This window comes from Camelus bactrianus, chromosome 1 (assembly GCF_048773025.1).
Source record: "Camelus bactrianus isolate YW-2024 breed Bactrian camel chromosome 1, ASM4877302v1, whole genome shotgun sequence".
NCBI classification, from domain to species: domain Eukaryota; kingdom Metazoa; phylum Chordata; class Mammalia; order Artiodactyla; family Camelidae; genus Camelus; species Camelus bactrianus.
This window is the reverse complement of record NC_133539.1, coordinates 2,323,187-2,463,345: the sequence shown is the minus strand read 5'-3', so window position 1 is coordinate 2,463,345 and position 140,159 is coordinate 2,323,187. Positions and strand designations below refer to the sequence as shown.

Genomic DNA, 140,159 nt, shown 5'->3' with positions numbered 1-140,159 from the left:
ATACTTTTGTTTCCTCGCAGCATCCACATAATTACTTATTGCCTTTCTCCTAGAAAACACAAAAATACTCTCAAATAACAATGCCAGATTTAATACTAGCAATAGGACTTACTGAATGAGATTTATGATTTCTCTGTTGTTCTTTTGGTCCTTAAAACACATCCTACTGAATAAAGGCAAGCACTACGCTCTGGGATCCTTTGAAATCAATCTTTTCCTTGGTTGTGCGGCAAACTCCATATAGATTTACATGCTTGGTGGTTTCTCTTCATAAGGAAACTTTCTTTCTCAATTCAAGTTTATTTTTTGAATATGGAACACATGTGCTTAGTTCTGAAGGCAAGCACAGTGAGATAATAGAAAATCCACGCTGGCCTCTGCCGCCGGTGCCCGGCGCGGAGCTCCGGGGTCCCTGGAAATTCCCAAGTGACAAGAGCACGAGGAGCATCTTCTGTTCTAGTATTTAGTCCTTGACCCTAGTTCCTGACACAGGGCTCCTGAACCCTGTCACTTCCTGGGTGGCAGCAGTGTCCTTTGTCCTGGTGAGGAGGCTCCAGGTGGGCTCCTGGGCGGGGGCTGGTTGCCACAAAGAACGAGCCGGGATCAGACACTTGCAATGTTCAGCGCCCCATCCCCAGCTTCTCCAGAGATGCAGGGGATCATGGGCCATGCCTCCATGAGGGAGCGCCCATAAACCCCCAAAGTAAGGGGTTCAGAGAACTTCCAGGCTGGCAGACACACCCACATGCTAGGAGGATGATGCACCCCAACTCCACGGGGACAGAAGCTCCTGCACTCGGGACCCTCACAGACCTCACCCTGCGCATCTCTCCTTCTGGCTGTTCCTCCTTTATCCAATCCCATATTATATAAAAAACTGGTGAACGTGTTTCCCTGAGTTCTGTGAGCTGCTCTAGCAAATTCACTGGACCCAAGGAGGGGGTTGTGGGAAGTTCTGATTTTTGGCCAAGGTGGACGGAAGTCGTGGGTCATCTGGGGACCTCCTACTCGTAACTGGCGTCTGAAGTCTGGGGGGAGGCAGTCTTGTGGGACTGAAGGCTTAGCCTGCGAGATCTGATGCTAATTCCAGGTAAGGTAGTGTCAGGATTGAGTGACACTGCAGGACACCTGGCTGGTGTTGCAGAATTGCTTGATGTGGGGGAAACCCCCACCGATCTGGTGTCGGAAGGGAAGTGCTCCGAGTTAGCAGCGAGACCCGCACACAGGCGAGGGACTGGGTGCTTTTCCCAGCATAAACTCTGCATCAAAGCATATCCAGAGAAGTTTAGCTGCCACTCCTGCCCCCGCTCACCACGTAGGCTCCATTTTTATTAGTTCTTCATTTATTTTCCAGCACTGTTATTTTTTGCAAATATAAATACACAGGCACACATGCACGTTTTTCACTCTTTGTTACACAAAAGACAGCTCACTACATACTGCATTCTGCTTTATCTCCTTGTCAATCCCCGGAGAAGTAGGGGAAACCCGGCAAGATGGAAACGGGGGTCTGGGGTACTTCCTGCAGGCAGTGGGCGGGGCCGAGGGCATGGCGTGATGAATGTGGAGTTTCTAGCAGTCGATGTTGAGGGGATGTTGGGAAGAATCTTAGGTGAGACCGTGAACACCAAGTTAGCGTCCAGGCTCTGAAGCTGACTAGCCTGAAAAGTCTCACGGTTTAGGTGAGCCCCTCACCCCTTGCGTGAGGCTGCAGTTGGCACAGCAGGTTGGACAGGGTCCCCGCAATTCCGTGTCCACCTGGAACACCACAGCGTGACCTTACTTGGAAATAGGATCCTTGTGGGTATAATCAACATAAGAGAAGGTCACAACGGGCCCTAAATCCAACGACTGGTGTGTGTGTAAGAAGAGGACACACGTAGACACAGGAAGAAGGCCACGTGGTGGCGGAGACTGGGCTGATGCTGCCACAGACCTTGGAAGGCCAAGGACGGCTGGTACCCACCGGAAGCGGAAGGAACAAGGAAGCCCCTCCCCTGGAACCTTCAGAAGGACCACAGTCCTGCCTCTCCCGGCCTTTGATCTTGGGCTCTGGCCTCCAGAACTGTTGTTTAAACGGCCCAGTTTGTGCGCTTTGTGGCAGGAGCCCCAGGACACTGGGAGAGGTGGCCTCATCTCTGAGGCCACTCCCTGTCTGGACCCCGAGGACCATCCCAGATTGAGCGGCACTCAAACAGCAGAAACAGGCATGGGTGGAGACCACCCCAGCTGCAATCAGTTCCCATGATGCTTGTAATCACTCAAGCAAGAATGGCGACTGTAAACACACATTAAAAGATTCTCAATTACATGGATCTCCCGGGCAAAATTATATTTCCATAAACACTGCAGAAACGACTCAGAGAACTGGATTACGGGGCCAGCCCGGAAACCAGTCTGAAGGCAGAAGCACCCCCAGTACCCACCAGACTCGGGCCCCTCCTGCAAGCCCCGCCCCACCCCTCAACTCCAGGTACCTGCCTGGCCTGCTGGGACGCTTCCGCCCGGGGCCTCAGCATGCTCGAAGCCCGGCTCAAACCAGCACCTCCACCAGAACGTGGTCTGGGGCCCTTGTCACACACAGGCTCCGCTAGTCTGCTGTCTTTGGACACATTGGTCAGTCAACCCCAGGCTTGCGGGCACCTGCTGTTACCTGTCCACGTGTGGCCGTCTGTCCTTGAAGTCACAGAAGTTAGATGGGTGATGTCAGTGTCAGCTGCCTGGCCAGCCCATCTAACCACTGTTAACAGAGGAGCCAGAGAGAGGCGAGAGGAGGGGGTGCCCTCTCCTGCACCCAGGGCCCCACGCCCCTCGGGCACCACGGTTCCCGTGAGGCCCCAGTGGAGGTGGGCTGCCCGGCTCAGTCAGGAAACACTGCAGAAACAGCCAGTCCGTTCTCTGGGCTCCCTGGGGCTTAGGTGTCCAGCAGCTCTCCTTCCATCAGCGGGGCCAGTGATCCACCGCCCCCACCAGCAGGAGGGCCCTCACACAGATGCGGCCTGCTCACGTGTGGTCCATCCAGATGTCCCCAGAGTACACGGCTGGGCCCGAAACCTGACGATTTGTGTCTGGAGGACCCTTAGTCCCCTCTGCCTGAGGGGTTCTCAGGCCACTTCAGGTGTCATCACTTTGGCAGGAATTCTTGGCACTAGGCACCCGTGGTTTGAAATAATTATTTGCACTCTGCCCTTAGTTTCAGGAACAAATTCCTGGATAACTGTCCTTTCTAGTTCTTTGCAAAGATTCTTCAGGGCACAGCTCAGCTGTGAGGAGACCCGGGATGCGGGGGAGGCACGGGCAGAGGCTGACACTTTCCCAAGGCCCCTGGCTCCCTCCAGGCTGCTCGGGCCTTGGGGTGGGGGGCTGCTGGGGGTCAGTGCTCTGTGCTGTGGGTTGTTCATTCACTGGGATGGGACGTCCCCCCTGCCTCCCTCTGCTTTGTGAGTCAGGCAGTGATGCCCTTTCCAGGCTTTAGAGATCTCCCCAAGAGTTCCGGCGCCTCCCCGTCACCCACGTGGTCTGTCTCGAGGTCACGGCTTCGGGGACAGCACTCACGGCCACATTGTGATCCGCGTGCCCCCCGGGCTTCTTGTTTGCACCGTCTCCATGTTCAGACTCCCCTCTGTCTTGGCCTTGAAGCCAGATCTTTCTTTTCAGGGCATTTTTGTGATCTTTCCCGCCAAGTTCTGGGTGTAGGTCTGCTTTTGCCACGCCGCCTCCCCCAAGCTCTTAGGGGACCAAGGGCAGGAGGGGTTCCTCTCAGATCCTGTCTCACAACAACTCAGTCAGGGCAGGACCCCCCCGGCCCCACACCTGGGTACTGTGCCAGGCCTTGGTCCTTTTAGTCTCCTGGGTGCAAGGCTCCAAATGGGGGTATGTTTGCCTCTGGTGCAGGTAGGAGTGGTGAGATGGCCGTGGCTTAGCTCTCTGCAGCCGGAGCCTGACTTCCGTCTGTGTTACACATCACTGTCAGCAGGGACCTCTCTCCACTGCACGTGCTGTGGGTCCTCTGGGCCGGGCTCCGCGGGGCTGACCCTCGGGGAGGGGTGGTACATGTGTATGATGGGGTTGGGGGGACCTGGAGGGGTCAGACTGAGCCTGCCCGACCGCACAGCATTCTGTCTGCAGAGCTCTGTGCTGGGGGAGGAGCGGCCGCAGAGGAAAGAAAGAGAACAAGGCTGCTGTAAACACAGCTGCCCCAGTTCTGAGTGATCGGCAAGAGGGTTACCATCAGTGGAAGCACCGCCTATAAGGGCACTTTTTAGACAGCATCGCAGGGACAGGTGGGTCCACACGTGTATCTGCCCAGACCTGAGACCTCGCCCCACTTCTGAGATCCGGGAGGCTTTACTTACCCATGCCCTGCTGTTCGCTTGCTCCCCTGTGAGAGAGAACCCCGTTTCAGTAAGGAGCTGCATTGCTGAAAATTCTTTTTGGCCGCAAATGACAGAATAACAACCCAAGCTCATTTCCGAAAAGCAGGGAACGTGCTGGTTGACTTAACTAGAAATTGTAGGGTGACTAGCTTCAGGAACAGCTGGATCCAGGAACTCTAAAGCCATCACTGGGCACCCACTTGTTCAGACTAAACTTGATTTCAACTGTGTTGGCTTCGCTCTCAGGCAAAGATGGCCCAGGAGTGCTAGTCTTAGGGGTCCTTGGCACCTCCAGCCTGGAGGCTCAGGGTCATTCTGCCTTCGCTGTTCCAGCAAAATCCTGCACAGGACTTTGATTCTTTGGACTCAGGTCACATGCTTGTCCCTGAAGTGACTCTGTGGGTGGGGAAATACAGTCCTCTCATTGGCTGGCCTTGGATCACATGACCTCAGCCAGCTCATGTGACCGTCCTGCTGTGTCAACAACAACAAAAGCCACTATGGGCAGTAAGAGTGAGCAAGGAAGTTTTGCTAAAGGAAAGCAAAGAGGGGTTTTGTTACCAGAGGAGGAGGAAGTTGCGTCTGGGGAGGTGAAGTCCACTGGCGCCTGACTGTCCCAAGGGTGATTTCTGACGTCACCCTGGGAGAAGCTTCTTGGTTTCCAGGGCCCTCACACCTCCCACCAGGAGCAACCCCTACTTCCTCACGTCCGGGGGTCCCACAGAGCACACAGCTAGGAACACAGTAGGTGCTCAGTACGTGTTTGGGGTGTGGAAACACACAGCAGGCACTGTGACCCAGTGAATCATTGAGTCCTCCTGCCTAGTACCATCCAGGCTGGATCTCTCACCTCCTGTGGGGCGTGTGGTAGGGGGTCCGTGTGTGAGAGACAGACAGACGAACGGGGGGAGAGGGGTGTGCCCTGCCGCTGGGACACGATGCCCTTTGGAGGGCTGGCCCTGGGGTCCCCCAGGAGTGCAGGTTATCTAAAGCCGGCTTCTTCCCCCTCTGCTCCCGTTGGCTTCAGGTCAAGACCCACATGCGTTTGACGCTAATGGAAAACTGCCTTGTGACCCGTGAAGTGGCCTGAGCCAGCCGGCCTGTGACAGGGAGGGGGCTGGGCTGGGCCAGGAGGGCTGGGAGGGCCAGGCTTGCGGGGGGGGGGGGGGGGGCTGCCACGCCCACAAGGTCGGCCTGCGGGCTCCAGGGGCGGGGCCCATGGCTCTCCGGAGAGCACTGCAACGAGCAGCCAGCTTAGAGGGGGCAGCTCTCAGCTGGCCCTGGCTTGGCTGGGTGGGAACAATGCCAGAATTTCAGGCATTTGGAAATAAAGCAGCTGCAGGGACAGGCCACCCCAGAGACCCCTCCCCTAACCAGCCTGTCAGATCAGCTGCTCACAAACCAGGGCCCGGTGGTCCCCCGGAAGCTACAGAGAGATCTGAGGAGGGAAGAAAGGTCTCAGCCAGCACTTCAAACGGAAACCCTCTCAACCCCTCAGCGTCAGGGCTTCCTTCTCCTTTGCTATCTGCCTGCCTTTCTGGGTTTCCAGGGGCCGGGGGGGCTAGAAATAGAGGTACATTCCATGCATTCGTTCACTTTGCAAATATTTGCTGAGCGTCTCTGGGGGACGAGGCAGGCGGGGCCCACACTGCACCCTCCTCCTCCTCCTCATCTCGTCTCTGTGAGCAAAACAGAGAAACCCCCGCCTTTAGGGAGCTGGTGCCAAGTGCGGGAAGACGGATAAGGAGCAAACGGAGAATGAGGACGTCAATTAGTAGACCAGGAGGTGCTACGTGCCACGTAAAAGCCGGGCGGGCAGGATGGGCGGCTGGGAGCGGGTGGGCTCACTGTTGCCTGTGCTGGTTGGGGCGAGGCAGCCCCAGGGCTGTGAGCAGCGTGCTGACATCTCCCGTCTGTGAGTTTTCAGGCTCCCTTGGTGCCACGTGGAGGACGGATGGTGGCGAGGGTGGCAGGGACACCAGTGAGAGCACGACAAGTCCGGGGTGACCCAGCGAGGTGGAGTGGGCAGATCCCGGATGTGTCCTGCGGGGAGGGCCAAGGGGCTTTCCCGAGAACTGAGATTCGATCTGGACAAGTGCAAGGGCGTGGGGACCTGCTGCCGCGGGGGAGGCGGGTGGGGCCCCCTTGCTCAGCCCTCCGGACATCCAAGCCATGGTCTGCATTCCAGGACAGAGGGCTGGGTTGGGGGAGGCATCCAGGAGTCATAGCGAAGGTTCACCCTTGTGCAAGTATCTTTAATTCCGAGACCCACGCCAAAGCCCTGCAAACATTTACCCAACCCCCGCGCTGGGTCCTGGAGAACTATTCTCACCGTGCAGAGTAGGACGTGGTTCTGAGAACTCCTGAGGCTGGGTGGGTGACAGCGTGTGGGTCACCAGACCTTCAACACGTTGGGTTCTGCCCTTCGAACCCCACTAAGAGCGCTGACCGCCACGTGGGGACAAGGTCTGACAATGATGGTGCTCCTGTGGTCAAGGTCCTGTGATGCAGCGAGAAGTGACAATGGGAGACTCCCCCTTCCCACCACCTTCCTGGGGGGCTGCACTTAGACCTTGGGGTTCAGGCGGAAGGAAGCTGCTGAGTGTGTGTGGGACACGTGTGGGTGTGTGTGCGTGCGTGTGTGTGTGTGATCTGTCTTGTGTATCTATGCATGTTGCAGGTGTGCGTGCATGTGTTTGTGTGTATGTGTGCGTGTGTGAGAACTGAAGTCTGGTTTAAAAATGATCAACTGAACTCGTGCAGAGAGAATCCGGGCTCGGAGGGCTCTGCCGGGTAGACGTGGCGCCAGCACACCCAGGTCCCTGGAGGGGAGGGGGCGGGTGTGGATGCTCAGCTGGCAGCCGGCACTTCCCTCCCTGGGACTCACACTCCCATGTCCCCTCCAAAGCAGAGAAGCTGTGCCCTGAGCTGAGGCGGGGGAGGAGGAGGGCCTGAGGGGCGGAGGCGGAGGCGAGGAAAGGGAGTGCACATGCCCGGGTAGGTAGGCGGCTGGGGCAGGAGGGGCCCGGGGGAGGGCACACCCCCACCCCAGAGGCTGCCCCTGTGAGTGGTTTGCTGGGACCTTGGGAAATAAGTAGCCCCATGAGGTCGGCCGTGGGCACCGGAGCCCCCACAGGAGTGTGGCCTGTGCCCAGTGGTTCAGGGAGGCCGAGGCTGCGCTCATGGTCACTGTGAACAGTGGCTGGGGCTGCGTTCACGGCTGGCAGGTCTACCCTAGCCAGAGGTAATTTCCTGTGTGCAGGTGGCCCACTCCCGATGCTGGAGGCCAGCCTGAACGGGGTGGAAGGGTGGGGATGGTCTGTGCAATGTTCCAAGAGGAAGAATGGAGTCTAGGACGCTGACTGAAAACAGAGAGCAAAATGCCACGAGACGGCTCCAGGCTCCCTGGAAAGGACTCACCTCGTTTCCTGCACTGGGGACGTCACCACCACCTCTACCACCAGCACCGTCACCATCATCACCACATCTGCCACCATCACCACGACCCCCACCACCACCATTAAACCACCGCCACCTCCAGCACCGCCACCACCGCTGCCGCAGGCTCATCACTGCTGCTCAGGAGGTAGCGACTGGAGGTTTCCCCCCGCCCCGCAGGCTTCCTCCTTCCTTCTCTGCCTAGCTTCCCTGTGCTTCGGGAGCTGCCCAGCAGGTGGTGACTGCTCCCCAGGCTCCCTCCCCCCCGGCTTCCAGCTGGGGCCTGGCCAGTCGGGGGCAGGGGCAGGACATGGCATGGAGGAAGCAGACGGGGCCTTGCTCATCTGCATCACACAGTGGCCCGTCTCTGCAGGAGCACAGGTCCTGCCGGGTGGCCCTTCCCAGGGCTTCTGCCCTCACCCTGGGGACAGCTTTCCTTGTTGTGCCCCTTCGGCTGGGGTGGTCGTGGCTCCTACGCTCACGGGTCCCTTGATGCCCCAGCAGATCTGGTTGTTTCCCTCAACCTTGCCAATACCTCTGAAATGTTCTTTTCATTAACAAATCTCTTCCACCGCCCCCCGTGAGTGGGCCATCTGTTTCCTGCTCAACTCTGAAAGATGCCAGTCTCGTGGAGCGCCGGGCGTGCCACACTCATCCCAGAGGGAGCCAGAGCACCTATCCGAGGCCCCGTCATAACGCCTGGCAGCGCCTGTGCCTGGGGCGTCCAGGCTGAGCCCAGGGGTCCCACCTGCCCTGTGGTCTCGCCTGCCCCGTGGTCCCGCCCGCCCCCGGGGTCCTTGCTCCAGAAGCCAAGGTGGGAGCAAGAATGAGGGAGGAATCAGACAGACCTGGGTGGAATGGGGATCTGTTCAAGACTGGAGGGTCCATCCAAGGCGGTCTGGAGCCTGCCCTGGCTGCCCCCACGGTGCTGGGAGGGTCTGCTGGGTTGGGGGGTAGCCTTGGGCTTTGAGGAGCGGAGGAAAGACAGACCCTCACCCTGGGGAACACAGTACCCTCTCCAAAGAGCGCTGGGCAGGGGAGCGCAAACTGCTGCCCTTTCTTCTGGGATAAAACCCCTCTCACCTCCCCTCTCCCCCTGCCTCCTCCCCCTGCCCACCCCGGCCCCTGACAGGTCTGCGTTCACAAAAGCAGCCGCTTGCTTTCCCCTCCCTCCGCCACCCCCTGGTTTTGTCTCCCTGTCCTGAAGCCCCTCTCAGATCCCAGGGCTCCACACTGCTGCCAGCAGGTCATGACCCCGTGCGGGGGCTCGGAGCTGGGTCCTCAGCCTCTCCGTCCCCTGGACTCCGGATAGGAGCCATGAGCATCCCCAAGCCCATCCAGAGGGGCTGAGGAGTGGGCCCTCTGCTTCCACATGTGGGACTTCGCCAGGTTTCTGGGTCCAGCACCTTCCCATAGTGTCCACTCCTGGGTCCTGAGGACACTGGACTCCTCAAAGTGGTCCCACTGACTCCTAGCGAAGGCACAGTCCCAGGGCAGCATAGAAATTGTCCCCCTGGAACAAAATGGAAGCTTCTGGAGCAGAGCCCGTGCAGGGGGTCGGGGCTCTGCTGCCTTCCCCTGGGCTCCTGGCCTCTTCTCCAGGGTCCGGATCCGACCCTGTCACTCCTACTCCCCCAGGGGCCCCTCCCCTCCTCTTTTTCCCTCGGTGACAGTAGTGACAGTAACAGCTGCAGGCCGCAGCACCTGCTGGCCAGCAGACCCACAGTGCCACTTGAGGGGGGCCTCCCCCTTTCCTTGAGAACACCCTTCGGCATGGAAGCTGTGAGCTGCACCCCAGAGATCTGGGAGAGGTCCCAAGGACCACGACAAAGCCACTGCTTCTTTGGAATCTCAGGTTTTGACTTAAAATTCATTCTTATAGTGCATTCTTCTCCACCCCAGTCCACGCTTTCCACGGAATGCTCCCTGGGTGGCAGCTCTGCTCACCGCTCCCCAGAGCATTTGGGTCCAAAACTTGGGCCATCAGACGCCAGTGACTGCTCAAGGCGTGGACCATCAGGGTAACCAGATGACAGTGTACTTGCCTGGCGGGCAGGCAGGGAGCCAGGCGCAGAGCCTGGACTTGGCCAGCATCGTGCAGGGTGGGGACCCAGCCACTGGAAGAAAGGCCTGTTTACTGGAGCGGGAGGATGCCAGCTGCAGGCCTGCCAGGCTCCGTGGGATCTACCCAGAGACAACGGGCAGCCTGGGCCCTGGCCATCCCATCCTCCTGGGCCGTGCAGGCGTGCCGCCGTGCACCTGGCACCGTGGACGAGGTGAGCAGAGAGGGGACGTTGTTTTGAGGAGCTTCTGTGTCCAGATGCACATGTGTGAGGTCAGCCAAGACAGTGTGGGCAGAGCCACAGGGCCACCAAGTGTGGTGGGTCGCCTAGCGGTCCCCAAAGCTGTCCACATCCTCATCCCGGAACCTGTGAATATGTTACTTTCAGGGCAAAGGGGCACTCAGGTTGCAAATTTCCTCCCCCCAAAGTGGGAGGATGACTCTAGATTCTCGGGGGGGGGGGTCAAGTGTACTCACAGGGGTCCCTTAAATGGGGGAGGGGAGAATCAGCGTTAGGGAAATGCAGAGTGAGAAAACTCGACGCCCACCGCTGGCCGTGAACCGAGGGAGGGGGCACAGGCCCAGGAGAGCTGGCGGCCCGGCAGTCGGGGGGGCCGGGAGATGGAGCCTCCCCTGGGGCCCCCAGAGGGGCCAGGCCTACCCACACCTTCACGTTAGCCCCGGGAGACCCGCGTGGGGCCTCTGACCCCAGAGGCTGTAAGAGAATAAATCTGTGTCTAAAGCCACTGAGTTTGTGGTCACTTGTCTCAGCGACAGGAACTCTCACGGAGCCACGAGCCGCCTGAAAACCTTGATTCTGCCCTCCACCAAGTGGGATGGGGAGGCATGTACAGCCTGGGGCTCCCCACCTGAAACTTGAGGATACGTACCCTCTGTTAAGGGCCAGGACGATTACGTGAGACGGCACGCCCAGGGCCCTTAGCGCAGCCACCGCCCGTGGTAGGACGGCGCCCCCCTGTCGGGCCAGCTCCTTCCTCCCCAGCACACGCGCCCGGATGCTGGCTCTTCCACGCCTGTGGGTCAGGGCTCGTCACTGGGCGAGAGGGAGCAGGGAAAGCTGGGGGTGGGCAGCAGGGGAGTGGGCTTCGGGCTTGGGAGACGGGGAGGAGACAAACTGGGGAAACTGAAAGGCAGCCAGGCCCTTCCCAAGATGACCAGAGGCACGGCATCAGCTCGAACCAGGGCTTCCTGCTCCGGCAGCCCAAATGGGTTACAGGTGAGTGCAGCCATTGAGCCCACCTGGCCCGGGGCTGCACCTGGGTCCCGGGCTGAATGGACGCCCCAGCGAGGAGCCCCAGGAGAACCCAGCCTCTCCTGGTCATCAGGGCGCCTCCAAAGGTGAGCATTTTCTGCAAAGTCAGTACGTGGGAGACTTTGGGAAACAGGTGCCGGAGGGAGGACGCAGGAGCGGGTAGGGTCACTGCGGACGGACAGGGGAGTGGCACGGGCCTAGAGTGGTCTGGGGGGAGGATCAGGGTCCTTCCCCTACACCGGTCTCCTCCAACCACCTCCAAGTGCAAAAGGCAGGTTGGCCACTAGGCAAAGGCCTGGTTACCGGGTGTCATGGCCACTGTGGGCCCAGCCTCCAGCTCTCCAGGGGAGGGGCCCCGAGGCCAGTGAGGATGGAGCAGGATGTGGGAATCCTCCCCCAGCAAGTGAGGCTGGGGCGGAGAGGAGTGTCTGTGAGCTGCCGGTGGTGGGGATCCTGCCAGGCCCTCGGGACCCGCCCCCGCCAAACACACACACAAGACACAGAGCTGCCAGTGCAGTGGGGCCCTGACCAGTCCTCTGGAGCAGGACTGCCAGTTGCTCCCCTCGCAGGGGATTTTAAACACAAGTGTCTGCCCCAGACGGCTAGAGACCTGTCCCTCTGCTCCCCTGACTCAGCCACACGGGGGCCCCTTTTCTCCTGGGAACAGACCTTCCACGCTGGGGCTCCAGACAGAGGGAGCTGTCCCTGGAGAGAGGGTCCCAGTGGGAACAGAAGTGGAACATTCCTGTGACAAAGCCCGGGGTGGGGGCAGGGGGTACTTAGGCTTAAGGCTGAGACAGACCCGCCAAGGGCCAAGGGTTAACCCGAGAGGACCCCAAGCCGGAGCTGGAGGACCAGTGGTCTGTGAGAAAGCCCGTGCTGACATCCCCTGACGGGAGCAGGGCCTAGCTGTGGGCGCATCGCATGGAGAGCTCACCCGGAAACCGTCCAGGCCCGTGGCCCCGCCTGCCTCAGAGCCACAGGCGGAGAGGCACTTCGTCCCACGGCACCCTCAAGCCGGGCAAGTGCAGAGAGTGCTGGGGGTGCCGTGGGGCCGCCAGACACTTTCCTGCCTGGAAAACCAGTGGCCCCAGGCCACAGCCGGGGAGGCCACATCACGGCCCCCTGCACACCAGCCATCACCAGCACCTGGGGCCCCGGGCCGTGGTCCAGGCTCTGCGGGCTGCAGCGCTCCCAGACTCCCTATCCAATCCGAGGGGCTGCCAGGTGTCCCCATCTCTGGGGCCAGTGCTCCAAGCCCCCACCTCACCCACAGGTGCCCGGGGGTTCTGTGCCTCAGGCCCATTCCCTAGAGGCCTGGGCTGAATGTGTGTCCATCCATCCCCTTACCCTGAGCCCCAGGGACGACCCTGCCTCCATTGATAATGCCGGAGGGCACCCTGTGGCCGGCACTGCCTGCAGGGAGGGAGGGAAGGAGGAGACCCCCGGCATCCTGGCTGCTCTCTGGTGGCGGGTGTCCCAGCCTGGGCTCCCCCCACCCAGCTGGGCACCCCACACTGTTCCCAGGGTGTGGGCCCTGACCGCCAGGCCCGCCCCACCCACTGCAGTGTAGGGGCTGGAAGCTTAGCACGTGTGCAACTGTTTGTGGCCAGATGCCCTTCCCATGTCCCCTTAGCCTGGTCCCCTCCGCCCTCCCAGGAGGACTCCACCATGAGTCACATCTCCACCCTGGTGTCAGGCAGAAGCGGCTTCGAGGAGTCAGATTGCAGAGGCCACGCCCTCCAGAAGTGGGGCCCCGACCCAGCTGGCAGCCTGGAGCAGGCTGGGGTTGGAGGGGAGGGAGTCCGTCCTGCCCCTCGGTCCTGCCCTGCTCCCTGCTCCTGCTCCAAGCAGTGCAGGCGGCCACTCTGACCAGTCCGACCAGCTCGAAGACTCTTGCTGGGCCGGCTCTGCAGGCCTGGGGCAGGTCATGGTGACAGTGTGTCATCTGAGGAGGATCTTTTGGCATCACATTGGGTGGCTCTGCCCTAAGTGGCTCAGAGGCCCAGTTGCATGCCCAGGAGCCCCAGCCCCAGCCCCTGCTGGCCAGGGAGAGCCAGGACCCAGCCAGAGATCACTGGGCAAGGGCTGGGGGCCTGGCAGGCAGAGGGGAGGCCTCCAGAGGTCTGAGCCACTGGATGGGGCCAAGACCGACCCCCAGAGTCACCCCAAGCCCCTGGGGTTGGGCGGAGCAGCACCTCCATTCTCGTCCTGGCCCTACCCCACCCAGCCTGGCCTGCCCCTGTCAGCCTTCGTGTCAGACCTCAGTGTCCTGCTCTGGTCCCCTCTGGCTGGGCCAATTAGATGAGCTCATATTTAAGACAGGGGACTGTTTTTCCTGCTAACCTGGTGTAGAGGCTGAGTGGTGGCCCTGAGAGAGATGTCTGCCCAGACCTGGGGATGTGGCCTGACGTGCAGTGTGGCCTTTGCAGGTGGGCTTGAGGTAAGGATGGAGATGAGGACATCCTGGATCAGGGTGGTCCAAAATCCAGTGACGGGAAGAAGACACGGACTCGCAGGGAGGGGCCACGTGAGGACGGAGGTGGAGGTTGGGGGGCGCATTTCCAGCCAGCAGGAGCAGAATAGGCTGCGGTCAGACTTTCTCCCCGTCCTCAGAAGGAACCAGCCCTGCCCACACCTTAACCTGGACTTGTGGCCTCCAGAGCTGTGAGAGAATGAGTTTCTGTGGCTTAACCCACCCGGTTTGTGGTGATTTGTTACGGCCGGCCCAGGAAACGGCTACACCCAGGATACTCAGAGTGAGGGACATGCCAGTGACTCAACTCAGAGCCCTGGCAGCAGCGGCAGGAGCGAGGCTGGGGTGCGGGGGTGGGGAGGGAGCCGGCGGCCACTGGTCACAGGGCCTGCAGGGCTGCACAGCTGGGGCGGGGAGCAGGCCACGGCCCGACCCCCTCACCCCGTGTCGGGGGGCGGCTGGCATGGGAGGCTCTCCTGCACCACAGCAGACCACGCCTCCTGACTTTCCGTCCCCTTCTTCCCGACCTGACAGGGCACAGCACCTGCGTCCTGCGGTGACTAGCCCAAACTGGCCCCCTGTGGGCAGCCGCCTGGACTGAGGGTGTCAGTGGGTGGAACCAGAGAAGCCCTGGGACCCCTGAGTCAGGGAAGCACGGCTGTTGGGCCCCTGAGGTTGCTGGCCCCGGAGTGAAGAGTCCGAATGTCCCGTTGGGGTGAGGGGCCCCTCTCTGCATCCCTGCTGAGCCTGAACGGGCACTCGGCAGGGGTGGGGTGGGGCAGGGTGCCCGGAACTCCTCAGGGAGAAGCGGATTCTTGGATTCTCAGAGGAGAGGAGAGGGTTACCAGCACTCTGTATGAGCAAGGACGAGATGGCCTGTGTGAAGGGTGAGCGTTAGGGGATAGAGGGAGACGCAAAACCAGGCCCGGGCGCCCCGCCGCTTGGCGCGCAGACGTGAGCCCTGCGGTGAGGGCAGCTCGCGGGTCTGACCTCCAGGTTCCACAGCACAGCTGGGGGGACGCGGCCCCCACCCCGGGCCTGAGGCCACAGCATCCCCCTGCCGCCCATGTTTGCTGCCTGGAGGAGGGCCACTCAGAGCAGGCGCACTGAGCCGCGCGCGCGCACACACACACACACGTGCATGGACACGCACACACGCACACACGTGCACACGCACACATGCAGTGGTGTTGCCCAGGTGCAGAGGGAGGTGGGGTTCCGGCTCTCAGGGTGGTCCCTGTCCAGAGGAGTTGGAGGTATCCTGTGTCAGGGGTGCCCTGGAGGGGTGCTGGGCTGGTGACAGGAGGACACCCTACTTGTTTCAGCTCAAAGTGGGTTGAGGGGAGCCGGGGTCACCTTCTCAGAAGGCCTCGTGTGGATAAAGCGTTGTATCTCCGAGGTGACTCACCTTTGCTCCTGTCCCAGAGTGGGGGGAGGGGGCAGTGACAAAGGGGGACGCCGGGAGGGCCACACAGGGGAGCTGCGGGAGGCAGCAGGGTCGCCCCACCCCTAGACCGGCTCTCTCCACCCAAGAAAGTTCTGGCTCACACCTGGGCCTCGGGCCCCCCAGGAGCAGGTCGGAAGCGAGCGTTTCCCCACACACTCCGACAGCTGTGTTTCTCATTAGGCTCCTCTGAGGAAGCATTTGTCTCAGTGAAATTGCAGGTTTGCTGTGGTGGCAGCAGGCCCCTGCCAAGTCCCTCAATTAGCTGGAGTCCTCCAGTGGCCACAGGGTGGCCAGCTGCTGTTCCTGGGAGCCATCCCGAACCCACTGGGGCAGAGATTCCGGCTTCCGCTCCCTCCTCTCGGGGCCTGACCCTGGGATGCTTGCATCACGGAAACTGCTTTTAGAAGCCCCGTTGCCCAGCCGTCCAGCTCTCAGGGAGGCAGGAGCACGGCTTAGCAGGCAGCGCTCTGTGGACGTGCAGCCCATCTCCCCAGGGACCCCCTGCGCCTGCGAGGTCGGTGCCCAGAGCTGTGACGTCACTGTGATTCCAGGCGGCTGCCAAGCGCCCAGCATGAAGGCCCCTCCTGGCCAGCTCAGCATTGACGCAAATCAAAAGCTTCCAGTTCTCCGAGCAGCTGCCACCCCGTCCTCAGCCGGCAGCCCTGCGGTCCACGGCGGGGAGGGAGGGAGGCGGCGGGCTGCAGCGTGGGGCCTGGCATTTGAGATAATCAGCTGCTCTTCAAAGGGCAGCCAGCATGGCATGTGGGCTCCCTGGAGGTCAAGGAGAGCCAGCCACTCTCAGCTCCCAGCGAGGTCAGCCACCCTGTGGAACCACAGTTCTGCTTGCCAGGCTGTCTCCTGCCCTGTCTCCCCATCCAGCAGGTGCCCAGGGTCCTTCAGCCCTGGTTGTGGCCATTTGCCCGGAGTGCACTAGAAACATGGGAGGAAGTCAGGCCAGGTGGACCCACCCCAGGGACGTTTGGGAGCAGGGGGCAGGGCAGCCTCTGAGTGGCGTTGAGCAGAGTGGGGTGGGTTTCCCGTTTCCTCCAGGTCTCCTGACAGGGTGGGTGTAAACAGTAGCTGTCCGGAGCTGCTACCATCTGGCCTCCCTGAGCCTCCAAGGAGCTGGTGGAGGTGCACCTGTCAGCAGATCCTCACCAGAGCAGCCCACAGACCACACACATCCGGGGATCCTTGGAGGAACTTGGGGAGCCAGGTGTGACAACCATGCAGACCCAGAGCAAACTTCCCAGCACCTCTGGATCAGAGCCCTCCTGGGACCCTGACTGCCATGGAAAAAGCCACCTCAACCCACCTGCCGGAGTGTTCTGTCCTTCCTTACACACACACACACGTGCTCATACATGGATGCACATGTGTGCACAAGTGCTGCACAGATGCAGCAGTGTGCACAGAAACACAAGGACTGCGAGCACACACGTGTGTTCACCACATTCACACACCATGCACATGCATACATGCATGCACATGTATGCACACGTGCAACACACACACACACGCACATGGCAGCAGGGTGTTCAGCTGCTTTCTGTTCCCAGATCAGCACCTGCTATCACAGAGAGGGCCCTTTTCAGGATTTTGATCAATTCCTGCTCAATACAAGGACCCTCCTTTCTCTGTGCCCCCACCCCCCCCGCCATGGTGTGGTCAGGACCAAGACCGTCTGCCCTGGACTCAGTGGACGCAGAAGAATAGGATGTCCAGGGGCTGAGGTGGCCGCCTGGGACCAGTGGCAGGTTCAGGTGGGCAGGACAAAGCAGGAGCTGAGGATGAGAACACCAGGCCCTACCTCAAGGGCGCCTTTGCCCCGCCGGGAGAAGAGCCCAGTTCCTGAGACCTCAGCCCCATCACCGGGGCCGGCAGACGTGGCTGGGCGGTGTGCAGAGAAAAGCCCGCCCTGAGGGTCACTCTGGGTGCGGTGGGAGGCCGCGGCTGACCCCGCCCAGGTGGGCGGCCCTCGGAGGGCCGGGACCCCTCCCTATGGAGCGCCTGCTGGAGGGGCCAGAGTGGCCTGTGTGGTCCTGCCTGGAGACCCAAAATGTCTGGCACCCAGTACCGTCCACGTGGGCCAGTTGGGCCTGCTGGGAGGCCGGCCTCCCCACTTCCTGTCTGGGGCTCTGTCTGGTCCTCATCCAAGGCGGAGATGCTGCCGCTGGACTGTGGGAGCACCTGCGGCTCCTCAGGAAAGAGCTGCTCTCCGCAGGGGGCGTGGACCCTCCCGTGGCCTCCCTCCAGCTTTCCTCTCTCCGTGCTCCGGGCTGAGGTTGGTCTCTGTTCTGTTTTGCTTTAATAACTAAAACAATTGGCACAGGTGGACCCAGCTGATGGGCAGTTGACTGATGGTCACGCTGTCCACATGGCCAGGCCGGCGGCCATCACGTGCAAGCCGGGAGGGGGCTGGTGGGGGGAGGGCCTGGCAGGGGTGCCCCAGGCTCAGCAAAGGCACCCCGGAGGTAGAAGGACCCCCTCCCCTCCCCACCCCAAGCCTTGTTTCCCAGACAGGAAAGGGGTCAGAAAGGTTGAGGAGCCCTGTCCCCCTCGCCCCACCACAGGCGAACAGAGCCCTGGCCGCCAGCCCGTGCCCCGGACAGAGGGGGCGTCTCTCTGCCGGTTCTAGCTGAGCAAGGCCGACCGCGGCCAGCTGTCTGCCTTCCTGCTCACTCCCTGTCAAGCCGCGGTGGCAGGGCCCCGAAGTTGGTCTTCTCACACATTCCAACCTGCCCTTTGGTTTATAAGACTTAAATGTTTGCTCTCCCATTAAGAAAATAATCAGAAGTCATCCCGTAAGTGGAGCACACACACCGGTGCCCTTCAAAAGCAAATGCTGCTCTTTCTAAAGGTGGTATCAGAGGGCCGGGCTGGACGGCTCTGGGAGCATACACCCCCACCCTCCCCACACTGCCTCCACCTGCCTGAATGTTCTAGAAGCTCAGGGCACCTGGATAGAGCAGGACGCAGGAGCCCTGGCCTGAGACAGGCAGCTCACGGGCCTCACAGCCAGGGACCACACCCAGAGGAGTCCCCACCTCGCCTGGGCCAGGGCAGCAGGGATGCTGGCTTCTGCCAGGGGGTGAGCGTTGCTGGGCCCCAAGTCTTCCCAGGCATCGCTGGAGAAGCTGTTGGCAATGAGAGAGAGCGAGCTTTGCTTTGGCATGGAAGGTCTGTATTGGAGTCTGGGCTCTGTCTCGTGCTTGACACATGGCAGGGACAAGCTGCGTGCCGTCTCCAGCTTCCAGCTGTCTTAGGAAATGACGGGGTCCCAGCTCCCTGCACCACAGCTGCCCTCTCCGGCGAGTGAAGACACAGCTGGTGGTCTGAGCCGTGCTGTGTGGAACCCCGGGTGGGCACATTCCCACGCTGCCCTCGGTGGCCTCGCGTCCGCCGAGCTGGGAGTACTTATACCGCGGGCAGCACACTCGGGGCTGTCTGTCCGAGCCGCTCCCAGCGCACCGCTAGCTCTGGTCTTCAAAGCCCCCTCACCTGCCGGGAGGCCGAATCAAGGTCTGGAAAGACTACACGAAATGCCAGCACATGGGAGGCCCTTTCCGAAAGATTTGCAGGAACACACAGGAAAGCAAGTGACCCCAGGTCACCTCTCTCCAGTCCCCAGCGGGCCCCTTCCTCGGGAGAGCAGGCGCTCCCCGAGGCCAGGCTCCCGGGCCCCAGCGGGCTGCCCACTTCCCTGGGGACACGCACAAGCGGCCCCGCACGGTCCTGAGGGCTGAGATGCCGACGTGCGGGGAGCACGTCTGCCCGGGCTTCTCACTGCCGTTCCTGAAATATTTCTGGAGAAGCCTGGGGCCTCTTCAGACCTGGGTGTGTGTGCTCCTGAGGCCCCGCCCTGGCTCTCCTCCCACGGGGCTCCTCCCGCAGGACGCGCATCCTGACGGGACCGGCGGAGGAAGCCCCACGGACGGCGGGCCGAGCCAAAGGTGCCGGGACCCCCGGGACCTCATTCGGGCGCATTGGTCACCCCCCCCCCCGGGGGTTGAATTGCGAGGATTACGTGGGTAGCGGACGTGAGGAGCTCCTGCCTGGCTGAAGCTCAGAGAGGAGGAGCCTCCATTCCCACCACGTTTTCCTGCCACTCTGGATTTGCCGAGAGCATCCTGGGTCTGGGTGGGGAAAGGGTGGCTCCGGTTTCTTTCCTGGCAGAAGGCCGCAGAGCACCTGAGTGAGGGCGGGGGGCGTGCATGGCCCACAGGAACCACCAGGTGAGCAGCTGGGGCACTTCCAATAAGGAAACCCTTGGGTGTGATCACACGCTTATGAGTGTGGGCTGTTCTCTTTTTCCTCCTCAAAAGCATGCCTCTACCTGGAGACCCTCCGGGCTGGGCTCTCCCTCCTTCGGGAAGCAGCCCCATCCTGAGCCTGTCGGGCCGTCTCCCTGTCCTTCTCACCCATCCCGGGTCTCCAGGGGACCCCTCTCAAGAGTTTGTGGATGGTCTGCCACCCCTTTGGCCTGGAGGACTCCTCCCAATTTGCCGAAAGACAGGCAGCTTCCTGCCAGATCCCCTCTGCATTCTGTATTCTGGAAGGTTCCCAAGGGTAGACATCCAGTGAAAGGCAGGCCTGCCTCTGCAGGCACATGGGTTTCCAGCCAGCATCACCCTCTCCTTTGATGGGCGGCCCCCAACATCCGCCTTGGAGCTGGCGGGTTTGGGAGACGGTGGAGTGGGAAGCCCAGAGAGTGTTCCGGGTGGGCCTGCCAGGGCCAAGGGTGAGCAGCCACTGCCCGGAGCCCTCGGTAGGCTGCCTGCCCAACAGCTCGGCAAAGGGCACACCATCCGAGAATCTGAATTCCCACGGCAGACAGCCCTGCAGGTGGACCTCCTTCTGCCTCTGACTCAGGTGGTCCGTTAGCCTTTGCTTCCTGGCTCTCTCAGGAGGGAGTCCCCTGCCAGGGACTCTGGGGACGCTTGGCTCCATCCTGCATACTGTGACATCTGGACTCTGCAGTTTGGGCCAAGATAGAAACAAGCGGAAGGTTCCTGAGATAAGACTCCCCATCCCACTGTCCAGCGGCCCCCAGACCACGTCGGGTGGGTCATGGTGCCCCTCAGGGGTGGCCGTGGGGCGTCTCCTTTACTTCAGGTGGGAAGTGGGGTCCACAGAGCTCTCCGGGGCCTTATGGTGGGTAAGCAGGAGCACGAAGACAAGGGCCTCAGGGGATCTCAGCCCGGACTTCCTAGTGGACACTGAAGGCCACGCCCCGAGCCCCGCCACGTCCACATGGCTCCTTCCCCCCCGCCTTAGACATCTCCCACCAAAGAGCCCGCAGCAGCCTCCGACCCAGCGTTGGACCACAGGCCTACCTCCCTCCAGGGCCCAGCTGGGGAGGCAGGGACAGCCCCACACCAACAAAAAACATGACCCAGATACCCCAGGCTTCTCCCCACTGTCCCAAATCACCAGTGACTCGTCAGACTTCCGCCCCTCCCCTTCCCACCACGCTGCTCCCAGTCACGTAGCCCAGTGCTTGCTTGGGCTGCGGGTGGGGCCGGCCCTCCTTCTCCTTGGACTCCTTCCTTCCAGGGAGCTTGACGGAGTTGACACTCGTAGTCTGGGGCTGACTCAGGGAGGAAGGCGGCGACTGGAGACACACAGAGTGCCCAGATTCCTTCCCAGTCTTCAGGCATCAGCTGTGCCTCTGACCCCAGAAGGCTGAGCGCCCGCTAGGCTGGTGACCAAGGTGGCCACAGGCAGGGAGGGGGCACCAGGGCCAGAGAAACCCAGTGTCCAGTGGGAAGAGGCCTCAAGGTCAGCGGGGCCATGGGGACACCACGCTGGGGGCAGGAGGAGAGGGACAGGATGCAGTGTCTGCTTCTAAAAGTCCTGTATGGATTTTCTTGTGTTTTAGAAAGAATGCCGAGCATCAGAACCACGATTGCAGGGTTTTACCACTTACGGTCAGGACTGAGTCAGTAGCGAAGTTAGCCCTGAGCTGACCAAACGAAAACTATGAACTGAAAGCACATCTTGGATCTGCTAAAATCTTGCTGCAGACCGTGAATAAGGGAAGTGTGGGAGGCAGGGAGCTGGCCCTGGGCTCTGCACACTGTTTCTGGAAAGGGCCAGGGAGTAAATCTTTCAGGCTCCGCGGTCGCGCAGTCGCCGTCGCAGCCGCCCGCCTCGGCCGCTGTATTATGGAAGCCGCCTGGGAGGACAGGCAAGCAAGTGGCCGTGGCCATGTGCCAATAAAGCGTTATTTATGGGCCCTGACATTTGAGTTTCCTGTAATCCCCACGTATTGTAAAATAATCTCCTTCTCTGCCTCCTCCTCCTCCAGCTATTTAAATATGTTAAAACTGCCCTCAGCTGGAGGGTCGGCTACAAACAGGTCAGATCTGAGGATAGATAGTTGACACCCCTGATCCCCTCAGATGCTCTCATTTTGGGTGAAGTGACAGCCCCAGAGGCAGGAAGGGACTTGCTGAAGCGCACAGGGCAGGTGGTGGCAGAACCGGGCCTGGGGGCCATCCCCATGCTCAGCCCACACTCCTTGGTCCCACTTCCTGGGGCTCCTGGGGTGTGGTGGGTCTGGCGGGGCTGCCGGCCCCACGTGTCACCCCCTCTGACAGAATGCTGTGGGGGAGCGGGCGCAGCCCGACTCCGGGTGGATCTGGGCTGCCGACCTCAGAGCCCAGCCTGCACGGACCCTGGGGACCTGTGAGCCCCCGTTGCCCAAACATGGTACCCACCTCCCGGCTAATGTGACTGGCCCAGGAGTGGGCTCCAGGCGGCACCGTCAGGGCATCTGCGGACCAGGCTAGGAAGGGGCTCTCGTTCTTCTGGGGTTTCTAACATGGACCACCATGCAGGCCTTGGGGTGCCACGGCCAGGACCCCAGACTCCTGAAGGAGGGCCCTCTGCAGGAGGGGAGAGGCCCCACTTGGAAAGGAACAGGACGGGACGGAGCAGAGAGGTGGTGAGACGTCTGGGCTGCCACAGCCCTGAGACCCACCCCACCCAGGACTCCTGATAAACTCTTTTTTTTTAAGTTATTCTGAGTTGGGATTTTGTTTTCTGAAATTCTGTATCTTGAGCTCCCCCTGGACACTTCCTGAAGGAGAACCACACAGAGGATGCTGGGCCCGGAGATCACGTGGCCAGCGCCCGGTGGGGTGGGGAGTCGGGGAAGGCCCCCTCACTTGGGGGCAGCAAGGACACACTGGGAAGCCCAGCGCCCCCGTGGACCCTCCTTAGAGCCGCCCCAGAGACCCTGGGACACCACTGGCTCTCGGAGGACCTTGCAGACTCGTCCCTCTTTACCCCATCTGCCCCGACCCCTCCAGGGGATGTAGGCGCCACACCGCACGCTGTTATTGCACCCCGATGAGCCCTGGGCCTGGCAGCCCTGCCGGAATATTCCAGAGGCCCAGGAGGCCGTCAGACTGTGATGTGTGATAGAAATCCCCAAATGTTCCAGGACAGGCATCCGATTTAACCTCCACGTTTTCCTGCTGACGGCTCCTTCAGACCCGACCGTCTCACAGCAGAGACACTCTGGCGTTCTGTGCTGGACCATCGGCTGACCCAACAAGGGCCTGGGACACCTTTTGGCTGGCGGCGGTCAGCAGAGACATGAATGAAAAATCAATTTTATAAAAGCATCCTTTCGCAAAGGCAGCACTTCCTTTTCTCTCTGAAAGCAATCAGGGCAGGGACCCGAGGGAGACGCTGCCCAGAGCGAGGTCAGAGGCCAGGCGTGGGCACCACTGCTGCCTGCGGCTGGGAGTCTGGGGCGCCCCCGGGGGGCTGAGGCCTGCCCCCCGCCTGCCGGGACAGTCTGGGTCACTGGGCTCCTGTGGGAAAGGTAGGCTGCTGGGACCTGGCCGGGCCTGTCCTGTCTGTGGGCCCCAGTGACCTCGACTGTGCGCTCACGGAGGAGGGGTCAGAGGGCGACCTCCCTCTCCTCTCTGGGGAAACCACGGCAGGAGGGAAGCCCCCGGAGCCGCCCGGCACCTGGAAATGGACTCAGTCTGACCTCCAGCAGGTGCTCCTCCTCCTCGGGGGAGGCTGGGGCTGACCCTGAGCCCCGCGGCCCTGCATGGGCTTGGGCGACGCGCTCAGGCAGAGAACAGGTCACAGAGGACAGACGCCCGCAGGCCGGCGCCCGGAGGAGCGGAGCTCGTGGGGCCCACGCAGGGCCGGCCCTGCGGGCCTCGCTCCCTCCTCCCGCACTCCTGCCTGACGTGCGCGGCTCTCCGCGGAGCCCCGGGTGGGACGGGAGCCCGGCCCGGCCCGGCCCGGCCCGGCCCGGCGGCAGCAGCCCGCCTCCGAGTGGGGCCCGGCCCGCCCCGGCCCTCCCAACACGGCGGCGCGAGGAAGCTGCCCGGACGCCCGCTCCTGCCCGCGCTGCTCACGGTGCCGGGGGGGGGGGGGGGGCGTTTTCACCCCAGACGTGAGAGTCTGCGTGCAGACCCCGCGTCCGGGCACGGAGCAGGCTGACTAGCAAAGGTGTCTTTCGTCATAATTTCAAAACAATGTTCCATGTAGAATGACTGTGGTTTAAACCACCCGAAAAAATGTTAATGAAAGGTTTGAGTCTGCTGGCAGCCTATCTGACCTCATGAAGGCCATGGCTGAATCAAGGTATGTTCCGGAAACGGCAGCTGCCTCGGTCACCTCAGGATGTGATCCCAGAGTGACTCTCTTCACCCCTGAATTTACTTCCCCCCTCCCCCTTGCCCTCCTCCTCCCTCTCTCACCAGCTTCCCCTCCCCACTTCTCCCACACATTCACATCCACTCCCTTCTGCCAACAGTCAGCAGTGTCAGGCCCCTCTTGCTCCCTTCCCTGTGGTTACAGGTGGTCATGCAGGTGAGCCGTGTGACAGCCCCCGCTTTCGTGCCAGCCCCCCAGGCTGTGGACCCCACAGAACCAAGCTTGGGCCCCGTGCCCAGGAAGCGGCTGCTCTGGTGTGACGCTCTGTCCCACAAAGCAGCTTTCCTCACTGTGTCCTCCACCCTGGTCTCCCCCTGGGCCGAGGGCGGTGAGCTGAGTCCTGGCGGGTTCTCGTGCCCGAGGCTCAGGAGAGGGGTGTTGGGGATGCCTGCAGGGCCAGTGATCTTCACACAGCAGAGCGGATCCTTAGTCACCGGCACGATCCAGCTATGGGTTCCTCACCCCCCTTTTACGGCCAGCACCTCCGCCGCACACTCTGATACCTCCTTCCCTCCTGGGGCTGTGATGCACCCGCAGAATGAACCCAGCTGGACCCCTGGGCAGGTGCAGGGTGGGGGCCGGGGACTGGAGGGGAGGCTCAGGGCCGATGCTCAGAGGCCAATCCTGTGGGCGGCCGCATACGTGGCTGAAACCCTCTTTTCCTGACTATGAAATATTACATATCCACCCATAGAGAGTTTGAAAATGAAGAAAATTATAAAAAAAAAACAGAAGGAAAAATCACCAGCCATCCATGCAATGCACAGAGAGACACCATCAACGTTTTTGGAATGTTTCCTCCAAGCCCTGACTGTTTCTATGCATTTTAAAAACAGAGTTAAATATTTGATGTGGGTGCTCTAACTGTGTTTTCTTAGAGCTTGGATTTGTCTGTTCAGCATCCTTTCACCACAGGGCCAATGGTTCTAACTCGACTTTCTTATTCTCTGTTTTCCTGAAGCGTCGGTGCTCTTGGGCCCCCTGACTGGGGAGGGACCGCCCCTCCCAGGGCCACTAGCCCCTAGGTTTTCCTTTCATATAATTTTCTTCATCTTTTCCTGCAGAAACCCCATCAAAGCTCTGCCCTTGGCCTTCCCCTAGATGCTGCTTCTGCCTCCTGACTTAAACCTGCTGCTTCCCCCTGGGGCCCTGCATAGCACGTGTGCCCCTTCTCTCGGGAGATGCAGGCGGTAAAAGCATCCTCTCTCAGTGGCCTTGACCTCTCCGTATCACCGGTCGGCCACACCTGTGTAATCAAATCCCAGGAATGGCTTTCATACTCTTGTGTCCCTTAATATGGAAACAGGAGCATTTTCCAGTGCCCTTCATGCTCTTTTTAAATGTAATTGGCAGCAAGTGGATAATATCTTCTCCTACGGATACACCAAAATCTCTCCCTCCTTTGCTATATTTGGTTTGCTTCTATTCATTTTTTTTTAAACTGAAGTACAGTCAGTTACAATGTGTCAGTCTGGTGCACAGCACAACATCCCAGTCATGCATGTACATACATATATTCGTTTTCGTATTTTTTCCATTAAAGGTTGTTACAAGATACTGAACACAGTGCTTCTATTCATTTTTTAATCGCCCTGAGATGAAGATTTTTGTGCATCAGTATCTCTGCATCTTTGGAGACTGTTCCTTGGATTAGACAATCAGAAACAGGAGCCCTGGATCAAGGGGACATTTTCAAGTGGGGTGTCCATGTGGAGTCCTCCGAAGGCGCCTGCTTTTATGCGCTAATCATGGCCAGGGCTACTGATGATCAGTTATACAAAATGTCACCAATCTGACGGGGAAAACGCGGCGCTGTGGTCTGCATTTCTTTGACTATTGGGAAGATTAAACTGTCCTCCGTGTATTTTGGGATCACTGATGTTTGCTTTCTTGAGAATTCCCTGGTTCTGTTCTTGGCCTAGTTTTCAAATTGGGATCACTGAGAATTTTTTTTACTTGGAGAAGTTCTTTGCATATTAAGGGAATTCTTATCAGTCAAATTGTGTTTCTCCCTAACTTGTGTGATGAAGCCCAAACCCCCAGTATCTCAGAATGTGCCCTTATCAAGAAATAGCATCATTGCAGAGGTGATTCAGTTAAGACGGAGTCACACTGGGGCAAGCGGGCCCTACTCCAACACAACCGGTGTCCTTGTAAGGAGAGGACAATTGGACTCAGGCACATGCACCGAGAGACACCACACGAAAAGGCAGGCCGATCAGGCGATGTATCTACAAGCCAAGGAACCCCAATATTGTCTGCAAACCTGCAGAAGGTGGGGAACAGCCTGGGACGGAGTCTCCCTCATGGCCTTAGGAGAACCAGCCTGCCCACGCTTTGATTTCACACTTTCGGTCTCCAGCGCCGAAACCACACATTCCTATTGTTTGAGCCTTTCTGTTTGTGGTGCTTACTATGGCAGCCCCAGCAAACGAACACAAGGATTAAACCTATGTCTTCAATACTTGCTGACATGGTCTCTGGTTTCCCCATGTAGGGGATGGAAGGCATCTCCGGTCACCCCTCCCCAGGGGCCATGGTGAGGTTCCTCGGGGCTGGCCCCGCACATCCCCTGTCACAGAGGGTGCTGAGCTGCCCGCTCCCTTTCCTCCTGGACAGGAGCTGCGGGCCATCCTGGAAGGAGCTGAGATCACAGGACACAGACAGCCCTCTGCCCGAGCCCCCCTCCACAGACCCCGCTGTATCTGTCACCCCAGCGACGGGAGGAGAACCACCGTCTGGGGGCCCCCAGCTGCAGGATTTGACAGTCCCACCAGAGAGGGAGCTCAGATAAGAGCTGCATATGTCCAGCTGTAGCAAAGAGTCAAAGACTGAACTGCCTTTCCTCAGCGGGGGGCAGAGTCACTGCATACTGACTAAGGGCCCCCCAACAGCACTTCGGAGTGTGTGCCACGACACAAAACACGTGTGAGTGTGCCATTTGTTCAAAGAGTTAATTTAGAGCAAAATGATTATTTTGGAAAAGATCCTGGTGTCCGAGGCAAACCATGGTGGGCAGGCAGCCCCTGGGAGGACACACTGTTCCAGGTGACATGGAGTGTCAGGACCACCCCTCGGCCCGCAGCAGACCTTGCAAACCAGAGGAGCGGGGCCTCAAGCAGCCCCAGCCCAGGCACATGGCCTTGAGGGCTCTGGTGAGGGAGGCTCTGCCCACACCCAGGCCCCGCGAGGGCTGTCTGGGGGCTGGCGAGTGCACCTGCTGACCTGGCCGTAATGCACAGGTGCTGCCCCGGGCAGATGTGCCTACGACAGGCCCGGGCCCGCCCCTGGGACCCACTTCAAAGCCACACGCTGGCACCGAGGGACGCTGCGGGACGCTGTGATCGGAGCCGTCTGGCTGCTACTCCTGCGTGTGTACACCATGCCACCCCCAGCCCACCAGCAGAGCCCGGCGGGCTGCCCCTCAGGGAAGCGTGAAGGAAGCACTCCTGTCCCGGCCCCAGGGGGACAGGCCACGCAGCAGCCAGGAGGCCGGTCTGCCCTCGCCTCCCATCGCCAGCAGGAGGTGGCCAGCAGGGAGGATGGAGCTGCTGGGGCTCGAGCAGATGTGGGCAACAGAGGAGCTGGAGGGCAGGCTGGCTTCTGTGCCCTGCCGAGGTCCACGATCGCTGACTGACCCCCGCGCCTTTAAAAAATCCAACTTTCAGTATTTCTGTTTCAGTTTGAGATTTGCAAAGGTTAACCACTATATAGAAAAACAGATTAAAAAGCAGATTTCTTCTGTGTAGCACAGGGAACTATATTCAATACCTTGTAATAACCTTTAGTGAAAAAATATGAAAATGAATATATGTTTATATATGTATGACTGGGACATTGTGCTATATGCCAGAAACTGACACACTGTAACTGACTATACTTCAATAAAATAAAGTAAAATAAAATAAAAAATATTTTTATTTCGAACACCAGTGCATCTTGACAGCAGATTATGTGCTGGAATCTGATTTTAATGTTTCTTTGTTGAGACCTTGGGATGGCAGGGCTTGAAAGTGCCTCCAGAAACCTCTCTCTCTAGGTCCTGACTTGCTTGTTCTCTGCTCAGAGGCCTCTCCTCTCCCTCCCATCAGCTCCATGCTGCACTGTGAACAGAAGGCCCTTCTTCCCTGGTCCTCCCTGACGCTCAGAGGCATGGTGTCCTCCACCACGGACAGACAGATCCCACAGTGGAGTCTGGGTGCAGGGGGCCCGACCTCCTGCACCGACTCTCCCTGGTCCTTGGGCACACCCTTCGACGGGCCAGCCAGGGTTGATGCCACTTTTGGAATTTGCCAATGCCTTGGAGCCTGGAACTGTCTGGCTATAGCTCAGCAGTGCTTGCCTCTAAGAAGCCAAACTCGGACTCTGCACCTTAAACACAGTGAACGAGCAGAGCAAATCTTGAATATGAAGATCCATCTTCCAGCAGGTTCGCCAGCTACCTGTGCCTCTCCCAGCCCAAAGCGGCAGACACTGGGGGTCCTCTCACAAGTTGGGGTCTATATCTCAAATAAATGAGCTGCAACACTAACCAGGCACTATTAATTAAGCACACACACAGTTTATTGATTTTAAAAATAACCCACTTAAAAAGAAATTAGGTGATGCCACTAAGAGGGCAGACTAGGAGGTCCCAATGCTCATTTCCCCACAGAAACAACAAAAACAATGGATAAACAACTATGTACAGATGAAAATAGCTCTGGGAGAGCGCCACAGCGCAATAAAGAAGCTGCCAAAACGCAGACGTGCACAAAAACAGGACGGCTGTGTAGACAATCACAGCAGGCAATTCACCTACATCACCCCGTCCCCAAGCCCAGCACACCTCTGTTCCAAGGGGGCCCCTTGGCACGACCCCCTTCTGTGAGGGAAGGACAGCAGGAGATCCTGGAAGCCCTTATCACCACTGCTGACACCTGCAGCTTTCACTGCCAAGGGCCCCCTCCCCAGCCTCAGGCCTTCACCGTGGGGCGCCAGCTGGCAGAAGTGCCTGGGGTCTACACTGCTGCCACCCACCCCAACGCAACCCCACAGCGCTGCCGCACCACCACCAAAAAAGGAGCCACCACGTCCTGCTGCCCCAGGGCTGAGCCTCCACGTCCCCTGCGACTGCGCACCCTGACACCCACACCACAGCTGCTGCCCCCACCTGCGCCTCAGACTTGGGCGCCACTGCTGCTGTGTGTGCCCACCTGCCGGGCCCGGCGCAGGGAGAGCGCCCCTTGGTCGCCGCTTCCCCACAGGAGTACAGGGGGCAGGAGGATCCAGCAGCCTTCACCACCGTGGACCCCTGTAGCCCTGGTGGACACTGGCCTCAGCAGCTGCAGAGCCACAGAGCCTCCACTGCTGTGCCCTCCAGGAAGCTGGCATCAGCACAGCGCACACAGCTGGCGCCCTCACACCGGCCTGTGGGTGAAGGTCCCTCCCCACCAAAGCTGGTCTGTGAGGTCTGGAGGAGGCGGCTTCTCCCTCAAACGCACAGACATCGACACAAGCCGACAAGAAACACGAGCAATCAAGGAAGCCTGACACTGCCAAGGGGCGCGGTCAGTTCTAGTGACCGTGCCCCAAGCAGCGGAGGCCCACAAAGGGTCTGACAAAGACTTTACAGTAATTGCTTTAAGAAATCTCAGGAAGTTACCAAAGAACACAGTGAGACAACTTGATGTTATCAGAATGATACATGAACAAACGAGACTTTCAACAAAGAGACAGAAATCATGAAAAAGTACCAAAGGGAAGTCCTGGACTTCAAGGACACAACACCTGGAATGAAACAGGCAGTAAAGACCTTCAACAGCAGACTCAGCCAGGCTGCAGAAGGGTGCCACAAACTCGGAGACAGATCTTTTGAAATTATCCAGCCAGGAAAAAAAAAAGAGAAAAGAATAGAAAAGATCAAAAAGGCCTGCAGGATTGAAGGGACACAAAAGAGAACTAACGCACGCACATGGAAGTCTCAGAAGGAGGAGAGAGAAAGAAAGGGGCAAAAAGCATGTTCAAAGAAATAATGGCTGGAAGCTTCCCCGGTGGTGGGAGGGGAGTGGACATCCAGATTTACGATGTTCAAATGTCCCCATCAGGACCAACTAAAGGAGACCACTCCAAGACACATTATAAGCAAATGATCAGAAGTCAAGATTAAAGGGAGAATTTTGAAAACAGCAAGATAAAACCGCACATCACGTGCATGAGAATCCTTGTATACAACCAGCAGTGGATTTCTCAGCAGAAACTTTGCAGACCGGGAGAGACTGGAAGGGTCCACTCAAAGCACCAAAAGGAAAACTGTTAACCAAGAACATAATGCCGGGAAAATGATCCTCTAAAAAAGAAGGAGACAGATAATTTTTCCCAGACCAACAAAAACTGAAATAGTATATCACTACTAGACCTGCGTTATAAGAAATGCTTAAGGGAGTTCTTCAAGTTGAAATGAAAACACACTAAACAGCAATGTGAAGCCACAGGGAAGCATAAATCTCACAGCTTTGTAAAGGTAAATATATATACATCAATGTAACACTGTAAAGGTGGTGCATTAATTACTTTTACTCTAATATAAAAGTCAAAACATAAAAATTGGTTAATGGATACAGAATATAAAAAGAAGCAAACTCAGCCTATAAGAAACAAGGGGTATGTGTGTGTGTGTGTGTGTGTGTGTTGGGAGAGCAAAAAGATAGCTTTTGTTTGTGTATGCAATTGAAATTAAGTTGTTACCCACTTAAAACAGAGGGCTATAACTAGGAGATATTTATGCAGGCCTCAAGCCAACCCCAAAGAAAAAATCCTACAATGGATACACAAAAGATAAAGAGAAAAAAAACAGAGCAAATCACTACAAAAACATCATATAACAAAGGAGGCTAGCAAGAGAGGAAGAGAGCGACAGAACAACTGCAAGATGAACAGAAAACAATGAGCAAAGTGGCAACTGTGAGTCTTCATCAATCAATAATTACCCTCAATATAAACAGATTAAACTCACCAGTAAAAAGGCATATAGTGGCTGAATGGATTAAAATAAAAAACAAGATCCAGCAATATGCCGTCTACAAAAGACTCACTTTGAAATTAAAGACACACATAGCCTAAAGTGAAGGGATGGGAAAAAAATATTTTATGCAAATGGTAACCAAAAGAGAGCAGGGGTGACTACACTTGCCTCAGACAAAATAAACTTTAAGCCTAAAATACTCTCTAGAGACAAAGATTAGTATACAACAAGAAAAGAGTAAATTCAAGAGAAAGATGTAACACTTAAAAACATATGCACCCAATATCAGAGCAGCTAAATCTATAAGGCAAAGATTGACAGATCCAAAGGCAGAAACAGGCAGCAATACAATAACAGTAGGGGACATCAACTTCACACTTACAATGATGGATGGGAAATCCAGGCAGAAAATCAATAAAGAAACAGCTGACTTGAACAACACCATGGACCAAATGGACCTGACACATACAGAATTTTCCACTCAATAGCAGAAGACTACATACTCTCAAGTGCACATAGAACCTTCTTCAGGATAGATCATACTTTAGGTCACAAAACACTCCTTAACAAATTTAAGAAGATCAACATCATTCCCAGTATCTTTTCTGACCATAGTTTCATTCAAACTGTAAATCAGTAACAGCAAGAAATGGGAAAAATTCACTAATATGTGGAAACTAAACAACACACTCTTGACCAGCCATTGGGTCAAAGGAAAAATCAAAAGGAAATTCTAGAAGTGTCTTAAGACAAACAAAAGTGAAAACAAAACATACTAAAATATATGGGATACAGCAAAAGCAGTGATAAGAGGGAAGTTTATAGAGATAAACACATAAATTAAAAAAGAAGAAAGATCTCAAATAACAACCTAAATTTACACCTCAACAAACTAGAAAACAAAGACCAAACAAACCCAATGTTAATGGAAGGAAAGAAATAACAAATATAAGAGAAAAAATAAATCAAATAGAGGACAAAAATAGAAATAAAATCAACAAAACTAGAAGCTGGATTTTTTAAAGAATAAACAAAAATGACAAATTCTTAGCTAAGACTAAGAAAAGGAGAGAGAGGGCTCAAATAAGTAAAATCTGAAGTGGAAGAGGAAACATTACAATAGATGCCTCAGAAATAAAAGAGATCATAAAAGACTATTATGCATAATTATACACCAGCAACTGAATAACCTAGAACAAATGGATATAGTCCTAGAAACATACACCCTACAAAAGCTGAGTCAGGAAGAAATGGAAAGCCTGAACAGACTGACAAAAAACAAAGAGACTGAATTAGTGATCAAAATCTCCCGACAAGAACAGCCAAGGACCTGATGGCTTCACAGGTGAATTCTACCAAAAATTCAGAAAGAGTTAATACCAATATTCTTAAACTGTTCTTAAAAAATAGAAGAGAGAAGACCTTCAAACTCATTTTATTAGGCTAGAATCACCCTGATACCAAAACCAGGCAAAGCACTATAAGAAAATTACAGGCTAGTATACATGATGAACATGGATGCTAAAACTCTTAACAAAATACTAGCAAACCAAATTCAGCAGTATATTAAAAGGATCAGACACTGTGATCAGTGTGTCTTGGGATTTATCCCAGGTATGCAAGGATGGTTCAACATATACAAATCAAAGTGATACTACTTGGTAACAAAATGAAAGAAAAAAGCCACACAATCACCCCAATAGACTCAGAAAAAGCACTTGACAAAGTTCAACATTCATTCATGACTAAAACACTCAATAATATAGGTACAGATGATCTCACCTCTGCACAATGAGGGCCCTATAGGAAAGCCCGCAACCAGCATCATAATCAAGGAGGAAAAACCTAACGCTTTTCCTCTGAGATCTGGTACAGCGCACAGATGCCCGCTCTTGCCGCCTTGTTTCAACATACAACTAGAAGTCCTAGCTAGAGCGATTAGACGAGAAAAAGATGTAAAAGACATATCAGAAGGGAAGAAGCAAAATTATCTCTATTTGCAAATGACGAGGTCATGTATGTGGGAAACCCCAAAGACTCGACAAAGAAAAACCATTAGAACTAATAAGCAAATTCCATAAAGTTGCAGGATACAAACTCAACATACAAAAACCAGTTGCATTTTTATACACGATGAATAATCCAGAAAGGAGATTAAGGAAACAATCCCATTCACAAAAGCAGCAAAAAGAGTGACATGCTTGGGACTAAGCTTAACCAAAAAGGGGAAAGACTTGTACATTGAAAATTACAAAATGCTGATGAAGGACATTTAAGAAGACATGGCTAAATGGAAAGACATCTTATGTTCATGGATTAGAAGGATTAATTAAAATTGGTAAAATATTTGTACTACCTAAAGTGATCTACAAATTCAATGCAATAGCTGTCAAAATCCCCATTGTATTCTTTACAGAAATGGAAAAAAAAATCCTAAAATTCAAATGGAGCCACCAAAGACCCTGCGTAGCCAAAGCAATCTTAAGTAAGAACACAGCTGGAAGCACTACAAATTTCTGATTTCAAAATGTATTACAAAGCGACAGTCATCAAAACAATATGGTACTGGCATAAAAAGAGACGATATAGACCAACAGAACAGAATAGAGAGCCCAGAAGTGAATCCATGCACATATGATCAACTGATTGTCAAAAAGAGAGCCAAGAACACCAAATGGGGAAATGACAGTCTCTTCAGTAAAAGGTGTTGGGAAAACTGGATGGCCCCACGCAGAAGAATAAAATTGGACCCTTATCTCACATCATATACGAAAACCAACTCAAAATGGATTAAAGACTTAAATGTAGGACTTGAAACTATAAAACCACTAGAAGGAAACATAGGGGAAAAGCTCCTTGACATTGGTCTGAGCGATGATTTTTTTTAATATGACACCAAAACCTTAGGCAGCAAAAACACAAATAGAAAAATGGGGTTACATCAAACTGAAAGGCTTCTACACAGCAAAGGAGACCATCAACAGAGTGAAAAGTCAACCTAAGGAAGGAGAAAGAGTATTTGCAGACTATACATCCGGTAAGGGATTCATATCCCAAATGTACGTGGAACCCATACAACACAGCAGCAAAAACCCACCTGATTTTAAAATGAACAGAGGACCTGAGCAGGCATTTCTCCAAAGAAGACAGACAGATGGCCAACAGATACATGGCAAGGTGCTCAAAGTCACTAATCATCAGGGGAAAGCAAACCCAAACCACAATGAGATATCACGTCACTCGTTAGAACCGCTATTGTCAGTGAGACAAAACACAACACAGGTTGGTGAAGACTTGGGGAAAAAAGACCTCCTTTACACAGCTGGTGGGAAATTGTTACAGTATTATGGAAAATGGCATGGAGTTAACTCAAAAAATTAAAAAGAGAACTATTTTATCATCTAGCAATCCCACTTTAAGGTATATATTGAAAGGAAATGAAATCAGATCTCAAGAGATATCTTTAGGCCCACGTTCACTGCAGCATTATTCATAATAGCCAAGATACAGACACAACCTACATGTCCACTGAAGGAGGAATGGGTAAAGAAACTGTGAGATAAATATAGATATATATATGAATATTGTATGGTATTAGATTTCCTTCTTTAAAAAAAGAGAAATACTATGTGATCTCACTTATACGTGAGATCTAACATAGCAGAGCTAATAAAAGGAGAGAGTAGAATGGAGGTGGCCAGGGGCTGGGGGAGGGGAGGACAGAGAGGTTGGTGCGAAGTTTCAGTTACAAAAGATGCATAGGTCCTGGTGCACAGCAACGTGCCTGTGACATATGTTAATACGTGCCTGAAATTTACTAGGAGGTGGATCTCAAATGTTCACGCCACATGCAAGGAAGGAAGAAGGAAGAGGAAAGGGTGATGAAAGGAAGGAAGGAGGGAAGGAAGGAAGGGAAAGAGAAAGAAAGAAAGAAAGAAAGAAAGAAAGAAAGAAAGAAAGAAAGAAAGAAAGAAAGAAAGAAAGAAAGAAAGAAAGGAAGGAAGGAAGGAAGGAAGGAAGGAAGGAAGGAAGGAAGGAAGGAAGGAAGGAAGGAAGGAAGGAAGAAAGGAAGGAAGAAAGGAAGGGAGAGAGAAAACAAGCCAGCCTATCTGAGGTGGTGGGTGTGTTGACTAGCTTGATCAGAGTCCATCCTTCATGATGTATAGGTACATTAAATTATTAACTTGTACTCTGTAAATATATGTAGCTTCTAATTGTCAAATATTCCTTCATTTAAAAAAGAAACCAGCAGTGGCTTGGCCTTGTACCCAAAGCGGGATCCCTGGTGAACCCCTGCTGCCTCTGAGAAGGAAGCCTCCTCCCACCCACACGAAGAAGCGGGTCGTAAACCTGCCAGCTCCTGAGTCCGCCAACCAGCGCACTCGGGGGTGCGGCGGGGCTCGCGCCGTGCCCACAGGAGGACGGGGCGTCACTGCGGCTCTCTGACGCTGGGTACGTTGTTTCCCTCCTGCCCATCCCGCCGCTGGAGCAATGGCCCCACGTCAGCGAGGGAGATGCGCGCTGTCTCCTCTCCGGATCTGAGCGGTCTCCTTTCTAGCTTAGCCTCAGTACTGAGCACTGACGTCTTCCATCCCAGGCACCGAGGTTTTCCAAAAACAGACGCGTCTGTCTTCATGGCCTCCGGTGGCAAGCGTTCACGCTCTGCTTCACAGATGGAAAAAGCAGAGAGGTTAATTAAATCTTTTGTTGTCCCACATGGAGTTGGCTTTGGGGCCGGGAGCAACCACGAGACCGTCTCCCGCCGACCTTGGCTGAGCCCGGAAACAGCTGAATGTTCCTGCCCTCACGGGCAGCTCCCAAACCAGCCCAAGGGAGAAGCCAGGGTCAAATCTGCAGTGATTTGTTTCCATTCTTGTAATTTATAATTACTTTGTTCCTCTGAGTTTCCAGGAATAAAAATTTGTGCCTATCAAACAAACCAAGGAGCAAATTATATTTACATTGTTATGTGAGAAAATCTTATACTAAAGGACACACTGGGTCAGTTTCTGTCCCACATTTTAAAATACTCGGCCCTGGGGCTCACGTCCCTGCTTCTCAGCTTGCAGCCTGTCCTGTTCCCCAGGAGTGCCAGCAGCTTGTAGCCAAGGTCCCCAAGAGACCACCTCTGAGCCGAGCTCACACCAAGAGACAGCCCCTCCCTTCTCTGAGAAGCGGGAAGCTGGGTGGGTCCTGCCTCAGGGTGGCTTCCCCAGAAGCAAAGCCAGAGGCAGAGGTTTTTGGAAAGTGATTTACTGGGGGAACTGACCCCGAACATTATGGGGTGAATTATATTCCCCCAAATTCATATGTTGAAGTCCCAAGTCCCAGTCCCTCAGAATGTGACCCTATCTGGAGACAGGGTCTTGCAGAGATGACTCAGTTAAAATGAAACCATTAGGGTGGGTCCTAATCCAATCTGATTGGTGTTCCCCGCAGGAAGAGTCACGGGAGCGCAGAGAAAAGACCCCTTGAGCACACTGCAGCAGGCAGCTGCCTGCAAGCCAGGGAGAGGCCTCAGCGCGCCCCCCGGCCCACACCGGGGTCTCGGGCGCCCCACCTCTAGACTGTGAGACGTGTGTCTTGTTCAAGCTGCCCCTTCAGCGCCGTTCTGTTGTGGCAGCCCCAGCCAGCTACTACACGGGGGAGGCTGGAGATGGGACCGGGGAGACATCCAAGCCAGGACGTCGGGGGAGGCAGCTTCAGCCTGCTCCAGCGGGGGCTCTGGATGTGAGCTGCACCCCAGGGGGGACCCCCTTCCAGATTCACAGCAGCTGTGAGCCCCTACAGCACCCAGTTGGAGAGGGGCCGCCACCTGGCAAAGGAGATGAGGCGAGGCACCTGCAGCACCCACGGCCCCCCCAGGGCAGCTCAGCTGGGCCCTCGTGGAGACGACGATCCCCGCCCTCAGCAGGGCGCCATCGGCGTCGGGACGTTAGAGCCACAGAGGAGCAGGCCGGCGCGTGGAAGCCACGTGGCCACAGACACGAGGACGATGTGGGGAGCCGAGGCCGAACCCTGACTGGCGGCGGGGTCCCTGCTGCCTCGTGTCCTCTGAACGGCGCCGGGACAGCCTGCGGACTCCTGCTTCCCCCGCAGTTCCTGTCTGTCTCAGCAGGGGACGTAAACCTCTGCTCACCCGTGTTTGCAAAAGCTTAAGAGTCTTTTCCTGACGACGTAAAATAGACTTCAGTCCATGAATCGCGAATAAGACGTATTGATGTGAAGGAGGCCCGCTAACGCAGGGCGCGGTGAGAGCTGGAGCTTGGCCACAGCGCTGGCCGAGGGGCCGCCCACACCCACTCGAGACAGAAGTGCCGGGTTGTTAATTGTGTGAACACACACACACAGACACACACAGCAACGCTTTGGAAGGCGCTGACACTCAAAACTTGCTGTCTTTCAAGCTGTGGATTCTGCTGCAGGAGACTGAAGCTAGTGTTTGCATTTCAGCACATTTTAATGTAGGAAATGGGTTGTGGGTCCTGCAGGCAGGGCAGTGGGGAGGTGGTGGGCAGTGCCCAGAGACGAGAGCCTGGGGTGCGCGGAAAACCTCGCCAAGAAAGCGAAACAGTGCCAGGAGGGCTGCGGTCCTAGGGAACCCAGAGTGGGCCATCTAGAACCACCCTCCGGGAGGATCCAGGACACCCCCTCCTGGGCACGCAGCACAGGTCCGCTGCCCTCCCTGGGAGCTGTCTGCACGTCTGACCTCCCAGCTCCCTGCAAATTGAGTTGCATCCCCAGCTGTGCCCCATCCTGCAAGCCCTGCCCACCACCGGCTGCTGGCAGGGATCCACTCGCCCACCCAGTCCCAGCAGAGACGATGACCAGGGACCCTGCAAACCATCACTGCAGGCTTGGGGAGGAGGGGCTGACTCTGTGAGATTATTTTCCTGCACTTTTCTCCCAACAATATGAAGTGGGCTCTGCGTGATGATTCCCACTTAAAGGTACAGGGGAAAGAAAAGACGCACAGGAGAGCGCAGGCAGCAGCCCAGTTTCCCTGCTCACACGCCCACCGTGGTGCCTGAGTGAGCACACCCTCAGCTCCTACAAACCAAACAACAGTTCCGGGGGCCTCGGGGTGATGACACAGGAAGTATCTGCAAGCCCAGAGACCGCGAGGCCGGTGCAAAGGGACAGGGCCCCCTCTGGGTCCCATCTCATGGTGGTGCTCAACGTGGCGCCAGCTTATTTAGGTGTCTCCGCCTCAGTCTTCTCGTCCAGGAAATGGGAGCGTGGGTGCTGCCTGCACAGTAGCCGAGACGATTAAATCAGACTCTGCCAGGCCCAAGTGGGGAGCCCTCAGCGACTGCCAGCTGTCCTCACCCCCCGCCGACCTCCCGTGGAGGAGCACTGCACGTGACTGCCCCGGCCCCCAGGCCTACCCCTCCCCCTCCTCACTGCTCTCACCACCGGGGCAGCAGGTGCAGCAGGGCGGTGCAGTGGCCCAGGTGTCAGTGGTGGCAGTGATGCTGGTGGCCTCTACCTGGCCTTTCCCTACCCCGCACTGATAGGGGTCATGGTTGGGCCAAGACCAACAAGGAAAGTTGCCTGCACTTCTGGAAGTTATTTGCATCTCACAGCAATGATTACCCTCCGATGTCGGCCCAGTGCACTACAGTGTACAAGCCCCTTGAACAACCACGATCTCCTCTGACATTTCCGAGGCAGGTGTAACAGTCACACTGTCCTCCCCATCTTATAGACACGGGAGCAGAGCCCGAGATGCACCAACGACTTGCCTGACATGGCTTCAAATCCATTCCCTCCCCCGATGGGTTCCACTCCCCCAGGGACTGTCACCACAGATCTCAGATCTCACCCAAGTCCTCTGCGTAAACACCAGGCAGAGTGGAAGGAAAGCTGGGAACACCTCCAGGCACGAGCACTTTATAAGCGAACACTTTCCGCTATTGGCTTCACATGCTCAGGACAGCAGGACAAAGAGCTACCATTTCCTTTTAAATCAGAACAAAAGCAGAAGCAGTACCTTAGCCATCATGATGGGACACCTGGACCTGCTCTCTGGGCAGCCCGACCGCCTCCGTCCTACAGAGATAAAAGGCTAGAGTTTGTCTTCAGAAAGTGGCCTCTTTCAGAGGACCACTTGTGTGCCAGCAAACAGCACGCACGTGCACAGCCCGCCCAGGTCAGCCTGGCCACTCAGGTTGTTCATTATTTTTCAGTTCCCAAAACTCGTGGGATGTTTTCGGTCACAGGGTTTGGGCTGCGGCCCTGTCCGTTGAGATGGGCAGTGGAGGGCCTGGCCCGCCTGAGTTCCAATGTCCACATTTGGGAGAGCTGGCCCTGGTGGGTGGGGTCCCAGAGTGGACACTTCGAGCTCAGAGCCTCGCCCAGCAGTCTGGTGAGCTGCAGCCTTTGTTCATAATGGTCTGGGATTGGTCCCTTATGCACTCGGGTGACAATATACATAGAAATAAGTTTCAGCCAAGAATAGGGGGAGGTGGGGGAGGGGAGGCCAGAAAGGATCCCAGCTCCAGAAGGTGGCGAGGTTTTGTCTGACTTCCCATGAAGGGCTTTAAGCCCAGCCCAGCCAGACAGCTCAGCCCGGGCAGGGTGCTGGGCCTTGGCCCCCCCCCACCTCCCGCCCCTCTGCCCTCTTGCTGCGGAGCAGAGGAGTCTTTGATCCCACTCCCACCCCCGACCCCAGCCTGTCCACAGCCCCTTTGTGTTCCTTTGGGGACTGGCCTGCTCCCTGGGGTCGCGCAGTGGGTGAGGGGCACAGAGGGCTCTGAGCGGGATGCCACCCGCCCCGTGGTGCCGCTGCTGCTTGATTTAGACGCAGCGTGGGGCCGGAATCACAGCTCGGAGGGGTCCGCTGCCTCTCCCAGGGAACGCAGTCCGGGGGCCTTCTCTCCTTGCATACTTTCTCAGGGCCCCTCCCCTTCCCTCTCCTGTGTCACATTTCACGGCATGGCCCCCTCTGCCGTCACACGTGGCGTCATCCCGCCCTCCCCCCCACCCCCCGCATCAGCTGCTCAGCGAGGCTCCACCGTGTCACACGCCTCGCGTCTGCGGGGGCGAGGCCACCCCACCCCCGGCTTCCAGGGCAGGAAACGCCCAGCAGAGGAGCAGGCCCACGACCCTCCGGCGGGTCAGCCCCCACGGTCGCGGGGGCTTCCGGAGCGCCAAAAGCTTCTTCACCCACTGAGCTGGATGTGTTCCCGAGACGTTGTCTCGGCTTGAAAAAATGAATCACACAGTGAATTCTCTCGGGGAAGTGGCTGTTGGTGCTGCTGGAAAATTAAGAGTGTTCTTTTCTGGGAAAAAAAAAGAGATTATTCACTGTCCTTTGGAAAGTGAATAATCTCTTCCTAATGTCCTTGATAGGAAGACGGGTTTTGCATTCTGGGTCTCTTAAGAGGAGTCATTCCCTTGGGATCGTGTTCTGGATGGAATGTGACCGGGTGGCCCCGTGGTTATTGTCCAGCGGGGACCCTGAGGGTGGGGAGGACCCAGGAACAGAGACGCCGGACAGCAGGCAGCAGCTGGACCCCCCCCGGGCCACGCGGTCTCCGAGGCCACCCTGAGCGCAGAGGGCTTCTTTGACCTCCCTTAGGGTCTGTCTGCACTGTTTTCTAGAATCACCTCCTGGGTTCCAGGGCTCTTGGTCCCCAGTCCCCAGGACAGGGGTGGGGGCCTTTCCTCTGTCCTCTGGCCACAGTCTTGTGATCTGGTTTCTGAGGCCATCAGCTCAGCAAGTGAGAGGCACAAGGGCCTCCCCCCAGAGCAGTTTTGCTTCCGGTGCTGCAGGACCAAGAATGCCCATGGCCTTGAAGTGACCGACCCAAACCCACTTCCCCGCCCGCCCACCCTCATTCCACGCTGGTTGAAGCTCCTCCATCAGGCAGCAGTGGTGCAGAAGTGTGCCCCTCACGGCCGGCGGGGGCAGGGGGGCCTGCGCTCGGCAGCTCCCTGCTGTACGTCAGGCCCAGGCAAACGCCCTCTGCTCCTGGGTCCTCCGAGGGGTCTGGGACCCCCCAGTGGCTATGCCTCAGAAAGCCCTTCCAAGGGCAGGCTGGTGGCCTGTCCTGCGTCCCAGGGGCAGGAGCAGGGGTGGGCACCAGTTACATGTGAGCCAGTGAAGGCACCGTGCGCAGGAATGGATGACCCGCTTCCTCCCACATCTGGGGGAGAGACAGGCAGGGGCTGACTCAGGCCAGGTCAGCCTTTCCAGTCCCACGGGCCGTCCCCGGGACCTGCTGGGAAAGGGAACTGCTGGAAAGCGGCCGCCCCGAGGGCACGCTGTGCAGCTCAGCAGAGGGGCTCGCATGCTCAGAAGGCTTGGTGTCGGGGTCAGGTCACCGCACCTCGAGGGGGGGGACACTCCTTGGAGGAGTGGCTGGGGGGACCCCTCCCTGGGCCTCGTCCTCCAGCCCAGCTCCTGGGCCCAGGGAAGGCAGAGGCCCAGTGCCATGCAGGTCCTCAGAGAGCCGCCTTCCCCACGGTTCTTGTCCCCCCCCTCCTGTCTCCTGTGCAGCAGAGAGGGGCCTGCACAATGAGATGGGGAGGGGCCGGGTCTTGCTCCCTCCCCACCAGGGGACTGGACTTCCAGGCCTGTGAGCAGCAGAGCCCCTGAGTAGAAGCCACAGGAGATGGGCACGGTCGCAGAGCGAGAGGCTCAGGCGCGCGCCTGCACAGCTGGCTCCTCACCGCATCCTTCGCTGGGTCGGGTGCTCGCCGTCCCTGGACCAGGGTGGTCCTGGAGGATAGCCCGGGTCAGCCCTGCAGCTTCCATCCCTCGCCCCAGTTTCCCCCAAGCCCCCATCAAAGAAGACGAACCAGGTGGTCCCCCCACCCCCACCTCAGGGCTCCAAGCCAGGTGATCCGGCCCTGGTTACACGCAGCTGCAGGACCAGCCATGGACTTCTCCAGAAGTGCTGGGAGAGAGGCCCGGGCTCCAGGGGCAGAAGCCCCAAGGAGGACAGCCCTCGGAGGGAAGAGCAGGACGCGGGAGGGGTGGCAGCCTGGAGCCCAGCCTCTCCTGGTTCCCTCCAGGGCACAGGCTTTATTCACTGCTTATCTACAGTGTGAGGACTACCTGTGGTCTCGGTCACTTACTCCTCTTTGTCCTGCATTTTCACAGCCATTTGGAATTGTGCGAACACCGTCAGCGCGGGGCCCTGCACACACAGCCCGCACTCGCCCCTGCCTCCTGCCTCCGTGGTCAGAAAGGCCCTCTGGTCAGGCCAGGAAGGTGGGGCTGACCACGTGATGACAGTATTGCTGGGAGTGCGACCCCGCTAGCTGGACGCAGTTCAGGGTCCTGCCTTTGGAGACCCTACCGGCACCCGAGGCCCTGCTCCCAGCTGCTGGCCAGAAGAAGCACGTGCCCGGGTCGCAGGCCTCCCACTCATGCCTTGGCACAACCAACAAATGGCTGAATGGCATCAGGCTCCGGAGCCAGGCCGGCTGAGGAAACCCCCTGGAAGATCACTTGGGGGCTGGAGGGAGCCTGGCAGAGTCCTCTCTGCCCCATGAATAATTCATGATGATGGAGGACTCCCCAGGCCTGGCGCCAGCCCCTCCATGAGCCCAGCCCCAGAACTGAAGGCCAAGTAACAGCCAAGGGGGAGGGGGAGGCATGTGAGAGGAGACAGAGCAGATGGTGTCTGAGGAAGACACCGAGGGTCAGGGTAGCCCCTGGTCTGACCTGGTTGGGGGTGGACAGACTACTGTGCCAGTGGATCTCCATGGCAACCGGCCTAGAAGCCACTGATGAAGAACTGGGGAGGCCGAGGCTGCTCTGGACCCTGCTGTGTAAGAGGCCCCTGGCTCGCGGCATGCAGCCAGAACCTAGCTCCGGGGCTCTGGAATTGGGCACTGCCCTTGTGCAGGGAAGACTGCTCACATTTCCTGTGAGTGGAATGCTGCCTGCCTCCAACAGACACCAGAGCCCAGCCTCAGGTCTCAGTTAGAGTGCTCCAGGGCTGCCCAGCACGCAGAGATCCCGCCCACCACCCCAGGAGGCATGCCACAGATTTTTGGTTTTGTTTTCCCTGTTCTTGGCTTCCTTCATTGACTTTCAAGTCAGCAGCTTCATTTATAAAGTCTCAACCATGGAGAGAGTGAAAACCCAGTGACTGACAGGGGCTCGGGCAGGAGGGATGAGTCGGGGCTGCCTGGGGATTTTCAGGGCAGTCGCGCTGCTCTGCACCATCCTGCAGTGGCGGACACAGTCGTCACTCACTTGTCCAAGCCCACCGAGTGCCCAAGGCCAGAAGTGACCCCTGCCATCAGCAAAGGACTCTGGGTGATGATGACGTGTCAGCGTAGGTCCATCACGTGTACAAATGGGATGGGGATGTTGCGCAGGGGCAAGGGAAATGCGAAACCTCTGTGCTTCCTGCTCAGTTTTGCTAGGAACCTAAAACAGAGTGCTCTAAAAAATTAAGTCTATTTAAAAAAAATACAAGTCTGAAAATCTTTCAAAATGCATCTTTCCCCAACATTCAAATTTGTGTTCATTAATAAAATACCATATATTTAATGTTTAAATCTCTGCCAACACCCGCCTCGTGGTTGCGTGACGTGTTCTCATCCTGCTTGAGATGACAGAGAAGCACAAAGAGTCTCACAGCGGGTGGGTGTCCCTCCCTCCCCTGTGACCTCCAGGGATGCCCAGGAGAGCACGGGAGGGGCTGCCCCGAAGTCTAGGACAAGCCCCCCACCCCTCCGCCTGGCTCAGCTTCCTGGAGACTCCCCAGAACCCTCTTCTCTCGGTCCACCTTCCATCCTTCCAGAAGCTTCCCTGACTCTGCTCTACCACCCAGGGCCTGGAAGTAGTAAGACAAAGAATACAGGGGGTGGGGGGTATAGCTCGGGGTGGAGCGTGTGCCTGGCGTGCACGAGGTCCTGGGTCCAATCCTCAGTGTCTCTGTTAAGAGAAAAATGTTAAACAAAAACAAAAACAAAATTATGTCTGCAAGATGTAGGCGCAAAAATGACAGAATGAGAAAAGAAATCGCAGCAAAGGCCACATTTTAAATTCCACACACAGGACAAAATCCAAAAATAAGACGGAAATTTGCATTAATTAACCGACAGATCTGGGTGATTCCCTTTCTTCTGCATTTTCAGCTGGATACTGCACTTGCCTCTTCACATAACAACGATGTTACAGTATTTCCTATAAAGGGGATAAAAGGGTAACTCGGGCTTTCCTATCAAGTGGTTGATCAAAACGTGTTTCTAATTATTGATAGAAAAGTTTCTTTCCTTGGTTCAACATACGCAAATCCATCAATGTAATACATCACATCAACAAGAGAAAGGACAAAAACCATATGATCATCTCAATAGATGCAGAAAAAGCATTTGATAAAATTCAACACCCATTTATGATAAAAACTCTCACCAAAGTGGGTATAGAGGGAACATATCTCAACATAATGAAAGCTATATATGACAAACCTACAGCCAGCATAGTACTCAACGGTGAAAAACTCAAAAGCTTCCCACTAAAATCTGGGACAAGACAAGGCTGCCCACCATCACCACTCCTATTCAACATTGTCTTGGAAATCCTAGCCACAGCAATCAGGCAAGAGAGAGAAATCAAAGGGATCCAAATTGGAAAAGAAGAGGTAAAAGTGTCACTATATGCCGATGACATGTTACTATATATAGAAAACCCTAAAAGGTCCACACAAAAGCTACTAGAGCTGATCGAAGAATTCAGCAAGGTAGCAGGTTACATGATTAATGTTCAAAAATCAGTTGCATTTCTTTACACTAATGATGAATCAACAGAAAAAGAAAGTAAAGAAACAATTCCCTTTAAAATAGCACCCAAAGTAATAAAATACATAGGAATAAATCTAACCAAGGAGGTGAAAGAATTATACACAGAAAACTATAAACCACTGATGAAGGAAATTAAAGAAGACTTTAAAAAATTGGATTGGAAGAATCAATATTGTTAAAATGGTCACACTGCCCAAGGCAATCTACAGATTTAATGCAATCCCTATCAATTTACCCAGGACATATTTCACAGAACTAAAACAAATCATAATAAAATTTATATGGAACCATCAAAGCCCTAGAATTGCCAAAGCATTACTGAAGAGAAAGAAAGAGTCTGGAGGAATAACCCTCCCAGACTTCAGACAATAGTATAGAGCCACAGTCATCAAGACAGCATGGTATTGGTACCAAAACAGACATATAGACCAATGGAACAGAACAGAGAGCCCAGAAATGAACCCACAAACTTTCGGTCAACTCATCTTCGACAAAGGAGGCAAGAATATACCATGGAATAAAGACAGTCTCTTCAGCAAATGGTGTTGGGAAAACTGGACAGCAGCATGTAAAGCAGTGAAGCTAGAACAGTCCCTTACACCATACACAAAAATCAACTCAAAATGGATCAGAGACTTAAACATAAGACAAGATACAATAAACCTTCTAGAGGAAAATATAGGCAAAACATTATCTGACATACATCTCAAAAATTTTCTCCTAGAAGAAATAAAAGCAAGAATAAACAAATGGGACCTGATGAAACTTACAAGCTTCTGCACAGCAAAGGATACCATAAGTAAAACAAAAAGACAACCTACAGAATGGGAGAAAATCTTTGCAAATGAAACCGACAAAGGCTTGATCTCCAGAATATATAAGCAGCTCATACAACTTAATAAGAAAAAAATAAACAACCCAATCCAAAAATGGGCAGAAGACCTAAACAAGCAATTCTCCAAGGAAGACATGCAAATGATCAATAGGCACATGAAAAAATGCTCAATATCACTAATTATCAGAGAAATGCAAATCAAAACTACAATGAGGTATCACCTCACACCAGTCAGAATGGCCATGATTCAAAAATCCACAAATGACAAATGCTGGAGAGGCTGTGGAGAAAAGAGAACCCTCCTACACTGCTGGTGGGAATGCAGTTTGGTGCAGCCACTGTGGAAAACAGTATGGAGATTCCTCAAAAGACTAGGAGTAGACTTACCGTATGACCCAGGAATCCCACTCCTGGGCTTGTATCCAGAAGGAACCCTACTTCAGGATGACACCTGCACCCCAATGTTCATAGCAGCATTATTTACAATAGCCAAGACATGGAAACAGCCTAAATGTCCATCAACAGATGACTGGATAAAGAAGAGGTGGTATATTTACACAATGGAATACTACTCAGCCATAAAAACCGACAGGATAACGCCATTTGCAGCAACATAGGTGCTCCTGGAGAATGTCATTCTAAGTGAAGTAAGCCAGAAAGAGAAAGAAAAACACCATATGAGATTGCTCATGTGTGGAATCTAAAAAAAAAAAAACCACGAACAAAGCATAAATACAAAATAGAAATAGACTCACAGACATAGAATACAAACTTGTGGTTGCCAAGGGGGTGGAGGGTGGGAAGAGAGAGACTGGGATTTCAAAATTGTAGAATAGATAAACAAGATTATACTGTATAGCACAGGGAAATATATGCAAGATCTTATGGTAGCTCACAGAGAAAAAAATGTGACAATGAATATACACATGTTCACTTATAACTGAAAAATTGTGCCCTACACTGGAATTTGACACAACACTGTAAAATGATTATAAATCAATAAAAAAAATGTTAAAAAAAAAAGTTTCTTTCCTGATGATGTCAAGGGTGTTTTTAGCATAATCAGATTTTGGAAAACCTCTGCCCAGGTGTTCTGTTCTGTTTTCATACCAGCTGTCAGATTTGGAGGAACATTCCACAGGCGAGCTCTGGCTGTGGTCCCAGAACCGGTTTCTCCTGTCCTGTGCGCACACTCCCAGGACCACGACCTGCTGGACGTGCTGGGGTCCAGACCTGACCTCTGACCTCGCAGCCTGTGTGTCACGGCCTCTGAGGAAGGGGCGGCAGGCCATCTGTGCTCCGGATGGTGAAGACTTAGGTGCACCCAGAGGCAGCCAAAGATCATCAGTGCAGACACCTCACTGCACCCTAGCTAGATGTGGCCCCAGCACTCTGTCCTCACCTGCCTGGGGCCTCCTCCAAGAGGACGTACCTTGGGGCAGGGAGGGGTCCAGAGTGGAGGAGTGGTGCTATAGCTGGTTATAGTGGAGTACTTCACTTTGGCAAAGTTTATGCCAACTCAAGAGGGCTGGGGTTCCACGCTTCCCCTGTGCGAGGCCCCGCCTTCTCGGAGGCCTGAGCCTGCATTCAGAGGCCTGTGGCTCCCTGAGCATCGCCCAGAAACAGCACGTGCAGAGAAGAGAGGGCTCCCTGATGGGGGGACAGGTCCGGGGGAACCACCCCCGGAGGACAAAGGCCTTGGTCTCTTCAGGCCTTCAGTGGATTTTGCTCCCGGGTCTTAGAGAAAGTCCAGCCCAGGTCTGCAGGTGGCGCGTAGTAGGTGGCGCGGGGCAGTGGACAGGAGCAGCCCTAACAGGAGCAGCCAGCCCTGTGTCCCTCCTGTCCCCTCCCCAGCCTCCCTCAAATGAGGTTGACAGTCACCCGCACAGAGTGTAGGAGGCTTCCCCTGGAGAGCAGTGTCCACACCCGCAGCAGCGTGAGCGGGCGGAGATGTGCGCAGGCACTGAGTGAAGCAACAGCCTTGAGAAAGAGCCTGGAGCCGGGGCTGTGTGGCCAGCCTTCACGGGATGAGGTCTGGGCCAGAAAGGAGGGGCCGAGGCGGGGTTCCCGAGGGCGCACGGAGGGAAGACAGGCGAGGGAACCCAGCGCTCTGCCCTCACCCTCCTGAAGGCTGGTGGCTCACAGCATTGAGACGTGGGGAGGCCTGCCAGGGAGCAGTGGGGCGGGTGGCAGGGGCCGGGCAGAGGGGCCCGGGGCTTGTGTCCCTCATCCCCGTGACTGTCTGTGCCCGGCGGGGGCTGAGGAAGGAGGAGCGGCCAGGATGCGCCTCCGCTTCCAGAACAGCAGGTTGCGGGTGGAGGGCCAGGCCTTCGTCAGTCACAACAGGAGAAGTTATGCTGATGTAACAAGCAGCCCCAAGGTCTCAGAGGCTGAAGGCCTCCTGATTTATTTCTCACTTGCAGGAGCACCTATCACAGTGGACACTCGTGGAACCTGCGGTTACCATTGCAGGAGATGGAGGGAGACCTGGAGATAAGGTGCAGGGCCCTAAAGGCCACCCTCGATGTCCTATGTCACCCAGCTCACCTCCACTGGCCAGATGAGTCTCACAGCCACAACGGAAGGGCACACACTCCTGCCTTGTGGACACAGGCTGGGAGCAGCTCTGTGACGGCCGCTCCTGGGGCTGGAGGGGATACAGCTGGGAGGGGGCAACGCAAGTCGGTTTGGGGCCCAGGGGGTGAGGCACTGAGAGAACCAACCTCACCAAGGCCCATCTGAGCCGTGGATCCCCTGGTCTAGGGGTGATGGCACCCACAGAGGGGAACAAGTCCCAGAGGGGCTGACTCCTGGCCCCGACAGCCACAACCACGTGGAGGGGGAGCTCCAATCAGAATAAAGGTGAAGGTGCCCTCCCCGGGGCCAGGGCTCGCCATGTGTCCTCCTCCTACTGGGTGCCACAGGGAGTGAAATAATTCCGGGGATCTCTTTACTGGGGTTTAAGGCCAATTTTTTTGAAGTATAGTTGATTTACAATGTGGTACTAGTTTCAGGTGTACAGCGAAGTGATTCAGTCATACATGTATACGTATTTTTCAGATTCTTTTCCTTTGTAGGTTATTTCAAGATATCGAACAGAGTTCCCTGTGCTGTACAGCAGGTCCTTGTTTATCTGTTTTATATACAGCAGTGCGTACACGAAGGCTGGTTTTAAAACAGCCGTTTACCTGATGAGCTGGGAAATAGCTGCTTTCCTCGCGTGGCAGCGACTTCACACACTTCATGTCCATCCTGAGGTCTGGGGAGCAGAGTCTGGGCTGCCCTTCCCTACCCGACTCCAGCTCCTCAAACTGCTCCCAGCTCCCCCCCCACCACCCTAGGACCTTTCCCCTCACTCACACACCCTCTCCTGCCTCACGTGCTTCTCCCCTTCTTCATCTGACAAGTATTACAAGTTCTTCCAGACGCCTTGCTGATGTCACCTCCTCCAGGAAGCCTGCTGAGCCTGCCCTGTCAGGCTCATTTCATTATCTTCCACCATAGCCCCTGGCAGGCTGGGCTGTGCCACTGTGGTTCCCCCTGTGCCCCCATGGCCTCCCGCAGCCCAGGGCCAGGCCTGTCCCACTGACCTCGAATTCCCAGACCTGGCTCATGTCCTCCAGCAAGGGGTCACCATGAGGAGATCCAGGAGAGCTCCACGCAGGGATGAGACCTGTGACAACCGATGAGGCCAATGTAGAGACATGGGGCCTGTTAGACACCAAGCCCCTAGCAGCGAGCCCAGCCTCTGGCAAGGCCTCCGGGGGCTGGTATTAGGGGAGGGTGGGCAGGGGCAGGAGGTAGTCTAGGAGGGAGCTGTTTCCATGGTGACAGTGGCCCCTCTGGCTCTGGGGACATCCCAGAGCTGGGGGCCAGGGGCAGAGTGCTGTGTGCAGGGTCTGAGGGAGTCAAGCCTCCCCTTTCTTCCTTGTTAGCTGATTCCCAATGCAGACCTCCGGAACCTCTCACCGCAAGCTTGTCAACTGAACCAGGCTGAGTTAAATACTCTGTTGTTGGCAGCCCCAGGCATTCGAATGGACACAGCATGTTAGAAGGTACTTGTAACGCATTGTGATGGGAGCTCCGACATGGACACCATGAGAGGTCAAGGCAGGAAGCTCCCCTCTGGCAGCTAGCTGTGGCCCCAGGATCTCCTCCTCAGTGGGCGTGAAAGTGATGCCCATGTGGCTGGGCTTCTCTGGTCCTCTCCATTTCCTGAGATGTGTTCTGGAATTTCCAGACTATATTCACTGAGAGGCTCAGTGTCTTAGGCTGGTGTTTATCCCACTGATTGAGGGTTTGGTGTCCACGCTGTCATCCCTGGTGGCTCACCACGTGGCAGAACTACACTGGGTGTTTCCTTATGTTAACTCTATTCTCCCCACTTGACAGAAGAGGAGAGGTGGGCTGCAAGGAGAGGACGAGACCACTCAGGCCACACAATGGGGAACTGCATTCTGTCTGCTACCTGACACCCAGGGACTAAGCCTGTTGCTAGAAACCCTCTGAAAGAGTCTCTCTTCTGTTCTCCTGGTCTCCATTCAGACCTGCCCACCCTCGTTCCATGGCCCCTGTCAGTTTTGGATGGGCTTCCTCCTTCCCTTTGCCTCTCTGGGGACCTGAGTCATGGGTGCAGACACAGCCAGTCAGGTTGCCTGCTCGCTCTGTTTCCTTGACAGCAAATAGAGCAAGTGATCCATCACTGGTTTTGCTCCAGCACTTTGGAAACATTGTGTGTGTGTGGCAGGGAGGTGGGGGGAGGTTGAAGGGAGTTTCATTTCCTCTCTCTCCTCGTGTGTTAGTTTCCATGGCTGCGATAACGAAGTGTATCATTGTCTTCATCATCATCATCATCATCTCCATCATCCCAGAACTGAGATGGTAAGAGCCTGGATTCAGGTTCTGGCAGCAAAATTGAGGAAAAAAGGGACACATTTGAAAGACATTATGACAGAATCATATATAGACTTAGAGAGGAAATAAATGATGGGGAGAAAAAAGAAAAAGAGAGTTGGTGATGGCCACGCATGTGGTCCCCAGAATAGGTGACTGGGGAAAAGAGAGGCTTCAGAGGCAGCATCCGCAGAGGTTGGCAGCCTGGGAGTGTGGGGCAGGGATGAGCAGGGCATGTGAATGTGGGCAAAAGAGGCTGGAGCCACAGGGGTGACTGAGGGACCAGGATGCGGAAGCACAGAGGGCCAGGGACAGGCTCCGACCTCAAAGTTAGACTTTGAAGATTTGAGTCAGAAGAAGTCAGAAAAAGAGGAGCCAGGCAGGAAAACCAGGAGAGGAGTTCTGGAGTTTTGTTCTTCTGGTGTTTGTGGTCAATATTGTTTTGCTGGTGTTTTTAGGATAAAGAAGGCCTTCCCCTGAGTGGATTGAGTAACCAGCCCCCACTTAGCTGCCTCACAGAGCAAAGAGTGGGCCTTCCCTTGGGAAAGTAATATTCACTCCAATGCCTGCAGTTCTTTTAAACACAATGTGCAGAAGACAATCAAAAATTACAAGATATGAGAAAAATTAGAAAAAGGTGACCCTTCATCAAGAGGAGAAATTTGGTGACAGAAGCAGACTTGCACACAACCCAGCTCTGAAAGTCAGTGAATAATGACTTTAAAACAGCTACTGAAAGTATATTAGATTTCAGAGGAATATATAAAATAAATTAAGAGTTGGAGAATTTCAACAGAGAAGTGGAAACTATGAAAGAGAACCAGTGGGCATCCTACACCGAGAGCTCAGAGTTGGAACCAAAGGAGCGGCTGCACGGGCCTCACAGCAGAAGAAAGGACAGTAAGACAAAGAGAAACACACCAGGTTTGTGCTTCAGTGAGCAAGACTAGTGAATACAAGGCCATCACATCACATGACTTCAAACAATACGTTTTGGGCAAACACAGGTCAATAGAGATTATCCAAAGAGAAGCATGGAGAGAAAAAAAATGGAAAAAAAAAAAAAAAAAAAAAAGACCAGACTATTAGAGAGGCATGTGAGGTAAAAACAAATAGTCTGTCACACACACATACATGTAATGGGAGCCCCAGAGGGAGACGAGAGGATGAGACAGAATAAATATTTCAAGAGTTGATGGCTGTGAATTTTTCAAAATTGATAAAAAGACATCACCCCACAGATGTAAGGAGCCTAGCGAAACCTGAAGAGGATAAAGACAAAGGAGGCCACCCCCAGGCACATCGTAGTGAAGTTGCTAAGAACTAAAAGTGCAGAGAAAACCCTAGAAGCAGCCAGAGGAAAGCAACATGTCGCCTCTGGAGGAACCATAATCAAAATGACGAGTGCCTTCTGGTTAGGAATGATGGGAGCCAGAGACAATTAACCCAGCTTCAGAGTGCTGATGGAGGGGACTTCCAGCCCAGGGTTCCACACCCGTGACCACATCCTTCCAAAATGAGTACAAAACAAACATACTTTCAGACGAGCACAAACTGAAGGAGTTTACCACCAGCCAACGTACACAACAAAAATAGGGCCAGAAGAAGTCCTTCAGGCTCAAGGAAAGTGATCCCAGATGTGAGCATAGACATGCAGAAAAACAGAGAGGGCACCAGGAAGGTCCAGAAAGGATGAAAGAGGAGGTGGGGCAGACGGGGACATGGCAGCAGACGGGAGACTTGGGCCAACTGCATCAACTCATTACATTACATGTAAATGGACTAAATATTCTACTGAAAGGGCAGAGCTTATCTGACTGTACAAGGAAATCATGAGTCTACCACATGCTGTTACCGAGAGGCACAGTTAAAGTATCAGGACACAAATAGATCAACAAGTGTTTTTAAAAGGGAGAGAAGAACCAGGCAGACTCTAACCATGAGAAAGCCATTGAAGCTGTGTTAATATAAAACAAAGTGGATGGGTCCCCTTCCTCCTCTCCCAGCCTTGCCAGGGGCTTTCTGGCCCCAGGCCTGCTCTCTCACCATGGACAGGCCCGCTGGGGGAACTGCAGGCCAGGAGCCAGCTCCTCTCCAGGACAAGCAGTGGCCCGGCGCCCTGACAGCTGGCCCCTGGCCCCACTTGCAGACTGTCTTCTGTCCGGTGGGAGGTATTCTCTGGACAACCCTGAGCCAGGTCAGCCGTGCAGGACAGACAGCAGAAAGCTGGGGAGGGCAGCCCCCGGGAACCTCACAGTCTCAGCCTGCCGCAGACACCGGGGTGCTTGTCTGTTGCCGCGTCCTCATGGAGACCCCTCTCCTGCCCGCGTGCTGCCTTTCCGTCCGCGGCCTGGGCTGTCCCAGGACTAGGGTTGGGAAGAACACTGCAGGGGCAATGGGGAGAAATGGCCTCTGCACTCTGCACGTCTGGGGTCAGATCTGTTTACGGACCTGCTTCCAAACACACTATTCATGCCAACACCCCAAATGTGCTTCAGGGAGACCCGGGTACCAGAGAGCAGGGCAGAGACAGGTTCTTACATTGCTGACAGAGGCAAAAGCTTCAAACCAGGCAGGGCAAGCTTCCTGCCCTAGAGGAGTCCAGCCCAGGGCTGGGGGAGCAGAGCCACCTGGGATGAGAGGCCACTGTGGCTGTGCTGGAGCCCCTGACCCACTTCTGGGAGGACCCGCCCCAACCAACCGGCCTTTTCTGCCTCGGAAGCCCCCAGCCGTCCCCAGCACTGCCCTGTCATTGCCCAGGGTAGTGACCAGCACAGGACAAGCAGGTTTCTTGTGGCCACTCTGTGTCCCTTAGGGCTGCCCTTTGCCCTCTTGGCCAGGCCCCTCACGTGGACTGCTCACAGGTCCTGGCACTGGCTCCAGGCAAGACCACCGGTGCCCACCCCTGGGGGCTCAGCCCTGCAGGAGACGGCCCTGTGCAAATGGCCAAGGGTCCCGGGCCCTCGTGGGCCCCGACCTTGCTCACAGGCCCCACTTTGCCCCGAGTGCCGCGTGACTCCAGGATGGAAACCAGACACTGGCCCAGAGCTTACGCGGGGGGATTCCAAAAACTCACTGACCAAAATCAGTGCTGACTGAGGGCAACGTTTTTAAAAATCAAAATGAGTGCAAAATTCATGAGGAACAAAACACCAAACGTTTAAACAAAGGCAGCCTCCAGCCCCGGCCCAGGGCACCCGGGGGCTGGCTGGCGCGGCCCCGGGTTCCACAGGACCCAGGCCAGGTGTGCGAGCGGGACGTCAGGGGCGCCCAGGCTGGGCCGGGGAACCCCGGCCAGGAAGAGCCTGGCCTCCTGCGCTTCCTGCGGCAGGAAAGCAATATTCCGGGGATGCGCTGAGGAAATCCCTGCTCCGGGGAATTTCCCAGAGTGCGGCACGAGAACCCGTCCTGCACACGGGGCTGGGGGTGGGGCCAGGGCGTCCCGGGAGCGCTCAGGCCCCTCCCTCCCGGGGAATGTGGCTCCTGGGCCCCTGAGATGAGCTTTCCGCGCACAGAGGCGAGGCTGAGTGGGCGACCGTTGCCCTGGGCAGCACTTCCTAACACGCCAGCCCACAAGTGATGACTGGTGGAGCGTCTTGACCCCCAGTGAAAAGAGAACAGAAAGCGTTTGCATCTGCCTGCGTTCTGTTAAGCCCGTCACCGGTGCCACTTAGGATAAATCTGAGGGGAAAGTGAGAGCTGCTTCCAGATTCCTCCAACTGGGAAAGACTGGGGAAGGTCCCCCCTGAGGGCAGGGGCCAAGCCTTGACTGGAGGGGAAGAAGTTTCCAGGTGTGGGCTGGACAGGAAATAGAGGTTACAGTCAAACTGGGATGTTTGAGGAGGTTGACTAAAGGGACAGTTTGCAAGCATGTAGACAGGCCTTTGGAAGCGAGGCAGGGATGCGCGGTGCCCTGGGGGTAGCAGGGGAGGGGCCGTGTCCGCCCCTGGACCTGGGAGAGGGGAGCAGCAGGGACTGGCCTGTGGGCCCTGCAGCCACAGTGCTGGGGAAGCCCCAGGAGGGCAGAAGACACACACACACACACACCGCCCCCCTCAGCCTCACACATCCACACACACACAACCACATCCACACACATCCACATCCGCACACACACCCCACATCCACATACATCCAAATACACACACCTCCACACACACAAACACACACACACACACCCCACATACACACCACATCCACATCACACATCCACACACACACATAACCACATACACACACATCCATACACACACACACACACACACACACACACACACGGGTGAGAGGAGTTACTACTGCTGTGTAACAGTTACCCAACCGTAGCAGTTTAAAACCGCAAACCTTTATTATCTTAGTTTCTGGGGCTCAGGGATTTGGGAGGCGCCCAGCTGCACAGTTCTGACCCAGGGTTAGTGGTGAGGTTGCAGCCAGGGTGTCCACCAGGATTGCATCACCTGAAGGTGTGATTAGGATGGGAAAGCCTGCTCACGTGGCTGCAGGCAGGAGGCCTCGGGTCCTCACCAGTGGCCCACTCCAGAGCAGCTGGCCTCCCCGAGAGCGAGGGCCCCCAGAGAGCAAGGTGAAAACCACTGTGTCCTTGGTGACCTCATCTTGGATGTCACTTACCGTCTCAGATACAGTGTGGGAGGGGACAATACTAGGGCATGGGTACCAGAGGATGAAGGCACTGGACTCTAGCCTGCAAGCTAGATATTTGACTATTTTTAAATTTTTGCTTTATTTTATTATGTTCTTAATGGCAGCACTGGGGACTGAACCCAGGACCTCATGCATGCTGAGCATGTGCTCTACCTACCATACCCTCCCCTTTAGTTATTTGATTTTGAGTGAGATTTTTACTAGAGCCCCGGAATCGGTGACTAACGTTGAAAATGTCACAAGAACTAAGTGACCCTTGACCCACGACCCAACCCCCTAAACTCGCAGCAGGGCTTAACGCACGAGAAATCAACAGGGTGGAGGCCAAGGCCAGCTCCCCGACCCAGACCGTGCTGGGGGCTCGGGGAGTCAGAGGCTTCAGGGTTGGGGCTCACTGAGGGAGCCAGCCCGAGGGAGGGGAGGCCGAGGGGAAGCACAAGCACCCCGCGCCCCACCCACAGCCCTGGGAGCCGGCAGCCCAGCACCTGGGAGGGAGGGAAAGGGGCCGAGCAGGGCGTGAGAGGACGTCTTCAGACGGACGGCCTGCGTCGGGCGGCTGGAGTGACCGGATGTGAGTGGCATCTGCACAAGGGCTTGTCGGGGCCGGAAGGGGTCGCAGAGTGCGGCTAAAGCTGCGATCAGCCAAACTGAACAAGCTTGTGTTCACGCCGAGCTGAGGCTCTGCGGTCAACCACGCACAGAGAGAGGACACGCGTGCGGCTAGCCCTTCTGCTCTTTCTTCCTGCAGTGACGTGCACCGCTTGCAGAACCCTAAGGGGAACTATCATAGCTGGTATGAATGTATTTGTCTGCATTTGGTGAAAAAGAAGAGAGAGGGACTGAGGACGGAGAAAGAAGGGAGTTAGAAAGGGAAACACTGAGAGAGAGTGAAGTGGGGACCTGTGTGAGTATCTTGCACCGAGGCCCCCGTTGCCTGCAGTTACCAGCAGGTCAGACCTGGGAGGGCTCCATGCCCCGGCCTGTGCCCTGCACCGGAGGTGGGCTCGGGGCATCTGTGAAGCAGGAAGTCCTCTCTTGGCCCTCAGGGAGGGGGGCCTTGGGAGCAGCTGGTCCCAGCTGATGGGTGGAGGCTGAGGGAACACGGAACTCCCTGGGAACAAATCCCATTTGGCCTCGCTACCCACTCCTGGAGCAGGCTGGTCCTGTTCACAATGGTACAGACATTTTAATCTACATTTTCACAAAAATCTAACCCTTTCCTTCTGGATTCTGGGACATGGTGATTTGGGACACCAATTCAAATTGAAGTTAATAAAAAAGAGACTTAATTGGCTTGCCCGGCGTCACTCAGGGGAGCCGCAGGCATGGCTAGACGCAGGACCCCGCGTGACGGCCTCTCTGCCCAGGCTGGCCCTGGGCGCCCGCCTCGGGTTTCTTACCCTCTTCGCACCCACCCGGCCTTTGCCAAAGTGACCCTTGCAGACCGAAGGGTTCGACCTGGGATTGAGCAACATGGTAACTGTGAGAAGGCCCCCGGGGCTGAGAGAGCCCGCCCACCCCCTTCTACTGGTCAGTTCTGCCGCAAAGAGCAGCTTCCGCCTGGGCACCAGCGGAGGAAGGGCCCAGCCCTGGGGGGCTGAGGGGCTTCCCAAAGATGACCTCTGTCTGCTTTCAGTTTCTTCACAGCCCACGTGTTCCACCTTCTCTGGCCAAAGAGTCCCCAAGGGCAGAAGTGGCCGATCAGTAAAGACTGCATATGCCCTCCTATGCGCCTCCAGGCATGGGGCACGCGGTGGGGGTACCGAGACGCCTAAACGCACAGCACTCCTGCCAGGAAATCATCCATTCTGCTGGGGGCGTGGACACAGCCCAGCCTCCCTCCCCTTCGCTGGGCAGCAAATCTGTCTTTCCTGGGGGCCGACCCTACAGAGAGACACACACACCCCGCACCCACTGGCCACAGTGGTAGGTCCTGGGATGCTCGATGTCACATTGTAAGGACTCCCTCTGAGACTAACCTGTAGAGTGACCAGAAAATCAGCCTCTTCCCACCGGGGCTGCTAGTTTGGTAGGAGGCAAATGTGGGATTGCCAAAGGCCACCTCCACCCCATGGGGAGAGGTCTGACGCCCAGAATGAAGTCAAGCAAAGACAAGCAGAACCAAGACACGGAGAGAGAACCAGAGCCCTGAGGCCATCATTCAGGCTCCTGGATCCAGCCATGACCGAAGCTGGTCCCGAGTGATGTAGTTTACTCCAAGCTTAGAAATTTCCTTTACACTTACATTCATCTGAAATGGGATTCTGCACCAAGAGAGCTCTACCTAAAACAGAGAGAGCAGGAACGCCACGTTGACATACTAGGCACTCAGGTCGGCGTGCACGGAAGTACCCAGGAAACAAGGAAACGGGCACAGCCAGGTCTCGAAGGACACATGCAGCTGCCCAGGCAAAGGCCTGCAGAACATCCCAGTGAGGGAACACGTGCACATCAGAGAGGTTGGGGGCAGGGACCACACACGATTCCAGCTGGCCATGAAGGGCTGGGTACAGACGGGGAGCAGCGAGGGTGGGGGCTGGGTGCTGCAAAGCAGTGAGTGAGGTGGGCACTGTCTACCCTGGGTCAGCGAGGTGATTAAACACGCTCACAGCAACCACACAAAATCTGCAAATTTTGGCCTGCATTTTCTTGCAGCAGCGGGATAAAACCCATGGACCACAGCATCTCTTCCCCAAATGTCTGTATCTCTCCCGGCAGATCCAGCCCCACAGAAGAGATGATGCGGTCCTTCGCCACCCCGCCAATTTAGCCACAAAGGGATCTCTCCTCCCCTCTCCTTCCACTCCTTTGTCTCCCCTACCACCTTGAATCACGGGGTCCAACAAAGCTCTTTGGGCAACACCGTCAGCCTGCAGCCTGGGAGCCCCAGACCCCAGGCCCCACGGGCCCTGCACGTGTGCCGCGCACAGGTGCACAGGCCGCGCTCAGGCGGGCCTACGCGTGGTGCGGCGCTGCTGCTGCTGCCTCGATGGGCATAGAGCTTTTGGCCCACGGGTGCCTTATTTTCGCTCTGCACTGGGTCCCCCAAGTAGTGTGGCTGGTAGAACTCCCCTTCATCCTGCCTCCTGCATCTCGACCTGGACCTCGCCTGGGCCCGGGGCAGCCCCCACACACAGAATGGGCTCCAGGCCTGGGCCACCACCCTGATCTGTTTTCAGGGGCTGGTTCACACCCAGGGACACCCAGAGACAGGGGAAGGCCCAGCCTCAGAGCCCCAGGGAGGCTGAGAGGGGCTCCTGGCAGCACAGGGACAGAAGCTTATCATGGCTCCTGAAAGCCACGCTGGACGCAGTGGTAGAGTGGGCCTTGCCTGGACCAGCTAACTGGCTGTCCTCAACCCAAGGTCACGAGCAGAGCACAGTCAGAGCGAGGAAGGAGGCTTCCCAGGGGCTCCCGTACCTGCGTGACTCACTCTGAAAGCACCTGCCCGGGCGGAGGTACCCCTCCCACCCTCGATCCCCCCCCCCCCCAACCGGGGCCAGACCTCAGGAGACACAGCCAGGGGATGTGGTTCCTGAGCCATTGCCTGAGCTGTACCCAAATGTCCTCATCTCATCAGAGCCATGATTGGACCAACCAGGGAGCTCCGATGAGCCATTCTGAAGGCTTACAACCACCCTGGGGAAGGGCGGGGCCTTTCTTGAGCGAGGGCCAAGGGGAAGGGTGGGCACCTCCATACCACAGCCCCAGGAGGCCAAGACCACCCTGCCAGGTCGCAGGGCAAGGATCCAGGGCGGGGCTTCCCACAGGCAGAGCTTCGGGGGACGAGAGGCCACAGCCTCCAACTCCCGGAAGGATCTTCTCCAAGGGAATTCAGTATCGGGGCTGCTGGGGTCTCTGTATTTGGCTCTGAGTCTATTCTCCAAAATAAGCAAAGAAAAAGTCACAGAACTTTCAAAGTCAAGGGGGCGCACCTGAAGAGGGGCACACATTACATGATGACTTGTAGCGTCAGCCGAGCTCACGCCCAGCAAGCTGGTGACTCAGCTCTTCCCCGGGGCCAAGGCCGGCCCCACAGGGCAGGGAGGCACACAGGGGTGGCTGAAATCTCAGCCCTGGGTGGGACAGGAGACTGACAGGAGCCCCGAGTGGGGCAGGGCTGGGCCTCCGTACACGGCAGGACTCCACTCACTGCCAGGGCCGAGCCCAGGCCCTCCACACCAGGGCCTTCTTTGAGACAGGTCTTCATAATATTTGACAGTCAATCAAGGCTACAGGGAACCCAGCCTGCAGTAAACTTCCATCTCCCCATGCCTGGGCCCACCAGACCGGGAAAGGGAAAATCTGCACTGCGTTTTCCGGAGCAAAGGTGGGGCTGGCCTCGACGGTCACCTCTCCTCAGCGTCTTCAGGTCACATGGGACACAGACCCTTGCCTGGCATGGCCTCCAGCCCCTCCAAGACACTTTGCACTGCTGTGATCATACCGCAGTTTTCTCATGGCAGCAGAGGTGTCAGACCCAGGCACACGTGCACATGCACACACACAGGCAGCCCGCTGCACGCGCTGCCCCCCGCGGCGGGCGAGCTCGGCTCTCAGCATAGCCCTGCTGGCTGGTGGCGGGCGCGGTGGCGTCAGCAGCTCCGGCTCTCGTGAGCACCCCCCAGAAGCCCTGGAACCACAGCTGTCCTGATGACTGGGCAGAGGTGGGGGTGGGGGAGCAGGCACCCCTGTTGAGGGCAGGACCCCTGACCCAGTGGCAGGGGGCCCCGAGGCACGGAGGACTCTGGGCTGCAGTGGACAGTCAGCCCCAGGCCAGGCCACAGCCCTCCCACAGTCAAGGACACGGTGGGCACTGCCCACCCTGGGGCCCTTCTCCCCTGAGTCACCTCTGCCCCAAGGTCACCTCTCGCCATGGTCACTTATTCCCCTGTGGTCACCTCTCCTCCATGGTTACTTCCCACCCAAAGGTCACCTCTCCCTGTGGTCACCTCTTCCCCTGTGGTCACCTCTCCCTGTGTTCACCCCTCACTGTGGTCACCTCTCCCCCATGGTTACTCCCCCCACAAGGTCACTTCTCCCTGTGGTCACCTCTCCCTGTGGTCACCTCTGCCCCATGGCTGCTTCTCCCACTGTGGTCATGCTAACCAACATGAGACACCCTTCTCCTGTCAGGAGCTCGCCCACCTGGCCCTCATGGTCAGCAGCACTGTTCCCAGGCTCTTGGGCACCTGACCTGGAGTCACACCGGCCAACAGCAGCTGATGAGCTGGGCTTTGTCTGAGTCACCAAAACTCACAGACCTCAGCTCCTTCCTCTGCAGCACGGGGACAAAACATTTGCCTTCAAGCCTATTGTGGGGACCAAGTCAGAACAAGCAGGAACAGGGGTTCTGTGCCCGTGTGCACCCAGGTGCGAGCACGTGTGTGCAAATGTGCAGGGACACACCCATCACCCGTCAGAGAGCCGCCTGCTCGCGTTCCAGCCCGTCCAGCCTCCGCACCCAACCCTGCACCCTGGCCTTCTCAGAAAGGTGGCTGAGCGTGTTTATCACACTCGGGGTGAAGCGGGAGGGATGGGGGCCAGAGGGCTAGTGAGCCGGGGGTGCGGGCTCAGCCCGTGTGCTCTCCCGCTTTCTGCAGCCGGGCCCCGGGGTGCTTCCTCACCTGGGCGCAGGAGACACGAGGGGCAGAGGGTGAGTGACCATGAGTGACAGCCAGCGCATCAGCTGAGGCCACTGGCGTTGGCTCCGCCCTGCACGGGGGTCCTGCACCCTCCTCAAGGCTGGGGCTGTGAAGTCTGCAAATAGAAGCCAGCCCTGGGCTCGTCACCCACAGTCCCCAAGGGTCCCAGCTGGTGGTGGCTCTGCAGCGGTGCCTCCTCCAGCCTCAGCTTCCTGCTGGCTCCTTTCCTGGCCACCTCTTGCTGTCCCTGACCTGTGGGCACAGGTCCACGCCCCCGCCCGGCCTCTGGAGAGGTCTCCAGCTGTCCTGAGCTTGGGGAAGACTCCGAAGCAGGCTGTCCCTATGGAGAAGGGCTGTGTCCCCTGTGAGTAGCCAGGGCCCCCGAGGCTCTCAGGCCATGACCCTGCTGTCATCAGGGCCCCTCATCACACTGCTGTCACCTCTCTCGTCCCGGCCCCTCACCTCTGCCCGAGTCTCACCCAGTGTGAACTGCGGGGGCAGGAGTGGGGGGCACACGCCCTGCCCCCCAAGCCGGGCAGCACCACCTGCCAGGCCTTTGCTGGCGGCTCTGGAGGAGCCCACCCCAACGGGGGCGCCTGGAAGAGGAGGGCAGCCAAGACGGGGGCCAGAGGGCGCTGCCCCAGGATGCCTGGATGGGTTTCCGTGTGTGTCCGGGGCTCTGGCCGCAGGCGGGCAGGTGCCCCTCCCCAGGGGCCCTGCGGTTTAGAGCCAAGACCAGCCCAGCGCCCGCTGCCCTGCCCACCTCCGTGGGCCTTTGTGCCCTGCACTCGCTCTGCCCGTCTGGGGCGGACCACTTCCTTCTGTGTTTTCATTTCCCTTTTTCCCAAGAAGGGGGCACCACCTGCCCCCGGCCCAGCACAGGCCCTCACCAGCTCCAGGCTGGGGTGCGAGGCTTGGAGACGTCTGGGGACCCAGGGACAGAGGGGAGCTTTGGGGACTAAGCGTCCTTCCTGAGTACGAGTAGGGAGAGGCACCACCTGTCCCAGAAGGGGCCACCATTGGGGCCCACAAGTCTGGCTGCTGGGAGCACCCCGGCCTTGGAGCAAGGCCGAGGAGACAGCCCAGTGCAGCGTCCCACACCCCCGAGGCAGCCCCCCATAGCCTTTCCCACCAGGAGGCTGCCCTGCCCTTGCCACCCCCAGGTCACCCCAACACATCCTCTGGGCCCCCCACTGGCCGGCCTCAAGCCCAAGCAGACCCACATGAGCCCCGCAGCAGCCTGGGCCCCCATGCCGGGAGGTGGAGTGAGGCTCTGCGGCCAGGACTGGCAGCAGGCAAGCTAGGGGGAGCCCCTCACCCCAGCCCCCTGCTCACAAGGCCCACACTCAGCCCTGGCGCCGCCGCTGGTCACGGCGCTGGCCTTCCCCGCCTCCTTGCCAGGCCCCTTCTGCAGTTGGGGTGCAGGGGTCTCCACCTCCCAGGCCTGCCTGCACCCCCCACCTTGCACAGTGGCCTTCGCCTAGCCTGTGTCTGCGCTGGATCTGCCCTGCTGGCGGCTCCCTCCGGCCCTGAGCCCTAGAAGCAAGGCTGCCCTGAGGTCTCCACAAGCCCTGGGGAGGCCCTGGGAGCCATTTCCTGGATAAAACCCGAAATGCACAGGCCAGCAACACAGGGATGGGAACAGTGTCGTTTGGTCCAGCAGAGAGGGGCGCCCTGTGTTCCCTGCTCGGATCCCGGCTTCGGACACAGTCCGGGAGCATCTTGACCCCGACTTACAGGATATCACGTGACGGTGCCGGGCTGGAATCTCACTTCCCTCTGAGATTCAGGCTGAAAGAGGCTGAGGCTTCCGGGAGGAGGGCGGGAAGTCAGCAGGGAAGGGGAGGCTGGGGTTCCGGCTCCTGTTTCCTGCCCGCCTTTGCCCGCCCCAGTAAGGATGGCAGCTTCGCCTACCTACTGGTGCCCCCGCTCACCGCACAGGTGTCTGCTTCAAGCAAAATCGGGATGTCTGATGGGAGGAGGGAGCCATTTTCTTCTCAACCACGCGGGTGGTGGAGCCTGGAGAGGGTAGGGAGAGGGGACAGCGCGGGGCAGGTGGCAGGGCTGGAGGCCCCAGGGCCACTGTCCCCTGACTGCTGTGGGTCGGGTCGCCTTCAGAGATGGGAGCTTGCCTGTGGCTTTGTACCAAACACCATGGCCTGGGGGGTTTCGGACAACAGGAATTTATTCTCTCACAGTCTGGAGGCTGGGAGTCCAAAATCGAAAATGTCACGGGGTCATGCTCCGTCCAAACTCCCAGGGAGGGGCCTTCCTGCCTCCCCTGGTGGCCGGGCCGGACGCTCCGTGGCTTGTGGCCGTGTCTCTCTGATCCCCACTCTGTCTTCACAAGGCCTGTTCCCTCCGTCTGTGTCCAAACCTCCCTGTGCTTCTAAGAACACCAGTCTCACAGGATGTCGGGCCCCCCCTCCAGACCTCAGTTCAACTTGATGGCAGCTTCCTGCAAAGACTCCATCTCCAAATTAGGTCACAGGCACCAGGGACCATATCAAGTGAAGGGACACAACGCACCCCACAGCACCTTCCATCTTGAAAAGGCGAAAATAGGGGCGGTGCTCTCCCACCCAGGACTTGGCCTTTGACCCCAGGTCTGCGCTCAGGCGGGCTCTCTTGGTGGTGGGAGGGGTTCTAGGACAAGGATAGAAAGAAAACGGGGCGTCGTCCCATCACTTCACAGTACCGCTCAGGGGCAGACTGCTGGGTCCGAGGATGCTGCGCTGTTCACCAGCTCTGTGCTCTGGGACGAGGGCCTGCACCTTCAGTGTCTCCATCTGTGAAGGAGACAGCCTGGAGAGCTTGAGTCTGGGGTCTGGGCTGTGCCCTCGGGCGTGAGCCCCAGAACCTCAGGGCCTGGCAAAGGGAGGGAGGAAGGGCAGGTCCCACGTCCTGCCTGGAGCCTCCTGCCGACAGCCAGGCCTGCAGCCCCGGCTCCATTGACCTCTGAGGCCTCAGTGTCCCCGTCTGCAACCCTATGGGGACACAGCTTCCTCACTCCCAGCCTCCCCTACAGATGAGACTCTAGCCCCCTCTGAGCTCAGAAGGGAGGCCCCGGCACAGAAGGAAGAGAAGAAACAGCCTACCTGGGCCTGCTCGCTGAGGGCCATCCAGCTCTGGAGAGGCCACAGCCCTAGTCACTCCCGCAGCTGGAGACACAGGTACATGCACCCTCCGTTACAAGCCCCCATCCCTGTGCTGGGGAGCCCCAAGAGGCGAGAGGCCCGAGTTCTTGCAGGTGCCACTCCCACACCAGCGCCACCAAGGCCCAGGCGAGAGGAGCAGTGCCACCTCGGCACGGGGGCCTCAGACGTCCACGCTGCCCGCTCCCCAGTCCTGCTCTGACCCCTCACACCTGGCCATGGCCAGCCTGGGCGGTGACCGGCCCTCACATCACCAGGTCCCGAGGGCCTGTCTCTGGAAAGGAGAGGCATGCATGCTGGGGGGCACCCCCTTTCTCTCTGGAGGACTCAGGTTTGCTCTCCTTTGACAGGGGGCAGCTCCAGATATGCCCCCAACCCCGTCCATGCCACACGAGCACCAGCTCTGCACCTGGGAACAACATGTGCCACTTGGCCCCGCACAGCATCTTTGCACAGGGTGGTTGTGGTGTGTGGTGTCCCCCCGATCCCTGACCTCTAGCCTGGCCCTGAACTCCCCTGCACCACCCTGTCAGGACTGGGGAGCTGTGGGCACTTTGAATTCCCAGCAACCATCGACCCGCCATGCCCGTGCAAGGCGACAACCACTGCCTGACTCAGACAGGCAAAGTTGATTGGGCTGTCATGCCTATTTCAGGAAAATTAATTATACCCCATGTGGAGAGGGAACTCGCCAATTAAATGTCTTCCATGCACCGTCCCGGAATGCCAAGTACAGCCTGCCTGCAGCTCTGGCCCAGGGTGGGTGGGCAGAGCCCCCAGGAGCCTCGGGGGTATGGGGGCTCCCCGAGTGATGGCCAGCAGGACTCAGACCCTCCCAGCTGGCCCCTTATCCCCGCCATCCATCCATCACTGATGCAGGAACCTGCAAACTTTGTCCAGAGCATCCCAGTCTGGAGCTGAGCTTTTGGGCCAGCTCACTACTGGGCGACCATGGGCAGGGCTGACTCAAGAACCTAGCTAGCCCCGGCATATCCAGGGGAGGCCACCCCACCTGGGAGGCTGATGGTGGCCCCCGCCTGGGAGCACCCCTCTCCCTGGCCGCTGCCCCCATCCCCTTCTTTTTCACGCTTGTTCTTCAGGGTCTTCTGATTGTCCAGTGAGGGGAGATGGACGAGAGCCAGTGTGTCCAGGGAGCAGGCTGGGAGCCAGGCTCAGCCCTAAGCAACCAGGCCCCACCACCCCCGCTGCCAGGGGTCGGTGTATCGGCAGCCACCTGTGAAGGTCAGGGACAAGCTTCCTAGTGACAAAGAGCAACAGCTCACATGTCCTCCAGCCCTGAGCCACACCCCCTGGCCTGCCCCCCTGCTCCTTGGAGAGCTGGCGAATAGGCAGCGCGAGTCCGCCTGGCAGGCAGAAGGAGGGCCCAGAGGCTTACAGTCCGGCCGCACAGAGCCTGGCTGGGGAGTCGCCGCCTCCCCCCGCTGCAGTCCCGTGGGTACAAACCAGGTCCTACCGGTGGAACCCGTGGCCTCTGCACCAGGTTTGGAGCTCATGGAAAAATGGACCCACTGCTCCGGGCTCAGTCTTCATCTCCACGTCCAACAACGAAGGCTCATGTTAGCACGTGGTGTCTGAACTTTTATCATTATTGTTGCTGATATAAAAGGAAAACTCAGATGAACACTGCTCTATAAAACACGATAAAAGTGGCAGTGGGGCCATGTGCCCACAGTCCGACCTACGGGAGGTGGATGGGTGGGACACGTGTCACACCCCTCCCCACGTGGAGACAGATGATGTAATTGAAACAGTCAGTGCGGAGAAAGACCTGTGGGGTGACAGGGGGCCGAGAGGCGAGACGACCTGGAATGCGGAGCGGGACGGCAGCCTGGTACGCACTTCGCCGCTGGTTACAGTCAATGCTAAATGGGCCAAATGCACTGCTAAGAAGCAGGGACAAGCGGGCTGGATGGAAGTCCAGGACCCAACCATGCCGTCTACAAGAACCCACTTTGACATAAAGACTGGCCAAGAGTAGAAATGGTGGAAGTTTAGCACGCACCCACCAAGCCAAGGAAGCTAGGATGGCAGTGTCAAAGGAGACCTCAGAACAAGGAGGGTGAGCGAGATGACGAGGGACGGCCCACTCACCAAGACACAGCAATCCCAGAAGTGTACACACCTGGTGAGAGAGAGCTTCAGAGCACATGACGGTAAAGCCGGGAGAGCTGAAGAATCAGACAGACGACACGCGTCACTCGGGGTCTCAACACTCCCCTCTTAGGGCAAACAGAAAAGAAGACGGAAAACCAGCAGGATGCCGAAGACTCTGGCCGCGGCGTCACCCGCCCCGACCCGCCTGGTGTTTACAGCACTTTCCACCCGACCAGAGCAGAACGCGCGCTCTTCTCAGAGCACACGGAGCACTCACCGAGAGGAGCCACACGCTAGCCCCCAAGGCAAGGCTCAGGGAAGCGGGAGGCGTCGCCGCAGCGCCGCCAGACAGTCGGCTGATGCCAAGAGACCAATACAGACTTTGGAGAAATAGAGCTGATGACTCCACCGGAAGAGACGAGAGTCCTGAAAGATGTGAGCCCCCCAGGCTCGCTCAGACATGGGGCAGAAACGCTGCACAGCTCTAGACCCATGCGTGATGCTGAACTTGTAACTTAAAGCCCCCCGCAAAGCAGCCCCTGCCCCAGACGCCTCACCAGTGAACTCCATCAGGTACTTAAGGAGGAAGTGATACCGGTCCTACACACACACAAGACAGATTTGATACAATTTATAGCAATTGACAGGCTGATTCTAAAATGTATATGGAAATGTGAAGGACCCAGAAAAGCACAAGTAATTTAGAGAAAAAAGAATAAAATCAGAAGATTTATATTACCCAATTTTATCAAGACTTAAGCTGTAATAATAAAAATAACCAGGGCAATGTGGCCTTGCCACCGGACAGACATGCAGATCCACAGCACGGAGTCCAGAAGTAGGTTCTCACATTTGTAGTCACTTAGTTTCCGACACATGTGATCAATTAATTCAGCGGGGCAAAGGAGAGCCTTTTCAATAGATGGTCCTGGAACCAGATAACCAGAAAGGAAAAATACACTTCAACTGCCATCCCAAATCACAGGCAAACAGCATCTCAAAGTGGATCACAGATGTAGAAAGAAGAGCTGATTATATAAAACCTCTAGGAGGAGGAACTTCTCAGCATTGGGGCAGACAGATTTCTTAGACAGGACACAAAAAGCACTGACCAGAAAAGATAAAATGCTAAGGTGGACTTCATGAAAATTAAAACCTTCAACTCCACTCTTCAAATGAAAGGCAAGCCACAGACAGGGAACTACTCTGTGTATGTGAGAGTAGACAAACCTACGTATGTATATGCGTGTGTGTGTATGTGCGTAGATATACATACATCTCAATGTGCGTATGGCAACACTTATTTGCAGAATATGTAAAGAACTCCTACAACTTAATAAAAAGAATTCAAACAACCTCATTAAAAATTGGCAGGAACTCAGACTTGAAAAATAGAATGGCCAATAAGCACGTAAAAAGACGTTAAACTCACAAGTCATCGGGAAAAGGCAAAACAAAATCAGAAGAACAGGCTTATCAGAACGGCTTAGATTGTAAAGACCGACACTAGCATGTGCTGGCCAGGCTGCAGAGCAACCGGAGCGCTCAGACACCGAGGCCGGGGCGTGCATCAGGGAGGCCACTCTGGGTGACAGCTTGGCAGCTTCCTGCAAAGTCAGTAGCTGTCATTCAGTCAGTGCAGCCGTCGCTTCCACCCGTCACCCAAGAGAAACAAAACGCGTCCACGTAGACACTCACACACAAATACTCACAGCAGCAGCATTTGTAATAGCCCCAAACTGGGACCAGCCCGAGCGTCCACGGACAGGTGAGTGCAGGAACACCCCTGGTCAGCCCACGCCGTGGGGCACGCTCGCCCAGCAGTGAAAGGGCCGAACTCGTGGCACCCACAACTCCTGGACGGACCTGCACGGAATTCTGCCAGGCGAACGGAGAACACATGCTGTGTGACCTGTTCAGGGGAAATTCTAGAAAATGCAAACTAAGCCACAGGGCCTGAGGGCAGGCCAAAGGCTGCCTGGGGCCGGGAGAGCGGGGTGTCTCCCCAGGGCCTGGGGGCCCTCTGATGTAGACATGTGTGTTCTGATGTCGGTGGTGGCCATACCGTCTGCGCCTTGTCCGAGCGCACTGAACGCTGTGACAGGCTTTTCACTGTGTGTCAGTCCCAGCTGACTGGTTCTGGGGGACTGCGTCCCCTGGGCCCACCCCCACCCCACCCCAGTCTTCAAACCTCAACCCAGTGGGATGGGGAGCCCCCGGCTTCTCACTCAACCTCTTGCCACTGGAAGAGGACACACTCAGTGAAGGAGGGAAGATGCCTTCCCCTCAGGTTTGACCAAAACCCCCAAAGCCTGCTGGGAAGCGGGGCTGGCCTGCAGCCCATGACTTCATCTCAGCCCGGGGCCCCTCAGAGACACGGGGGCAGAGCTCTGTCACCTCAGCCTCCTGAATGAGGTTTCTATTTTTTACGGAAATCACCTTCAAATAAATGAAACGATGATGATGAAAGAGGAGTGAGTCGGACTGAGCCCCAGGGGCCCGCTTAAGGGGAGGGACTGAACCTGCTCACTCTTGTTCTCCCTCCCCCGCCCCAGCCCCCGCCCCACCCCCACTGCCCTCCCAGCCTCGCAATCTGCCCTCTGCTCTCACCACAGACGGTAGCCCCCCGAGCCAGGCCTGGGAAACTTCAGGTGGGCCCTTACAGAAACGTCCACCCCACGTACCCTCTTCAGGGCCACCCCTGGGGTCAGAGGTCATGCCACAGATGGCTGAGTTCACCCTGTGCTCATCTGAAATGCCCTGGTATCGTTCTGGAAGGAAAGCTAATCGGCCAACCCACTTCCTCCCCCAACCTCTCCAAGCCGGCGGTTCCTCTTAGGTCAGATTCGGTTCCCACCTCTGAGTGGGGCGGCCCCTCACCCCCAGCCTGGAGCCCCCACACTCTGTGTCCCCGCGTCCGCAGTCCCTGCCCCGCCCTGGGCTCCAGCGCACTGCCCCATGGCCCAGCTGCGAAGGCGCCCCCAGCCCTGGGCACCAGAGGCACACCGCTGGCACCCAGAGCCCTTTAGGGCGATGTCTCCTCTCGACGCAGGAGTCAGCATTGTCAACAGCAGAGTGGAGACCAGGGCCGAGCCCGAGCCACCAGGTCCACTGGCCTTTCTCCCCTGGTGGACACGTGCCTTCTGGTCGCAGGGCCCAGCCGTGCTAAGTGGTGCCGGAGGCAGCGAGCGCTCACCCACCCGAAGGAGACCACATCATGAGGTTCTCCGTCCTGAACCCGGGGAGCCGACCCTGGCACCAGAGCTGCCGAGCAGGGGCAGGCCCCAGTGTGTCCAGCAGCCCAGGCCACCCTCTGAGGCCTCCGCTGGTTCTCCCCTGGTGTCGGGCCCCCCGGCTCAGCCACACCTGCGTCAGGAAGGACTCGGCAGCCGCCGGGTCTGCAGCAGCCAGCGCTCTGGGCTACACCTGGATCCCGGCCAGAGGAGGGGGAGGGAGAAAATCTCAGAACCCCTGCGCGCCCATTGCTCAGAGGTGCGACCACGTGCTGCAGGATGTGCCAGAGGCCGGCTGGGCCCCCCACCCCCACCCCCACCGGGAACGGGCACCTCTACAGCACCAACACCTCGAGAGACGCGGGAGAAGGTGGGCTGGTCCCCAGCGAAGCTGTCGGGACCCTCAACACGCTGCGGGCCTCACCGAAACCCACGGCCACTGGCCTCCTGCTCCTCGGCGGTGGGGCGGGTAGAGGGGGTTCCTGAGCGCATCTGTGAGGCCGGGTCATTGTTCCGAGGTCTCTGCGAGGCTCCCTGGGCGGACTCCAATTTCCAACTCGGGAATCTCAGGAAGCTATTTAATAATCATCGTCGTCAGCATGGTGGCAGCACCCACAGCTCAGCTCAGAGGACCGGCCAGGGAGAGACCAGGGGCTTGTTCAGCCCACGGCTGCTTGCGAGGGCCGTCGCGTGCCCGCCCGCTCGGGGGTCCGCTGGATTCAGACGCGAGGCGGGGCCCCAGGAGGTGCTGAGCACCTGGTTGAGGAGACAGCACACGCACGTCTAGTTATTACCACGACGCTAGCACAGAAGCTGAGTGTGGCCGGAGGTCCAGACACGTTTTGCTTGCGTCCTGCCTGGTTTACAAGACCCTCCGTCCGCAGCAGTAAACTGAGCTTCCCCTTGGTCTTCTAGAGAGCAAAGCCACGGGGTTCTGCGGCCGGGCTGGCCCCTCCCCCTCCTGGTGGGGGTGGGTGGAAACGGAGGCGCCAGGAACACAGAGCCAGCTCCAAGCCCAAGCAGGGGCAGTCACTTGGGGTTGCTGAGCTGCCCTTGGGGCACGTCTGACCCACCCTCCTGATGGAAGCCAGTCTCATTACGGTGAACCACAGCTCCCGATTTAAGATGCCAAAATTGTTCTTCAGCGTGCCCTCAAAGCCGCCAAGATGCCCCAGAAAGCAAGGAGCCATTTGCTGGGGAACTCCTTCCAACGGGCGTGAGGACCCCAGCCTCTCAGAACCCACAGGCTACAAAAGAGGCCACCGTGCATAGGCCATCCGAAGGGCCCTGGAGTTTAAGCAGCACACACTGACATTCCTGGGGGGTGTGCAAAATTCTGAGCTTCCATGGGACCCCCGCAGATCTCACCCCCCATAGCAGCCTGGCTGTGCTGACCCCTCACCCGGAGCCTGCTCTCCAGGAGGAAGGTCCTCTGTATCAGCATCTCTCCCTCAAACAATCCTTTTTCTTTTCACTTTGGTTCAATACTTATAAAATTTACCATTTTTAAGTGAACATTTCAGTGGCACTGAGGACATTCACATTGCTGTGCACCCATCACTACCATCCATCTCCAGAATTTTCTGTCTCTCCCAAACTGACACTCTGCCCCCATCAGTCACTCACTCTCCCCACCTCCCCTGGCCCCGGCCCTGACCCTCCTGCTTTCTGCCTGTCTGACTCTTCCAGGGACCGCATGTAAGTGGACGCAGTGTTTGTCCTTCTGTGTCTGCCTTATGTTACTGAACACAACGTCCTCCAGGTTCGTCCGTGTTTCAGCCCGTGTCAGAACATCCTTCCTTTTTAAGGCGGAATAATATTCCATCCTGTGGCTGGACCACATTTTGTTTGTCCATCCATCCACCGATGGACACTGGGCTGCTTTGACGACTGGACTATAGTGAATATGCTGCTATGAACACAGGTGCACAGGTATCTGTGTGAGAGCCTGCCTTCAGTTCTTTTGGGTCTTGGCCCAGAAGTGGGATTGCTGGATCATATGGTGACTGGTTAACCTTTTAAGGACCTGCAGTACTGTTTCCCACAGCAGCTGCACCACTGTACTTTCCCACGAGCAAGGCACAGGGTTCCAATTTCTGCATCCTTGCAAACAGTTTATGTTTTTTGTTTTTTTTTTTTTGATAATGACCATCCTGATGGGAGTGAAGATGTTAAAGAAAGTTTTTTACCAAAAAATACTTGGCAGGATTCCGAATGAAGGGAACTCTGTTCTTTTCGGAGCCAAGCCTGCCCTATTGCTAGAAGATGGTGAAGCCAACTCTAAAAGACCAGGAAATAGTTTGGCTGTGAGAGTCTTCCCAAGCCTGGATTTAACACAGGTGGATTCGGAGAACATTCTCAGGGGAGAGGGAAGAGTGAGCGGTGCCCTAGGAGGGGAAGGACCAGCTGAAAACAGACCTGGTGTTAAGACGTCAGTGGATTAGCAGGCCCTGCTGCCTGGGGAGGGGTCTGAGCTCCACTGCCCCCCGCCCACCACCCCTGCCCAGGTCCCGACCACTGAGCGCCCGCTGCTCCTGCCGGGCAAGGGGCTTGTGCCTGTGGCTTAGGGGCTGAACGGGAGCAGGTACCTGACACTCAACGGACCTGGAGGAAGAGGCTGGAAGAAAGGTGCTCTCATGGAGAACAGAGGGGAGGGGTCAAGGTTTCTTCCCCAAACATTTTATTTAAATATTAAATTAAAAAACATACATCCACTAATCATTTGGCATACATTTCTCATGTTAACATAAGAAATAATTCAGTTATGGTAAAAAAAAGAAAAAGAAAAAGAAAATCCCAAACTATGTACATCTTAATCAGACCTCGCAGTGCCTTCGAACAGGCTCCTGCGTTCAGTCTGCAGGACACGCTGCCGAGAAACCTCCAGCACGCGCATTGCACATGCCGGACACAACACGGAACGCGACCAACGGCGAGAGAAATCAGCTGAGAGTAAAGTGCTTGCCACGGTTGAGGCCTTTGATCGACGGCGTTAGAACAGAGATTCATTAAAGGGGGAGGCGGCTGCGGGGTGGACGGTGCCTCCGCGGAGCTGAAGGCCGAGGCCAGGGCCCGAGGCCCCTGTGCACACCCGGCCCACACCTTCCCTGCGAGCGACAGGAGGCTGAGGTGGCTTCTCTGCGGCCGGCGCCACAGAGCGTGCTGTCCCTGGAAAGAGCCACAGAGCAGGGGCGGCAGGGCCGGCAGGAGGAGGGTGGGGGCCTCCCCACCCTGGGGAGCTCGGCAATCTTTGGCTTCTACAGATGCCACCTGCTCGGGCAGCATCACCTCTGCCTAATACTGAGGGTCTCAGGAGCCGAAGGGGTGGAAGGCACCTACCTGGGTTCGGCGGGGGAGGGGCAGATCTTCTTCTCAGACGCTGACCGAGCCACCATCTGAGTCCACCTGCCAGGTGGGCACACCCCACGCCTCCCTCCTCCCAGCCCCACCTCCACGCAGACCAGTGCCAGCGCTTTGTCACGTTACCAGAGGGGACAATTCAAACCAGCAACACAAAAATGTAGTAAAAAATATAAAAAATAAGTAGTGTACGTCTGTCTCCTATTTATACACATGTACAGTATTTGCTTTAAAAAAGGAACAAAGCTTGAATAGCACTGACCTCCCCTCTCATTTCCTAGAACGAAAAGCCCACCAAGCGCAGGCTGGACAAGGTGGGCGTCCCCCAGTCACCACTGGCCTGAGGCCCCTCCTGGCCCCGCCCCACCCCACCGTCACGGAATCGCTGTATTGCACGACACCCTACCCCCCCACCCCCCATCAGTTGTTCTTTTTGGACCCTGATAATGAAATGCATAAAAACTTAATTAGCAGCAGAAGTAAGAGGTGCAGGAGGAAGGAACTTCTCCGGCTTCCTCCAAGGCGCCCTGGGGCCAAGCTTCGTGGTCACCCCACCCACTCAGGCTCTCTCTCCTTTGCAGCCCCCTCCGAAGAATCCTGGAAACCAGCTCCCGAGCGGTTGATAAACTGTCTCTTCCAAATTAAGAAAAAACCATCCTCCAGGTTGTGATTTCAGGGGAGAGAATTCCAAGAACTTGTAGGTTACTGTCTCTTGGGCTGGACGTTAGAGCTTTTCAAACCCCGATACGTAAAGGAGAAAGTTCACAGTTTTCAAGTGAAGCATAAATGTTTCAGAAGTGGAGAACTCTTACCCCAAAACACTACTCATCGACACGCACACACACGCACACGCGACGGGGATGCGCTTACCCGCGTGCACGGACGCGGCTCACACCGGGGGCCCGGGCTGCACGGCCGGCTGTGCCCCGCCGCCCCATCCCGCCCCGTCCTCCTGCCCCAGCAACGCGTCCCTGGATTATTAGTTTTCTTCAGAAAGTTTCCAGTCCCTACTCAGAGTTGCAGTTGCCCAGTGCAAGGAAAACATAAAACAAAAAAACTAAAAAGCCAAAACACCAATCGTATTGCTTGTTTTGCTTCTAGAAACTTATTGGCTTTGAGTCCGGGAACGTCTTCACATCCTCTGAAATTATTGCTTCAGGAAGTCGGCTGGCCCACCAGGGCCCTCACTGCACCAGGACAAACGTGCCCAGCGGGCCCGAGGTCAGGTCCTCCATCTCGCAGTCCCCCTGGGGCAGCCCCGTGGGCTCAAAGCTTGGAGGCAGGACGGCGAAGCACGGCTGGGGGTGCGCGGTGGCGGGGATGGGGGCCGCGGGGCTGCTGATGCGCAGGTGGGCGTCCAGGAGCTGGGCGGCCGACACCACTGGGGAGACGCCAGCCTGGAGCAGGTGGGGCGGCAGCAGGGGGCCTGGCCCCAGCCCCAGCTCCTTCTGCAGTCCAGACACGAGGAGGCCACCGTCACGGGGGGCGAGGACCAGGGGGCTCGGGGGCGGCTGCGGGGCCTGCGGGCAGCTGGGCAGGGCCACCGTGTGGTGCTGTAACTGGAGCAGCCTGGCCAGATGAAAGAACAGGGAGAACAGGTCAGTGCCGCCACCCGCTGCTTCTCCTGCTGCCCAGCCAGGCTCGACCGCTATCAGGTTTCCACCCGCCAGGGCTGGGGGTCCACCCCATGGAACCGCCGGCTGGAGCTGCTCAGAACACGCAATGCTGTGCGTGACTAATCCCCTGAGAATTCCTGACATTTCCACTCCCCACCCCATCTTGCTTTTGGAGCAGCTCAGAGATGCCAGCCAGACGTGACATTCTTACCCGCTGCCCTCTCTGTCCTCCCCAGGGGCTGATGCTCCCCACCTCTGCGACCACCCACAGGGAAGGAAGCTCGCAGACATCCGCCCACCTGGGCAGGATGCTCAGCTGCTTAGTTCAGCTGCTTACGTGGAGAAGGGGGCGCTCAGGGGATAAGGTCCCTGAGAGAACCCCAGGGTATGTGAGCCCTGCCCAGGGCCCCAGGGCTGGTGCCAAGCGGGCGTACCTCTGCTGATGCAGCACCTCCTCCAGCAGGCGCCTGCCCTCCCGGCCGCTGGCCCCGCTGCCCTGCAGGCCCGGGCTCTGTGCGGGCAGCGGGAAGGTGCTCAGGCCGCCCCTGCAGGCCCGGCTGGAGGAGGAGGGCAGGCACACCTGGCGCGCCAGCCCCTTGATCTTGTTCAGCCCCAGAAACCCTTTGGTCCTCCCGTTCTTCCTCAGCTGCTGCCGAAAGGCTTTCAGCCCTGGAGAGAGAAAGTCGACACATAAGCAGACCTGTCCCCCAGCCCGGGCCTCAAGGCCCATCGCTCGCTGGGGCTTCCAGGCAGCAGGGAGGAGATGAGGGGCCGAGCGGCGTGAACGTGGTGGGGCGAGGGGCAGCAAGCTTCTCTACAGGGGCAGAGGTGCCCTCTGGTCGTCCGTCCCGTCGCAGCAGCCCCATGCCCGGGACTGGCTTGGAGCAGCAGCTCCAACCCCGAGGAAGCAAACGTCTGGGCAGACTGTGGCTCCGTCATGGAAGGAGGGACTCAGGAGAGGCCCGGGGGCCGCACAAGCCCAGGAAGCACCAGGAGCACCCAGGCAGCCAGCTGCGGGCTGCCTCTGCCGTGCGCCTCCCTGGCCTGCCCCTCCTCCGGGGCAGGAGCCGCTGCCCCGCAGCCCCACAGCTCCTCGGCGTTCAGGGCCACTGCAGGAGGCCATGAGCTCATCCCAGAAGCCAGGACATCTGGAACTCGAGCAGCACCTCCGGCACTGCCACTCCCCCCAGGCCCAGCCAGAGGAGGACGACGCCGCCTGCCACCAAGGATAAAGCAATGCTGCTCAGGGCACTCTCAGCACCTCCCAGGGAAGGTGGAAGCGGGTGTGAAAGTCACCTTGAGTGAGCGAGGTGTCCGACGCTCTCCGGCCCTCCTGGAAGCTGACGGGAAGCAGGGCGGCTCCTCCCAGCACCCCCTGGGCCTGCAGCACGGGGGTGGCGGACTGGGCCCCCAGGAGCGGTGAGGCCAGTCTGAGCGGCGAGCAGGTGCCCACCAGCCCCTGAGCAGCCAGGTGTCCACTGAGCCCCGCCGGGCTGTCACCTGCTGAGCTGAGACAGCTGTCGGAGCTGGTGCCTTCCGAGGGACTGGCTGCAGAGGGTGAGACAACTATGCCTGCAGAAGGAGCACAGCGACGTGAGGCCCTCCTCCCCAAAGCTAGACGCACCCACCAGCCCCCGACAGTTCACTGCGAGTCCACGCCCAAGGCTCTGGAAGCCAGCTCTGAGCCCTCACACCATGGCGTCTCCTAGGCCCTCAGGTGGCCCGAGGTCTGCTGACAGGGATAGACAACTGTGCCCTGCCCACCTCCACCCACAGGGAGAAAGCCTGTGGTGGCCAGAGGCTACCAGAGGCCACTGGGCCTCGACAGCCAGCCCCACAGGGGCTTAGCTGCAGCTGACTCGTGGAACCTGGACCCGGGACAGAGGGATGTGGGCTGAGGACCTGCCCTCCTGGCACCTGAGGGCAGCTAAACCCCAGGCTGTCCCCACCACTGAAGGATCACCTGTGACATCCAAGTGTGGTCCACATGGCCTCGACCATTCCATACACAGAAAATTCAGAGAACTGTCATCCAGAGAGGCTGCCCGTCACAGCCCCGACCCTCAGCCCGCCCACCAGGCCATGCTCCCAGCCAACGGGGACACTTACATGGAGGGGCACAAGGGGAGAAGCAGGCGGAGACCTCGGCCAGCGTGTGCCTCCGGCCTGTGCTGCTGGGAGGGGGTTTCTGTGCCTCCTGCTCCTCCTCCAGGCCCTGGCCCTGCCTGACCTCCTCGCTGATGGTCGTGTCCAGCAGGCTGCTCGGGGAGACTGAGCGATGCCGGAACACCCCGTTGCAGTTGGCATCCGTGGGGAAGAGCAAGGGCTGCGAGGGACAGACACAGACCAATGACCCCGGGTGCTCCGTGAGACCCTGCGTGGGCAGGGGTGGGGACATCACCACCACTGGAACCGGACAAGCCCCACCACAGACGCACCTGCAGTGAGCTGTGGAGGTCACAGTCCATTTCGGCCTGCAGGACAGACTGTCCCAAGGCCTGGGGCTGGGGGCACAGCAGGGAGGAGCGGAACGCATCCCCGGGGAAGCCATCTTGAGGCACCTAGGGGCCAGCAGAGAAGACAGAGGCCGTGAGGGAGGCGGCTCAGGGAACAACACGAGCAGCCTCACGAGCGAGACCTGCTGGCTTAGCGACATCGGCCACCAGTGGGCGGCTCAGGACTCGTCTCTGACACCTGGCTGCACAGGTGACTGGGAGGGGCTGAGAGGCTGCACCAGGAGCAGTTAAGGAACAAGGGGGCGCCAGGTGACCCCCAGCAGAGCGGCCAGCAGCCTGTCTTCACCTGCAGCCCCTGGACTGCAGCTCACCCAGGACCACCCCGACGCCCCCGCAGTGCCTAACAGGTGGGGAGCATTGACCTGGGGGCAGGGGGCTCAGCCCACATCCCCTCCCAGGTGTGTCTGAACAGAGGAGTCCTAACTCGGGGGCACGGTCCAAGGCAGGGATGGGGTGGAGGGACGGGGGTGGGGTACAGAAGACGCCCCTCCCTCACCTCAAAACCGCTGAGGTCTGTGCTCCGGGGCCTGTGCTGCCGGGCAGGGCCAGAGCGGGTGGGCGGGGCGAGCCGGTACTCCTTCAGCCGCTCGAGCAGGAGGTAATAAATGGCAGCAAAGTGGTTGTAGCTGCTGTTCTGCAGTGACTGAGGGCAGAGACCCGGGTCAGAGTGGGGCTGGCAGAGGACAGGCAGGCTCCCTGACGAGACCGTCCCCGGGGTTATTCTGGGGTGGCCGAGAATACCCTCCAGCGTGGACAAGCTGCCCTTAAATTAGCCGCGCTCCCGTTTCAACCCGCCTGGCGGGTGCCTGCTCTCCCCGGCCAGCCACCCCTGGGAAGGGGCGCCTCCCCCGACAGCGGGGCTGCGGCGCTCACCTCCACGGTCCTCTGCCGGTCGACGCCAAGGGTCTGCATGATGCCCAGCGCCTGCTCGTCGTAGTCACCCAGGCTGGAGCTGTAGCTGAGCAAGGAGAAGGCGAGGCAGGTCTGCTGCAGCAGCGAGGGCTCGGCCTGCATCCACCTGTGCTGCCGGATCTGCGCGATGGTGATGCGCTTGGCGGGGTCCACCACCAGCATGCGGCGGATCAGCGTCTCACAGTCTGGGGGGCAAGGGAGGTGCCCTGAGTCCTGCACAGGCCGCCTGCATGCACAGTCCTGACACCCACCCGGCTCCCCTGCACACAGCGAGTGGACAAGTGACCGTCCTAGAGAACACTGAGGCCAGGAGCAGTGGCCTGTGTGGTCAGCTCAGATCTGCTGCCATGGAGAGCCACCAACTGAGGGATCAGGTCCCTGAGGGACACAGTCCTTCTAACATCCACCAGACAGAACCACCTGGAACCCCATCCTGCTGTGACCACGGGTGTCAGTGAGCAGCACTCAAACACCTCTCAGAGTGGAAGAGGAAAGCACTGGAGTGCAGAGGGCGAGACCCAAAGGACGAGGCTGTGCCAAGTGCTAGCCTGGGCGGGGACCTCAGAGACGGAGCTCCCAGCCGGCTCCGGGGGCAGTGGCCGCCCTAGAGGCAGAGCCCCAAGAAAGCAGCCAGCGGGTTGGGTTCTCTCCCACGCAGCAAGTAAACACCCCACGGAAACGCAGGGCGGGCTCCTGGGCCGACAGCAGACTCAGAAGACGGTCAAGCAGGCACTTCAGGAAACGCATTCCTCCTCCTCCCTACAGACTGCCATCCACGTTGCCCGCCGCCCCGCCGCAGCCTGGCGGCCGCGCCTACCGGCAAGAGGCTGGGCGCCCACCTACCTCGGGACATGAAGAAGGGGATGCGGAACCGGCCCTCCAGGACCCGCTGCCGCAGCGCTGGCAGGCTGGGCCCGTCAAAGGGCAGAGACCCGCAGACCAGGACATACAGGACGACACCCAGGCTCTGCAGAGGACAGACGGCACTCAGTGCCCGCGCCCCCGCGCCGGGCCCGCACCCCCTCCCCTGCACAGCCGGGCTCCTACCCAGACGTCGAGCTGGGGGCCTTCGTACTCCTTGCCCTCGAAGACCTCCGGGGCTGCGTACGGGGGGCTCCCACACCACGTCGACAGAGGCTCTCCCGACTTGTAGAAATTCCCAAATCCGAAATCTGAGAGACAACAAGACAGGCGGTGAGGTGCGAACGGCAGGGCCACAGCGCTTTCAGAGGACTGAGCCAAAAAAAAGCAAGCGCGCGGGCCGCCCTCCCCGCACGCCCTGGCCCGCGGCGGGCGGCACCCGACCTGCCAGCTTGACGTCCATGTTGCCGTCCAGCAGCAGGTTCTCGGTCTTGAGGTCCCGGTGCACGATGTGGAGGCTGTGGCAGTGCTCCACGGCAGACAGCACCTGCCAGAACTTCTTCCGGGCCTCACTCTCGCTCAGGTGCCCATTGGACGTCAAGTAATCTGAGGGCACAAAGCGAAGCTGCAGCCCCCAAACCCGAAAGCCCAGCTACGGCCGGGGGCACGGCAGCGGGCGCGGGGAGGCCCCAGCGCTGCAGGGGCAGCTCCGGGCGAGGCAGCCCAGACACTGAACACTTCAACAGACATTCAAACCCAGTGCGGCTTACCAAACATTTCTCCGTTTTTTGCGAATTCAGTGACAATGTAAAGCATGTCCTTCGTTTCCATAACCTAAAAAAAAAGGCCTCACGTTTAACCACAGAAAAAGGAAAAACATTGATGACATAACTAATCTACCTGAACCCCGGACATTGTTAACTTCTCCAGAGCGAGCCCGTTTGTTATTTTAAAAAAGGAAAGGAAAGAAATACTTCAGCGATAAAGAAACAAAGGGGATTCCTATTCAGAAAAAACCTTTTTGAAAATCAGAGGTGAGTTCCTCTCTAACCTGTGCATCCTGCTAAACCTCTGCTCTCAAAAATGTCTACATGTCCTGGAGCTCGCCCATATCTTTGTTTTTTAAAGGTGATGACTTTTTATTTCCTATGTTGTATTTTTAATACCTCACTTTGCCTCGCCCCCAAGTGAAGACTGTGGAGGCTACAGAAGTAAAACAGATCATGGGAGTTCAGCGAGGGCTTTCTTCTAGAAGCCTGGCAGGGAGCAAAGCATCCAAGCCAACGGCCAACACGCGCTGAATAATAGATAACAAATTCGCCTTCCCTCCTGCGTTATTGACCTGATCCATTAGGCTGCGGGAAGCCGGCTCTGCCAGGTAAGCTACGAAACACTGCTCTTTGTCCAGCAGACTCTGCGGCTGGGTCGACAGCAATGCCAATGTCAAATACCCCTTACAGGTTCATTCACAGATAGAGAATTTGATTCCACAGTGAGAAAAAAAAGAATTTTTTGTAAGAGTTTAGAACATAACTAATTAAGAAACAAAGTCAAATTCAAATCTTCGGCACTGAAAGGAGTAAAACAAACTCATGTCTGTGTATTTTTAAATATTTCACAGGAAAACAGACAGACAGAATACATCCCTACAGAAAAAGATCTCTTCAGGTTTCAAAATATAGTTATTCCTTTAAAAAGGCACTTGAAAGACAACTGCTTTGAGCCATAAATCTAACAGTAAGAGGGACCACCATCAGTTTAGCGGCAGTCTTAACTGTCCCTGCTCTCCACGTGTGTGGCAGAGAGACGCGTAAGTTTATCCCTTTGTTTGATGTAAAAAAGAGATGGAGAGAGAATTAGGAGTCAACGTGTTTTAAGTTTTGTTTTAAGTTTTAGGGAAAAAAAAAAAAAAACCTCCAAGGGAAGAGCTGAAGCGCCGCACCGAGGTTCTGGGGCCCGGGCCAGCTGGGTGAGCATCAGGCGCGCCAAAACCGGAGCCATGACAATCGCTGCTATACCCGCTGAACCCTGTCCCCACACAGTCAAAGCAGCTCACAGAGCAAGGAGAAATCCACCCCCAGAAAGACCTTTAACACTGATCCCATGGCATCTGGCTGGCTAGGCTGCTCCTGCCCTGGGCCAGCAGGGGACAGGAAGGGCGGGAAGGCACGGGCTCATTCCCGGCCCCCCCACGCCCCCCAGCAAAGTCAGAGACAGGCCTCGGCCCACTGCTGCGGAAACAGGCCAGGCACATTTCTCCGGCACTGACATCAGTGACCGTGGAGGAAACATCTTATCTCGGCCTTACGACTCACTCAGAAATGACAACAGAAACCAAACACGAGCTGGCCCGCACGTGACGTGAGCCCTGCACTTACTGACGCCGAGTAAACTGTCGTCCAGGGAACACAAGCCCCGGGATGACTCCTGCCTTCACTGCAGCTGAGAGCAAGAGCCCTGCCTCCACGCGGGAATTACGGGTGACACTCCTCTCTCCTACCACCCTGTGCACCTCGCCTTGGCCCCCACACACCCCCTCCCACACGCATCTCGGAGCCACAGGGTCTCGTGAGGAAACAGTACCCAGCAACTGGGTGAAATGTTAGGCATTTGCAAAGAACTTAACTCTTCTGCAAGCAGAGCTGTTCATTTTGCAGAAGTGGTCAGTGAAGTAAAAGATTGTTGTGCTGTCCTGATTAAATCAGCACTTAGTTTCCAAAGATACAATTCATTAGTTTCAACAAGGGAATAAAAATTAAGTCACAAAGCAAACCAACAGTTGGGCGGGGTGAGGCGCGTTCTTAACATGGTTAGGTGGCAAGCTCCTTGCTCTCACCACGACACAGGTATTTCATCTCTCCATTTTTGACAGAAGAGTTGAAACAGGACAGACAAAAGTACACTGCTGCCCTTGCAAAGATAAGTTTATGAAAACTGGTAAGAGCAGCTGGTTTTAAAGTTCAATAATTATCTGCAAAGGCGGAAGTATCTACTTTCACTCAAATTCGTCCTTCCACACTAGATGGCTGACCTATGGCAACACAGAGATTTGGTTGTTTTCATAGTAAATTTAACAATTGACCTCCACGCATTTAAAGCTGGAACGACTAATAATACTAAATAAAAATTTAATGAAGCAAATCTAGATTATGATCCAAAAGCAAGAAGATAATTGCACAGCTCACAAAAATCAATCTCTTTACCAGATACAATTAACCCCCTGACTCTCATGTACACCCAAAGAGAGAGACAACCTTCAGCAACTGTAGACTTAAGCTGCTGAAAATTAAGAAATGATACACTGGCCAGAAGTAACAGTGGAAGGCAAACTTGATCCTTACCTGATAAAGCTTTATGATGTGAGGGTGATTCAGAAGCTTCATGATCTGAACCTCACGATATATCTTCTCCAAATTGCTTGAATCTAATCGTGTTTTGTCGATTATTTTTATTGCAACCTACAAATGTTTTAAAGGAAAAGCACATTTTGTTTAAAAAAAACCCTCTCACTTATGCTAGTTACACCTTTCATTTTTTTGCAGGTTAATTTCTAAAACACTTTATGTCCCCAAAGGTCACAAAAAGTTAGGGAGAAAAATAACCAAAATAAGCACTAATATTACTGAAAAAGGCAAAGTTAAATAAATGTCTTAAGTCTTTGCAGGCTCCCTTCACAGGGTTCCAGCTCTGGACACCAGAGCACCGCACTCCAACGTTACCTGGTCATTATCCTCTTTGCTGACCCCCAACATTTGTAAAAATTATGCATAATCATAATACAAAGCATTTTTTACCCCTTTACCAAACTAAAAACTGTCAGCGTTTAGACCTTAGTACGACAGACCCCCCACAGGCAGGGGTCCCACCGGCTTCCCCCACTGGGAGGTCCACCCCGGGGGTCCCGCCACCAGACGCACCTGGGTTTTGGTGACTCGATGCCGGGCCAGCTTGACTACCGCGAAATTGCCCTTGCCCAGGGTCCGCTCGATGTCGTAAAAGCCCACCCGGAGGGGCTTGTGCTGGCCGTGGCCCGAGCCCGCGGGGGCCGCGCTCAACTCGGACATGATCACCATGGCTCCTGGCCGCACCTGCGGGCCGGGGAGCGCGCTCAGGGCCGGGCCGGGCCAACCCGCCCCCGCCGGCGATCTGCTCCGCTGCGACCCCCGATCCCTGCGGCCCCGCGGGGCCTGCACCCCGCTCCACGCCCGCCTCGCGGGGTCGGCTGCCCTCCGGCTCCCGGTCCCCAGCCCCACGGGGCGCGCTGACCCGCCGACCGAAGGCCGCTCGACCCCGAACCTCGGGCGCCCGCCCCACAACAAAGGGGAGCCCGGCGGCGGCGCCCGGCCCGCGACCCCCGCGCGCGCACCTGCGGGGCCGCCAAGCCCGCAGCTCCGAGCCCCGCGGCCGCCCGCCGCCCGATCGCCCGGCCGCGCCGCGCCTCACCTCCGCCGCCCTCTGAGCGCCGAGGCTGGAACGCCGCTCGCCCCGCGGGCCCCGCCGCCCGCTCGGCCGCTCGCGCTGCCCGGCCCCCAGCTGCTCAGCCGCCCGCCGCCCGGGCCGCGCCGCATGTCAGTTCTGAGCCCCGCGCCGCGCTCTCCTGCCGCACGCGCCGCCCGCCCCGCCCGCGGCCCCGCCCCGGCCCGCCCCCAGACACGCCTACACACGCGGCTCCGCCCACGGAGGCCCCGCCCACGCCGCCGCCGCCGACGGATTGATACATCCCCATTGACGTCGTTTTGACGCCAGAGCGACGCGCGGCCGAGTGCCAGGCGGAGGGAGAGCGGGAGATCGGGCCGTTGCCAAGAGACTGGCGGCTCTGACGCGCGAGCTGATGAGGCCGTCGCCATGGCGACCGCGAGGCGGTGACGTCAGGGGCGCCGGCAGCCCGAGGCCCGCCCGCCGGCGCCCGCGTTCCCGCCGGCGCGCGCCCCCTACCGGACGCCGCGGGCGCTGCGGACGACTTAACCCTTGCGTCCCCGGGCACGGGCTTCCCTCCTGCAGGCGCGCATGGCTGCCTTGGCGCGTGTTCGCCTCTTCCCGCACCCTCCCAACAGGCTTGGTTGTAGCGCGGTTCCGAAACCCGCAGAAGTGCAGCGCAGCTGCGGCTGCGTTCTTTTTGGAGGGTCCCCATTATCAAGGTCCTGGTCTCATGCAGTTTCAGTCTGCCTTGGAGCCTCTTTTAGGGGAGTATCAGGTGGGGCTCCGGAGCCCTCATAGACTCGCAGAACAGGGCCATGCGGGGTGCAGGTGACCGCAAGCCAGCTCCCCCGTCCCAGAGAGGAGCCGCCAACCACCAGGGACCCTCCGAGAGTACGGCACTGCGCATGTCGAGGACCTGGGCAGACCACCTTTGATCACTCGTGCTCTGTACGAATCTCAGTTGTCTAGTAAGTTAGGTACGTAAACACAGGTAGCCTGGTCAGCACCTGTGTAACCTGCCCCCCGCCCCGCGTCAGAGGGGCGTGGGGGCTGCGCAGCTGCTGCGAGCCCCCACGGCTGGGCGGGCTGTTTCCTCTGCCCTCGCAGCCTTGCGTTGCCCCACCCAAGGTGGGCCGACAGAGCGGTCCGGCCCGCGCTGCCCATTCTCCATCAGGCCTGAAGGTCGGGAGCCAGCTGATGTCTGGAAGCAGTTCTGAGCCCTTTTTAAGGGAACCCACTTTAATGAAGGAACCCAGAAGGATGGAGAGAGGGAAAAAGGCCCAGTGGGCTGATTTCTGGAATGGCTGGAGGTCTAGGTGGAAATGACGTCCACTCACTGAGGTCCTCTGGGACGAGAGTTTTGGGAGACCCAGTTAACAACACCTCAAGAAAGGTCCTTTGACTAGGGTCCGTTCAGATGCTCTCTATGCAGACAACGAAAGGGCTCTGTCCCTTGGAGGGGTGGTCGGCCCCTTCCCAGAGGGCCAACAGGCGGTATCAGCAGTGGGCGAGGACATCACCCCCTGGCGAGACTGGACCCTGCAGGTACGGTGGCCTGGGTAATTTGTCTGCCGCCTGGCTTTCCCCAGAGCTGCAGAACAGCAGTAGAGCGGGGACCTGTGTCCTTCAGGACCGAGGGCCTGCAGCCTGGTCTCCACTCGGCAGAAGGGGAGAGGATGAAGGGGGCAGCGAGGGGCAATTTCCCTCGGTATCTCTGCTGACCTCACAGGCCTTTACGCCTCACCAAAAAATAAAACATCTTCTAAGGGAAGGCTGAGGGTATAACATATGGTGTTTCTTTAACATTAGGAAGGCAGCACTTTGGGATTTAGATTGTGTCCAGCCCACAATCATTTTTCCTTATGTTGAATTCAAATATCATTTTAAGCGAATTGGATAGAGCTGAGAACCCTTCCTGGGAGGCTTCCGTGCGTGGGCAGCTGTCTGGCGAGGGCACCGGGCTGGAACTCAGACGATCCGGTGTCAGATTGCAGGCCTGGCCCAACAGGCCCCGTCACCCCCTCCCTGGGCAGGTGTTGGTGGATTTAGCCTGTTTTGAGAGGCCTCTCGGGGGCACTAATGGCCTCAGGGTTTCCTTAGTCTTTCGAAAGCGCCCTCATGTTATGTCCCAGGCTCACCTGCAGAGAATTTGGGGGATGTTTTTACTTCCTTCCAGCTGAGTAGTTTGCAACCGCTTTCCTCCCCTTCTAGGGGTCCCAGCACCCCACTAATCTCTTCCTAGGAGAATGAAGAACCAGGGACTGGAATGCACTCGCCTGCTGTCCCTCATTTTGTGACTTAAACACTTTGCTCAGGCTTACCCAGGGAACATCCAGCACCCCAGCTCCTCCACCAGCCCCCTCAGCCCCTCCCCAGATCTAGCCCAAGTCTTTGGAAACGTCGTAGATGTTTGCAAACACCTGGGTGGCTGCTTGGAAACGTTTTGTCAGCACTGAATAAAAACTGCAGCCAAGAGCCAAAACCGCCTTCCCAGAGAAGAGCCCTGGATCCAGGCTCACTTGACCCGGATCCCAGCCTTTCCTGGACATCCCACCATCTGAGCAGCCCTGCACGGGCTGTGACCGTTCCCCAGCCCCTTGGGCGGGGACCCTGCCCTTCAGAAGATGCAGGCAGAGCAGAGGAAAAGGCTGTCATCTCCCGCCATGGGGTTCCTCCCGGCACCCCCGTGAATGTGTCTCTGATGATCCTCTGTTTCTGAGCACCTTTGGTTGTTGTTTGTATCCTCAGCCCCTGAAGGCTGTGCTTCCTTCCAGAATCCTTGGTTTCTTTTCCAGTTTCTCATCTTCCATGCTTCGTTCACGTTACGAGGAAAAGAAAATACAAAGCATGTGCGTCTGCAGGCGCGAGCAGCCTGCTCGAGGAGCTCTCCAGCGAGCGCAGTGCAAGGCGCTCTCAAAGCCTGCAGGACTGGGGTTTTTCAGTGTATATATCCTTGCAGAGTCAGGGGAAACAGTAAGGCAGATGTCTTTTCCATTCGGAATTTCTTCAGCCTGTCTTCTCACTGCCATGTTTCTGGAATTCATCTCCCCGTTTCTAGATCTTCAGCCTGGAGACCAGCCACAGGAAGTGGTCTCTTCAGCACTCACAAGTTCCTGGCCAGGCACCCAAGGCCCTGAGCACAAGCACATCATAAAATCCTCAAAATACATGAATAAACACAGAGAACAAGGCTTCGAGGCAGCAATTACACAAGGCAGGGTGTGCCCAGCCTGTCCTCAGTGTCCTAACCTGCTCCCCTCCATGACTAAAGATGGGGGGACAGCAGCGCCCTTCTCCAGATGGCTTTCGCCTGGCCACCGAGAGCAAGATGAGGCGCTTTCCTTTCTTGACATCCTCCTGCTTGGTCCGCAAGGCCCTCTGTGTCCTCCTGGCTTTGGTTCGTTTGGTTTTGTGTGGTTTATTGGAGGCATCAGCCCGATCACTTCAGGTATCAGAAAGTAAGACCAGCCACCAGCTGCGTCCCAGGGACTCAGGGGCGGCCCTGGTCCCTTCTGCTGCCTGCTGTATTTGCAGAGTGTGACACGGACATGCTAATAGACATGTGTGCACTGCATCTGGAAGTTATAGCCCCTGGCCTGGGGTCCAGAAAGTGGGAAAAAAAAGCCCAGCTCTTCACAGGCCAACTCAGGAGCTCCTCCGACGGCACGGCCTCCCGCGCCACGGCTCCTGTGGGATGCATTTTCTCCATGACTCCGTTCCTCTGTCCAGACCCTCTGCAGGCTGGGAGAGAAGGGATCCCTGGTCCTGGGGGTGTTGAGCTGGGAGTGGGGGCCCCGGGGGGTCTGAAGAGCCAGCCTTGGGACGGTCAGGGCAGAGTTCCAAACACTGGGTTTCACACACACCAGGAGCTTCCTATTCATGGACCAGCTGGCCCCGGAACCCCAAGTTCTAGGCTGTCTCTCCCCACCTCTGTTCCAGTCACCAGTGAAGAAGCAGGTGTGGCTAAGGGGTGGCCGTGGCTGACAGTGCACCTGAGGACCCGACAGATCTGAGAGGGTCTGTCTCCCTGACCCGCATTCTGAAGACAGTTTTCTTAAGGAAGCTGGAGATGGGCCACGGGAGGGCGAGATGAGCGGCAGTGTCTCAGTGAGGATCCAGGTAGAGGCATCACGCTTACTAGGGGGCTCGCTGAGAAAAGCAATGTCAGAATTCCTGGCAGGGGTGGTCACGTGTCCTGACGGCACCCGCGGATTAAACCGCTGTCCTCAGGTGGCGGGAAACAGCATCAGGAAACCCAGGGTTTTCCACCGTTTTCCCAGAGGCATAGGGCAGTCAGGGAGAAGAGCCCTGAGGCCTCCGCTCTGTGGAGGGAAGGCCCCGGGCTCTGTGGCCTTCGGGCTCCCAGGACGGCGGCCAGGAGCTCGGTGGGGCCGGAGCGTGGGCTTTCTCCCAGGGCCGCTCAGAGCACCCCAGTTCCTTCTGGGAGATGTGAGACATCTGAGGGGTTTTCTCATCTGATCGTGTCTAGGGCGTCCACGGGCGTCGAGCATGGTGTCCTGTCCTCATGTTACTCTTCGCTCTTTCCAAAAACGTGTGCATTTCTACTCTTTGCAAGATCAAGGCAATTCGTGAGCATGGGTGAGCATCATGACAGGCAGATGGGCCAGCAGGGACCGTGGGAAGGGAGGGGGCAGGTCAGAGAGAGGCGAGACTGCCTGGCCAGAGCCAAGGAAGTCACCCAGCAGTGTCCACACAGGCTCGTGAAGCACCTACTGTGTGCACGCACTGTCTGGGGCTGTGAGCACAGTGGGAGGGGAACAGACAAGATGCCATCTTGCGAGGAAGTCACGCAGTTAAGCAGACAGGCCATAAAGACAGGGTGATGGCTGGTAAGATGCTTTCAGAAGGCAGCAACTGAGAGGAAGAAAATGAATCAGCGTGATGGACGGAGTGGCTTGGCAAGGAAAGCGGCCTTCCACGGGGGCTGCTCCCATTTCCGCCGGAGGGAAGGCAGAGGGTGTGCACACAGGGCCGGGGGCGGGGGGATGGGGGCGGGGGTGCTGGAGGGCCAGCCGAGGTAGGAGAAGAGGAGAAGGGAGAGCCAGACCAGCTCCGAGCGGACAGGCAAAGCAGTGGGAGCTCTGGGCACCAGCTAAGGTCCATTCACAAAGGCTTGCCCAAATGGTCGTGTGATTTTTCTCTGTGGTGCTTGGACGAGGACGGGTAAGTGGGTATCTGGGCCTAACCGGGGTTGGGGCATTGCCAGGCAAGGATGCTAATGGGGAAGGAGGTGAAGATGAGGGGGAAGGAGTTTGGGGTGATGCCTGGCAGTGGGCACAGTCTGAAGTGTGGCTTCCAGGCTGGGGAGGAGGGAGTGAGGACAGGAAGCAGAGCTGAGGGTTCGTGGTGAGAGGCCCCAGCGGCAATGAAAGTTGAAGCGGTTTGCCCAGCCCAGACTTGGGGAGGAAGTAAAGGATCCCCTGTTCCAGGAGCAGGTTCTGGGGTGACCCGAGGGAGGGACGGGCAGTGACAGAAGGGCCAGACCCCAGCTCCCCCTGTGGCTTCTAGACAGATCCCAGTCAATTTCACGAGATGAGTGGGAGCCAGGTAAGTGCTCCCGAGCAGACTGGTGCTTTCTTGTAAAGCGCTTTGTCTCTCCTGAATATAAAAATCAATAGAAAATATAAAAATACTTAAAGATGAAACCAAGCGGCACTGACAGTTTGACGCTTTCCTCCTAGTCTTATAAGTAGTGTTGAGACCTTTCAGTGTGTGACGTGCATTCATTCTGCCTTGGCCACACGCCCTGTAAAGGAAGCATCCTGCCAGGACATTATCCCGTCACCAGAATCCCGCCCGGAATCCCGTGATGGAAGTGGCTGTGCATCCTCTGTTTAACCCCTCGTCGCCCTCCTCCCCGTGCTGACAGCCTGGCCCCTCTGACCAGCCTTTCCTCCCATGTCCTCTGGGAGACCTTGCCTGGGGATGATGTGGCCGTGAGAGGCACCCAGGGTCAAGGTGGGATGCCCGGCCCAGCCTGCTCAGGATGGCACAGCCCCAGGGAGGAGGTGGGCCCTGGAAGCCAAGAGTGGAATCTCAGAAACCCAGGGGCTCCCAGACAGCCTGGGGACCTGCAGGCTCAGGCCAGCTCAGCAGGGCTTGGGGGCCATGGAGGACGGGGAGTCCTCGTCCCCCCGTTGCCAAGGTGACACAGAAGCCTCTGTCTGCCTGGGAGGACCCTCGCTCGGCTCCCTCCGCGCTCAGCGTCCAGCTTTTCCGGTGCAGCTTGCAAAGGTGTTTCATTCTTTCTGACCTAGTTTCTGTGGGTTTTGGTATTGTTGTGTTGTTTGTTTAGAAAGAAAACACACCAGCCTACGTCACAAAGAGGCAGAGACGTCACTGGCACCAACTAATACAAGTGACCATAAACTCACCCCCAGGCCGAGCGCCCGCCATGACACCTGACAGCCGCAGCGTGGCTACTGACAAGCTGAGGGCCCGCGGAGGACGTGGACACGGTGGGACAAGGACCCATTAGCACACCTCTGTCAAGCCCAGATCCCCACGGCGGTTTCTGTTAAACCAGAGAGAACACAAGTCTGGTGGGAAAATCACACTTGCTGTGTATGACACAGCTCGGTCCAAAACCACTGGAACAGGCGAGAGATTTAAGCTAGTCAGAACCTCTCAGGGTGCCTGGACCAGGAAGAAGGTCCAGCCAACCCAGCCCAGGGTCAGGAATCTCTGGGTCACCCCAAGGCCAGGAAGGAGGTTTCCAGAACCTTCTCTTCACCAATAAACCACAGACCAGAAATCAGCAGGCACCACCAAAGTGGAACCACTGAAATCTCAGATCCCCAGACCAGCTGTGTTTGCTTCTGTTTCCTCAGAGCAGGTGTGCAGGTGCGTGAGGCGCCGTGCACCACCTTCTGAGTCACTAGCCACCTGGGCACTGTCAGCCCACTTCAGCGCTGGTTCCCGCTAGACAAAGGATGGACTCCCAGGCTCTCTCAGGGAAGGGCCACCCTCCGCCCATGCCTGCAAATAGATGCAAAATCCTGGGCTGACTTGGGAACACCAGTTGAAAGACCTCCTTGCCTCACGGCCCCGGGGCCCTCGGAGCAGACTCCAGGACTGGGGGCCATTCGGGGTCACAGCATCAGGGCAGCGGGCCAGCTGGGCTTCGTAGACTCTGACGCCCGCTGGCGCCCAGCTCCCACTGTCCCCCTGCGCAGCCCAGGTGGCAGCAGCCCGCCAGGGCCTCGGTCTCTATACCCATGGTGTGTATTCCCTGCACCCTCAGCTGGCTGTGAGGAGTGCACCAGGAGGCTTTTGAGGAATCCCCCAGTGCCAAGAAGGCTCACACATAGAGATGCCATCGAGGGGCTGTCAGGGAGAGGAGGGTGAGGAAGAGACAAAGCGTGGGTCTGGGAGAGGTTATTCCAGAAGATTCAGCTGAGCAGGGCAGAGACACAGGGCTGTCACGCAGCTGGGCTGGGGGCAAGCGGAGCATGAACAAAAGTGTGCAAATTGAGGTATCTGGTTTGCCCCCTGAACTAAATTCAGCCTGACAATGCCTGCTCCCCATCTCTCGCCCCAGGAGGGCCCTCCTCTGGGTCCTGATGCTGGGCCTGTCATAGAGAATGCCACATGCTGTCCTGTGAGGCAGCTGTCTCTGCACAGGGGCTGGCTGTCACACTGCCCTCCTCCCCACTCAGTCCCCTCCAGCCTTCCCTGTGGCTACCCCAGGGCCTGTGCGGGGGTGCTGCTCCTCCTGGCACGAGCCAGCGTCTTCCCCGAGTGGTACCCAGGGATGGACCTCCAGCATCCTCCAGGCATGGGTGCAATTAAAACAAGTCCTTTCTGGGTCATATGATCTCCACCCTCTGCTCCTAAAGCCAGATAAAGGAAGGAGAGAATGGGACAGTAAGGAGACATTCAGGCCCCAGAAACAGAAGTCCTCTTTTGGGGGTTCATACAGGCTGCAGAACAGAGGCTCCACAGCTCTCAAGACATCCGTCTCTCAGCCACTGGAGGGAGGTGCCGGCTGCCCCGTGGCCCATAGACTAAAGGGTGGGTGGCCAGACTGGGCCATTCAGACCAGCAGAGCTCACCTTGCAGGGAGGGGCCGTGCCGCGCCCCACCTGTCCAGCGCCAGTATGAGGATGCCTTCCGGGTCAGGGGCCAGCAGGGCCAAGGGTCAGGCTGGAGGTCGGGCTTTGGCTCAGGTTCACTTGCTCCTATTTAGACGACACCTGTAACTCGTGGTCACGTTCCTGTGCAGCAGCCGAACGGTACAGAGGCCCAAAGCCCTCCCTCCAGCCTCCCCTCCATCCCCAGATAGCATGCTCCTCTCGGAGGAGTGCCGGCTCAGACACGTTAGGGCGGACGGAGTGTGTGTGGTGTGTCTCTGTGCGATGCGTATGTCTGTGTGTCTGGGTGGGTGTGGGAGGTACGTGTGCTCACGCTGGGCTCCCTGTCCCCTGTGCTGCCCGGTGACCTGGGAGAGGCTGCCAACCCCGGCTTTTCTTCCGCCCCCGTCCCGACCTGTGGGTGACCTAGACCAGGTCAGCAGGCTCTGCGTCTGGGGTTTCCCCTCTGCGTAATTGTCTCCCGGACCAGGGAGACAAACATTCACAGATCAGGGAATAAGGAGGGGGAAGAAGAAACGCACCAGTGGGGGAGGAGCGGGGGCTGGTCCCCAGACCCCCCAAGGTCGCAGCGATCAGAGCCCGGGGTGGCCAGGCACCTCAGGTTCTTACCTGGAAGCATCAGCTCGCTGGGGCTTTGCTACCATATCTTAGCGGCTCTGTTTCTTGAAACGTGCGCGAGTTTCCTGACCTCTGTCGGGCGCTGTTATCTCGCGTTGGGTTTCCAAAGAATGTTTTTTCTATATTAGTTTCAATCGAAGGTGCACACTGAGTAATTTGGAATTTGAAAACATTTTTTGGATAAAATTGAATAGATGACTATTATAAGAAATACACATGAGAATAAGCCTAAAGGAAATAATAAACACTGAAGTTAAAGTCACCCATATTCCTACCATCCAGAAGTCACCACTATTAGTATTTTGGTGTATTTTCTTCTAGTTAGATGAATATATGTTGCAGATCTTTTAAAAATAAGTTGGATGATACCCTACATGAGCAGTTTTAGATCCCGTTCTTTCTATTTTTATGAAGAGAATTTCCTTGGCTCATGTATTATTTAAAGACGTATTTTAACGTGTAATATTCCTTTATATCTAATATTTATTTGAGATTTCCATTTATCTAACATTTCTCCTATTTTCAGACACATTGTTTTTACATATTATTATAAACAACGTTCTTATGAGCCTCTTCTCCAAATCTGTTACTTCCTACACGAAATGTTTCCTCAGGATCAAGCCTTAAAAACGGAATGACCAAGTTAAATATGACAGATCCTCTCAAAGGCTTGGGTACACGTTGTCCAGTCACTGGGACTCCCCTGACTTCGCACCTTCCCAACATGCAAGAATTTTTGTTTAAAAAGCAGTTTGCTCATTCCGAAGCGAAACAGTATCCGCATCAGTGTCCTAGCACCGCTGTGAGAACGTCTCACGATCTGCGTGGCTTCAGACAACAGGAAGTCCCTCGTCCACAGTTCTGGGGGCCAGAAGGCTGAGATCACGCTGCGGGCAGGGCCGGGCTCCCTCCTGAGGCTCCGGGGAGGGCCTGCCTGCCCCTCCCAGCTGCTGTCCATCCCTCAGCGCTTGTCAGCCCTGGGCCTGGAGACCCACCGCTCCCATCGGGCCTCCACCGTCATGTGACCACCTTTCCCCGGGACTCTCTTCCTACAAGGACACCAATCACATTGCACCAGGGGCCCAGCTCCTCCAGCTGGCCTCACCTCAACTAATTACACCCGCGATGGCCTTGTTTCCAAATAAGGTCGCAGTCTTGGGTGCTGAGGATGAGACCTCGAGCATACCTCCTGAGGGGCGCACGATTCAACCCACAACTGTGCGCATTCACTTTAATGTCTCGTTCTTGAATGTCCTCACTCGGAATGATTCTGTTTTCGTGTTTACTGGCCATTCATATTTCTTCTATTTTCTGTCGGGGGTGTCTCGGCCCCGCTTCCGTTGGTTGTGAAGGACAGAAGTGCAACTAACTCAAACTGCTTTAAGCTAAAAAAGACAGCCTGTGGTTGACACGGGGGAAGGGCTCGGGGCTCGCTGGGGCTCCGGCTGGGCTGGGTCCTGCTCCTGGAACGACATTTCTCTGTTCTCCTCCGTCTTCTCCCTGGCTCCTCAGCTCCGCCGCCCTCTGTGCCTTTGTTCTGATGAACCGCTAGCATCTTACCAGTTTAACAGCCCCCAGGGAAAGCATGACTTTTCCCCCTAGTTCCAGCCAGGGACCCAAGGAGACCCTTCGCTAATCAGGTGGACATCACACGTCCGACCTCTAGAAGTAAAAGTAGAGGTCAGGCCGTCAAGTCTCGTGGGCTCAGGGCGTTGGGGGTTGGGGACTGACCTGGCAGCTGTCACCAGATGGAGGAGACACAGTGTTGGGGAACACACGGCGGGCTGGTGACGTGGGCTCGTAACGTTTACCAGAAACCAAAAGAAATGTAAGAACAAAGGAAAGGTGTTAATAGCGCACCGCAGCAGGCAGCGGCGGGCCGCAGAGACAAGAGGTGCCTGTGTGAGCCCCGGCTGCAAACGCGCAGGGTCTTTTGTTGAGGAAGGGGCTGTGCACACAATGGCGTGGGGGAGCAGAGCTCTGATGGGCTGTGAGGGAAGGGGCTTCGGCCTGTGGAGGGCAGTGGGACTTACGGCTCTGATGAGGAGGCAGCCTGAGCTGCAGTGAAGTTAGTCCTTTCCCACTTTCTGACACATATTTTTTTATGTTGATCTTGGTGGGTTTGTTCCCTGGAGGCCAGACGCTGCCTTTTGGGTTGTGTCGCTGCTGTGGCCCCTGCTCTGTGGAATCACTGTGCAATAATGTCACGTCAGAGGTTCTAGTCAGGCCGCATTCTCTGGGCAGAAGAGGAAAAGGCCGTGGCTGGTACTTCAGTAAGCGAATTGGCGTTGGAGAGCTTATCTTCGCTCGTACCAGCGTCACAGGCGAATGCTACAGCCAAGCGACTGTCGTGGCACCTAAGGAAAGAAGGACCGCGCCCAGAAGAGTGACTGCGGTTGTGCGATAAAACACAAAGGCTGCGAGGGCCGCGAGGGTGTGGGCTTCTAGCCCTCTCTCAGTCTCAAAAGTGTGATAAGCAGTGTGACTTTGAGCTTGTTCACCTGTGATCAGGTTATGGACACAGGCCCCCAGGCCAGGACCCTGACCCTCCCAAGGGGCTGCGCTGGGCGGGGCCCCAGGCCCAGCTCCACGACATCCCCACCCCGGGAGGGGCCCCGGACTCCAGCCTCGGCCTCGTACTCCTCTCCCAGCCCTGTCTCCCCTCCCTGCCCCTTTCCAAGGGGCAGACCCTAAAGCAGGGGAGGGTGTCCCTGTTAGCACTGCTTTTCCCCCATCACCGTTGGGGCCCTAGGTCGTGCTGTTATGTTTAAATCCCAGGCTGGGCAGCTGTGGGCCCAGGGAGGACACAGCTGGTGGGAAGGAGCGAACGGGGGCGGGGTCTGCAGCAGGGACAGCAGTGAGGGCCGTGGGATGGTCACAGAGGCACCTGTACCCCCAGCCCGGGGGAGGCATCCCTGGAGAGCATGTAGGGTCCCCAAGGGCCACCCCTCAGTGTGCAGGCCAGGTCTGGCTGCTGGGGCCGAGCCTGTCGCTGTCACAGCCCCCTGCCCAGGGCTGACAGAGCAGCCCGAGGGAAGCGACTTGGAGGGGCCGTGGGGGTGGGGGGAGGGTGACAGGGCATGCACGACAGGGAGAGGGCCACATGAGAAGATGGGCGCACCCCCCCAAAGCAGGCATTGTGTCAGCCAGGGTCCCCAGAGAACAGACCCAGCAGCTCGGGAGGTGGGCAGGTAGGCAGACAGACAGACCTACTGTGAGGAACTGGCTTCCCTCCGCAGGCTGGGGACCAGGACAGCCGGCGGTGTCATTCAGTCTGAGTGTGAAGGCCCAAGAACCAGGAGGGCCATGCTCCGAGTCGCAGTCTGAGTCCAAGGGCAGCGGGTGAGACGCCCCAGCTCAGCGGTCGGGCAAAGGGCCACATCCCCCTTCCTCCGTCTCCGGCAGGGGACCTCTGACCAGAGGACTCTGCACAGGTTCTTTCTGTGTCACCCCTCCCGGGGCTGACAGGCCTTCTCTCCAAGCCCCCAGGGCCTCAGACAGAGGAGTGAGCTTGGCCACAGTCGAAGGCAGCCCAGGGCCAGCTCCCCAGACGGGGCAGGGGCCACGGAGCAGGGGCAGGGCCAGGAGAAAGGGGGTCACGTAGAGGCTGGCCGCCACACACACACACGTCCCTCTAGGGCTGCTTTGGGGATCACCAGTTTCCTGGGGGGCAACACAGGACAGGGCGGGGCTCAGTGTTGACAGGGAGTGGCTCACCCCTGCCGTGGGTTTGCCCTGGGACCTGCACCCCAGGGAGGGAGGGGGCTGAGCGTCACAGAGCAGCAATGCACAGCCCCTGTGTTTGAGACCTGGGGACAATCCTGCCTTCCTGTAATTCTGTGGGATTCAGTACATGTGATTTAATTTTCTCCCTTTATAGACTTTTCAGATAACCTCACAAATCAGAAAAATGCTTGCAGTTGTTCATGGTCATTCTAGTCAGTCTCACCCCCAGCGCACACTCACGCTCTGTCCCACCCATGCTCACACACACCCCTGCACACTCGTTCATGCACGCACCCCCACCCCCGCACAGCCCCCTGCACAGCCTCCTGGCACGCCCCCCACCCGGACGTCACTTCTCGCTCCCCTTCCCCGCCGCCTCCCAGCCAGTGTGACAGAAGTCCTGCCAGCAAACACTCAGCTGAGCCCTGTGCAAACACTCCTGTCGCAATTCACACAGGAGGCCGCCTCTCTGGCCTGCAGGGCGTGCTTCCTGCCAGGAAGGCTGGGGGCCTGGGGCCCATCAGGACAAGGTCCGCCAACTTACCAGCCATCGGCTGGTTGGCACGGCCACACGGTCCTCTGGCTGCAGGAAGGGGCTGGGCCTGGCCCCCCGCAGGGTGGGGGTCTTGACCTTGTGGGTCCAGAAGAGCCATCAAGGAGAAAAGCGAGCAGCCCAGGTGTCCAGAGACACCCCCACATCACCCACAGGATGTGAGCGCCCGGGAGGGAGGCGCTGGCAGCCTCAGCAGGCAGGTCGAGCCCAGGGAGAGGGTCTGAGGGGTCCCAACTCGAGGTGGGAGGAGAAACGGAGCCAGGGAGAAGGTGGTCCAGGTGAAAGGAGGGGCCGGCGGGGCCGGAACCCCCTGCCCTGCCCTCCACGACGGTGGGCTCTGAAGGAGTCTGAGAAAGAGCTTCGACCTGACCGACTCCCTGGACCCAGCTGAGTGTCTGCAGCACAAGCAGCGACTCGCATAGCAAGCACCAGTTCCCTTTAAAGTGACCCTAAAAATCATGGTCGGCCTAGCAGCCTCCACATAGTGTGTGCCTGCACCTTTCCTGGCACCAAGGGCCACGCGGGAGGCGGCGGACCCAGAAGACGGTCCGCGAGAGAACCTGGAGCAAGGGCAGGGCGTCGGGGGCCAGACACCCAGCGCCCTGGAGGTGGCGGCGGCGGGTCCCCCAGGGGACACCCCTCTGCAGGGCACCCCCAGGGCTGAGGCCCCATGGGTCCCAGCTCCTGCGTCCTTCGTCCAGGCTCCAGGCGACGACCACCCACAGCCAGAACTGGCGCTGCTCCCCACGGCCCGCCGTAATCTGTCACTGCAGCTGCAGGCCAGCCGGTCTGCAAGGGTCGCTGAGTTCGTGCTCATGTCACACAGGGATGGGCCCGTCTCTGACCTTGTCCCTGTCCTGGAGACGCTCACCATGCCCTCCCAAATGCCAGCCTTGAACCTGAGTCAGAAAAGTTTGTCCCTGACTCCAGGGTGCTGGCTGGCAGGTGATGGCAGACAATGGGCTGCACCGTTCAGCCCCTGCCTGAAGGTGTTCTCAGGGGCGTAGACACGCCTGCAGCCCCAAGAGCAAAGTCCAGCTTCAGGGCTGGGAGTGGGTGGGTAAACACTGGCTTCCTCGCCCAGAGGCAGCGCTCAGAGGTGTGCCAGGTGCGCCTGCCACCAGTCCCTGCAGGTCTTCCCTCCCCGCTCCCACCCCCACCTCCTCACTGGGCTCCACCCAAACCCTTGCCTCAGGTCTGCCTTCGGGGAACTTGAGTTTGGCCCAAGGTTCTAGCTCGGAGCAAGGGCAGGGGCCAAGGGTGGGCGAGCGCAGAGTGGGGGCTGGTTCTCTGCTTCCCGGGTTCAGGCGGCGAGGACACGCCAGCAGGGAGGGCTTACTCAGAGCCCCGCAGGCGGAGGCGGGCGGAGCAGAGGCACAGTGAGTCCTTTATCCACAGACGTCGTCCCTGCGTCACAGCCGAGGCTCTGGCTGCCCGGGGACGTCGCCCTCACCCTGCGCTTGCTGAGCCCAAGGATCCCCTCCTTCCTTAGACGAGGTTGGAAATGACCTCAGCTCCAGCTCATGGCTGATCTAATCAGGGACAGAACCCAGGAGCCTATTAGCACGCTCCTGGTAATGATGTCACTCACCTGCAGTGGAAAGTGGCTCTGAACAGCCACAGCCTCGACCTTGCGGGCGCTCCATCAAGGGCGTCCCCGCCCCCGAGGTGCAGGCGCCCCACCTGAGCCCCTGCCTGGGGTGGGCAGAGCGCACTGGGAAAATCCCGCCGTGCGGGCTGGCACCCCCTCCACGTGACCCACCAGCCAGTGGCTTCCCAGGGGCCCACCTTCAGGAGCTGATGTATTTTAAATCCAAATTGAAACAAAATGCAATCTACTGAGGAGTTATTTTCTTTTCATAGTGGTTCCCAAAAGGATTCTTAAGCTGAGGGATTTTGGTGGTGTTCCCAAGCTCAGCATAACTCAGCCCATCCTGCTGGATATGGTCCCCAACTGAAACTGGGGGTGACACGCCGGACCCCGCCTCCCCCGAGTGCTGGGGGGATCACGTTCAAGGAGGGAAACTGTTGTAAACTGTCGTGATCTGTGATAGGTGTGTCTGTCCTGGGACAGCCGTGGTTAAGTACACCGACCAGGCGGTCAAACAGCAGAAACCCATCTTCTCACAGTCCTGAGGACAGAAGCCTGAGATGCAGGCGTGGCAGGGCTGGTTCTTTCTGAGGCCCCGCTCCTGGGCGTGTGGATGGCGGTCTCCTCCCTGTGTCCCCGCCTGGTCGTCCCTGTGTGTGTGTCTGTGTCCTGCTTCTTATAAGGACACCTACCAGATCGTGTCAGGGCCCGCCCCCGTGACCTCGGCTAAGCTTAATCACCTCTTTAAGCACCGTGTCTCCAAGGACAGCCACATTCTCTGGAGCTGGGGGTCGGGGCTCCAACTCGTGAATTTGGGGGTCACGTGGCCCACAACAGTGACACAGTGGCGGGCTTTGATAGGACAGCTGCTGGAAATCTCCTCTGCTGTCAGCTTGAAAGTGGTGCATCCTGTTTTAAGTGAAGGGGAAGCATCAGCGTTGATCTTCAGGGCCCGAGGCCATGGCGAACAGAGGGCGAAGGCGCGTGCAGAGCCCCCCAGGGTCCCCCAGGCTCTCGAGACAGGAAGCCAGTGTCTCTGTTCTGGAGGCTCTTCCTCCTGCTCTTGAAAGTCTGTGTGACGAGCTGGCGTGTCCGCAGAAGGCATCACTGGGGCGCAGGGCTGCTGGTGGCACAGGGTGGCCAGGCAGGGGGTGGCGGAGCAGGGCCCACACGCTGCCCGCCCCTGCGGCAGGGCTGGGGTCCCAGCCTCCTCCAGACCCCCGGCCTGCTTCCCTCGAGACCACCTCTGTCTGCACAGGGGCGAGAAAGTGCGCCAAGTGCCACTGTGAGGGACGTGGGGCGGCAGGGGGAGGACACGCTGGCTGCACTCCTGGGAAGCTCCTTCCAGGCGCAGAGTGGTGTGTGACCCGGGGGTTTACTCTGCCTGGGTCAGTTCGCTCACTGATCGCCCGGCAGTCGGGGCCCACGTCCGCCAGTTCCCCCATGTCCTGTGAAAAGAGCTCAGTGGACTCTTTCCTTCGGTGCCATTTCCTGCCACAAATCTGAAAAGTGGCCAAGGTCCAACCAGGCAGGGCTTTGGCACAGAATGTTCTTTTCAACCTGGCCCTCTTGTACTGGGCTGCACAGGTCCAAGGTCTCCAGGCCTGGATCTGGCCACCGTCAGAAGGGGTGGCCTTGGGAAGCAGCCTGACGTGGCCCAGAGTGACCCAGGTGGCCCAGGTGGCTCAGGGTGGCCTAGTGTTACCCAGGTGGCCCTGGCCCAGAGGCTGCCCGCCTGCAGGCTCCGGCTGCTCTTCTCGCCCATCCTGGGCATCCCCTGACCTGTGAGGGACAAGCTCTTCCCAGTAGCAGTCACCTTCTGATCTGTTGTGCTCCCTGCACCCGAGAATAACGAAACCTTTAATATAAAAACACTGCCTGCACAGGCCCAGAGACCTCCCACTCCAAGGGCAGACGTCCCCAATGACTGACGGATTGACCTGTAAACGCTCCAGCCCTCTTGGCCCTGATGGGCACTGAGGTGTGAGCTGCATCCCCAGGGTCCCCTGCAGGTGCCCGTTGCTGGCTCCCCTACCCTGGGCCCCACTGCCCATCTCACCGTGGGGGAGGGGCTGCCACCGTGCAGCGGCAATGCAAAGCCAGGGCTCTGGAGGGGCCACCTCCTGTGTCCACAGAGAGGGTCCAGCCATGGCGTGGCTGTTTCTCAATACCTCTTGGGCCTGCCCATATCCATGGAGCCACTGCTGGGCACCCCTAGATAGCGCAGAGGGAAGAGGTGCCCCAGGACTGGCCCCTGGACCAGCGAGACCCGGGCAGCACCATTTGTGCCAGCGCGGCCCCCGGTGTGCTCGCGGTCAGAACCTCAGTCCAGGTCAGAGCGCTGGTGTTTCTTCGTTGCCACCCCCTTCCAGTGCCCACATCCCCTCTTCACTTCCATCCCAGCACATTCTGGTGGAGCCGTGCAGCCAAAGCTTCCGTTGTCCGAGATCCTGTAATCCCTCCGCGTTGCCTTCAGAATGTGCCGCCCCTGGACCAAGTGGGCCTGCCAGGCCCGAGTGTCCTCACCTGTTGTCCCCCTGCCCCTCCGCCCCCCGCGGCGGTGACTCAGCATCACTAATCCCCACAGCTCTGTCCCCGATGACTCGGTTCTCTGCCTGCGCTGGAATCCAGCCCCGCGTCTTCCGATCCGCGTTGCTGTTACTGCTCCCCGCCCACCCCGCCAGCGGCTCTCCTCCTCCCTGACCTCCTGAGTCCTCGGTGCCCTGGCCAGGGGCAAACTCTGTTGCCTCCAGGAATCCCCGGACTGAAGAGGATTCAGTCCCTCACCTCTCTGCCTGCCCCAGCTTGCTGGCCTCCAGCCACATTGCTCAACAGACACTTAGGGACCATCTCCCGGAATGTTCCTGAACAGAGAGGCAGGAAGGACCAATGGAACCTACCAGAGACCCCAGCCTCCACTCAGCCAGGCGAGGCTGCTCCTGGGGGAGATGGTCAACCCTCACCCCAGCCGCTCCCCCAGGGCATAATAAGGATGGACTGTCTCCTTTCCAGAAGAGCAGACCTGGGATGTCCCTTTCTAAGGGTTTTCCAAAATCCTCGGGAGCAAAGAGAGTCCTGCTGTGGAGCAGGAGGGCCACGATTCCTAGGCAGAGTCACGGTGGGTCACGACGGCACACGCAGTGGACTCTGGACCCCAGCAGAGAAGAGATCGTCCCACTCCAACCAGGGCTGGTGGATGCTCGAGCAGACAGACGTCTGATGCCCAGACTCAGCCCTGCTCGCACCTCCCAGGACCCCTGGGCAGGACACAGCTCGCTGGGCTCCGCAGGCAGAGTGTGGTAGATTGCGTTTCCGGTCAGCAGGACTGACCGCAAAAGGGTGGCCACTCTCTTGCTGGTCAGAGTCCCCAGGACTGAACCCCTGGCCCTGGCAAAGTCAGGAAACGGATGACCCTGACTGAGAGCCACACACCAGCCTTGCAGACCTGCTGCTGGGCACCCACTCTGCCCCCACTATGCCCAAGGGGAGGGAGGGCCAGCACCTTCTGACCCGAGGTCCTGACCCTGCAGCCGTGGGGGGGGGGTGGGCAGAGAGAGCCTGCTCACGTGGGTCAGCTGGCTCCAGGTTTAGATTTTGACTTGAGCCCCCTTGTGTGGCCAGCTCAAGAGGCCCTACAGCCGGGGACTCCACCTCGCCAGTTACTGGGAGGGTGTCCCCTCCCTCCCAGCCTCATATGCGGGGCGCCCAGGGCCCCTGTAACTAGAGCACACCCCTCGCTCCCCCCAGCCCACCCGCCAGCCGCCCCCAGAGGCAAGCTCCACCCTGAAGCTGCTGTTTGTCCCACCCTTACCTTTATGATATTTTATACACATTGAAGCATGTGTCATGAAGTCTCCTGCAGGTAGCCGTCTCACGCAATTCAAGGAGACTTGGAGACATCGAGGGTTTGGTTCCAGACAACCACCATAAAGCGAATATCGCAATAAAGTGAGTCACATGAATTTTTTGTCTTGTATTCTATTTACACCATGTTGTAATCTGTTAAGTGTGAAATAGCATTATATTTAAAATAATGTACACAGCTTGATTCAAAAATACCTTCTTGCTAAAAAATGCCGACCATCACCTAAGCCTTCAGCGAGTTGTAATCTCTTTGCAACAGTCACCTTCAAGGTCACTGATCACAGATCATCCTAACAAACATAACAATGATGAAGAAGTTGGAAATATTGTGAGAATTACAAAAACGTGACCCAGAGATGTAAAGTGAGCAAATGCTATTGGAAAAATGGTGCCAACAAACTTGCTTGACTCATGGTTGCTACAAACCTTCAGTTTGTAAAACCACAGTATCTGCAAAGAGCAATAAAGCAGAATGGGGTCCACCTGTTTTGCGTTTCTAAGACGGCCACGATGCCGCATGTAACTATGGGCTGCTCTTTTCACTGCTGTATACTATTCCACTCGTGGCTATTGCACAGCCACATGTGGCATCCCTGGTGGTGAGCCCAGCATCTGGAACATTCTTGTACATGCGTCCCAGTACATGTGTGGTTTCTCTAGGCTGTGTACCCAGCTCGGGACCCATCTCTCTCCTGCCTCCATTATTCAACCAACTGGGCAAAGCCAGACCACAGGCAAGGAATAGGGGGTGCAGGGTCTGGCAGACTCACCCTGTGATGATGGGTGTCCAAATCAATGAGTGTACGTTTCTCAAGGGTATTTGATCATCGTAGCTGCATTCCCAAGCCAATGGCCCTTCCAGGTAGAACACCTTGTGTTTTGACAGCCACCCCCATACCAGTCTCTTTGAGCCCTGGGTGGGCAGGGGTGGGGGGGAGTTCAGAGGGCATAGGTAGCTGGGCGGGCCATGGCCAGGCGGTCCACCTCCTTTGCAGCTGTAAGGTGGGCGTGGGGGGCTCAGGGATGAAGGCTTGATTCAAAAATACCTTCTTGCTAAAAAATGCCGACCATCACCTGAGCCTTCAGTGAGTTGAAATCTTTGCAACACTCACCTTCAAGATCACCGATCTCAGATCATCCTAACAAACGTAACAATGACGAAAAAGTTGGAAGTATTGTTAGAATTACCAAAATGTGACCCAGAGGGTTGAATAGGGCGCCCCCAAATTCTCATCAACTCAGAGTGCGGCCTGATTTGGAAATAACATCTCTGCAGGTGCAATCAAGCTGAGATGAAGTCCTCCTGGAGTCTAGCAGCCCTAATCCAATGATTGGTGTTCTCACAAGAAGAGGGAAATTTGGACCCAGAGAAGTCCACGTAACAATGGAGCCAGGGATGAGAGCGACGCGGCCACAGCCAAGGGACGGCGAGGGTTGACGGCAGCACCAGAAGCCGGAAGAGGCAGGAAGGGCCCCCCCAGAGACTGGAGAGAGCACGGCCCGGCCCACCCTTGATTTCAGACCTCTGGTCCCCAGAGCCGTGAGAGAAAACGTTTCCGTTGTTTGAAGCCTCCAGTATGTGGCACCCGTTACCCCACACGCTCAGTTGTCGGGGAATGGCCCGTTCTCGGTGGTCTCTGCATCTCCTGAGCGCCCCTGAAGCTTTCTTTGCACGTGGCCACCACTCTCTGGGGCTGAACCCACCCTGTCCCCAAAGTCCTCCCCCAACACCCGGCCCCTCCGACATACCCTGCCTGCCGGGCCCGGGTGCGGGGCTGGCCACCTGCCCCATGCCCACAGGCTATCCCTGAACAGGCCCAGCCTCTTGGGGCGGGGGACCCGCCCCCGGGGCTTAGCTGCTCACTGCTCTGGCACTGCAGTCTGTCACTCCCCAGGCCAGCCGCCCGGCACCGAAAGAAAGCTCTAGAAAAACTCACTATCAAACTCTCTGCACGCCCGGTGATCAGTGCTCTATGCTTTCCAACAAGACAGCATCCCTACAAATCCACCAGATAGGCTGAAACGAAAAATTGGCGATACCAAGTCGTGTTGCTGGGGTCCCTCGTCCTGCTGGCAGGGGTGAACGGACACCCCACTTGGAATGGGCCCCCCGACACCCAGTGATCCCACTGCTGAGTATACACCCAGTGGAAGCGAGAGTGATACCTAAACAGCTGTGTGCAGGGACGGTCAGAGTAGCCTTGGTCCTCCACCCGAACGTCCCCCCACAGAGGGAGGAGCACACGGCATCTGGTCACCGGTGACACAGCCCCGCAAAGAAAGAGCCGACCACCGCCGCCTGGGGCTGCACAGCTGCAAGGGTGGTCTCGGGGCTGAGTGACGCTGCCTTCCACAGATCAAGTTCAAGAGTGAAAGGACTAGGTCTGACGGAAGTCAGAGGTCAGAAAAGCAGGCATCCTCGGGGGCAGTGACGGGGGGACACAAGGGCACGAGGGGCTCTCAGCAGTGCTGGGAGGGCTCCCGATGGTAACCCTGTTACACAGACGGTGGTAACATGGGTGCAGACATGTGAAAATGCATGAGCCCAATGCAGGGTTCATGCCTTTCATGGTAGGGAAGTTACAGCTCGATTTCAAAACCACTTTTCCAAAGTCAATGCGAGGAGCCTGCATTTGCCAGGGTCCAGACCTGCCCGGAAGACCGCTGACGTGGAGTTGACAGAGCCTCCAGCCTGCCGGGGAGCCGGCGGGCCTTACCCCCAGATCCTCTCTGGGAGGCGCAGGTGAACAAGCCGGCGTCAGGGTGACGGAGCCCAGGAGGCCTCGCGTCTGAGCCCCCCCCTCAGCCAGCAGACTCGGGGGCAGAACTGGCCCGCCCCGTGTGACAGGTGTCAGCTGTGTGTGTGGTGTGGCTCAGGGCTCCAGGATCCGGACGTTCGAGCTGTGACGTTAGGGTGACCACGGCCCTTACAGGACAGTGACCCTGCTGCCTAACCGGCCAAGGAGGCAGACTCAGGACCGCAGGAGGCCCCCGGGGCTCTGGGTGGGAGAACAAGGGAGTTCCCGAGGTCACGGTGATGGCAGAACCAGCAGCTCCCGGGGCAGAGATGAGGAGGGACGTGGGGGCGGGACACTTCCGAGTGTTAGCCCAGAGTGAAGTGATTGGGAGGCAGGAAGGTCCTGGGATGCTCGAGGGCCGATGGGGGAGACGGGCCAGGTGTGAAGGACCCCACACTGATCCGCACACCCCCTCCTCATGGGGGGCTCGACCAGAAGCTCTGCTGTGCACCCACCCGCTGCAAACCCTACGCAGGTCCTCGCCTCTGAGACACAATTTCCCCACCTGCACATCTGGAGAAACTGTGTACTTGCCTCTGAGTTGTGGTGAAAATTAAATTCTGAGGCCAAGCCAAGCATTTGCACCAGGCCAAGCAGGTCAGCAGTCACCCCCATTTACAAACAGGGAGAAGTCGAGGCTTGTATGGGGTTGAACAGGACAACTGAGTCGGTGGTGAAGGAGGCCTGAAGGACATGAAACTGGCTCACCCGTTCGCTGGGCAGGCGAAGCCAAGTCCTCGGCAGAACCGTTCGGGGTTTCCTCTGCATCGAGGCGCCGGTCTGTGTGCTGATCACGGACTCCCGGACGCTGGGGCGGCGCTGCGCTGCCTGGGGCCGCACGCCTCCGTGCAGGGGGACCCCGCCTGCGCTTATCTTCCGCAGGGACCAGGTGCCTTTCTAATTCAGGGCTTTCCGAGCAGCCTGGGTCTCCTTGAAAGGTCAGACGTGGCCTGGTTGTACTGGCCTCGCCATCAGCTCTGGGTTTCATCACCTGCCACGTCCCGAGGTCCCCCGGGAGCCGTCTGGGGCGGGAAGGGTCAGCCCACGCGTGCCCGGTCTGTCCTCAGGACCCGGAGGAAGCCGCGTCCTCCGAGCACTTAGTTTGGCCGGGGCTGCGCTTGGCCCCACGACACACTCCCCTCACCCAGGGTGCTGGCAGCTCTCACCAGCCCCAGCAATTTACAGAATGAGCCCTCTTTCCGCTTAAAAATCACCCCACTCCTGGTAAAGAGAAACACTTCTGAAATCCAGGGAGATTCTAGCTGGAAAGGCAGGTTCTGAATCTCAAGGTCTCCAAGCAGAGCAGTCCCGTGTGCTGCCAGTTGGAGGGGCCAGGCCCTGAGCTCCCCCGCCCTCCTCCCCAACGTGCAGCTGGGAGTCCATTGCCAGGAAGGGGGAGGCTGAGGGAGCGGCAGGGCCACGCCTGCGTTCACGCCCTGGTGGTCCTGGCGTCCACAGCCCCCTCCTCTCTCAAGGTGCCCCTGTTTGGGTAATAAATCCTAGAACCCTGAGTGAGGGTGCCGCTCTCTGTTGCCTGGGGGTGCGGCGAGGCTGCACCCACGTGCTCCCGGGGGAGAAGAGGTGAGGGCAGGACCAGCCCCCCTGCCGCAGCTGGCTGTCAGGGGCCTCCATCCCAGCAGGGAGGTCCACATGTGGCCAGGACACCCAGTGCCCACGGGCTTAAGGGAAATGGAAAGTGGGTCTCGTGTGAGCATGAAGCCCTCAGTCCCGAGGAAGAGCTCAAAGTACCACCATCCAGGTCTGCCCTCCGTGAGCCCCCGCACAAGTTCAGACAGCTGTGTCCCTGGGCCAAGCCAGGACCCCTTGGCGTGAGATCTGGCGTTGGGCAGTCTCACCTCGCGGTGACAGCTCATGAAGGGTCACCATGATGGTGACAGCAAGGTCCTGACTCTGAAGAAAGCCCTCCCAAACCCAGCCCACCCGGAGGCAGGGCGGCACCCCCGTTCCTCCCGTGCCCCTGAGGCCTGCAGTGTGGCTACTCCCCTGCGTCCGGTCTCTGCCACTTGTTTCGGCTCCCCCTCCCCCTGTGACTTTCATGACTCCAGCTCCCACTGAGGGGCACATCTCCTCCCCTCAGCTGACCCGTCTCTGCCCCTGCAGTTGGGCACGGGCGTCGGGCACTCAGAGGCACATCAAGATGGGTAGACTCGCTCTCCCTAGTCTATCGCTGGTTGCACTGGGCCCAGTGGGTTCAAAGCTGTTCGTCGGTCCATCTGTCTGGAGCATGCCCCCCAGCCTTCCACACCCAGCTCAGCCCCACCTCTGCGGAATGAAGGTCCCCAGGAGCCAGCAGCTACCCCCTCCCTGCACAGTGTGTCCCCGGGGCCCGCCTCCTCCCCTTCCTTGCCGCCTGCCCACAGTCTGAGGTCTTGTGGGCTTGGTCCACACTCCGGGGCTCCCCTGCAACCACTGCACAGCTGGGGCCGGGCGTGGGGAGACCCTCTGCTCTGTTGTCCTGGGACCCCTTCTACCCTCTCCAGAAAGCCCTGGGGACCCGCCCCCTAAAGAGCTCCAACAAGATGCGGGGTTGCGGGGACTCCCAAGAGCCCGATGGCTGGCCAGCCGATGACCGTTTCTAGGACTCAACCTACAGGGACAGATCCAAGGGGACAGCTCAGCCTAAGGAGCGCTGAGCTGTCAGGGGGCCTCCACTCACCAGATGTTCCAGCGCCTGAGGAGAAGAGCAAACCCCTCGCGAGCCCAGCAGGTCCGGCCGCTGCGCCCGCCACCACTGGGCAGCAGGTGTTAGCAGAGCCTCCCCGACCTCTCCTCCACGAGCCCAGCCAGCAGTCACGATTATTCCATCCGGGCTCCCCAGTGGGGATGCTTGACCCTGGGAGTCACCCCTCCAGCCCGGTGTCCGCTGGCCACTCAGCCACCTGGAGGCTCCCTCGGGCCGGGGGAGCACAATGGCACGTCCCTGGGGCTGACAGTCTGGGGACAGGTTCCCGCAGAGGACTTAGAGTCTGAGTGTGGGGCCCCGGGGATGAGCCGCCCGGCCATGGGCGCCAGACAGGATTCCTGGAAAGGAGGCCGGGGCGGGGGCTGGGGGCACAGCACGAGGGTTCTGGGGCTGCCGAGACAAAGCACCCAGACCCGGTGACTTAAATAACACACATGTCATTCTCTCAGTCTGGAGGCCAGAGTCAGAGATCACAGTGTCGGCGGGGTTGGGTCTTCTGTGGCTGTAAGTAAGGATCTGCCCCAGGCTCTCTCCAGCCCCTGGTGTTGACTAGCCATCTTGGGTTCCTAGGTGTTTGGGGAGCTCAGCTCTGAGAAGAGGAGGGTTTGGGGGGCTCCATGCAACACCACCTGGCCAGGGGGGGACCCCACACACACATACTCTCTGGACCCCACCTCAGTGACCGTGGACTTGGCCCCATTTGCGCCCTGGCTGTGCCACCCACAGAGCAGGGCTTGTGGCTGAGTTGTGGCCCCTCCAAGACGGGCGAGGGGCAGGAGACTGGTGCAGAGGGATGAAGGGTCCGAGGGAAGCCGTGGCCAGTGGTCAGCCCTCCAGACGGCACCCGGAGCCCTAGTCCCTGTGGGGGCTGGAGCTGCTCAGAGGTCTGAAGGGACAGGGAGCCTGAGAGCAAACAGGGAAACAGAAACTTCATCTGGGGCACGGAGGCGGGCAGAGGGCAGACGGAGGTCCTGTGAGGGCAGCCTTAGGTTTCTGAGCTGTATTTTTCTGCTGCAGCTTCTAGAAGCCACAGGGACAAGGCAGGGATGGGGCTCGTTCAGTGACCACCCACCACCGGGGGACTCTGGTGGGATGGGGGACCATGGTGGGACGGGGGCCCGGCTGCCTGGGGTGGAAGGGTCCTCTCCCTGCCCCCCCCCCCCCGCCCCGTTCATCCTCCGTGGGTGTGGCAGCTGCCGGGAACTCCCCCCACCCCACCCGACCTTCACAGACACTGGTAGAGAGACCTCCAGGGGAGGGCGTTACCCGCCCCCAGGGAGCCCCAAGAGGCCCGTTTGCTAATTTCAGTTTGGTTTTTTTTTTCCTTTCAAACTAAAGCATCCGAAACAGGTGAGTGTGAGACAGCGGTAAGACCACAGCACAGAGTGGGACCCCAAAGGGGACTTGGAAGCACCTGCAGGAAACAGCGGCCCCAGGAAGCAGCAAGAACCCCCCAGGTCCTGTCTCCCTAAAAGCAGTGTCCAGTCCTGGCCGCCGTGGGCGGACCTGGCCGCACCGCAGGATGGCCCGGGCCTGACTGCTCAGCCGGCCTGCCGCCCGGCGCTTCCTTCCCACTAGAAACCTCGTGCCGGACTGGGCTGTGTTTTCTCAGAATCCACCCAAACGTTTTTGTTCCAAGTTTAGAATTAGCCTTGAGAGGCACAAAAACCACAGGAGGATACGATCGAGTGAACTTGAACCTTCATTCTTTCTGAGTGTGTCTTAAATGGGAAAATTCCAAAAGTTCTTTCTCAAAGTAAAAAAATAAAGTACAAGCTTTTGAGGACTATTTTTACATTTACAAGATTTTTCAACTGAAACAACAAATAAACTGAATTTGTTTCTGATTCTAAAGGGCACACTTTCCCGTGAGCCCCTGCGCATATAGGGCGGTGACCGGTGGGCAAGCACCAGGACACACAGACAGAAGGACTCCAGGGTACCGGGAAGTGGAGTGAAGGGGGCGGGGCAAGAGGGGGTGGGCGCCAGGCTCCGCCCCCTTGCACTGATTTCCTTTGCAACCAAGTGCTGTTCCCCCCAGCCCAGTCCCACCGCCTCTCTCCCTTCATGGGTTTGCTTTGTTCCCCGGGTCGTAGAAGGCATTCAAGGACCCACTTCTCAGATGGGGACACTGAGGTAGAGACAAGGCTCTTGCTGGATCCCAGGACTCATGAGCAGTCAGGGGCCAAGGCGGGGATCCTCCCATCTCCACCTCCCACATCCTTACCCTGTGTCCCTTCCCGAGTCCCTGGGAGGCCTCCTCCCACACTGCAGCCCTGGCTCTGCCTCACGTCCAGCTCCACACCCCTGCACTCTGGGATGACCTTCAAAGTGGAGGCAACTGTTTAAATATTAAATGGTCCTTGGAATGCCTGGGCTCCCATTAAGACCCTGAATCAAAAGAGAAAAAGAAAGACTTTAAAGACTGCTGAAGTTTGAAAAGCCGAATGATCGATGTTTGTGTTCTGGGGCTGCACCAGCGTCTCCATCTCCTTGGCCTCGGGCGCCTGGCTGCAGGGTGGCTCTGGGGACCCCCAGCACACAGGACAGGGGGTGCACGGTAGGGGAGGGGCACTAGCCAGGCCCGGGGTGATAGGCTGGGGGTCTGGATGGACAGTGATGGACTGGACGAGAGCCCAGGAGCCCAGCCGCAGTCCTGCCTCCTCAGGCAGCAAGAGGCCTGTGGGAGCCCAGGCCAGGGCAGAGGCCATCGGGGAGCATGCCCCCAGCCCAAGAGCAGCGGGAGCAGTGGGGCCAGCTGTGCATGCCCCCTGGGCGGGGACGGAGGGGGCACCCTGCTTGTTGTGAGCATCCTCTAGCTGTCACTCCCACCGCGGAAGGGAGGGTCTTGTGCCCTCACCCGGCTGGGGCTTTACAGGCACCTTCTCCCTCGGAGGCTGCCCTGAGAAGGCCCCCAAAGTGACAACCCTGGAGGATGGATGGGCACCCTGCAGATGCCACCCCACGTCCATCTGTGCGCGGGGATGTGAGCAGCCACGGGGGGCCAAGGCTACCACGTGCTGCGGCTCGTCAGAGCCAAGGACACGCAGCCCAGCTGCCAGCTGGGAGGCCTGCCGACACGGGGAGGAGTGCGTCCTGGGCCCACAGGCCACATCGTGGCCACAGTCACCACGTAGGCCCAGCCCCAGGGGTCTCCCTGAGCCTCAGAGCCAGTCACTCCCAGGCCCTGAGCGTCTAGCATTCTGGACACACCAGAATGTGTGTGCTGGACCTTCTAGTTCCCAAGAGGGATTGCGGTCTGTTCTGGATGCCTCTCCTTCCGTCAGAGCAGAGCCCAGGGGCATGCAGGCCTGCATCTTACCAGGCCCCTCCCACACCTCCCAGAAAACTGCCCCTTTCCCCCAACTTTCCCCGTGGGCTTCTGACACCTGCTTCCAGGGAGCCCCCTCTCCCTTGCTGAGACAGGGCAGCTGATTCCCAGAGCCTTTCAGCTCAAGAGAGGAGGCGTCCAGCCCACGGCCTCGGGGGGACACCATCTGGGCGTGGGCACTAGGGACACCTCCCTCGCCTCGGCCCTGACTTCACTAGCCGGCTCCCCTCACCCAGCTCAGAGCTGCCAGCCTGGGTCTGGGCTGGTCCAGGTGGTGGGCCGAGCTCCATGGTGGGTGCGCGTCCGCTGTGACCTAATGGTGCCCCGCCATCCCGTCCCTCCTCACTGACAGCGAACGAGAAGGGGCTCCCCGCCCTCCCAGGCCTTACGTAACTCGTCCAGGGTCGTGCGACCGCAAAGGAACCGAACATCGGACGCCAAGGCTCCCGTGTCCGCATGGGAGGCGGCGTGACTCCCCCTGCGCCTCCACCCTGAGTGGGAAGCCCTGGATTCAGGAGGCACCTCAGTGCGCGCGGGAGGCGTCCTCACTTCAGAAAACATGGAGCTCGCCAGGGGGCCCTAACACTTCAGGGAGAGCCTCTCATCGGGAGTGTGAGTGCGGGCGCCCGCCCCTGAGGCAGGAAGCCTGGCGGGTGCCAGGAGCCACCGTGCTCCACAGTGTCCCTGTTCCTCGGTCTCGGGGCTCAGAAGACCCCCTGCATGCAAGGACCCTGGGGACACTGCAGGGGCCCGGCATTGCCGTGACGACTTGTGATCTTGGAGCGCTCTGTAACCCCACGGCCTGTTAGATTTTACTCCCCAAATTCTACCAATCTGTGTGGTCTCAAGCAAGTCACCATGCCTGCCTCTGTTCTCGTCTATGAGACGGGCAGAAGGAGCCATCCTGGGGGCTGGGTGAAGAAGCAGCTGTGAAGTGTGTAGCCAAGTGGATGCCTGAGAAAAAGAAGCAGATGGATGGACAGACGGACAGCACACAGCCAATCTCCCAGCAGGAGCTCAGGATCCACCAGCGCAAGAGCCGGAGGCCATGGGAGGCGGGAGCGTCTGCCCACAGCCGGGCACGCCGTTGGCTCCAAGGTCACCCCGCTGTCGGGGGAGCTCAGCACACCTCCCCGGGGCTGGGAGGTGGCGCGAACACAGCGGTCCACCCGCGTAGGGAGCCGCCGGCACCGAGCACCACACACACCACCTCATGTCTGCCCACTCCCACAGAGGCCAGCACCGCGATCCCTCTCATTGGCAGGTGGGGAAATTGAGACTCAGCTCCTTAGATGACTCCCCGCCCAACACAGGACATGAGAAGTGGCCAAGCGGCGTCTGGACGTGGGCAGCGTGACCACACAGCAGCTCAGCCAGCCCGGCGGCGCCCGGACGTCCAGAGCTCGGCCCCTGATCACTAGTGACGCTCACTGTGTGCCTTTTCCTGCACCTGCTGGCCATTTGTGTGTCTTTGGAGACGTGTCTATTCAAGTCTTTAGCCCACTTTTCAATCAAGTTATTAGCTATTTCTGCTGCTGAGCTCAGGGGCTCCTCGCCGGTTTTGCACATTAGCCCGTTGGCAGAGCTGCGGGCTCCTCCCGTCCACTGGCCGCCTTCTCACCCCGTCAGCGTTTCCTTCTCAGCTTGCTGTCACCCCAGTTCTCTAATCTTGCCTTGGTTGCCTGAGCTTCTGGGGTCAAATCATCCCAAGACCAATGGCACAGAGCTTTCCCCCTGTGTCTCCTTCTGGGAGGCTGGCAGCGCCAGGCTTGCCGCTGCATCTTCAACCACGTTGCGTTGACTCCTGCGTCTGGTGTGACCTAAGTGCCCAGCTTCACTTGTTCGCATGTGGCCGTCCGGTTCTCCCAGCACCGCTTGTTGAAGAGACTGTCCTCTCCCTGTTGCATGCTCTCGGCTCCCTCACCAGAGGCCAGGTAATTGTGTGCATGTGGGTCCATTTCTGTGTTCTCTATGCTGTTCCGTTAGTCTGTGTGTCTGATTTTTCTGTCAGTTCCATGCTGTTTAAATTACGATTGTTTGGAATGTACTGGGGAAAATACAAATCAAATCAAACACAAGTCAGGGAAGTGTAAATCAAAACCACAATGAGATATGACCTCCCTCCCACCTGTCAGGATGGCTGTCATCAAAAAGACAAGTGTTGGTGAGGGTGTGGAGAAATGGAATTCTTGTCTCTGCGCAGCTGGTGGAGATGCAAAATGTCATTATGGAAAACTGTGTGGAGGTTCTTCAAAAAATTAAAACTTGACCACTAAATTATCCAGCAGCCCCACTTCCGGGTATCTGTCCAAAAGCATTGAAATCAGGCTCTCAAAGAGTTATCTGCTCTCCCCTCTTCTTTGCAGCACTAGTCACAAGAGCCAAGGAGGGAAAACAGCCTAAGTGTCCACCCACGATGGGCAGATGAAGAAAATGCGGTCAATACATACAAAGGAGCATTACTCAGCCTGTAAAAAGAAGGAAGTCCTGCCGTATGTGACAACGTGGAGGAAACTGGAGGACATCATGCTAAGTGACATAAGCCAGCACAGGACAAGGCATTGCAACTGAAGTCTCCTGATTTCCGCTGCCCTCTGCTTCCTGGGAGGGGCTCCTCACAGGCAGGGCCACCACAGCTGGCTGGCTCCTGCAGCCGCAGCACCCCCTGCCTGGTGCTGCACTGGCAGCAAGAGGAGGGAAGGGGTGGCCGCCCCAGGAAGGGGCACCTCACCCTGGAGCTTCCTCCTAAAGACGGCAGCTCCCAGCAGCAGCTCCCTGTGCGCGGACCCAGATTCTGGCTGTGGCCGTAGGAAGAGTGCCCTCACGCTGCAGGTCCTTTGCAGCTGCCAACTCACCGCCCCTCCTGGCTTCCCTCTGTCCCTGTCCCCTTGGACACTCCCTCACCCTGTCCCCGGGAATCAAGACTCTGAGAAAGCACCTGTGCCCTGAATCCTTGTCCCGGCTGAGATGAAGCTTCTAGGGCCTGAGAGCCTCAGTGGTTGCCTGCAGGCTTAGCCATCCTTCGCTCAGAAGCCACCCAGGGCTCCAACTGTGACAGCATGAGCTCCCAGCCCCACCAGGAGACCCTTGGCTGCCACGTTGCTGGACTGAAGGCCAAGGTCCCATTAGGCGGCCTCCACAAGACGCCTCTGCCGGGCTCATGGCTTTTAAAGGGCTTGGTGCCGAGACAGCCTGCGTTCAATGCATCATACAGTCCGTGCTGCCAGCCCAGCCACCAGCAGCCACGCACTTGGCCAACAAAGCAGAACCCCTCCTCCCAGCGGCCTCCTGCCCTCGCCCAGGGGGCTGTCCCGGGAGGCCCACGACTCCTGCCCCCAGGAAGTCTCCATCCGGGGCACAGGCGGGCCCTCCAGCATCTCCAGCCACGCCTCCTCCACACCAGGGTCCTCATGCAGACGTGCCCAGGAGCCTAGCTGGGTGACCCCAGGCAGGTCGCGCTTGCTGGTCCAGCTGAGTCCACAGCAGGACGTCCAGAGGACACTTCCCTGGACGGGGAGAACGGGTCCCCCGAACATTTTGTCAGTGCTGCTGCCACCATCACCTGTTGGGGACGGCTCACCAGCACCACCTACATCGTCACCACCATCACCAACGTCTCCCCAACACCTCAACCTCCACCACCATCACCACCACCACCATCAAGGACACCATCACCACAACCCTCAGCTCGGGCGGGAGAGGCCCGACACACACAAGTGCCCAGTATTCATTTGCTCTCCGGATACGTGGGGTCTCAATTCAGTCTGAAGGTCTTCATAGGCAGGGACCAGCTCGTTGGCCACCCATGGAGCTCCCAGCGAACCGGGCCCAGAGACAAGTCCCAGGAGGCCCCCTGTGAAGACATGCGTGAAGAGGGAAGGGGAAGAGGGGAGCAGGGGGAGGAAGGAGGGAGACGGAAGAAGTGGGGAGGGCAGGGGGAGGGAGGCAGAGAAGACCCAGACTCCTGGCCGTGCATCAGTGACCCAGCGTGCAGTCTGCAGTTTCTTAGAGCTGGAAGGAGATGCCTGTAGGTCTGACCTCTCCTTCCTTTAAAATCGGGGACGCAGAGGAAACCTCAGCCTCTTGATACATTCGACTGACAAGCAGAGACATCAGAGGAGTGAAGGCAGGCGTCCACTCTCCCCGTCTCAGCAGCTCCTGCTTCTCCCACCAGGCGCGTGGCTCCTCGTTCGCCTGTGCCCACGTCTCCACAGCCCGGGCTGGAGGCACAGGGCCTGGAGCCCACCAGGAAGCGCCAAGGGGCCTTGGGCCCGCCGGGGCAGGGCAGGAGCAGCCTAGGGAAACCAACCCTTGGTCTCCACAAAGGTGGAGTAGATGTCTCAGAGCCAGGGGAGGCAGAAGTGGGGGTGCAGGGGTGGACCCCCTCTGCTGTGCTCCACTGCAACTTCTCTGTCATCACGGATGTGGTCCTGCCCTCATCAGCAGTCCTGCCTTCAGCTGAGAATCACAGGTAGCAATTCTAACGTGCTGGGTCCCAGAAAGCCCTGGTCCGGCCACGTCTACTGCAGCTGTGCTCTGGGCCGGCAGCCCTGCCCACCCAGCCACGTGGCCTCTGTTCCCCGGTGTGGAGAGAACCAGCGCACCAAGGAACCAGCGCACCAAGGATCGAACACACACACCCTGGCTGGGAAGAGGACGAGAAGGACCCTCCGTCCCGCTGCCTGGGGCAGTAGAAGGCAGAGACTCAGGAAGGAGTAAGCCACAGCCTCGGTTCCACACCTGTGTCTGCTTCCAGCTGCTCCTTTGCAGAGTCACCACTTCCTTTCCTGGGCCATCAGTCACCAAGATGCCAGGCTTGTCCTCCCAGTGCCCAGACGTTGCCCCCACCTGCCACATACATGCAACACACCAGACACACTCATGCAACATGCATGCAACTCACATGCAATTCACTCACCCGAGACACATGCTCACACAGCACACACACACACATCAGCTGGCGCACACTCAGGCGATGCACATGTGCACGGCTGTGCAGAGGGGAACTGTGCTGTATTCTGGCACATTGTCCTGATGAGGCCTCAGATTAAAGCCGCCTCCTCCCCTGCTGGGCCAGAACAGACTAACCCATTGCCCGCATGGGGGGGAGTTATTTCTGCTGCCAGCCCTGGAGAAGCTGCGGGTGCTGGAGAAGCTGCGGGTCCTGGAGAAGCTGTGGGTCCTGGAGAAGCTGCTAGCTGGCGCCTGCACCCTTTCCTCATCTGTCCGAGAAAGAGACAGGCCTCTCCAGCCCTGACTCTCCCCAAATCCTGAGAAGTAAACCATCCCACACACCAGCCCCACCACCTGAGGAAAATCCGGGCAGTCTACAGATTCACGTGCACAAGAAAGAAAACAATGAAGGAGCCTCGAGGGGTGGCCTCCTCGGCCGGCTAGAGACTTTCCCCCGCACTATGTCATGTAAAATGTAGCAGGCCAGCTACACGTCGGTGATTTCAACTCCGTGACGGTCGGAAAGGGCAAGACAGTAAAAAGGTCAGTGCTTGCCAGGGCTTGGGGGAGGGACAAATAGGTGGGGTCCAGGGAAATTTTAGGGCTGAAAAACTGTTCTGCATGGTTATATAATGGAGCACACATGGCATCATACATTTGTCACAGTGCATAGAGCATGTACCCCAAAGAGCGAACCCTGATGTAAAGTGTGGGCTGTGGTTAACAGCAACGTGTCAATACTGAGCCATCACGTATAATGAGGGCAGTGCCCACGCCAGATGTAAATGGTGGGGGAGGGGTGGGGGAGCTGGGTGTAAACAGTAGGGGTGGGGGTGGGAGTCTGCACTTTGTCAGTTTCTCTGTATAGGAAACTGCTTTTAAATGTTGTCTATTAATTTAAAAAGGAGGAGGAGGAGAATCAGGCTGAGATGTGGCCATTCTGAACAAATTCAATGTCCGTAGGTTACCAGCTGCCTCGCTGAGGCCCGCCCTGCCCCCACAGACATGGCCCCACACCAGACGGTGTCGGGCCCTGCGGCAGAGGGCTGGCCCGGGAGCAGCCTGCAGCCCGACGCGTGCCTGCCTGAGCGGGTAGGCAGGCGTCCGGAGCCTGCAGGCCGGTCCTAGGGCAGCCTGCCCGGCCAGGACCTGCTGGTTCATGTTTGCTTTAACAGATCACCGCTTAGCTTTGTGGGGCCAGGAGCATGATTTATGGGAGCATGGGTGACGCTGACGGAGGCTGGGCCCTCTTTACTGCGGGATGTGGGGCAGTCTCAGCCACCCTCCCTCAAGGTCATCGGTAGCCGATAAGGACCCTGAGTTCTGAGGCCGAGGCGCCACATCCACCCGGCCAGCCCCAGGCCAGGGCCGCGTCCCTGCAGCTGTGCCCACCCCTCGCCAGCGCCCTCAGGGCCTCGAGCAGGTGGGGCCGTGGGCAAAGCTGTGTTCTGGCAGCCCGATCCCTCGGCTCGGGTAACTGCTGCCTCTTTCCCACCCGAGGCCCATTGTCCAGAGTGAAGTCACTTTCCTCAGCACACACCCCCACATTCCTAAATCTTTCTCTCCAGTGCTTTCCTCTCTCCAGCTTCGCTCCACCTGGGCTCTGTGGCGGTGGTTGGGGGTGCGTGCAGATTCATCTGCAGGGCTGTGTTCTCCATGCCCCGGGGTGGGGGGAGGTGGGACCTCTCACGGGGGAAGAAGTACACTGGGGGTGGTCCTCAGGGCGTTGCTTTGCTTCCTCCTCAGTCTGGGGGGGGGCACCACCCCCTCCCCTACCGACAACTGCTGTTCCTCGGGAGTCAGTGGCTCGAGCCCCGCCCCTTGCTGTACAGCCTGTGCCCCGAGGAGGTGAAGGCCTGGCCGCAGTCCTGCTGGTGAGGGCAGCGCCAGGCCGAGGAGGGCACGCGCCCTGCAGGCCCTGAGGGGCCGGCCTCCTGGTGACCCGGCTGGAAGGCGTGTCCTGGCACCAGATGGAGCTGGTCTCTTCCCCTGGCCCGCGCAAAAGACTGAGACGTGATAGCTCTGATGACAGATCCTTTCACGACAGACACGAATACTGAATCCCCACGTTGTACACCTGAAACTAACGTAACGCTAACAAGGCTAGTAAGATAACGGGGCAAAGGCAGCTGAGGCCAGAGGAGGAGGGTGACGGACACCTTTGCGATGATGGGCCTGAGTCACTGCTCAAGCTGCGCTCCAGAGGCCACCCAGCGCCGCGGGTCTCCTGGTCGGTGGGGGGGGGGGGCGGGAGGCAACTTGCAGTCCTGGGCACCACTGCCGCACTGGAATCTGGTTCCACTTTTGGTTGACACGAGACTCGGGGACAGAGCAACAGGGTAAAGACCACTACCGGGCACGACTGGCAAATCCAGAACGCAGGAGAGTCGCTGGACCAGGTGTCTTCAATCAGTGAGTGAAAATGGGGGTGGCGGAGGGGGAGGGGGAGCAGAAACTGAGAGGTGAATGTACAAAATAAACAACGAGGTCCTGCCGTGCAGCACAGGGAACTGTATTCAATACCTTGTAATGACCTGCAATAGAAAAGAATCTGAAAAGGAATATATTTCTATACGTATGTGTAACCGAACCACTATGCTGCACACCAGACACTAACACCACATTGTAAAACTGACTATAAGTCAATAAAAATAAGTAAATAAAAAGAAACTAAGAGTTCAAAAGAGCCTTCAAAGTCCTATCAGGTTGTGGACTTTGTGTTTAAAGAAACCAGCTCTGAAAAGCAGGCATTCTGTAGGGCTGTCTGTTAGAGTAACTTGCTGATGAGGCGAGGCCCAGGGACTGCAGTAAAAGAGCCCCGGAGAGGACGGGCGAGGGGCACCGGGGAGGGGATGGCCGATCAAGTAAGACCGGCCGTGACGCTCCGCCCTCTAAGGGCGACTGAAAAGAATCAAAATAAATAGTTTAAAAAGTGTGACAAAAAATTAACAACAGCAAAAACCAAGCCCGTCCTTACTGTGAGGCTACACTCTCTACAGCCCCTAGCTCTAAACCGGGGTGGAAACAACAAAGGAGGTGCGTGCGCCCCGGGACGCCGGAGGAGGGCCCAGTAGCCCTTCCGTGGTGTCGACTTTGTACCTCATCCTCCTAAGGTGTCTCAGACGCCTGTGTCGTATGGACACGTAACACGTCAGCAAGCTGGTCCACACGCAGAGCCGGACGCGCACACCTGTACCGGGGCGTGTGCTCACACGCTGCATCGCTGACCACGGGATGCCACCGTCTCCACCGGCGCTGGCTGCGACGGCAGAGACACTGAGGGCTTAGACCGCAGACATCTGAGTCTCATAGTTCTGGAGGCTGGAGGCCCCCCACCGAGGCCGGCAGGCCTGGGGTCAGGCCGGCCCTCTTGCTGGCGTGTCTACAGCTGCTTCTTTCAGCTGTCTCCTCACACGGCGGCGAGAGAACAGCGCGCTGTCTCTGGAACCCCCTCTTGTAAGGGCACGGAGCTCACTCATGGGGGCTCCATCCTCGCGCCCTCATCACCTCGCAAAGGCCCCGCCCCCTAATGCCGCTACATCCGGGACTGGGGTTTCAGCATAAGAATCTGAGGGACACAAACATTCAGCCCGTAACAATCACAAAACCCTGGAGACCAGACCCTGGAGAACTCACACGGTGAAGCGACACCCAAGGCCCTGCCCTCACTCTGTGTTCCGAGTGAATTCCACGCCCGCCCCCCAGCAGCCTGGGCCACAGTGAGCTTCCTGGTCCCCAGCCAGCTCGGACCCTCTGCCGCCACCATCACCCTGGTGTCCTTCCTCAAGTGACTGTCTTCCCGGGAGCTGCCGGGGCCCGGGGTCCAGGTGCTGCATCACAACAGGAGAGAAATGCCAGGGTTGCATTTCTGGTCACATCCCTTAGAAATCACCCGCCAACGGAGAGTTGGGGACTAGAGCCCCTGACACCACATCCAAGCAGGCCCCCAAGGGACACCACGGGGGAGGCGGAGCATCCACAGCAGAGCAGCCCCAGCGCACCGTCACGTCTCCTCCCACAGGCAGAGTTCTGCCTTTTCCCCCACGGCTGCTCGGGCAGCTCAGACAGCAGGCACGCCCACCCCCTGCTGCAGGGGCCTGGCCGTCACTCTTTCAGGACTAAACACTAAAAAGATTTCAGGAATGCCAGGAATCACGAATTTCACTCAAGGGCACTTTCTTTATGTCATTTCAGGTCACAAATCACAAAGTCCGTGCACGTTCAGTCTTTGGAAAAGCCCACAGTCTCGAAGAGCGCTGCTTGGCGCCCACGCGTGGCCTCGCCTCTGTAACCACCGTCCTCTGGCGCCTTGGCGCACAGCTCTGGAGGCACGGGGGGCTGAAGGGGGCCGGGCAGTGTCGTCAGAAGTCACTGTGCCCCTCCCCGCCTGCAGCACAGCACGCCCGGCACCGAACCTCCACCAAGCTCTAGGTCTGGGGTTGCGTTTAACCTAACCCGTTCCAGGCAAGGGCACAGGCGACGAGCTACAGGAACCCAGAGGAACATGTCCTGCTCGGACGCTGGAGCCCAAGCAGACCCTCTGGGACCTCACCTTACAGGGACGCCACCAGCCCCAGCCAGCCTGCCCAGGGGACGTCAGGCTGGCTCAGAGTCAGAACACAGCCCTTTTGTTTCCATCCCTGCTGAACACTTCCCTGAAATCTGCCAGGCCCGCTCGCTGGCTCAGGAAGAAAACAAAAAGTCCAGCTGACGCGTCGGGGGTCCGGGACATTCCAGAGCTCTGCTCTCATTGCTCAGGGCCAGAAACACATGCTGACCGCGTTCTGACCTCGGGACAGCCCCCTGAAGTTACTAGCGTGTTTTTCCTTAGCTAAATCCCTTGCATTAAAAATTTTTTAAAAGTTTTAGAGTTCCAGTGCTCTCCCCCTTAGTTCTCAAAACAATATTTGGCTTGAACCTGGCAGCAGGCTGACCTGTGCGCCTGCATCTGCGGGAGCAGAGAGAGCAACTGACTCTGGGCGCCCCCTACAATCCGCTCACACACACACCCCCCCCGCACACCCCACATCACATGCATTCACACTCACTCACTCACAGCCCGTCTCCCCGGCCTGCCTGAGACCCGCAGACCCTTCTCTGTGGGCCTGCAACCCTGTTCCCGCCATCAGCAGCAAATGAGAAGCCTGCAGCTCCGCAGGCACCCCTCTCTCAGCCCACGCTGGGGGCCAAATCCACGCCCACCTCCCACCCATCCCAGCCCCCTAACCTTCCCTGCGCCTTCTGAAACCCGTGGGCATCACCAGGGGCTGCAGGGCCTTCCCTGGTCTTGGTGTCCCTGCATCTCCTGCTCTAACTGGCCCCACCCCCCACTTCCCCTGCATCTTCCTTTCTGGGGTCCCCCTTCCATGGGACCAGGGCTGGGGGCTTCCTTCCTGGCTCATCGCTGCACCAGACCAGCATCCCTTCACCTTCCCCAACTGTCACGCCGAAGCACGTCTCTGCAGACCACAGCCCCTCCCTGTGATGGCCCCACGGATCCTTGGGGATCCACTCACCCCAAAGGCCCTGGCCAGTCAGTGCCTCTGGAGCCCAGGGCCACATCCCATCCATCTGACCGTCTTTCCACTGGTCCTTCCTCCTGCATACCTCCCCCTCCCTCCCTTCTCAACAGAAATGCATCGTGGAGACCTTAGAGGTGGATGGAATCTGGAAAGTCACAGGGGAGGGGGCATGAGAGAGGGCTGGAGTGTATGTGTGTGTGCGTGCCTGTGTGTACATGCGTGCGTGTGCATATGTGCATGTGTGTACATGTGCACTTATATGTGTGCATACGTGCATTGTGTACTTGTGTGCGTGTGTATACGTGCATGTGTGTATGTGTGCACTTGTGTGCATATGTGTACACTGTACATGTGCATGTGTGCGCACGGGCCATGTGCGGAATGTGGTGCATGGGGAAGCAGGTGAGAAGTGAGTGGTTCTGGGTGCTGGGATCGGCCCCTCCTCTCTAAGCCCACGCAGCCTGGCCCCCAGCCTGGCCCCCAGCCCTGCTGGATGACAGCCGCCCAGAGAGAGCAAGACTGGGGAGGCTGACCCTCGTGGGTCTAGTTGGTTAACGACTGAAATGGCAGCAGCTTGGTGGTGCCAGGGCCCTTGGCCTGAAAGGACAGAGCTGCTTCCCCGTGGACTGGGGGGGGCTGCCCTCGCCGGGTGTGGAGCACTCCCCCAGGCTCGGCAGCAGGGCCGCCCCCTCAGGCCTGGGAGCCCAGGGGTGTGTGGAGGGGCGGGGGGACCCCTCTGGGTCCAGGCCTGGCGGAGAGATGAGGATGTGGAGAGAGGGTCAGACTGGAGATGGAAGCGGGAACCTGAGGTGGAAGGAGCCTGCGTTCCTCCAGCTCTGACGCCCCCACGAGCCCCCGGTTTGTTTCACATCTGTCTCCTCCAGACGGAGGCTCCCCAAGGACGGGCCCCTCTGGACTTCACTGAGCCCAGTGCCTGGAACTTGGCGGGGGGGGAGTGGGCAAAGACATGAGTGCAGTTAAAGGGTCAATCAACAAGTGAGGTCGGACGAGGGAGTGCAGGAGTCAGGGTTGGGAGGAAGGTCCAGGCTGGGGGTGCGGGTGCCGGCGCGTGAGCAGGGGTGTCCAGCAGACAGTCAGGCCAGCAGAGCAGCACCAGACGGCAGGACTCATCTGCTCACGAGTGGGAGGAACTCGGCTCGGAGGGGCTGGCCCAAAGGGAACTCGTGGGCTCTGGTCCCCAGACCATGAGTACACGGGCGGTCACCTCAGGGACAGCTGGACAGGTCTGGCAGTGCAGGGAGGCCTCAACAGCTTCTCCCTCCCACCTCCACCCCAGCCGTCCCCGTCTGCCGAGACGCCCTGGCACACTCCTGCCGGCGTGAACACGCGGGCTTGTGTGAACCGGAACTCCAAGGCAGCATTAAGAAAACGGCCCAGAGTGCCTGGGGCTCCCACGCTTAGCCAAGGTCAGGTCACCCCAGGGACTTGTAATGACCGAGGCCAATGATCAGACGAGGTCGTCAGGGAATCTGCCCTGTGACGCTCCTGGGGGTCCCGCAGCAGGGGCCGGGCCGTCTGTAAGTGGACATTATTTGAAAACAGCCGGATTCGGAAGGAGAGAGCAATTGGGGTGCCCCTGGGCGGGTGCATGTGCTCCAGGAACGCCCCGGCCACACAGCAGTGTTGGCCCCTGGGTGTCCACATCAAGCTGGAGTGGACAGCATCCGCAGGACCCCACGGCAGCTGTGCACACAGGGGACCACGTGGCACGGCAGGGTTTTCTCCTTGGGCTGGACTCAGGCCCGGGGCCGTGGCCATGACCATCAGCCACTCGCTGGGACATCTGGAGACATCTGGGCGAAGTGTGAGAAGTCAGTGGCCGTGGGGGCCGGGTGGGAAGGGACGTGAGAAAGGGTGGCGCAGGGTGGGGACGGCGGTGAACCGGAGGCCAGGTGACCCAGGGACACCAGGACCACGGGGAAGGTGGGCCTGTGCAGCCTGGTTTTCAGGGAAGCTGCATATTTAGGTGACGTTTCCTCTTTGTAATTATTTTTTTTTAATATATACATATTCTTTTTCCTTTCAGGTCACGACAAGCCAATGAATGTAGTTCCCTGTGCGCTACAGCAAGGCCTTGTTGCTTAGCTGACATTTCCTCTTTTTAAATGTAGGCAATGCATTTTTTTTGGTTTTCTGAGATTTTGTTTCCCAGCAATTCTTTTTCAAGTGTTTAAAACACTGCAGACCCGTGAGGACAGTGGTGACATCCCGCGCTCTGGTCTCTCCCACTCCCTGAACTGCAGACAGACGGACGGACAGACAGACGGACAAGGCGGGGGGGGGGGGGGTGGGGGCGGGCGGGGCTGGCCTGAGCCCAGGGTGACACCGGCCCCCTGCAGAGTTCAGGAGACAGACCTGAGCGCTCCCTTGTCGTTCGTTTGTTCTGAACTTTAGTTTTTTTTCCCTGAGGAAAGTAAAGGAAACAGGTTTTCCTCCCATTGTGCAGGACGCGGTGTTCCTCTGGGCTTTGCTCTGCCAAAAGGAAAGCGTGAGGCTTTGCGCCGGATCAAGGCCCCACGGCCTCTGAGGTTCGCATGATGCCATGTCCTCACTGTCATCTGGAGAATGAGCCTGCAGGTCAGGGAAGGACCCTGCACCACCCTTCTTGAGCAGCAGAACAGTCCTCCAGTGACATCCCGAAGGGCCACAGCCACGCTGAGCCTCCCTCCCCCGCAGGCTCACCGGGCCCCCTCCCTCCCCAGGCCGAACCCAGGACCCTCTTTATCGCCCTCCAGCCACACCTGCCATGAACCACCCACCTCCCTGTATCGGTGTCAGATTTGCTGCCTGGTTCTTCTTGGAGCCTTTCGGCGTTTTTCTGTCTGTACCTCCCCCTCCCCCTGAAGAATGATGCTCAGACAGCACTGCGAGCACTGCAGGTTCATAGGTTTCGGAGTTAAACCCCAGGGTCTGCTTCTTATCCTTGCCTGGAGCTCAGCTTCTGAAGCCCCACCCCAGCCCCCAACATCTGCTCAGTGTCCACAATGACAAAAGCATCCTCAAAGCTCCCAAGAGACGGGCTGCCTGGAGCATGGTGCTCCTGGGCCCAGGTCCGGGGCCAGCCCCACACGGACCCCAATGTGCCAGGCAGTTCAGGAAACCACGTGGACATGATTCATCTTCCAGGAGCTCCCCCTGTGTGGGAGGACCCGAGCAGGAATGGAGGGTGGTTATGTAATTACTGAATCACTAAGTGATTTATGTCAAAACATACACAAATCCAGGACAGCCAGGACAGGCAGACCACAGGCAGGGATGGCCACTGGTAACTGCCGGAGTGCTCTCCCTCAGATTTGGGCCAAATGATGGGCTTGGCCAAACCCCACGGCCATCCCACAGTGCAGGATGGAACCTACGGTGGGGTCGGGGGTCCGCAGGGGGACGCCCACAGGACCTGAGCTCCCAGCCCACAGGTGGACACACGTGGTTGTCTCCAGCAGCTGCAGCTGGCCACCCCACAGCTCTCCATCCTCTAGGGCACTTTGGGAGGGGGTCAGAGAGACCCCACAGATGGTACAATGGCTTCTGCGGTCACTGGGCAGCTTTGCAACCAGAGTTGAGCCCGCACTGCACCAGCTACGCTGCCGCCCCTCCCACGGAGCTGCCGCCAGGGCTGGTTGTCAAGCGGGTGACACATGGCGGCCCCTCCCACAGCCATTTCCAGGCAGCCTGGAAACTCACTAGAGTCACCCACTGACCATCATCTCTACCTCTGTACCAACAAGACAGGGAAAGAGAAAGTTCTGGATGTAATCATTTAAAATACAAACAGCATAGCTTCCTCTGATTCGATTAAGATTATACTTCTTGCCATGAGTAGGAACGGAGGGTTTCAAGTACAGGTCAAACCAACCCTCTGAAATATACAGCCACAACTCTTACACACCTGAATTTAGTGGCCTGGAAACATTGTACCAGCTACGCCAGGTAAAATGACTTTGTACTGTCAAGCAAGGGCGTCTGGCTCCTGGGGAAGGAGAGAACCTGCTGCTGCGGAGACACTCCCCATGGTGGAGGCCGGAGCGGCTGCAGCACCAGGGCAGCCCCGCCTTGCCGGACAGAGGGAGCGGGAAACGGCTCCTGGGGGCTGAAGACAGTGGGAGAAACCCTGGGGAGGGAAGAGCAGGGAAAGAGGGCCCCTGATTCTGCCCTGTCCTGGGCTCCCCGCCGAGCCCCGCCTGGGCCTGACCCGTGGCAGCACAGGCCTTGAAAGCTGACTTGAGATGGAGACCAGCATCCACAGGAGGTGAGGCAGAACTTGTGGTCTTACCTACCTGGACGCACTGCTTGCTTCAAAAAAAGAAAAATCAACATGTTCCAGAGAATTTTAACAAGACCCACAGTCTTCACAACATAATATTGAAAATGTCCAGGGTGCAACCCAAAATTACTTGACATACAAGGAATCACAAATTTCTCCAGAGAAAGACGATCTCTGGGTGCCCCAAGCTGACCCAGATGCTGGAGTTCTCTGACGAAGGCTTTGCAGCACCTGCTATAACCGCGCTCCACGTGGTAAAGGAAAATACACCAAAAGGAATGGAAGCACGGAAACTCTCAGCAGAGAAATAGAAATAACAAAAAAGAACTAAATAGAAACTTCAGAGCTGAAAGACAAAATATCTGAAAAAGTTTTAAAAATCATTAGCTGGACACAGTAGAAGGGAACTTACAGACGGATCAAGAGAAAAGCTCCTAAGAGTCTAAATGTAAGGAGAGGAAAGTAAGGCTGGAAAGGAAAGTGCACAGAGCCTCAGGGGCTGTGGGGCAGCCGCAGAAGCTCTAAACGTCACGTCACTAGATCCCAGGGGGGAGGAGGGAAGCAACGGTGCAGAAAAGTGTTTGACGTAGTAACGGCGTACAATGTCCCGAATTTGGGGAAAGACATAAATGGACAGTGCCAACCAGCCTGGCAAATCCCAAACAGGCTGGCGGCGAAGAGCACCACGCCCAGACGCACCACGAGGGAGCTGCTGAAAAACAAGGATAAAGACAACAGTGTGAAAGCAGCTAGAGAAAAATGACACATGACACAGAGGGGACAGCAGTTCAGACGGCGGCTGGTTTCTCATCAGAACCTGTGGAGGCACAAAAGGGCATGGGGGAACCTTGAATGCATCTTGCTGAGTGTAAGAAGTCAGTCTGAAAAGGCTACGCGTGCTGCACAGCCATAAAGAAGAATAAAATAACGCCACCTGCAGCAACATGGATGGACCTGGGGACCGTCATGCTAAGTGAAGTCAGCCAGAAAGAGAAAGAGAAATGCCATGTGAGATCGCTCATGTGTGGGATCTTTTTTTAAGAAAGGGACACAAAGAACTTATTTACAGAACAGAGACAGACTCACAGACATAGAAAACAAACTTACGGTTACCAGAGGCGAAGAGGGTGGGAAGGGATAAATTAGGAGTTCGAGATTTGCAAATACTAACTACCACGTATAAAATAAATATAAAATAAATAAACAAGAAGTCCATACTGTAGAGCACAGGGAATACAATATACGTATTACAGCGTATACAACACATGGTGTAACTGCTGCCCACCAGAAATTGACACAACATTGTAAAATGACTATACTTCAATTAATAAAAAGGAAAAAAAGATAATAGGTGCAAAAATTTTAAAAACAACCAAAAAATTAAAACCAACACGGAGGCCAGAAGGCAGTGATGTCTTTAACGAAAGGAGGAGGGAAAGGGAGCTGTGAGGCTACGAAGCTTCTGCGTGTCACTTGACGGGTTCTAAGGAAACTGAGAAAGGTCGGGGTCGCACGATAGCTGTGAATCAACCACTTAAAAAACACAAAGAGACTGAGCCGAAAAGCCAAGAGATAAATTTAAACGAATATGACAAACCATTGAAATAAGAAAGCGAGAACAGGGAATGGAGGGACAAAGACCAGGGAGACAAACAAAGCCACAGTAAAACGGAGACTGGACCCAGTCCTAGCGACGGTCACGTTCAAGGTCAAGGATCAGACAGAGGCTAAACCCTGACCGTGAAGTTCAAGGTCAAGGGTCTGAACAGCTGACCCAAGGTTCATAGTAACAGCGTGTGTTTACTAAAACCAGGTCCACGTGAGTCAGCAACCACGTGGGAGGGAGCGGAGCCAGGCTGACGGCAGACGAATCCTGGAACAAGGACCAGAGCACTGGAGGCAAGTGGTGAGAAGCTCTAACCCTGAACTTAAACCAGAGACCACGCATGACATCAGCACCTCCGCCCCAGGGCTAGGACCACAGGTGGCTTTCAGGACCCCATAGACTGGTGGAGGCGCTGTTGAGGGGCCAGTGGGTGTGCTGGCCACACTGCCAGAGCCCCATCACCCCCAGGCGGGCTCCTTTATCCTCTGGTGGGGGCAGCATCCTGGGGTCCTGTGTCCCTCCACTGCGGGGGGACAGGAGCGGGTTCCTGCACACAGAGCTGGAAATCCCAGGCTGCCTGGTCTGCTCAGCTGGCCCTGGAGCTCCTGTGAGCACCCCCACTTCCCATCCTGGGTCGTTTTTAAGTCCCCTGAGAATATTCTACATCTGGCCACTTGCTGGGTATAAAAATGGCCAAACTCCCTCCTGGCTTTGAAAAAAAAAGGGCTGAAGTCGGTGGGTGTTTTTGGGGGGGGGGGTCCCTGCCGCTCGCTGGGTGGTGCACCCCCAAGGCCAAGCCTGGGCTCTCCCCACCCCCAGGCCTCTGGGGCCTCCGGATGACCAGCAGCTGAATGACCAGTGACACCGCCCTGGGTGAAAATACTGCTCTAAAATGGGACAGCGTGAGGCCAGCAGGTCATGTGCTCGGTGCCCACCGGGTCCTCAGAGAGGGCAGGAGGCAGGAGGGGCAGTGGCCCCACAGGACACGCAGCAGCTGAGGGCGGGCATGGCCAGCTGCTCAGTGGACAGCTGGGCCAGTGTGGACAAGCCGCCCATCTCTCCGTGTGTCTGGGGCTGTGTCCCAGGAAGCCGGAAGATGGGGCCTGGCTTCCCAAAAAAGAGGTCTGCGGCTTGGTAAGAGGGAGCTATTTTTATGCACCTGCTTTCCCGGGACAGCCACAGAGGGGAGGGCCTGGGGGCCACGGTGGGGGAGGGGGGCACCAGCTCCCAGCAGGGAGCACAGCTGAGGCTAAGGCCCGACAGCCCCCACCAAAGCAACGGAGGAAGCACAACACCCTGCTCCGGGCCTCAGTTTCCCCATTAGACCTGGGAGCTGGCGGGTGCTCCCTGGGGCCCCAGTAAAGTGGTGCGGGGAAGAGCTGGGTGGCAAGGCCCTGGCATCAGGGGCCCCAGTGGGAGGGGCCTGGTGATGCGGGGAGGGGCCCGTGCTGGGGGTAGGGCCAGGCGCGGCCTGGATTAAGGCCCTAGGGTTCTGAGGGAGCCCTGGGCCCCTCTCCCTCTCTTTCAACCCCTTTTCTGTGCCCGCACCCCATCCTCTCTGCCTCTGAGACCCACAGCAGGTCTGGGTACCCCTGTTCTCCTGTCCTGGGCACCAGGACAGGGGAGGTGAGCAGCGGGGGGAGGAGGTGGGGGTCTGCATGAGGCTCTGTACCCCGCTACCGAGACCCTTCTGAGAAAATCTCCGAGGTGGACAGGGAGGGGTGGGGGAGCTGGGTGCAGATGACCTAACTCGGCTCAGAGAGTACGTGTTTGGGGTTCCGAGGGCCGCAGCCCTGATTGTGGAGGCGGGGCCCGGGGCTGCCAGCTCCGCCCTGAGCCGTGCCTCCAGGAGCCAGGGGCACCTTCCCGTGCCAACCAGCGTGGGATGAATGGTGGTCCCCAAAAAAGGCCTGGATCCTGACCCTCGGAATCTGCCTGTGTGACCTCTTTTGGAAGCAGGGGCTTTGCAGAGGTGACTGAGCTAAGAGCCCAAGAGGGGCTTATCCTGGGTCACCTGAGTGGACCCTAGATCCAAGCATGAAGGGGGGGGCCAGAGCAGACAAGAGGCTCCCTCCCCGCCCCAGCCATGAGAGCAGGCACCAGGCCTGCAGCAGGCTCCCACCCCAGGTGCACGCGTGCACAGCCAGGGGATGACCACAGCACGGAGGCTAGGGGCTGCCGGGCCAGAGGGGCAGGGACTGGGTGGCCGGCCCGGAGGCTCGGACCCTGCAGGCCGGTGCTGGGCCGGTGGCTCCGCCCTGGGAGTGTGCAGTAGCCTCTGCATCTGTCTGTCCAAGCACTTTCTCTTCCAGGGCTGCCCTTCCCAGAATCCCTTTCCTGCGGGGCTGGGGCTTTCCACCGGGTTACTCACCGCTTTCCGGGTTTGTCCTGGGCGCCCCGCCCGTCTGTGGTTGTTCTGACTTGCCCGGGGCTTTTCCTGTAGCTTCATGCTGCTTATGTAAGGAGCCCTTTATGTAACCAGCAGGCTCCATTGTCCCCCGCCTAGGGGGCTGCACCCGTTCTCAGACGCCAGCCAAAGCCCCAGCCCTCGGGCTGGTCAGCGCAGTGGGTGCCCAGCCTGCCCACACCCCCGACGCTCCCCTTTCTGCCTCTGCCTTCCTCCCTCCTCTCGCAATCAGAGGGCAAGCCAGGTCCACCCTCTGCCTGGGCAACAACGCTCCTGGGGATCCAGAAGGAGGGGCGGGGTGAGGGCCGTGCAGGGGGTGGTGAGGCCGGGGCAGGAGGCTTGCTTGGGTGGGCCCCCTGAAGCAAATGCTGAGACAGGATTCAGGGATCGTTTACGTGGGCGGTGACCCTGAGACAGACTGGAAGGCAGGGTCAACACATCCCGGGAGACGGGCCCACCTGGAGACCAGGGACACACCTTAGGCTGCACCACCCGGAAAGGGATTACCCTCCAACTGTCATGGGTCATAGTCAAGGGGCTCCCAGGGCGTCAACCTCCCAGCACGTCGGGCTCCTGTGAGCAGAGGGGGCCTTCTGGCAGCCAGCAGCGCGTACAGGATGCCAAGCGCGCAGGGACCTGGGTGGGCTGCCAGTAGTGCTGGCCACAGGCTGCTTCTGCCCCAGGGTGGAGGGACAGGAGGAGAGGGTGTAACCAAGGCCCAGGTCAGGCTGCAGAAGCTGCGGTTACAGAGAGGCGCAGAAGCTGCTGGAGGAGAAGCGGCTGCAGGCGCAAGGGAGAAGGAGCCCCACTGCTCCCTGGCTCGGCCTCCGGGCTCCCACCAGGGCAGGGCATGGGCCCAACCCGGAGCAAGGCAGTGGAGCCGTGGGGCAGTGGTCTGGCCCGAGCGCCACGCCCGGCAAGGGGGCCTGGGGGCTCACCGGCCCGGCACCCCACGTGCCCTGAGAGGCTGAGAAGGGAGGCATCAGTCAGGAGGCCGTGGTCAAGGCCGCAGCGGGGAGCGTCCCCCCGACGCCACAGAGCACGGGCGCCTGCGGGCGGGGGAGGCCCTGGCTGCCGGCCTCCCCGTGGGGGAGGCCGCGCGCTTACACGTGCGCTCAGCTGCTTCCAGGACAAGAGTGTCCCCTGTTTGTTCCATCGCCTGCCAGGAAGCCAGGGCTTTCCCCTTCCTGAACGCTCCGGGAGCCGCGCTCTTTTTTATTCCCCAGATAGGAAGTCTTCTGCAACCCTCTGGCCAGACGTGGGGAGCTGCCTTCATTTTGGCAGCGATTAACCGGCAGGAAGTGTCATTACCTAAATGGACGATGAGCTGATAAGAGGCCAGAGGAGAAAGGCATCCGGGCCATCCCAGGAACCGGCAGGGAAGGGGCGTGGGGGCCGCAGCAGGGGACGGACGGAGCTGGGTACCCCTCGCTGCGGGGGCCTGTCCTCCAGCCTCCTTCCCGCCCTGGAGCGAGGACACAGAAGGGCCCCTCCCCCAGAGGTTCCCACTTAAAACTATTACAGTTCAACCTAATATTCCCACGACGGGGAAACCGTTCTAAAAGGAAAACTTTACAGCACGTAGATGTTGCACGGTCATCATCTGTTCAAACATGGAATCCCTCCGTTTGCCCAGAAACATGAGATCTGACTGCCCCGCGGTGCTGAGGGTGAGTCAAAGAGAATATTATTTCTGCAGCCCTGTGGCCTGGGGCCCCACTACCTAAGCTGGAGCCTGTGGGTCCCCAGGGCATCAGCCCATCGGCCCCTTCCCCTCGGCACCCAAGGACATTGCTCAGGAAGGGCAGCAGTGGACACGAGCCAGAGCTCTGGGCCCAGAGCCAGAGTCGCGTGGCCACTCAGGAAATGCACGTGGGCTCAGGGTGAGTCCGCGGGGCACGCTGGTCCTCCAGCCAAACCCACGCGGCGTGTCCAAGAGTGGGGAACATTCTCCCCTCCGGCCTGCACCCCCACCCCCAGCACTCTGCTCCCCTGTTTCTGGAAGAACTGATGAGAGCAAACACTCTCGGTGCCACCTGGAAGCCTCTGGCAACCAGATAAACCCCCGCCTGCCCGCAGCCCCGGGCTCACCTGTGCTGTCGCTGGGAGGCCTGTCCTGCAGGCAGCGGCCACGCTGGGGTGTCAGTACTGAGCATAGGAGGTGCAGTCTGGCAGCCAGTGAGCCCTCAGGGAGCTGAGGTCCCTAGTCCCACCGAGGGAGTGGCGAGGCATGGATGGGGCCACACAGGGCCTGGTGCCGCTCAGGGGAAGGTGGTCATGTGGCCACCTTGGGCCCAGGGAGGGCGGGAAGCCCATGGCACTGTGCTCCCAAAGCGCTGGCCCTTGGGAGCGGGACTTTCTCATCCGTGCTGATAACAAGGACTCATCAAATGCTGCAGATGACATCAAGTGACCTGCGTAGCACTGCCCCTCCCCACCTGCGGACAAGGAAACCGAGGCTCAGAGAGCCCACAGGTGCCCGGGTCTCCAGTTGGTGCCCAGCTCGCTGTGTAAGGTGGGGGGCCTGGTTCCCCGTGGGTGCCATGGAGGCAGCAGCGCTCACTTGTGGGTCCCCTGTCCGGAGCCAGAGGGGGCAGCCATCTGGGCAGTGACACCCTTAAACCTAGGGGTTGTCGGTACTGCAGACCCTGGAGTTGGTGCCCTTCAGGAGGAGGACACCCTTCGGGAAGGATAGGGATGGGTCAGTTTCATCCCCAGACCAGAGATGGCAGAGCGCGTGGGCAGACAGGCCTGCGGGGACACAGCCCAGCACTGGCACTGACTGATGGAAGTGCTCCCTGATGCCAGGGCCCTGGGCTGGGGAGGAGGGTCAGCTGCTGACACTCGTGGTCACCGGACAGCCCACGTGTGGACAGCAAGGCCAGGGGCATGACCTCATGGGTCGAAGTCTCCAGGGTCAGGCCTGCTGCTGTCCCAGCCCTGAGGACAGGACGGTTCCAAGGACAGAATGAATTCCCAGCCCTGTGCTGGAGGCGCCCACCCCCAGGATCCTCGCTGGAGACACGAGGGTGGAGGCCACCCTGCTTTCCTGGCGAGGGAGTGGGCCCTGCCCTCGGGCCTGGGCCACAGGAGCCCCTGGTCTTCCAGGGATGGGACCCCACCCTGGGTAGCTGCCTGGGGCGGCCTGCTCGACACTGAGGGCAGAGACGGGAGGCTTCTGGAGGAATCGCACTGTCACTCTGTAATCCGAGGCCTGCTCACCCAGCCCTGGGGATTGTGGGGGAGATGCTGCCGCAGACTGGCTTCTGCGTGTCCATACAACCCCCACCCACGTGCCAGGCCAGCAGCCTGGCTGATGGGGGCAGTAGCCTCCCTCTGGCCCTGCTGGGTCTCACCTCCTCAAGGTCGTTCCCCACAGCAGACCAGGACCCCGAGTTGACAAAGGCTTAGGCAGGGTCCCCATGGGGTGTCTCCCCTGAGTGCAGACTGGGGGTGGGGGTGGGGGCGTCTGCATCCCTGTGGACCTGTCAGTGCAGGGGGAGGTGAGGCCATGGGCCCCAAGGACCTGGGTGAGGCAGGTGGGGGCGATGCACCCCTCTCCTGCATGATCCATATCCTGGAGCTGTCACCCAGAAACTTCATTTTACCTTTAAACCACCCAGGCCCAGTCAGGGGACCCCCTGCCCCAGTCTCTATCCCACACCTTGGCTGCCCTTTCTCCCTCTGCCTCCCTCACAGCCGTCAGGTGACCTCCCACGTCTCCCTCCGGCTTGCTGGGCACTGCTTCCGTCCAGCTGTCCTGCCCATGGACAGACCCCAGCCCTTCTGCCGGCGGCGTCCGAGAGCTCCTCCTCGTTCTCCACACCCTGAACACGTGTCTGGAACCCTGAGCCACCTCCGACGTCCAGTTCCGAGCTGGGCACCCAGGCTCTGCTGCTTCTGTCTCTCCAGGGGTCTGAGGGCTGTCTACACCCCTCAGCTGGCCGCCCGGGGCTCCTTGTGGGCAGCTGTGCACCAGCCGCAGCGCTGAGCTTCTCCTGCGCGCGTGTGCGCGTGCGCGGCCGTGCGCGCGCTCACGGGCACGGCTCACACCATCACCTCTTTTCCCTGCCTTGGGTTCCGGCAGACTCCTCCGTTCTTCTCCTTCTACTTCAGTACTCCTCTCCCCTCTTTTGAGATTTTTGTCTCCATGACTGCATTTTCCACTTCCAAGATCTGCCGCTTCCTTACCCCACTGTTCTTGCTCTGTGTCTGCCAATTGGATTTCACAGTTTCCGTGAGTGGGTGTTGTTCCTTCATTTATTCCTTTGAGCATCACAGGTTATTTGGGAGTTTTTGTTTGACACCTCCATAAACCTAACTCCGTCTGAGCGAACGCGTGTTCTGAGAATGCATTTGGTTGGCTCTTCCTTTTCTTTTTCTTTTTGTTTTTAATAAGGTAATTAACACAACACTATAAAGCAACTATACTTCAATCAAAAAATAAAAATTAAGAAATAAAATGAAAATTTTTTAATTTAAAAAAAAATTTTTAATGAGGTATAATCCACATCACAAAGTTAACCGTTTTGAAACGTACAATTCAGTGACATTTAACACATTCTCAGACTTTTGCACCATGACTGTCTCTCTCTTTTTTTTTTTTTTTTTTTTGATTTTTAAAAATGGTTATGACTGTCCCTTGCATAAGAAGAGCTTCTCGGGTTTTAGATTTGTGTTTGCAGACTTATTTTGAGTGGTTGGTGGTGGTTGTTTTGTTGTTGGAGTTTCTGGTTTTGCTATTCCTGTCCCTCCCTGTCCAGAAGTTGTGCATCTGCCTCCAGACCTGCTGTCCAGCCCCAGGGCTCCCACTGGCGTCTGAGCTGCTGACCTGCGACGATCCTGGTCCTGTCACGGGCCCGTGGGGGCCCACACTTGTCTGCTCCCCTCCCGCAGTGTCCTGCCAGGCTGGAGCCAGCAGCTGCTTGTGTCCAGCCAGCACTTCCGGCCTGGGTTCCGGCAGCCGGGTTGCCTCACAGGGGCTGAGTATAGATCCACTGAGCTCCACCCAGAGCCCCTGGGAGAGAGCTCAGGAGCCCAGGCTCGGGTGGTGGGCCGGCTGGGGCCCTGCCACCCTACGGGCAACCCTCCCACACCAGGCGATGGTCATGCGTGTGACCCCTTGTCCCCTGGGTTAGGGAGCCCCCCACCCCAAACGAGCCCAGGAAGCCTTGTGGGGTGTCTGTGGACACTTATCAGGACCACCGTTGGGACCCTCCACAGACATCACCTCTCTCTGCCATCCCGGCAGACTGACGCAAGCAAGTACTTTGGTGCATCCTGGGAAAAGAGTCTGGATCAAGACACGGGAAATCAATGCTCTAAGAGCCAATTAACAAAATGCCCTTAACTGACCAGTTTTCTGAAAGTCTCTAACTGACCCATTTACCAAAACTTCAGACATATTTTAAACCTGGTCTGGGCAGTTAGCCACAGCTGTTTGCCAACAAGGGTAGGAGCAAGGCCTAAAAATTCTGGCCAAGTACGTTAGCCAGGGTCAAGGGCACGTTCCGAAGAAAAGATAGTCAAGCTAGACCAATGCATTCTGGCAAAAATGGCCACCAGGAAGCAGCCAGAGAGAGAATCCTGTGGGGACATGCTCAGTTATTCACCACATAGATCACGTGGGGCCATCTGGCTCTGAGCAAATGAGTTGCAGTGACTTGATCTAATTCCAAAGACACAGCAGAGAGACGTCAAGAGCACAGTGGCATCCCCGCTGCTCCACCACTGCTAACTGCCACAGCGCCCTCTCTGTGCCTCGGTTCCTTCCCCCTTCTGTGGTTGTAAGGATTAAAAGGGACCACATAGCCCAGTGAATTTCTGTGGAGGTCACCATGCTCTGGGTTCCTGCTGTGGCTCCGCCATCGGGCACTCAGGGCCACCTGCGGCTCCGTTCACAAGCTGGCCCCTCACTGCTTCGGGGCCTGTGTTCTGGAGGAAGTGAAGTGACCTCGGCCGAAGCTCCCTGCCCAGCCCTGGGAAAGGATAAGCAGAAGGGGCTTCTCCTGGAAGCCCCCAGAAGCAGCTCTCTCCTTGCTGGCTTCTCCCCCATGGAGACACAGGGGACGTGCCAGCCGCCCGTCCCTCCCTGGCCACCACTCCCTCCTGGCCCCCATGTCCAGCAGTCTCTTCCTTCCTTCCCTTCTCTCTTTTCCCTCTGAAGCAGTTTCCCCTGTCTCTCATTTCCGGCCCCACCCGTGTGTCCAGGCTGCTCCATCCCACAGGCACACCCGCAGAGCCCACCAGAGCCCTGCTAGCACTAGTCTGAAAATCTATATGGATGTGAACCGGAGGGGGAGGGGGCCCTCAGTCCTCCCCACCCACCGACAGCGACTCCCCTGGGGGCCTTCTCTGAGCTGGGTCCACCCGCCAACGCTCATTCTTACTGCAAGTGACAGCGACTGCAGACTTCCTGCTTGGCCGCCGTTGGACAAGGCCGGCTGGCAGTAAGGCCGCTGTCTGGGGCCCCCACTGTGCAGCTGGGCACCCGGCGAGCTCAGGCAGCACCTGCGCCAGCCGTGCACCTGCCGTGCACCTGCCCCAGCTGGGTCCTGATTAGCCCCACTGTGTGCACCCCCAAGCTGGTCGGGGGCACCTTGGTGCAGCCGAGTCACTGGACCACTCAGAGCCTGCTGGGCGAAACTTTAAATGGCATCTCTATGGCTCTGGCCTCGTCATCACTGCCCTGTCACGGGCCCGCGGGGGGTCTAAGTCAGTGAACCCAGGGGTGCAGTCAGCGCGTTTGCATCGGCGGTGTTGCTGGCCTATGATTCTCCAAGTCTGGCTCTGAGCTGCAGCGCGAATCCTCCATCCCCTCTTAGCTGGGTCCACAAAGCTGGTGTGGCCTCCTGGCTCTGCCCAGCCACCTTATGCCCCCCGGCCCCTGTGGGGACAGGAGGGGGCTCAGATCCTGGGAGAAAAGCTCAGTTCAGAAGTCCAGCTCAGCCAGTTGGGAGCTGATACAGTTCATCAAAACTCAGCTGGCTGGCAGCCAGTGCAGGGGTGCCCCCAGCAGACACCGGCGGACGGCAGGAACCTCCAGCTGCCTGTCTGACATTCTGCTTCCGTGTGACCAGAACCACCTCCCTCCACACACACCTGCCGGTGTTCCTACCTCCGCCAACGGCCCTTCTGTCCCCAGGCTTGAGGCGATCAGCTCCACCTGCCCCTTCTCTGAAGCCAATGTCACAACAGGTGATGCAAAGCCTGCACCAGGCACCCCGAGCCCCAACACCATTCCCATCTCCCACTTTCTCTCCTTGCCTTGCTCCCAGCCTATCTGACCTAAAAGCCCGCCCTCACCTTGCAGCGTCAGCCTGGGCCTCCTGGGCCAGCCCAGCTGGGGAGCCAGGGCGGGCTATCACAAACGCTGCCCGCTTCCTAGAGCTGGAGAGCCCCTAAGAGGGTCGCACAGCGATTCACTCAGCAGACAGGAGGGAGGGACGGAGGGCGAGGAGCCAGTGCCGGCGGCTCCCCTGCCTTTCGTCTCCCTGGGCTGCAACACCCCCACCCTGCATCCCACAGGCCCACCGGGAGTGGACATGCGCCCTTATGTGGTGAGCGCCTGGCATGTGGAAGGGGTCCACTCGCCGTCCCCTTGGAAGGGACACAGTGACTTGCCCTGTGTCCCAGGACCTCAGGGTCCAGCAGGAATGCAGGTGGGGCTGAAAGTGGAGGGACAGGAGCCTCTGGGAGGCTCAGACACCCGATGGCACGTGGACACGGGCTCTGTGACCCCAGGGCATCCACTGGTCTGGGTCCCAGCATCTGCCAGCTTTCCGCACTTCCACTGTGCAGGCAGGTCCTGCAGGCAGGCCACCCCCACCCTGGCGGGGGGATGTTTTCCTGACTGGGGACCCTCCTCCCCTGCACTTCCGCCAGGCCCGCACCTGCCCAGGAGGACGCTGAGCCGGTGGACCCGTGGCCCACCGCTGAGAGGCCACACCACGTCCTTCTGGGGCCTTTACACGGAAGGAGGCTGCGACTTGCCCCCTCGCTGCTGGCAGTGTCACACGGGCGTGTCCACCCCGCGGCTGCCGCCGCACCCCGCCAGGAGCAGACCCGCGGCCACGCTGAGCCGGCTGCACAGCGGGTCCTCGTCATTCTCCCGCCCACACGCCCCACGTCCGGCTGGCAGCCCCCCCGCCATCAGCTCGTCTTACTTTTTATGCGTTTCACAGTCAGCCATCGCAGCCCTTTTTAAGGGAAAAAACTAAACAATCTAAGTGTCTGTCAGTGGGGGCTGGTGAGTGAATGACAGCACAGCGGGCAGGGGGTGCTGCGCCCCTCAGAGGAGGGCGTCCCCAAGACAGACGGGCGGGCGGGTGAGGACGCGCTCAGGACAGGGGGAAGGCCGCTCCCCTCGTGCGACATGTACACGCATTTTGTCTACACCTGCCATGGAGCAGGACGTGCAGATGGGGCTCCCCCAGGCCAGCCCTCACCCAGGAGCCTGGCGTCCTCAGATAAATGACCCAACCTCCTGTCCTTCAGCCTCAAGGGTCGGGGCTCAGCGGTGCCCCGCAGGACTGAGCCCAGGCGTCCCAGTGAGCTCCTGGACATGGACGCACAGGGCCCCGCCCTCTCACTCCTCCTGGGACACTTCCTGGGTCCCCTGCAAGTTACCCACCTGCAGACAAGTCTGTCTCCAGCTCTGCTTTCAGGGGACCCCAGCTAAGACACACCTCATATAAAATACAGTGACAGGCGTGGAAAGCCTCCCGGGGGGATCCTGGGGATGTGGTGACAGTGACAGCCCGGGGGAGCCACGGGGCAGGAAATCCACTGCTCAGTCTTCCTTCTATTCCTTCCTTTTCTTTTGAATTCTGGGTTCTGGGCATGTCTCATCTACTTCAAAAATACATTTTCAGTGACAGTCAGAGACTCCTCGGTGTCTACCCAGGAGAAGTGAAAACACACGTCCAGCTGAAGACCTGCTCACAAAGGTCCGAGGGCGTGCAGCAGCTTGGCTCCTGCCAGCCGGGGAGGGGGAACGCCCCAGACGCCCAGCAGCAGATGCCAGGGCCGCCCAGGTGCGGTCCCACAGCCAAGCAGTGCTCAGCCGTGAGGAGTGAGGTGCACCCCCGCCAGCAGCCCCCGTCCACCGTCAAAACAAGCTGACGGACAGAAGTCAGACAAAGACCACGTGCTGGATGGTCCCATTTACGGGAAATGTCTGGACGATAAATCTACAGGCAGAAAGCAAGTTCATGGCAGCCCAGAGCTGGTGGGAACAGGGACTGCCTGTAAGGGGCACAAGGGGTCTTTTCAGAATGACGGAAACGTTCTAAAAGTGGGTTATGGTGATGGCTGTATGACTTGGTAAATTTACTAAAAGTCACCAATTAAATGCACGTAAAACAGGTGAATTTTAGTTCAGGCAGTAGGCGGCGGAGGGCGGTGGTGGTCGGGCCTGCTCCGGGAGCCCTTGTCACCACGCTTTTCGCCCCACCCCAAAGGCAGCTGCCTGGGCTGTCAGCTTCCCGCTGTTACCTGGGATGGGGCCTCGTGACCACCAAGCTCTCTTTCCTCAGCGTCATCTCTGTAACTCCAACAAAAAAACTTGAACAACAAAAAGGCAGCTGAGTGAAGGACGCACGCGGTGTCCCTGGCTGCAGCGGGGACATTCTGTCTGGAGGCCCCACGTTCTCTGTGTGTGTGGGAGGTGGTAGGATGGCCCCGCCTGCAGCTGGCATCTCTGCCCCACAGGCAACTCAGAAGGGCTGTGACCCAGGCATCTGCCGAGAGAGGCGGGGGAGCCAGCGTCCTGCACCCTCCCCGAGCTGCCCGCTCTCCTGGGGTGAAGGGAGCCCCAGCAGGAAAGGCCTGTCCCCTACACCAGCCTCTCCTCAAGTTCCATCCTCTGCCTGCCAGCCACACCCCCACCCCCATCTTCGACCTTGGCCAAGGCCGGTCCCCTCACCTGGTGGGCCCACCCCAAGGGCAGACGTCCTGGAACAGACAGAAAGATGAAGATGATGACTGGTCCCAGAAGCGTTGGGAAGAAACATGAAGCAGGAGTTCTAACACAGCCTCGCACCTTCGTGATGTTTATTTATCAAACGTAACACAAAAACAAGAGCAACTTTGAAACGCAATTCATTTTAGCCATTTAGGGCTTGATCATAAGCCTAAGCAAGTTCCCTCAAACCATTAAAACTGCAAACGCTGATTCAGGGCGAAAGATTCTTCTGAACACTTCAAACTTCTTGCACCGCAAACAGAACATACACGAATATAATTATCATCAAAATTATGGCTACAGTTGCAAAAAATAGATTCTGAAACATCCATGTTTAGTTTCACTTTTGTATTAACTTCTATGCTGGTTTTAAACCTTCCGAGCTGTTAGCTCTGCTGGTTTTAAAGTCCTGCTGCGGCGTAAGTGATATTAGGTAGACAAGTCCTGGGGCTGCAGAAGTCCTATGAGACCCCAAGGAAAGTATTACCTTCTCAACCAATGGCGATCATGGAATGAACCGTCCACCTGTTGGCTGATTTTTCACTTTTTATTAGGAAATTGTCAAACATGTACCAACACAGAGCGACGAGCATAATAAACACCCAGGGCCTGTCACGCCCACAGCCATCGCCAGCCGTGACCGGTGACCAGCGGTGTCTGGCCACGTCTGTCTGTCATGTGCAAAGGTCCTGAGAAAGCTTCACACCATCAAAAGATAAGGCAGACTTTCCAGGTAAGCAAGAGGAGGAGGCGGGAATGACCCATGGGGTCTAGATTAGGTCAGAGACCCATATTTGGCTTATTGAGATACAACCAGTTACACAGAAACGTTCACAGGCCTGTGTCCGCTGCACACGGGGCAGCACCTCTGTGCGCAGGAGCTGCGAGGGCCTGGACGCAACGGCCCCCCAGCAGTGAGCACACCCAGTGCCAGACGTCAGTTTCTTAAACGCGTCCCGGGACAAGGCCCTGGGGCTCCGGGGAAAGCGGCAGGAGATATCAGAGATGAGCCTGGAGCACTTGCGGTGCCAGAAAGTAGGAAAAAGCTAAAAACAAACAAACAAAAAACCCCATCCTGATCGGTGGGTCAGTATTGGCTCATTCCTGTCACAAATGGACCACAGTAACGTGCGGGGTTAGTAACAGGTAGTCACGGGGCAGACGGGGTGCGGGGCAGACGGGAACCCCCTGCCCTGTCTTCACAGCTCTCCTGTAAACCTAAAATTAAGTCTATCTAAACACAAATGGTAGTTGTGACTGCTCTGGGCGCCAGGCTGCACGCAGGGGTCAGGGGTCGGGGGCTTGAAGGACGAGGGAGAGAAGAGGGAGGCGGGGAGCAGCGGGCGGAGCGGGGAGGGGGAACCGAGAGCGGCG

General features: G+C 57.9%; 1 protein-coding gene and 4 long non-coding RNA genes across 8 annotated transcripts; 3 read left to right on the top strand and 2 right to left on the bottom strand.

The window, feature by feature from the left end:
- The first annotated feature begins 5,824 nt into the window (after positions 1–5,824).
- On the top strand, positions 5,825–10,622 carry LOC141573891 (uncharacterized). Its single transcript, XR_012500291.1, has 2 exons — positions 5,825–8,628; positions 9,717–10,622. It is a non-coding gene; the product is annotated as an uncharacterized LOC141573891 (long non-coding RNA).
- A 61,087-nt stretch (positions 10,623–71,709) lies between these two features.
- SIK1 (salt inducible kinase 1) lies at positions 71,710–82,931 on the bottom strand. Of its 3 annotated transcripts, none has more exons than XM_074345858.1 (14): positions 82,777–82,931; positions 82,251–82,421; positions 81,675–81,791; positions 79,104–79,167; positions 78,778–78,939; positions 78,520–78,644; positions 78,316–78,439; positions 77,434–77,657; positions 77,057–77,203; positions 76,483–76,605; positions 76,154–76,370; positions 75,341–75,616; positions 74,479–74,713; positions 71,710–73,997 (listed from the first exon to the last, which is right to left on the bottom strand). In XM_074345858.1, the coding sequence occupies exons 2-14, from the start codon at positions 82,404–82,406 to the stop codon at positions 73,613–73,615; spliced, it is 2,355 nt and encodes a 784-aa protein (XP_074201959.1). In that variant the 5' UTR covers positions 82,407–82,421; positions 82,777–82,931; the 3' UTR covers positions 71,710–73,612. The 3 variants fall into 3 exon arrangements, with proteins under 3 accessions (XP_074201959.1, XP_074202008.1, XP_074202072.1); XM_074345907.1 differs by having other exon boundaries at positions 75,341–75,592; XM_074345971.1 differs by lacking the exon at positions 77,057–77,203.
- An 8,360-nt stretch (positions 82,932–91,291) lies between these two features.
- LOC141573873 (uncharacterized) lies at positions 91,292–105,659 on the bottom strand. Of its 2 annotated transcripts, none has more exons than XR_012500253.1 (3): positions 101,166–105,659; positions 94,694–99,190; positions 91,292–93,841 (listed from the first exon to the last, which is right to left on the bottom strand). It is a non-coding gene; the product is annotated as an uncharacterized LOC141573873 (long non-coding RNA). The 2 variants fall into 2 exon arrangements; XR_012500260.1 differs by lacking the exon at positions 101,166–105,659 and adding an exon at positions 99,414–100,080.
- Positions 105,660–115,568: 9,909 nt separating this feature from the next.
- Positions 115,569–119,872, top strand: LOC141573867 (uncharacterized). Its single transcript, XR_012500232.1, has 2 exons — positions 115,569–117,416; positions 119,199–119,872. It is a non-coding gene; the product is annotated as an uncharacterized LOC141573867 (long non-coding RNA).
- Positions 119,873–124,713: 4,841 nt separating this feature from the next.
- On the top strand, positions 124,714–133,733 carry LOC141573870 (uncharacterized). The gene is made up of 3 exons (XR_012500250.1): positions 124,714–127,548; positions 130,400–130,491; positions 132,521–133,733. It is a non-coding gene; the product is annotated as an uncharacterized LOC141573870 (long non-coding RNA).
- The last annotated feature ends 6,426 nt before the right edge of the window (positions 133,734–140,159 follow it).

Bases quoted from the DNA above. Each gene is read 5' to 3' on its own strand.
- SIK1 (XM_074345858.1), bottom strand. From the start codon at position 82,406: ATGGTGATCATGTCCGAGTTGAGCGCGGCCCCCGCGGGCTCGGGCCAC. The intron at 81,792-82,250 runs GTGCGTCTGGTG...AAACATTTGTAG, and splicing joins ATCGAGTCACCAAAACCCAG to GTTGCAATAAAAATAATCGA. The intron at 77,658-78,315 runs GTAGGTGGGCGC...CTTGCCCCCCAG, and splicing joins CCCCTTCTTCATGTCCCGAG to ACTGTGAGACGCTGATCCGC.